The sequence below is a fragment of the Lytechinus variegatus genome, chromosome 3 (assembly GCF_018143015.1).
Source record: "Lytechinus variegatus isolate NC3 chromosome 3, Lvar_3.0, whole genome shotgun sequence".
NCBI lineage: Eukaryota > Metazoa > Echinodermata > Echinoidea > Temnopleuroida > Toxopneustidae > Lytechinus > Lytechinus variegatus.
The window spans coordinates 68,861,030-69,005,208 of NC_054742.1; the positions used below are offsets into that span (position 1 = coordinate 68,861,030).

General features: G+C 36.3%; 6 protein-coding genes and 1 non-coding gene across 8 annotated transcripts; 4 read left to right on the forward strand and 3 right to left on the reverse strand.

Moving 5' to 3' along the window:
* Window positions 1–12,556: 12,556 nt before the first annotated feature.
* LOC121411780 (IQ calmodulin-binding motif-containing protein 1-like) lies at window positions 12,557–27,975 on the forward strand. Its single transcript, XM_041604629.1, has 12 exons — window positions 12,557–12,751; window positions 15,259–15,421; window positions 15,740–15,966; window positions 16,773–16,872; window positions 17,674–17,844; window positions 18,627–18,735; window positions 19,441–19,550; window positions 20,315–20,457; window positions 21,306–21,454; window positions 23,477–23,608; window positions 25,484–25,640; window positions 27,747–27,975. Exons 1-12 carry the CDS (start codon window positions 12,646–12,648, stop codon window positions 27,947–27,949), a joined length of 1,770 nt encoding a protein of 589 aa, XP_041460563.1. The 5' UTR covers window positions 12,557–12,645; the 3' UTR covers window positions 27,950–27,975.
* A 657-nt stretch (window positions 27,976–28,632) lies between these two features.
* Window positions 28,633–34,712, reverse strand: LOC121411782 (single-strand selective monofunctional uracil DNA glycosylase-like). 2 transcript variants are annotated; one of them, XM_041604630.1, is made up of 3 exons: window positions 34,594–34,712; window positions 32,064–32,424; window positions 28,633–31,455 (listed from the first exon to the last, which is right to left on the reverse strand). In XM_041604630.1, the coding sequence occupies exons 2-3, from the start codon at window positions 32,415–32,417 to the stop codon at window positions 30,925–30,927; spliced, it is 885 nt and encodes a 294-aa protein (XP_041460564.1). In that variant the 5' UTR covers window positions 32,418–32,424; window positions 34,594–34,712; the 3' UTR covers window positions 28,633–30,924. The 2 variants fall into 2 exon arrangements, with proteins under 2 accessions (XP_041460564.1, XP_041460565.1); XM_041604631.1 differs by lacking the exon at window positions 34,594–34,712 and adding an exon at window positions 34,446–34,542.
* Window positions 34,391–34,462, reverse strand: TRNAT-CGU. Its single transcript has one exon. It is a non-coding gene; the product is annotated as a tRNA-Thr (tRNA).
* A 177-nt stretch (window positions 34,713–34,889) lies between the features above and the next one.
* LOC121411779 (protein timeless homolog) lies at window positions 34,890–71,878 on the forward strand. Its single transcript, XM_041604628.1, is given in 33 exon segments — window positions 34,890–34,965; window positions 38,474–38,651; window positions 40,670–40,823; window positions 41,534–41,711; window positions 42,943–43,044; window positions 43,392–43,547; window positions 46,311–46,444; window positions 47,025–47,289; window positions 47,672–47,784; window positions 48,260–48,364; window positions 48,825–49,010; window positions 49,604–49,694; window positions 50,083–50,116; window positions 50,668–50,848; window positions 51,419–51,499; window positions 52,681–52,778; window positions 53,578–53,634; window positions 54,211–54,289; window positions 57,226–57,433; window positions 58,528–58,673; window positions 60,063–60,148; window positions 60,743–60,804; window positions 61,726–61,790; window positions 62,682–62,755; window positions 64,119–64,306; window positions 66,074–66,110; window positions 66,502–66,648; window positions 67,359–67,427; window positions 67,725–67,843; window positions 69,113–69,489; window positions 69,891–70,144; window positions 70,147–70,773; window positions 71,615–71,878. Coding segments are annotated over 32 exon segments (4,746 nt in total). The 5' UTR covers window positions 34,890–34,965; window positions 38,474–38,539; the 3' UTR covers window positions 71,776–71,878.
* A 1,911-nt stretch (window positions 71,879–73,789) lies between these two features.
* On the reverse strand, window positions 73,790–90,574 carry LOC121411783 (T-complex protein 1 subunit epsilon-like). The gene is made up of 11 exons (XM_041604632.1): window positions 90,350–90,574; window positions 88,526–88,586; window positions 88,023–88,187; window positions 85,223–85,421; window positions 83,969–84,161; window positions 80,939–81,088; window positions 79,128–79,247; window positions 78,232–78,417; window positions 76,775–76,912; window positions 76,026–76,206; window positions 73,790–74,147 (listed from the first exon to the last, which is right to left on the reverse strand). Exons 1-11 carry the CDS (start codon window positions 90,452–90,454, stop codon window positions 74,026–74,028), a joined length of 1,620 nt encoding a protein of 539 aa, XP_041460566.1. The 5' UTR covers window positions 90,455–90,574; the 3' UTR covers window positions 73,790–74,025.
* Window positions 90,575–90,782: 208 nt separating this feature from the next.
* LOC121411784 (testis-expressed protein 49-like) lies at window positions 90,783–93,893 on the forward strand. The gene is made up of 3 exons (XM_041604633.1): window positions 90,783–91,249; window positions 92,568–92,706; window positions 93,627–93,893. The coding sequence occupies exons 1-3, from the start codon at window positions 90,985–90,987 to the stop codon at window positions 93,673–93,675; spliced, it is 453 nt and encodes a 150-aa protein (XP_041460567.1). The 5' UTR covers window positions 90,783–90,984; the 3' UTR covers window positions 93,676–93,893.
* Window positions 93,894–131,518: 37,625 nt separating this feature from the next.
* On the forward strand, window positions 131,519–140,381 carry LOC121411785. Its single transcript, XM_041604635.1, has 2 exons — window positions 131,519–131,800; window positions 137,717–140,381. Exons 1-2 carry the CDS (start codon window positions 131,798–131,800, stop codon window positions 138,500–138,502), a joined length of 789 nt encoding a protein of 262 aa, XP_041460569.1. The 5' UTR covers window positions 131,519–131,797; the 3' UTR covers window positions 138,503–140,381.
* The last annotated feature ends 3,798 nt before the right edge of the window (window positions 140,382–144,179 follow it).

Below are 144,179 nucleotides of genomic sequence, written 5' to 3' on the forward strand. Positions count from 1 at the left end.
AGAGATGACTTTTATAATATGAGGCTGCCCTATCAATGAAATATGGAACACCAAATCGAGCTGACATTGATCATTCAACACCACGAAGGTAAAGGTGTATATCAAGCTGGGGGAAGCTGGATGCCTCTAAGTTGGATGAAGCGACAAACCGTGATAGGACAGGTGCAGTGCTGCATTGGAAAATATATATTATGGAGATGCACAAGTAATCTGTTAATGAAGTCCAATGATCAATTTTTTTATTGAAAGGATATGCAGTGACTAATTCGTAGTGGAACTTTAGGAAATCACAGTCTGGCTTTTAAAACATGGAAAACGGTCTAATTGATATGATAAAATGAGATATTAGATGGATTATATGCGGGTTCAGTTCTGAGAATTTTTTTTAATCGGGACTATTTGACAAGCATAATGGAGAAACACACAGGACATCTCATTTCAGCAGACTGTTTTCACTTCATTTTGCTAAAGAAAAACACACTAAATATATATATACATGTATGTGTGATCAGATTCTATTGGTAGGGGAACATAACTTCTCCAAAGGATATTAAATGCAACTAATTGACTATTAGGAGTTGAGAATTACAGTACTGTCATAATTCAAATTTAATAATTCATCATCTAAAATTGTAAATATGAATAAATTGATTGATATCATAATTCAAGATACCATTTTATAAGAAAAATTTAAGCAATTAATAGTGACACTCTCTTGAATAGTGATCGGTTCCTGAAATTCGTTGGGTCTCCACCAATGTGCTTTTGAACGAGAAGGCACTCCCTGCACGAATTTACCTTTGCAGATGGGGCAGCATCTGTTTATGCCCATGGATATATACGAATAAAAATGTAAAAAAGTGATTACATAATTAAATCATTGAAGCTGATTATTTTCTTCCAGTGATAATCAATACCTTGACAGATCCCATAACAAACACGTACAAACAAGGGACAAAATACAAAGAATTACATGAGAAATTAAAAAAAAAACAATAAAATACATTATTATTCACTGTGATATTATATTCTAAGGGTCGTACAATTATTTGTAATGATGCAAATGCTATTTGTACCAAAAATATAAACATTTGAGCTGAAATTATCAAATTCTAGCATAATGATCCAAAATATGTATAAATTTCCATAATTAATTAGCCACAAGCAAAAATAACAAATTGTCCAGAAAGGTACACGAATGTATGCAGGATTTTGCAGTATTTATGTCTGTGAAAGCAAATATAATTAGAGAACATTGTCGAAATAGTATTCTGAATTGTCAATTTGGCAGCCATTTTGTTTATGCAAATTAGGTGGTCAAAACATGAGAAATCAGCTTGGGAACCGATCTTATCAGATTCAGCATATTTGAATTGTGTGAAATAGTCCGGTTACAAACTTTTACCCAAAAATTCTTCTTAAAGTTTATATATAGGCCTCTTTTTCCAGAATGGCTCTAGTCTATGCATAAATTTGCATAATTAATTAGCCGCAAACCGAAATAGCCAATTTTCCCAAATGGTACATGCTATGTATGCAAGATTTTGCAGTATCCATGTCTGTGAAAGCGAATATAATTAGAGAACATTGTCAAAATAATAGTTTGAATGGCCAGATTGGTAGCCATTTTGTTTATGCAAATTAGGTGGTCAAAACATGAGAAATCAGCTTGGGAACCGATCTTATCAGATTCAGCATATTTGAATTGTGTTAAACAGTCCGGTTCCCAACTTTTACCCCAAAATGCTTCTTAAAGTTTATATAGGCCACTTTTTCCAAAATGTTTCTAGTCTAAAAAGGTCTCTCTTTTCAGAAATACCTATTGTAAGAAAGAGCACATAGGGAAATATTGAGCAGCATCAAAACAATATTGGACTCCACCCCTTGCTCTCCCGTTCCTCCCATCTCTTTCCCCCTTTCTTCCCCTTTAGCGCTTTCTTTATACTCTACTTTCCTACCAGCCCCCTCTCTCCCTCTTTATTTATCTCTCCACACTTGTCTCTCTCCCTCTCTCTCACTTTCACCACTATGTTTGCCTCTCCGTTGGCCTCTCTTGTTTTCATTTCATACATGATGTTCTTTTTCTGACATCCCATCATCCCATCTCTTTGACATGAATAAAAATAATCTTATCTTTCACATCTTGGCAAACATATTTAAATGGTTATTACAAAATAACGTACCATTACACTTCTATCAATTTTTTTTTTCATTTTTTTAATCGTCTTTTAATAGACTGTAAGTCACCATTACATGTATCAATGTTTCTCCATCTCAACTTGCACATAAAGGCAAACATGTTATAATAATTAATCAAAGACATCATTACAATAAAAATGTGCATTCATCTTAACCCCTTCCAAACAGTCCAGCAAAAGTCAAGACCGTAATTAAAATAAATCATCAATATCAGAAATGTTTAAATTGAAAATTAATTGGTTGGACCGTGGACCTAGTATGTCTATGGTTGGACCCAGTACTAACATACATGTATAACCATTATTACATCAATTTCATGGTTGACCTAGTATAAGTCAAATCTAATGAGATTTGATTTTACTTTATTTTACTGGTCTGAAAAATCACTTTGACTGAATTGGGGATTATTCGATTTCCACAGATTTCATCTGAATGTACTACGGCAATTTCACGTGAATGTTTCATTCAAAATAGCATAATAGTCATGATTTTGGCAGTTGTTTAAATGGCTATTAATTATCATGCCCAGTGAAAATGTTCCTTTATCACCCCAACTGATACATGCCAAATGATGCTTATGGTTATCATAAGCTAGTATTAAATAACAAATCGTGAGAGCCTACAAAGTACATACATTTACTTTGTCCAGGAATTGAAAAGCACTCAAATTCATGATATAGCTAAAATAAATTCACATGAATGTACATGTAGTGCCACAGTGACAGTCACACCAACAAAACCAATAAACAGCATGTTGTAAGGAACATAGATCGATTTCTCTGGTGTGACTGTGACATAAAGATGGTGCATTATTAAATATTATCATCAAATTGTTAAGGAGAGATTGTTGCCTATATTGTCAGTCTAGAACATGGAGACTCACAACATAAATTCACAAGTAAAAGATCTTCCACAGTCCATACACATTTATATTTGACAAATTTGTGGATGTCTTAAAAGACCATTTTCTTCAATCCATTATTATTCCATGATTGTAATTACTTAATCAAAGGCAGAGGCTATATACAATTATCAAGTCAGGAAGATTGTAATGTGCACTCAGTAATCTAAGCCATTATCATTTTTATCTCAATTATTTTCCTATTCACTTCTTAAATAATTAAAACTGAGGAAGTTGAGACATATTGTGTTCCGGTGTTGAGACAAAAATATTACAATTACACCAAACAAAATAATTAAGAGCAGAAGTGCAGAACACTTCTACAATTGTAATTACTGATTTAAAGAAACAGAAATGATTTTGAAGTTGTCTGCTCAACTGTTCTTTAAAATTTTGATCTACTCCCTTTACCCCTCATCAGATAAGACTATTAAACCTGCATTTATGGTGATTAGAGAAATTATTTCACCTAAATACAAACTTGCTTTAAAAGGGGGGGAAATATCAGAGTAGGGAGATGAAAGATTGAAAAAAAAATTGACAGACAAGAAATTCTGAAAATTTAGTTGTAATGACTACACCTACATGGATCTCAAATTAGCTGCATTGTGATCCAGAGAGCGGTTTCATATAGTTGTTCGTAAGTTAAGAGCGACCTTAAGAACAACTGGAGAACCTTTCTTATGCGCTTACCCATTGCCAATGAATATACCATACTGCATAAGAAAGGATCACCAGTCGTTCTTAAAGTCGCTCTTAACTTAGAAACAACTTTGAGAAACACCCACCAGGGTAGTTTCATAGTGCAAAATTCTCCTCTACATATAAATAGCTAGTAAAATTCAATCTTTCTTAAAAGAATTGCTCTGGATGTATACTTTTTAATGAGGATATAAACAATTTGCTCACTAAATTCTGTGACAATTAAAAATACATATTCCCTACCCTCTTGTCACTATCTTTTCAGCAAGTAACTAAATTGAAATTTACATACATGTTGTTATAGTGATTTTCAAGGATTAGACAGCCATACTTTCTAATTCCTCATCTGATTTGCTTCATATTTCATCATTCTGTTTTTCTTAATTTCTTCCCTTCACAAAAATGATTTATTTACAAAGTTTAGATTCTCATTTAAGAATACCTGGTAGTTAACCAGTTGCAAGTGTGATAATCAACCAATGGGAACCACTAAGGGACATAACAGTTACTTACACCATATGTGCTGTATTGAGACAAAAAAAAACAGTATAAAATACTATAAGAAAACTAATAAGTATTAATTTTGCACAGAAATAATTGGAAGTTATTTGCTCAACTGTTCTCTTATTTAGATGTTCATATCTCATTTGACAATTAATAACATGAACCACAAGCAGGTGCTACAATCCTCCTAATCAGAACCAGTACGTAGAAGATGCGTTGTCCTTTAAAATCACAAATGTCAGCAAATGAAGCAATGGTAATACAGGCAATCATCAGGCGATGACGTCTTCTCACATCAACAGTTACATCATCTCTAATATTGTTCCTTGATCCTTGCTAATGGATGTCACTAAGTGTTGACGGCCTCCGTGGAATTCGCTGGTTTGGATTCATCCACGGCTGCTGCAAGGAGCATGTCTTTCTGCCGCACCTTCCGCTCCTCTATCATGTTGTAGAATCTTGAGGTGAGCACTACCGTACCATACACAGTCAGGGTCACCATCGATAGACTGAATCCTCGGTACAAGAAATCAGCCACCTTCTTTGATGTTGACATTTTGCTTTGTGTCCTGTAACTCTTTGAAGCTAGAGATCTAGATGGTGTGTAGGCAATATCAATAAACCAGCAATTCTGTCAAGAAAAAACAGGAGTGTTAAGTTATAGTTTGTACAGCATGTTAGAACACTAAGAACAAATAGCGCTTGTAGAGAAAGTTTTGAAGTGCTACTATTGGAATTACACTTCACAGCAAAACATTATTTCAGCAGTAACTTTCTCATTGTTTAACATTTTAAAGGGTGACAGTATCTCATTACATTTTGACATGGTGATAAACCTGAAATAAGGCAAACTATGTATTTTGTTAGTAAGAAAAGGGACTCTGTTTTGGTTTTACATACATAGGCAAGTTTGTGAAAAGTTTGCTCTGAAAATGTTTGACTTTGACATAAATGATATGCTTTGGCTTTGTGTTTCCTAAGTTCTAATGTCAATGACAAATGAAATTTCGAGGCTCTTTGTAACGAAAGTGAAGCTGGTGGCAGAAACATCAGAGAATATCGTCACTGTTTCCAAGACAAATTTACGAGGAGAATTTAAAAAAAAAATGTTAAAAAACTCCTCGAAACAGACCAGGGTGACCAGACGTCCCGTATTTCCCGGGATTGTCCCGTATTTTGCTCCTGTGTCCCGGCGTCCCGACAAACCCTTCCCGGGACGCCTATTTGTCCCGTATTTCAGAATATTGAACAAATTGTACACTGTTGGTCATAAAGGTGGAATATTTTTTTTCACCAAATTTTCACAGCGTAATTATTACAACATGATTTGAATATTGCATTTATGGTGCATGATAACCACTTTACTTTATTATTCTGCCTTTTACACACGTTTGACAGTGATATTTTACAGGTTTATGTCCTAAGCGATGGATGTCATGACCATAGAACAACAATGACGACAATATACAGTAAATTAAAGGATCATGAATATTTATTTTTAATCAATCTCAGAGTTTTCCAGATGACAGATGACAGATGACTTCTTTTTTGTGATTTCATGGACAAATTTGCATCAAACTTGAGTCATTGTTCTTACTCAGTCGCTAGTATCGGGTATGTCCACCCCTGGCACGAACCAGTGCATGCAGACGTCGTGGCATGCTGTCCACAAGCTTGTTCATGACTTCAACAGGCATAGCGTCCCATTCTTCCCTCAGAGCATCTGCCAACTCCTGCAGATTTTGAGGAATGACCTCTCTGTCATTGATGGCTCGGCCTAGTGCATCCCATGCATGCTCTATGGGGTTCATATCCGGCGAACAAGCTGGCCATGGCAACTGTGCGACGCCCTCTGCCTCCAGGAATTCCCTTACTGCAGCGGCCCTGTGCGGTCTAGCGTTGTCATCCTGCAGTCGGAAATTGTGCCTATACGCTCGTCTTGCATATGGAAGACAGTGGAACTCCAAGATATCCCTGTAGGCGGCGGCGTTGACGTTTCCGTCCGGAACCACCAGTGGCGTTTTTCCTCCATAATGGATGCCGGCCCATATCATCACTGAGCCGCCTCTGCCTTGAGTCGTCTCGTGGATACATTCATCGCGGAGGTTTTCCCCGGCTAATTGACGAACTCGTTGTCTCCCATCCTTTGGGTCAAGGATGAACCGGCTCTCGTCCGTGAAGGCCACATGTTGCCAATGTCCTGGATGAAGCCTTCTGTGCTCCCTAGCCCAAAGAAGACGAGCTACTCTGTGGCGAACAGACAGGCGTGGACATTTGGTCAACCGTCGTGCTCGGTAACCATGTTGGAGCAATCTGCGACTAACGGTTGACCGGGAAACGTTGATCCCATGATACCTCCTCCACAATCGACGAAGACGGCTCGTGGCCAATTTCCGGTTTCTGCGGCTGAAATTCAACAGTTGGCGATCATATCTTCTTGTGGTCATTCTGGGACGTCCTGGAGATTTCCGTGACCGCACATTCCCCTCCTCACGTTGACGTTTCAGGATCTTAGAGACTACAATCTGTGATATCCCTAGGACTTCTGCGATATCAGTCTGTTTGTAGCCCTCCTGTTGCAGTGCTACCACTCTCTCGCGTGTTGCTGTTGCCGTTGGGCCAGGCATAGTCCAGGGAACGTCTCTACCGATTTTTATTTCAAACGGTACAAGGAACTCGAAAAAATGCAACCTTCTTATACACAGTGCCAAATCAGGGAAAGGGATAGAATATCACATGCATAGGCTTTTATAGTCTACAACAAAAGAATTTATTACGTAATCCAAATTTCTCATGTTATAATTTTACCTGTGTAATGGGGAAACATTATGTAATCACTCAATTACCATTTTGTCTACGCGTAGCCTTTCAAATACCAACAAAACTGTCGACTTTTATTCAAAAATATTTTATTCCACCTTTATGACCAACAGTGTAGTTAATACATTTAAAATAATCAACAAATGACGAAGCAGGGACAACAATTAAATCGATAACTGTAAGCTTTTGCAAGTTCTGCGGTGATTTCTTGCTAACACAATACATTGAAAACGAACTGAGGCCTGTTTCTCAACACCGTCATAAGTCTAACTTCTTGACTAAATCGGAGATAGTGAGTTACTTGTCCGCTAACTGTTTCACGAAGCCCTCTTTACCAAGATCGGGTACAACAACCTCACTAAATATTTATGACACCTCTGAACCTGTCCTAACTTCTTTCTTAATGACGTATGGCATCACTTGGGGAGACTATGACATGCAAAAGTGCCGAGAAATTTGAAATTATAATCTTACGTAATCAACCATAGAGGTTATAAGTTAAATCTCAAAATAAGTGGGATAATGCATTCAATGATCATTGTAATACAAAGTAACTATGAAAACTGTTGGTACAACACCACAAAACCATTCATTTTGAAATAGTAAAATAATTTAATCGATAAAAATTCTACCACGTCAGGCCATCCATAATTGGACTTGAATTTGTTGTTTTCAGACCCTATTGACATTTGGATAAATCCTAGTCTCTAATTTATGCATAGAATTTGTTAAATGGTAAGATCGGTATCAAAGATTTATTTTAAAAAAATGTTAAACTATATTTCGATTATGGTTGGAATCGTAAAACATTGTAAAATTATCATTATTTTACAAATAAAACCGTTATGGTTTACTTTCGTAAACTATTAAAATTGGATATCCCGGGGGTACCCATCTCAACGTCCACATGTGATTTTTTTAGTCATGAAATAAATTATTCATAATTCAAATTTTCAGTAATTGAATGCGCCAGTCTTCATGGTCTAAGTGTGTATGATGCATAATTTACCTGTGCTATTATTTTAAAAGATGCAATTCCCAATTCATCACAATATTTGCAATTTCGTCATAATTTTTCTTTTTGAAAATTATGCTATTTTGTGACTAAGGCTACGTCTCGTCTGCTCTTTTTACCGATAGTATCGATACCAAGGTATTTTAGTTAGGAAGCCTTTAGTGAAACAGGTTTAGTAAGATTGGAACTAACTCCGTGGTTTGTGGATAAAGATATGAATAACTTGTCCAGGTGTTGAGAAACGGGCCCCTGGCCTCCTGCCTGTGTGTGGCAGGCTACTAGCTAGGCAAGTAGGATCGAAGCAAATTCTCACATCCTCACATGATAAACAGTTTTTCCAAAAAATAATCACAAAATCGGCGGGAAATTCTTATAATTATACTATGAATTCTCAGATTAATGATTTGGAGATGTAATCGGAGGAACAAGTTATTGACTTTTTATATAGATCTAGTTGTTTCAGCTTTTAGTTTTGAGTCTTGGTGTGCATGATGACGCGAAGTTTCATCTAATTTTTAAGTTTGACAATATGTTTTACTTTGAAATTTTATTCATTTCTAAAATATTTTATTTTTTTAATTTTAAAAATACGTTTTAAAAACACAAAATAAAATTATGATTTTTATTAGATGGTTGGAATTTTTTGTTTACTTGAAGTTTGAACTTTTCCCTATTTCTTTCTTTTATATATACCCTATCCTTTCTGCTTGCCCTTTTTTGTTCCATCTATCTTTATTTCCATGGGTGTCGATCGGTATTCTTGGTTGGGGCAGATGATTGACACAAATTTTCTTGTGGATGGGGATCTTTCAACATTACCCCCACTACTTAAGTGTGAGCTCACCATGTAGTATGTATATTACCCATTTGTAAATATGTTACTTTTGTTCAAATGTTTGAGCCTTTATTTGCCCCAATAGGGGCCAAAAGGTATTTATTCAATAAAGTTCAAAGTTCAAAATCAAAAGTTAGGACATGTGGGAGTGGTTGATATGCATGGTGTTCTTGGAAATTCCTTCATTGTTGTAGTGTACTATGCTTGTATAATTTTTTTGAAAATTCAATTTGTGTTACAAGTAAGCCTATTCTAAACTCATACCGAGAAAAAATGACAAATTTGACTGGACCATGTACATAGTGATCTGTTTATTGAGCATGATGTATACACAGGGGCGTCGATCCATTTTTCAGATGGGGGGGGGGTGGCAAAATTATGAATCAACGTTCCAAAGGCGCTCGATCACAAAAAACGGACAAACTTACCCGCACACACCCACACACATAGGCATATATATATATATATATATATATATAAATATATATATAACTCGTGAGAAAGAGACACATATCTCACCTTCACCAACAATGGCGAGCGCGAAGCGCGAGCTAAATTTTTTAGTATGTCATGAAAACAGGAAAAATGTACCTGTTTAGGTTTGTTTGTAGTAACTCATGAGGAGGGTCGATACATGTTTCTCACTAGTGAGCGAGCTGAAATCTGTTTATTTTCTGACCTGAAGCTTGATATTCTAAGCATTTTTGGTACCAATGATTAAAGCCTGTGTATAGCTTTGGTAAAGGGTCAATAATGAGATTGATAATCGAATATCATCTAACATGTCTAATATGACAGTCTTACTGAAGCGTAGAGACCGTTAGATATTTTTCCAACTGCACTTCTCTGAGAAAATTTCAAATATTCAAATCTTGGATATATAGCGCCCTCTCTCGGCGATGCTTGTTTTAAATTTAAAAAATGGGCATTCAAGCACTTATCTTATAAATTTAGTGATTAGCTATCCAAAAGTTGCAGACAAAGAATATATCTTGAAAGTTTCAGCCCATTCCATGATTTGGAATAGGATTTTATTGAAAGACAAAAACACATCGATATTTTAATTTGATCGGGTAACCCGATCAAGTTAAATTTCCATGTAAAATCGCAAAATTTATCCTGTAAAACACATTTCCATTTCATATCCTCCACATCATAACTGTTATAGGGCATATCCATTCATATTAGCTAGCAATGAATTGGAATAGTGATAAGTGCATTTTGGTGAATTTACCAAAACTATACACAAGCTTTAAGATGGGTTTAAGATGGATCTAGAAGAACAATAGATGCGAGCTGAAAATTTTGATCTGGAAAAAAAAGACACTTTAATGGAAGATATATATCCAACAAAAGATTATTGCAAATCAAAGTTCTTTTGAGGTTTAGATTGAAAACGGGACATTTTATTCACCTAGATATCATGAAAAGTATGGGTTTTTGGTACATGATGCGAACGCGAAGAGCGAGCTGAAAATTTTATATTCCAATCTGAAAAGCAGACATTTTGAGCACGATTTTAATCAAAATCGAGTTGGTATCTCGCTTGCTTGCTGATTTCAGTGTAGCATTACAATCTTATTTTATTTTAGTTGCACATGCGGAATTATTGGGGGGCAAAACGATATGTTTGCCCCAATATTTTCATTGGTAGGGCAATCGCCCCCTGCCCCCCCCCCCCCCCCCCCCACCAGGATCGAGCCTCTGTGTATACAACTTCTCTCTTAAATCTAACCTGACTGGCAATATCTTTATTCTTCTTAATGCATGATGATAAAATGCAGATTCGGACCAATTAAGACTAGCACAAATTACAACCTGTGTGGCCTCTCGAGCGCCTTCGGGCTTACCGTCATTCCTTAGAGATTTATCGTGCACCCTTTTACTCCCGTTTATTTTTCCACCCTTTTGAATTAATGATTTATTCAAATTAATTTATTCACCACTGATGGGATGGAACACCCTATCAACAAAAGTTGATTTTCGTTGGGGTCCTTTTATGTCATGTGTTAAAAAATATCAGATACATAAACATTTCATTCTTTTTCATCTTGAACCTCCACCCATCTGTTTAATAGTCCTGATAAAATGTTTTTATTCAGTAACAATATACACAAAGTGCGAGGGAAACAATCTGATTGATGGCATACCATAATCATCATGATCAAACTTTTCATTTTTCATCATCATTATAATAATTTTTCTACCCTAAATTATTGGGGGGTGATATATCTCCCCCCCTTCCCTCCGTGATCGACACTCATGTTTATTTCCAATACCATACTTTATCCGTATTATTTATTTTGTAATTATCTGCGTTATTGTTTGAATATTTTTTGTGTCTTTATTACCCTGTGAATATATCGCAATTCGGCCTTAGCCGCGATGATGTCTTGATTTTTATTAACAAACCATTTATCTATATATTTCCGTTCTTCCTTCCCTAGACATTTTCTTTTCTCTCTCTCTGTTCATTTTTCTTTCTTTCCTTCTTTCTCTTACTTTCGTTCTTTATCAAATATCCTTTTTTATTTCCTTCATTCTTTCTTTTATTATAATTACCTTGCCTTCCTTCTCTCTTCGTCTCCTGTTTATTTTCATACTTTCTATCCTTCCATTACTTTCTCTTTTTTCGGTCTCTCCTCCCTTCCACTCTTTCTTCCTTTCTTTATTTTTTCCCTTCTTATTAATCTTTTCCCTTATTCTTTCTTTCTTTCTTTCTTTTGTTTCTTTCTTTCTTTCCCTTCCTTCCAGTTTTCATCTTTCTTTCTTTCAAGTTCACCTTCCCTTCCAATTCTTTATATTTTCACAAGTCTAACACTTTGTGTGGGCTTCTTTGTTGATCTTCGTTTGTCAATTGTCCCGTATTTCATTTTGTGAAATCTGGTCACCCTGAAACAGACGGATGCCAGCTGTCTATGCCAGAGCGTACTTGCTTGCACCTGACGACACCGAGCTGAACGGGCCGAGCTTGCTATTGACGCAGAGCCAGCCCGGACCCAACAGCCTTTCCGTGTTCGGGCTGCCGCAGAAAGCCGCGGTGCGACGTGCACGACAGCCCGGCCCCGAGGCGGAGACGCCGGAGTTAGAGAGGCCGTGAATTATTGATGTTTTTGTATATAATTCTTCGGCCCATTCATCATTCAATTAAAATCTACCGGGAGTAAATACTTAATCCATTTATATAAATAAGAAATATCAATAAATCTGGCGGAACTTACTGAACTATAGTAAGACTTGGACAGACTTTCTCGCCAGACTGAGAGGAGACTGAGATCGGAGGTTGCATAATTTTTCCAATTGTTGGGATAAAAATTAGCAAAGCTAGCTACAAACAACACACGGTAGATATTGACAATTTGATAATCCAGTTACGGTTATTGGAATTTATATATGAAATTTTTAATCTTGAATCAAGATAAAATTTAAATCAAAAATATAAATATATTAAAAACTTTTGATTTTTTGATCACTGAAATATTTTTAAAAATTCTAATGAATAAAGAATCATTATAATTCTAACATCCACGTAAAATTTTCGACTCGGTTTAATAATGATCATGATAATAGTTCACTAATTTCTACCGACTGTCAATATTTTGGAATAGGCCGAGGAGTGAACTGAAAAAGTTAGCTTTTGTTTTTGTCAGAGTTTTGTCACGAATCATAATGGCATCGAATGATCCATTAGAGGACAAACGAGTTGAAGATTTAGCTGCACATCTTGCAGAGACAACAGATAAGAATGTTCCGAATCTGCTGCTCGCCTTGCAAGGTATTTTTTCCTCCTATTCGACTCCAGTGCCGACATATTGAAAAAAATGTAGGAAACTCGTTACATTATTAATATTATTACATAGACCACTCATCCAATTGAATAAGGTCTACTGACTGTTAATGTTAATGTTATGTTTTTAATATTGTTGTTTTTTGTATTTTGTTTTCATGAAGGCATTTTTTTTGGGGGGGAGTAAGCTAAGTAAGAGAGACGATATGTGATTGGATTTGATCATTCATGTTATTGATGATTGTTATTTGCTTTGTCTTTGACCTTTGTTTTATTTCAACAGGATCAAAAGTTTTCTTATTTGCATATTTCAGACACTGAGTCTGAGATAGATCCCTCAGTCTATTGATGGAATATTCATGAATATTCATGCTGTTTGACCTGCCATCCTCATGCATGCAATGTTTTCTTCTTCCAGGCTGGTACAGTCCGCCACTGGCGTTTTGACATCGGCCTGGGCCGGCATGCTGGGGCCTGTTGCATGAAACTTTGAAGGGGTCTTTCGTAGAACCATTCTACGTAAGAACGAGATATCGCTCAACTGTTTCACAAAGCTGATTTGGGCGATACAAAGAACGGTCCTTGCAAAGACACCTCCAAACATGTCCTACGTAGGCATGATCTTCTTCACCGCCCACTAGCCAGGAGGCTTCTAGAGAGTAAAAATCATTTACTAACGTAAGGTTACTCTCATACGAAGCCAGGGCTTCTATTCTATACATGTGTGTGTACCACCAAAAAACCATGATACGGACGCTTGCGTTGCGTAACGTGGGTGAAGAACAATACAATGTAGAACACAAGATGGCGGCATAAACATTGGGCAAGTCTCTTCTTTTTATTACCTTATTACCGGATGTACTGGAAAAATGCAGAAAGCTGCAGCCAAGTTTCCAGGTCTAGCTTTCAACCAAGCTCAATCTTCTTCCACAAGTATACTATGTGTTACAGTGTCAGTGTTCAGTCACTTTTCATGATATTTTTCTCATTTTTTAATGAATTCTTGTCTGAAAATAAAATGTATAGCATAGAAATGTCGGAAATGAAGTTGTATCCCATATACATGATTTAGGGCTAGATCTTTTAGAGAGAAAGTAGAAATCTTGGGGGCGAAAGTTTCAGGTTTTTTGGTGGTACACACACACGTATAGAAAAGAAGCCCTGGCTTCGTATGAGAGTAACCTTACGTTAGTAAATGATTTTTACTCTCTAGAAGCCTCCTGGCTACCGCCCACCACCATCAGCATTGAGAGAAAATGCGTTTACGGCAAGCCACACTGACATATCACCTTAAAACATTTTTGGGGGTTGCACTCTGATGCATTTTATCTAGTCTTGAGGACGCAATGATGATTACTTTTGATAGAATGAAATATACTTCTTCATCATTGACATCTTGACACTCTTCCCATGTAGGATTAAGAGAAGGTCCAAAACAAAGATGGATTTCCCTAGGAAATCCATCTTTTTAAACCAAAATCACATTAATTTTATTAATTATATTCATTCTTACACGTTTCCTACGCCTAATGCATAGGAAGGTTTTAAGAATTATTATATAAAAATATTTAAAAAATGAAGATTTCTTACCTAACTGATGCTGCGTAGACCCCTCGATCCATATGTAAACAACGGAAATACAATAGCGTCGACCCTTGAACCGCTTATGTATGACGTACTTCCGGCAAGCAATGCCGTCTTAACGAACAATTTAGAGATAAAAATTATTATTTAACAAAAAAATTTATTTCGTGATTATAAATGATTCATATATATTAGTATTAAAATAAAATTTCATTCACCCATAAAATAATGCTAATAATGTGAAAGGTGAGGATATATTCATGTTAAATGTGTTTGTCAAAATATTTTGTGTACCCGCATAGATACGATTAGAGCGGATTCTACTGCGTTGTTGGTACAGTGGCAGATACAAATTTATATTGCTACTGAATGGGTGAACGGAATTGTCAATTTTCCGTCTACACAAAGTCTATGGGGAAACAGAATTTCCGTTTTCTGACATGCCGAAACAGAATTTAAGATTTTCTGAAACGGAAAAGGCAATTTTTTGAAACGGAAAATCACTGTCCCTACACTCGGAGTATCTGAACGAGTTCACCACCTTGAGGTGGAGCGTAGTGTAGTGGTAGTGAAGTGGAATGGAACCTGCACGAACATCACTTGAGGTACCTCTGGCTGTGCTTGTGTTAACAAGATGCGCTGGGGTTCAACTTTACAACTTGAAATAAGAACATTATGAACAAGTAGAATCATTCTGTCAAATGGGCTTATTTTGACGTTTTTGGGCCATTACATTGAACCTTCTCTACAACTTAGTGTTGGTTTGGGGTGGCTGGTCACATAATGAACAAGAATAGTGACAAGTACTTTTAAGGGGATTTACCCAACCCTAAGAGATTTATTGAAAATAATGTAAAGTGAGGGTAGATAATCTAGATCTACTACTAGCTTCTTTATCTCATTTGTCACAGATATTCTTGATAGTGTTGTACCTGGCTCGCAGAGGGCAGAGAAGATCAAGAAAGAGATCTGGAATTTTGAACTTCTACAGAGCGTCCTTCTTGCTCTCAAGCAGGACTTCTCTCTCATCAATGGCAAGTGGAATACTGCTGCTGCACTTGCTAAAATCTTAGCGTAAGTGACTGACTCTAATAACACGTTTAATTATCTTTCGAACACAGCAAAATATGTGATCATAGCCACTTGCTTTATCCTTACACATGAGTCTTATTTCCTTACTGACAAAATCCTGAGATGCCAAGTCCAAGGTACATTAGGTTTAGTTTCAAAATGAATATCAATTTAAGATTCAATGAAATTGGTTCAGTTGCATTATTGTCCCTTTAAAACCCAGGTAAAACCTAAAAACATTGAGAATACCTTATTAATGATGGTCTGCTTTTGATATCTTCCAGTACTGGTAGTAATCCTCTTTAGTTTTGTCTCAATCAGGCATTGCTCCGTTGGTCTTGATCCTCCTGACTCCCATGAATTCCATGCTCTCTTCTTGCCCGAGGCAACCGAACGTCTCCTCATCCTCTCCCGTAACATACAGCACAGATACTGCAAGATTCCAGAAAAAACTCTGACCCTCAAGGATGATCTCATCAAGAATTTCAAAGAGGTTGTGGACTCACTGCAGTGGCTCTACAGTGGTCACTTATTTCTGACTACAAATGGCAAGTGAACATTATTTAAGGTTCAGGGACACATTGCTTAAAGTTTACTATCTCAGACACTTTGTCATCCAAATGTCACTTCAGTGGTAACGATGCTCAATCTCAATTCAAAAGCAAGGATTCCATGGAAGCTACGACGGATGGCGAAGTTGCCATGATAGCCATGGTTATTCAACATGGGCCCTGATGTGGATGATGTGATTCTGGTTTAGGAAATTATAAAGGTCCTAAAATTAGCAGCATCCAAAATTGTGTTTGTATTGAGATTTTCCTTCAGATTGAATTGTTATGAAAAATAATGCTATTGATTGGTTTTATTTTAAACTTTGCATTCATTATTACAGTTTCACTGGTAATTTTTAGAATTCTCTCCAGAAATTCCACACAAGGACAATATTTCATTTCATTTATTTTTCCATTTCCAACAATCATTTACATTTACAATAGTTTTGTTACATACATCTTGATATAATTATAATCAGTGATCTCATTCATAAATGTTGTGAATTTTTTGTGCCCAAAGTATCTTCTCTTAGGAATAGGTGTTAACTCAAAGGCATAAGGCATATTTTGATAGGGCTTTTCAAAACATGGCACCCAAATTATTGAACAACCTTCCTAAATCCTAAGATGTTAGATCAAGTACAGAATTTTAAAGATTAAAATCCAACAATGACTATTAGCCATTTACATGCTTAGAGACTATTCATATAGTATTTGTATTTCAAAGGATATGATATATGTGCTCAGTTGTCTAGAGACAAAAGCAAGTTTAATTTACTGATTAAATTGTTCACTTTTTGCAGTGTTGAGATCAAACTATCTCCTTCAGATGCTGATAACTGATGACAGAGAGACAAGTGTTGTTCTTCTTGGAATGGTTCAGAGTGCTGTCAGGGTCAATTCGTAAGTGATCACGGAAGTGATTCATAAAGCTGCTCGTAAGTTATGAATCAATTCATGAACGACTGGTAAAGCCTTTCTGGTGTGTGATCAAATTTTGAATAGTTTGACATTTCTAAAATTTTGTATTCAAATTTGTTAAAAAATAACTAGTATTTGAACACAGATATTGTTATTTGTCAAGAATGAGAAAAGTTCACTCCCATTTTAAATTCAAAAGAGGTAAAATTAGGGTTACCTCATTCAGCAGATGGAAAGGATATTAGTTTTATGTAAAATCGTGCATAATTTTCGAGCAGCTTTGTGAAATGGCCGCCAGATTCTTAATGATACTGGCTAGATTCTAAAACGTGATCAGTCGCAATCTTCATAAGGGAAATTTCATGTCAAATCTGAGAATTTATCCTGTCAAGCACATTTTCATTTCAAATTATCATCTACATCATAACTGTTTTAGGGTATACGCATTCACATAATCTAGCAGTAATTTGGAAAAGTGATAGTTGCATTGGGATGATTGGGGGAGGGGAGGGGGGGTTAACAAAGGTAAAGAGTGACTTTAAGATTAGCAACCATGGTTCTAGTAGAATCGCATATATTTAATAATCTTTTTAAGCATTGCAACTTTTCATTTCAAAAGATGTTTATATTCTTGATTTATTAAAATCATGGGTATGTAACGATACTGAACTAAATGACTTGGAATTTGGAAAGCTACCATTCTACAATGTAAAATGGTAGCCTGAATGAAACGTTTCTGCATTCTACTCAAGGGATATTTACAACTCTATTTACTTCAAACAGGTTGGTTCTGAATACACTGGATGAGAAAGTGGTACACAGTTTGCTGGATGAAATCATCTTCAAATTATCCGCCTTCAACGATGCTGAGATTGGAGCTGCAGCAACGAGGGCGCTTGTCAACATTGCAGACGTTCACACCCCTCTTATCAGATTGCTCTATACAAGATACAAGTAGGTAGCATTGTATATGACTGCAAAGAAGAAAGAGAGTGAAGCCTCATTCAGATGTGGTGCAACAGATCTTGCCACTTTATGCTAATAAAGATATATTGTACACTTTAAGTGTCAAAACTGGCCCAAAGTTGCATGAACAGATGTAGTTGGTATTTTTGTGTATACCTGCACAGATTTTTTTTTTATTATTCTGGGGGCTTTGTCATCTAACATTTTTTGGATGCCAACTATCCCATTGATTGTGTACACAAGAATTTTGCTGAAAGTTGCCATATCTGAACGAATGTTGAGCATTATGTAAAAAGTAATGTGCAAGTTTAAACCCCCTGCCCGTGGCCCGTACTCTGAATTGTAGTTTAAATTAGGCTTTGGTTTAACTCTTGTGCTAATATGGCAAAAATGTACAATATTAACATAGAATCTTTCCTATGTTCACTTTGCTCTTTCATTATGTTACCATGGTGAGGAAACAAATTCAGTTATTATTCTCAGACAGTTATGAATAATTTGAGTGACGTAAGAGCTGATAAATGGAACCTGTACAGTTAAAGATTTGTGTCACAACTGGCTGTCCATAGTTAAACCAAACTTCATATTTGAATTTAGATTAAACCTTGAGTTCAGAATAAAGGGTCCATGACTTTATTTCTTTTAGAGTTTTGCAAAGCATTTCTCTTTGAAAAAAAGTGGTATTTATAACAATGGTAGCATGATATTAAGTTAAATTTTTAATGCAACTAGACTCTAATGTATTTGCAATATATCCCTCATTTTCTCAGAGGATTGAGGCCCTTGTTAAGTCGTTGGACTGGAAGAGGATTTGGGCGAGATTTGAAGAGACTTCTTGCCTTACTTGATGCCGGATCAGCTCAACAAGCCGAGCTTAATGTGAGTGGAAAACATCAAAGTCAATAGTACAGTAGATTTTGATATGTGAATTGCAGGAAGGTCAACACTGTTTGAAGTATTAATTATGCATGATTTCAAAACAGAGTAGGAATTAATTATTTTATTTTGGGGGTATAGTTTTACGTTTGGGCTATTATTACTGAGATTATTTGGGGTATTCTATTCATTCGAGGGGCTACGTTTTTGTGTAAAGTTGAATCTTTTAATCTATCGTCATATCGTCATCGTGGGTGCGCTGTGGTCTAGTGGCTCAGACTCTCGCCTTTGAAAAGAGGGTCATGGGTTCAAATCCTAGCCATGGCATGTTTTCCTTCAGGAAGAAATTTATCCACACTGTGCTGCACTCTACCCAGGTGAGGTGAAAGGGTACCCGGCAGGAGTAATTCCTTGCATGCACTGAGCGCCGGTGATGGTAGCTCGAGCTAAAGCCAGGGTAATAATAGCAGCGCTTTGTATCTTCAGGCAAAAAACACTTTATAAATCCAGCTATTATTATTAGATACTTGTATGTTTTGTACTTACAAACCATGAGGCAAAGCCAAAGGAATGATCAGGAATTGGGAAATTCAGATCTCCTATTTTTGGTTGTTTGATGTGGAAAGTATCCAGTCCAGTATAAAAAAAATACATACATGGTCATTAAAACCATTATATTCACTGTCTTGATTATGTTTATGTTTTCAGAGACTGCACCGAGCAGCAACCACCATTCAAGCAATATGGAGAGGTTTCTTACAAAGAAAGAGATTAAAAAGAGCCAATAGAGGTCTAGCAACACTTCAGAGGTCATACAGGTTAGTAGAAGATGATGGAAAGATAGACATTGTTGCACTGACCATAGGTCTATAATTTTGTTCATGTGATGCAATTTACATGGCTTTATTGTTGATTTATCTGAAATCGTTAGATTTTATTTTTTCATGAATCAATTATGCTATTTTATGCATAAGTCATACTTTTACCTTTATTCACCAAATTTTGTTTAATTGTTTTTTTATGAATTCTAGGTATTTCTTTGTTTTTCTTTATTTTATCATCAAATTTGTTGCAGAACCCTTTTGAACTATAGTCAAGCTAATATGAATTGATTTCAGTTTATAAAAGTGAAAATAATCATATCTATATTTAATTGAGATGAGAAAAATTTATTCACATTGACTTGTACACAAAATCATGATATTGACAAATTTTTGGTCTGACATGCATTTATATAATGTTGCATAATTTGGGAATCGTGTACCAAGCCATGGCAAATTTGGTGTCCAAAGATTGATATAAAAGTCTTGAAAGTAAGGTTTCAAGGAGTAGTACGGTAAAACAAGATTTCATGGAGGAATAGTCACACAAAATGTTGAGATTGGTTGATTCAACCCCCCCCTCCCCCTGGCTGTTTAGGAATTAAAGTAGATATTGTTGATGTGTTAGTAAAAATAAATTATTTAAAACAAAAATCGCTCTGAATCAATTTGATGACAGAGATTTTATCAGTCAGTTTCATGTAAACACAAGGTTGGAGAGGTAAGAATCAAATATCTGTAATTCCTTGTTGCTATGTCAGGGCAAAGAAGGAGGAGAAGTCAAGGATCCAGGAGTATGAGAGAGAACAGAAGGAGCTGGAGCATCAGCTCCTGATGGCAAGGAGAAAAGCTATCCGAGAAACCAGACAGAAACAGCTGGACATGATCAGTGCGATGCCTCCAGGTGGGTTGCTTTTGCAAGGCATGAACATAGTTCACATCAGACTAACTTCAATGACAGTAGTTTCCAAATTCACCGACCATCAAACAAAGGGAAACAGAAAAGGATATATGTGTACACATTGTATTTAGTCACAAGATTTTTTTTAAAGTGCCAAAATTGTCTTATTTTCGTTATATTGAAGGAGGAGCAATCAAACATGATGCAGACAACGTATATTCAACTGTTATTGGGGCTAAAATAGAAAACTATGTTTGTATGCTTATACATTTTTTTTCCGATTTGGATGGTTGCGATGACCCTGTCCATGAATGATGTGTTTTGTGTCTCAATTGGCATTCAGAGGAAGTCTGTATACTTGGGAGTAAGATAAAAAGATATACTAGGTAAATACATTTTTAATTTATAGACAATCTTCTTTTGGGCATAGACATAAAATACTAGATGGGTCTTGGTCAAATTAGATTTTGGTGTGGTGTTTGAGTATTTATCAGGGACCCATTATGGAAAGAGTTGCAATCAAACACAACTCGTATTAAAAATGAAATGGAACTTGATTTTTAACTTTTGAGATACCCACAATTGGGACTTCCGTATGATTTTAATAGTTGCGTCAAAATGCAACACTTTCTAACACGGGCCCGTAACTTTGCTGAAAATTATGCAAATTTTTTGGGAAATCTTTTTTTAAGAATCAATATTCTATGTCTAGTTTATGTTTATTGCATTTTCCAAGTGGTGTAAACAAGAAAATAGAAATGTCTTCGATCCAATTTCCCTTCAAAATTCAGTTTCAGTAAACCATCTCTGACTATGATTTTTCTTCTCCTTATGATTCCTTCTTTTTCCAGGAGATGTCAACAAGTACCTTGAAATGTCACAGATCCAATGTGCCATCAGAATCCAGGCAAGATGGAGGGGAGTCCTGGAGAGACGTAAGTTAGGCCTCAGGAAAGCCACAGCTCAGCAGGTCAAGGCTGCCATCACCATCCAGAGACTTGTAAGCATGATTCATTTTAATAATAGTGGGGGCATTGTGGTCTAGTGGTTACAAATCTCATCTTTCAATGAGAGGGGTGTGGGTTCGAATCTCAGCCACGACGTGTTTTCCTTCAGCAAGAAATTTATCCACATTGTACCGCACTCAACCCTGGTGAGGAGAATGGGAACCTGGCAGTATTAATTCCAAGCGCCTTAATAGCAGCTGGAGCTACAGCCGGGGCAATATTTAGTGCGCCATTGAATAGGAAAATAAATCAGCCTCATAAATGCTATATAATATTATTAATAATATTGTGAAACCTATCTGTAATTGCCACCCAAGGGAAACACAAAATTTGATATCTATAGACAGGCTATAGAGAGATTCTTATACACCCTAATCTGCAGGTTATCTGCCCCAGTGGAAACGGTTTTATGGTCACCATAGGCAGGTGTCTACTGTAGAGAGGTGGTTACTAAAACAAGTTTGACTGTAGTAATGTCCTGCGTTTGTTGCATCAGTATAAAAAAGTCAGCTTTTATTACATATACTTGAGCCCCCTATTTATGATTGGTATATGTGATCAGGTACCACAAACACACAAACCATTGCACTGTGTAGTTTTTAATAGTTGGAGGGCATCAGGTGTGGATTTGATCAAACGGGTCAATATTTAGTCCAGAGGGGAGGGGGGTTCCTGCCATCGGACAGTGGACAGCATCTGCAACAAAGAAAACAAGGAAAAAGGGGTGTTTTTCACAGGTAGGCACGGAAGGTGAATAGAATGTCAAGAACATCCAAAATGGAAAAAAATCCTCTTAAAACATGATGGCCTAAAACACGAATAGAGTGTGTAATTTGCACCAACTGCGACTCTAATGCCAATCTACGCTTGATTCCCCCAATATTAATTGTTCCAAACGTAAGAAATTATCAAAGCACAGCGCATGTTTAGTGCTTGCAGCAGTTGCCCCCAGTCGCCGCTCCGAAGTCTAGTCATTGAATGAGAGTGCGGCCCCTGTGCACACGGAAAAACTTTCTATCCAATTAAAATGTTGACTTTGCTGTGCGCTCAATCACATGTTGACTCCTGCTTAGACTTTGATTTTCCTGTGTTTTTCGTGGCAGGTGCGGAATGCAAATCTAGTGTGAAAAACTTTTAAAAAATCATTATTAAATGAAATCCCTGTTTAGAGTGTGCAAATCTGGGATATCTTCACAAAATCCTAGCGGCCTGCCCTGAATCCATATTTAGAGTATTTTTTCAGGATGATATTCGCGGATGCTGTCCATTTCGAAGGCAGTGAATTTTTTTTTGTATTATGATATTTAGATGTACCGATCAACCCAACTTGCTATTTTTATAATTTTAATTATACCCATATTTCATGCTTTCCCTTTTATTTAGTGTTGCATTTATATTCCCCTCTTTTGAACTTTCATAAATTAAGAACTAGGTACAGTAAGCTCTCTGCTTGGTACTTCATATCATAACAACAAACAGATTGTACTTATTAGCTTACTAGCTTTGGGGGTAAATTGATTTCTAATCCCCTTTTTGTCACCTTCACAAAATAGTTTGAGGGAAAGTGATTTGGCCAACTTAAATCCCTTTAATAACTTTCAAAAGTAACATTCTAGGGTATTCTTCTCTTTGCAAAGTGGGTTAGCAAGTTCATCATTTTTAAAGCTGAGAATCTCATAGGGTTTGTATTTAACAAAAAATAATTTCTGGTGACTTTTTGTTGGCTTTGTGTTTTGAAACATGATCTAAATTGAAGCATCTTTATCTCTGCAAGTTTAAAACCAAGTGGATGCATTATAGCCATCATACCCTTTTGTACAGCATAAACGCTCAATGCCATAAATAAATGCTGATGTTTGTTGATTAGCACTGTTTGCAAGTGTACAATCTTTTAATCTTTTCTTTCCTTCGTATTCAAGTTAGACAAAAAAATTATATTCTCCATCAGCCCCCTCCCTTCATTTTCTGTGACTTTCACTGTATATTTTGATTTTTTTGGCATTTTATTCTCCCAGGTAAGGAGATTTCTCAAGAAGCAAGAGGAAAGGAAGAAGGAGCCATTGCTATGGCAACCACCCCCTGGTCTGGATGACGATAGGCGGGTGGAGCTGCAGAAGATCATTGATGAGAAACGGAACAAAGAAACGGTATGAAGAATTGCTGTGCAAGACATTGGAACAGGCCCCCCCCCCTTGAGATCTTGGCCTTGATCATGCGATTGCGCCAAAAATTGGCACACAGGTTGCCTGGGACATAATCATACAAACAAAAGTCTGTATTAATTTATTTCATGCAAATTGCTATTAATTGATTATACTAATTTATGCGTAATTAGTATGCAAAATCATACTTTTTCTTCTGATTCCCTAAATAAAGCTCCAAAATGTTCTAATTTTTGGTGTAGAAAAACTTTTTTTGGTTTTCTTAGCAAATGAACATGAAAAAAATTGTGATATCAGACCAATTTCTTATGTATTATCTTGTTTTTGCAATTTCTTATGTAATTATGTATTCATGTGGTCCACCTGCACTCCCCCACCAATCAATTTTATCGGGGCGAAAGACCTGCGGGTCAGTGATTCCATTCGCTTTTCGCCTCCCAGGCACAGGTGAGGCCAAAAAAAATGATAATAATTTCTATGTTTTTTGGGACCTTTTATTTTTCATGACATTTGATGGAGAATCTTTTGAAATAATAAACAGCATAAAATAAATCCATTTTGATCAGCAAAACTAAAAATAATCATTCAATAATGATTTGGGGTTGAAAACACAATTTGCATTGACTTTGTACACAATATCACATTTTTGAGCAATTTTTGATCTGACATGCACATACAAAATGTTGCGTAATTTCGGAACTGCGTACCCGGGTGTCGCAAATTTGGTCTCAAAAGATGCGCAAAGCTTGAAAGTTAAAAGTCAGCAAGCGGCCCGGTCAAAAAATTTTGCACGAATCGTTGAGGGAGGAGACTCAGAGGCCCCCCCCCCCCCCGGCCTTGATAGGGTTAATCATGAAGACTAGACCTATTCAATTTCAGTGCACCATCCAAAGTAGGGTAGACATCAGTTTGTACAATGTGGGGAGGGGTGGTTTTCTGTTAGAAGATGTAAGAATAAATAAAAATTAAATTTGCCATTAGTCAGCTGTGTTTCATTTTCTGTAATGTGCAGGGAGTATTTCATCCTCCCAAGTTGTCAGATATGAACATTATACTTTACATTGATTGGCTGAACAGCACAGTTCCCATGGCAACTCTTGGATAAAACATCTGACAAGTCCTTTCATGAAACCCCTCCCTGATCAGTTTATTTTAGGCAAAAATTGAAGCAGCTGGTCATGATTGAATACATACATGTACATATTACAAAACATAACATGGTAAACTATTTCAAAAGAAATCAGCGTTCTTTTTTAATTTATTCTTTGTTGCACAAGAGGAATATTGTCGTGTTTACCTTTACCTTCAATCTGAAGTACCTGTCTTATTCAAATGTAATTTCAGAATGTTAAACGCAAGTTTTAGAGGCATTTGTTTCCGCATTATCTGCTCTGTGCTATTTGATCAGTAATGGTCTGGTTAGAGAGTAATGATTGCTCTGCAAGCATCAATATAAACCTCAACTTCTGCTGGTTTAAAAGTCGCGAAACTTGGTATGCAATCTTTATTTACTTGATGAAAGTGAAAAAGATATATTTTGTTTCAGTTGGAAGTGCTTCCAAGAAATCAAAATGGATCTCTTTTTGGGGGGGAGGGTTTCATGAAACATCTTGTCAGTGATTCTTACTGAGAAATTTGCTCTGAGCCAATCAGATGGAAGGATTACAGTAGCTTGTACCAAATGGTCTGTGAAAAGGTCATGAAGTAATTATTTGAAAGTTTAAGGTAGGTGTACAATATATGCTCAGTTTGGCCATTGAGGAGGCAAGACTTCTGATTTGATTTTTTTCCATCAATTTTCCATGAAATCAAAGACCACAAGATTTCAATACTCATATGCTCTCTTTTTTACAATCATAGCCCAAGGAACGCAGCCGGGAGGCCCAAGAAGAGCTTCATAAACAAACCCAGGAGATGCTTCTCAGATACTTTGCATTCAGAGGAAAGCAGAGGAAGAACTACCAAAGAAGAGAAGCACTTCTTGCCTCCCTTGAAACGGATGCTGACTTGTTAACAAGTGAGTGACTCATTTTAGATAGTTCCTATATACATTAATTGAATATACATAAATTGATATACCAAACTTAAAGGGGAATGAAACATTTGGAACAAGTAGGCTTTAGTTGAAACAGAAAAATCAAAGAATAAGAACAAGGAAAATTTGAGAAAAATTGGACGTATAATTGGAAAGTTATGAGCATTTGAATATTGCAATCACTAATGCTATGGAGATCCTCCCATTGGCAATGCGACAAAGATGTGTGATGTCACATGTGAACATCTTTCCCTTTGATGGACTATAAAATAACCTCAAAATGTATCTTTTTTGCTTTTTCTTATGGTGATACAAAATCCATGATGTATTCTTTAAAAATCTTTATTACATGCTCTCCAATAGAAAGAACACATAACCTACAGATGAATGTGATAGAAGAGGCAATTTAAGTGAAATATATACTTCAGTAATGTGGAGAGTTGTTCCCAAGTGACATCACACATCTTTGTCACATTGTCAACTTGAGGATCTCCATAGCATTAGTGATCACAATATTCAAATGCTCATAACTTTCTCATTATTTGTCTGATTTTTCTCAAACTATCTTTGGTCTTTTTCTTTGAAGTGTCTGTTTTCGCACAAGCTATCTTGTTCCAAAGATTCTGATATCAGAACTCAATATGATATTCAAGTTTGTCATTGTTAATTAGAAGACCGATAATAAGATGATAGTTGCTCCACTCTAACTGTGAAACATTAATATGGTTCACTGCAATGTGTCACATTTCCAATTTTAACCCCTCTGACCAAAAAGTATACCTTAATCCTGATCTAATCCCTTTTTTATTTCGATGAATCTTCACAAATATATAATTTCTTGACAGACAACTACTGTCATTATTTAAAAACAGCAGAAAACCACACTAGTAGATTTCCCAATATGACCCCATCATTTAATTGCATATTAAAGTTGCATATTTGTTATGTTTATAGTTTGAAGGTTATGCTTTATGCATTGCATTTAGCTTTATTTCAGACAGGTGCAATAAAGCTCGATAAAAAGGTTCAGTATTGTTTATAAAAGGGATAAAATTTATCCTACCTTGGCCACATTTTTTTAATATAAGGTGTCTAAAACTGTTGTCCGATCTGATTATTTTAAATAAATTGGCACAAGAGTATTTTGTCAAAAGTTGCATCTATAGACAAAACTCCCGACACCTTTATGTACTCTCTGACATGCAACATCGCTTAATGATAATAATACTACATATGATTTATATAGTGTCTTTTCCATTTTGATTAAATGCTCAAGGCGCTTATAAGAGAGCAAAACATAAAAGTAAAGAGAAATAAGAGAAGTACAAGAAAGGGTAAATTACAAATGAGGAAAAATGTCTGTCTTCAAACCTAGTACCTGCTGGTGAACAATTGCAATTTTAGGTTGCCCTTAAAGGATGTTGCAGAGTTTGAGTTCTTCAGCTCCTATGGTAGTGAATTCCACAGGGCTGGTCCGGCATGAGCAAAGGCTCGTTTGCCCCAGGATTTGTTAGATAGTGGGATGTAAGAGACTAGATTGGGATGATCGCAGTGTGCGTGCAGGTTGAGAGTGGTGTGTAAGAGACTTGTAATTGGGTGCGGATCCATTGATGATATGATAAACCAAAAGTAGAATTTTGAAATCTATGCGATCCTATATGGGCAACCAATGGAGGTCTTTAAGAACAGGAGTGATGTGATCATGTTTATTTGTCAGAGAAACAATGCGAGCTGCTGAATTCTGAAGTTTTTGAAGTCGGGTAATTATACATCATAACATCGAAATGAAAACATAGTAATCCATGAGTTGGTCTGCATGTCTTCAGATAATTGTTGAGAATTGTAGAGTGTATTGCACTTCACTTAGCAGAGGTGATGCGATTCGTCTCACCATGTCTGGACACTGAATAATGTTCAGCTCTGTCTCACCACATGAAGGCTAGTTTCATCTGCGAGAAATTTCACCCAGGCAAATCTGTTGATCTGTTGATATTGACTTGGATCTATCCTCGTGTCTGAAATGCATATTATCTTTCACCACTCACTCGTTCATCCTTCTTCATCCATTATCTTTATTTTGCTTTTCAGATGCACCCAAGTTGGACGATGCGAGCAACCGGGACGTCTACACCTTCACCAGCCATTCAGCACCAATCGCCGCAAAGGCTCTATCAAATCACCGAGAGGAACTCCTACTCCTCAGGCAACCATGGTGGAGGAAACTCCATATAGAGGAGAAAACCGACGACGAAATTGCAGAAGAATACGACACAGAATTCAAGATCCTTTGAGAGTTTTGAGGGATTTTTATTTTCATTTTTTATTCTCATACAAAATTATCAGTACTCACCTACGTACCTTGAAACTTTTCACCTTGATATAGATGATGATGATATTCCGCTTTTGCAAAAATTATCAGTATTTGTACATGATTGAACGCCCTTGAGATTGTCCAAGTGATGTATAAATGGATTTCATTATGAGCTATATTGATGTGGTTACACCAGTGTAAGTTATGCAAAGTCAATGCCCCTAGAATGTCCCGGATGACAATATATGGCCCAACTTCACCAGGGAGTCTTAAAACGGTACCTGTGAAACTGATTTCACAGATTTGGTGTAGCAAATACAAGTATACTTTATATGCAACCATTAAGAAATGTTCAATGATGAATGCATGCTTTTATCAAAGGGCAATACATCCAAATGAGTTTGGGAAGATGATATATTTAAATTAATATGAATAAACTGGAGGCTCATTTGAATAAATGGTGGTGTCAAACCACATCAACCCAATGAAAGCATACATTCATAAGAGGACCTTCCTCAATTTACATGTTATGGGTCAATGTGTGCGATTAATACCTGAAATCTAAATTAGCCAGTTCAGGCTTATACATATCATCTCTTCCATTGATGAGTTTATCTAGAGTTGAACTCGTGATGAAATTTTAGCTGAGCCGCCTTGTTAATTCGGGCCTATACATATCATCTCTTCCATCGATGAATGTATCTAGAGTTGAACTCGTGATAAAATTTGAATAGACCCAGAGTGGTAAAAAAAAATGGAACTGTAATATTCCTGCAACAGTTTTCTTTCCTTACAGTGTGCAAATTATCTTAGCGGAGGCTTACATAATTATCAAGTGTATAACTAGACTAATGGGTCTTGTCTAAGAAAATGTTTGATAATACTTCCATTGATATTTTAAAAAATTATCCAAACCTGTGTAAATCATTGATTACATGGAGTAAAGTGTCGCTCCATTCACGTACAATGCTTTAATATAGTAAATTAGTAACACATTTCACACTGATTACAGTGGAAGATAAAACAAAGAATTTATATGTAAAAGAATTGTGTCTTTGGTCTCTGAAATATACTAGTTTTCCAAGTGATTTAGGTAACCTTCAGTAACTATATTAACTATATTAATAACTATATTAATGCTTCACCAGCGGGTCCTGCATAACCTAACAACTATTGTATTAAATACAGACAAATGGTTGAAGTTGTGGAGTCAAGTGTAAATAAGATAAATATTTATTTGTAATGAAGCCAGAGGGGATGTCATTAGGGGCACTCTTCATATTTCCACTCAGATTTTGATTCCAATGCATGTAATAGTATTTTCTCCTTTTGAGCAAAATCTTTTTCATGCCCTGGCCCCATTGATCCATTCCAAACATACCTACCACTTCAACAGTTGAGTGCCCCCCTTCCACCCCCCCCCCACCTCCTCAGCTTCGGAGTGCTATGAAAACATTCCATAATATTACATTTTTTCATTATTTGTGAAACTGGATTTGCCAAAAAGTAAAAAAAAAAGTAATAATTAAATGATGTCAACATAATGTTTAAGTCTACTTATTTTGTTATTTGTACTTGTGTACATTCTATTTACCATGATGATATCATGACCCAAAATGTTAAAATCTGACACAGTTAAGTCTTCTTCTACAATTCAAATAAATTGGGGGTATTTTTTTCAGATCGGAGCATGCTTTCTTTCTATGTGTTTCAACTTTCAAGTCAAATAAACAAATGTGGTCAACAAAGAGATCATTGGTGAAATGTTCTGCTAAGGCAAGCAACACAATATGACCAAAGTTGGTTATATTACCAGGTATTAAACACGAAATCATGCGGGCAACAGACCTTTGCTCGTGTAGGGCCTAATCTGCTTGGAATTCTCTTCCACACAGTTTGAAAACCCAAACTTCAGTGACCACCTGTTATAGTGTTCTCTTGGTCTGCTCTTTGATATACATATTGTTCAGACATGTATTATATGTAAATAGCTTTCGTTATTGTTCGGCTTTGAAGCGCCTGAGCATCTAATCAAGATGGAAAGTGCGCTATACAAATTTCATGCATTATTATCATTATTAATATTTCAGAGATGACTTAATATTTTCACACATTTTATGAACAATGTAATTCCTCTTTGCATGTTGCAGGCCAAGATGAAAAGTAATAGTTTAAAAAACTTGTAGAAAATGCTTTTCCTATAATACTGCCTTATGCTGCAGTCACCTTACCCCCACGGTGGCCATATGGCGAAAGCGGCAGTTTTATTCACTTTTATTCAAACCACCTGTATGTAGCTGGTACAAAAAAATGTTAAAACGGCTATTTCCATCTTGCCGTAGGGGAAATGTGACTGAGGTATTAGGATCTTTTTGCAATAGATTCTGAAGCAGGTCACAGGATGACATTTGCCTCCACAATCTAACACATTGAGCCCTATGCATGAGATAAGGCTTACAATTTAAAGTGAAAACGTGTACTGCTGTCGGGCTAAAGGCTTCTTACAAAGTGATGCAACAATATCAACATCTAAAGTAAAGCTACTTCAATACTTCTAATCCTTCTACTACTATTAATATGTTACACAACAGATGATTTAAATTCATAAAGAATGTACACGATACAGTTGATTCACACAAATTACAATTATTTTAACTCGTTATAACGATGACAAACAAATTTGGATGCCAGTCAGCCAATCACACATACAGTAATACAAAAAATATTGCATGAAAGATAAAATCAAAACTTGAGTTGGTCATTTAGCAGTGTCTTCATTTGGCACCATTGATTATACTGGTAGACCCTGAATAATAAATTTCATGTTTTACTTTGCAGCGTGTATTGAGGTTTTACTGGAATAGCTCAAAACACTTTCCCTCTTTGTTAAAAAACATATCTGGCAAAAAATCACTTCTGACAATATCCACTTTGATATTAAGTGTAAACTGGCCTCTATTTACTTAGATACTTCATGAGATCAAGATCTTTCAAGGTCTTTTCAGCAATTGCTTGCCATCCCTTATTGGCAGCCGGGTTGATAGGACTGGGATGCATCATGCTGACGACCCTCACCCCTTCCACCCCTCCCTTCTCCAGGGCCTTCTTGGTTCTATCCTCTGCAAACTTCCCAATCCCCACCACCACCTTCACCTCCAGCAGTTTGATCAGCCTACACAGGAAGTCGTCACAGACCTCAATCAGAGGATTACGCATCTCGATCTTCATGGACGGAGGGGTGATATTCTTGCTTGTCGACGTCATAAACACAAGAGGACAGTGGTTGTACACAAAACACTCCTTGAAGAAGTTCTCCGGAGTGCCACACAAATCCTGCCACAGTTTCCAGAAGCGCTGTCCACTGACCTCACTTCGGTTACAATCAAGTCCAACAATGATTCGCTTGGGGTGTTCCTTTGGTGGTTTGCCAACGTTTCCTGTAATCTTCATCCAGTCTTTAACATAGTTGGTTTCTCCAAATGGCACCTATTAATTAAAAAAACAAAGATTATTGATACAAAAAAATATAAAACGAATTAAACAATGACCCAAGTTACAATAAATCTTGATTTAAATTTCAACTGAAAAACCCAAGGCACACATAAAGAACTATAGAGAAATTGGCCCAGGACTGACCGACAGATGTGGAGGTCATTCGTTGCTGCCTTACATGCCAATGGAGGCATAATGGGCAGAAAGTAAGTAATTTCAATTAAATTGTTCCCATGCACCATTTTATCCATTTAACATTTTATTTAGAAATAAAATGCTGCATTGTGACACATTTGAATTGTATTGAAAATTCAGGTCTATGCTCACATACTTTGACATACGATAATTGGATAAAATGGCTTTGACCTTAAAACTAATAGAAGTGTCACGGATATGTATTGTGATCAACTGATTGTTTTCAATTTTTCTTCACTTTAACAATTCCTTTGAATTATAAATTACCCATCAAAATATAAATATAAAAAAACAGATATTCAATTTCGAGAGTTATACTAAATTTGATCTAACTAAAAAGAGGAAAACATGAAAAAGCATGTGGAAAAATTAGATGTTTAAACTTTAGATCTACAAATCTTACTAACCCCATTTTGCGCCATCCCAAATGGGCCAGGATTCATTCCCAGGAAGAGCACCGACTTGGTTGAGTTGCCATACTTTCTGATGAAGCAGTCGTGCGTCTCCTTTGCATACACCACAGGATTGTAGATATAACTCACTGGATCACCAAACTTCAGCTTGTCCAGTTCTTCAACCATCTCCTCCATCAAGGAGATGAACTTTTCTGCCATGCTTGCCTTGTCTCCACTGGCCTGAGTTGCCCCAGAGTTTGAGGAATTTGTAGAAGACTGAGTTGTAGGCAAGTTTGTTGCCGGTTGTGGCTGTGATGCAGGGGCATCTTGCAATGGCTCAGCTACCTTCAACTTTTTGCGAGGCATTCTGAATCTAATTAAAAAGAGGAAAATGTGATAGACAATTGCAAATTAAAAGATGTACAATATTTTATAGTATTACTAGTTCATTTATATACTTCTTTCAAAAAACATTCATAGATGCATGTGGTAGTTAAAAAAAATGATTGTCATCATAGCATGGATTGAACTTAATCAATTGAAATGGTTACACAAATTCCTGTCATTAATACACAAGAGTAAGATTCCAGACACAAGTTACACAAAATAGATCGAGACCTTAACATCTAGCTGGGCTTGTCAAGACGAGGCATATGATGCATGTATGAAGATGTTTCAAATAACTTAAGACTACAAAACTAAATCTACAAATGGAAAGAAAAAACAAATAGAAATTAATAAAAGACGGAAAGAACTTATCAACTAGCTGACATTATCTCAATCAATATATTTTAAATTTAAAGCACGCTTAGCCTTAGAAACATATTATTTTATGTATTAATTAAATGCTATTTATATAAATACAACTAGGCTTTAAATAAATTGGACCAGTATCAGCCACAATCTGGGATTGATCTAGGCGGCTAGGCCTAATGATGGACTATAGTCTGTACAGTTACCCTTTTTTATCGGTTAACGTTACAATTATACAGAGCTACCAAGTCTCACGCATTGTGCGTGAGACTCACGCATTCAGGGTCCGTCTCACGATCTCACGCATGGCACCCATTTTTCTCACGCATATCGGTACCCAACAGAAAAAAAGAGGAAAAGTAGCATTATTCGCCAGATTATACGACTGGCTGACCGCCTTCGCGTCTAGCCCGGCACACGAGACGAATCAAAAGTGCAGTCAGCGCACAGCTAGTACGTGATACGATGACTAGCGTGCGTGCATCGCATAGTTTTGAAGCCCATATCTCATGCGCGCGCGCGTTGCGCGCGCACCTTTTCGCAACGTACGAGTGTAAGTACTGGCCGCGCGCGCTCAGAGACGTCGAGTCATGAAAATCTCACGCATTACATTTTTTTGAACTTGGCATCTCTGATTATATTAGGTCATATGTTATTCTGTTTTATCTGAAAGAAGACCTCCGACTTTAATCTTTTGTTCAGTGTTCCATATATCAAATGTACATTTTCAAATAACATGTATTAAGTCTATATCTTCACATTTGGATAGAAATACATACACTTATCTGCACTTTGTTTTAAAGGGGAATCCAGCCTTGGCCATAAAATGTTGTGTTGGGAAGGAGAAAATAAATTAAACAGAATGGTGAAAGTTTGAAAGAAATCGGACAAGCAATAAGAAAGTTATAGCTGCTTTAAAATTGAGATCACTAATAGTATGTAGATTTCAAATTGGCAACAGGGTAAGTTAATTATGACAAGGGGCAAGGACAACTTTCCCATAGGCCATGTACTTTATTATCAGGGATTTGTGGTTTTTCTCCTAAGTACCAATTTCCCTGGGGCAGTAATCTAAATATAATCCAGGTAGTATATTGTTTTATGTCCTCATGAAAGAAAAATATAATTTGAAATAAAACTTATGGGAAAAATGACATTTTAGCCATAATATGTATTGGAGTACATGGAAGAGTAGTCCTTGCCTTACATCACTATGCCATCCCATATGCGGCCAATTTGAAGTCTCCATGGGTATAGTGATTACCAATATTTACAACTTTTAAAAATTCATAACTTTCTTGTTGTTTGTCCAATATTGTTCAAACTTTCACCTATCAACTTGTCTGGTTTTTCTTTTTCTTATAAAAACAAGTTTTTATTTGGGTTGGATTCCCCTTTAACTACGAACCCTACACAAATATGCGCATGTGGGACCACAGCACAGTGAGCTACCCACATGATGCAGCTACACCAAGTTACTCGGCCTGTGGAGTGTGGGGCAAAGTTGACAGTTTTAGCTAATTTTAATAATTGTGACTGAGAGTTCAATCACATTCAAAATATCAGAAAATGAAAAAAAAATCAAAAGGCCTGAGAGGGGATCGAACCCTCGATCTTCTGTTTACGAGACAGACGCCTTACCACTTGGCCACCAGGCCGCCACACCGCAGGGGGAGGATTTATAAGTATTGAAGTAATAACAGGGACCTAGATTCCAATAATTCCGAAAATGACGAGAAATATGATTATTTTAAGCTTCTTTTCAATTTCTAAATAACCGATATAATACCTTGACGCGGCAAAAAACTATTTCAGATTTTCAGGCACCAAATGTCAAATATCTGTCTCCTCATCGGTGAAATTCTCAAATAACTTGCAAACATACCGTAAAAACAGTGTTGTCCTCGTTCAAATATAGTTTTCTAATAGATCAGTTGAAAAGTAATTTCTTACTTAATAAGAATAAATTTAAGAATAAATTAGACCAATAAATTATTCAAAAGCAAAAATTTATTTGTTTTATTGTTTTAGATTTGCCTTTTAAGAAACGAAAACAAAAATATAAAACACATGGTAATAATTGACCACGGTCCTATATTTAAATTTGGCAATTGTCTTTTCCCGCAATGTGGCGGCAAATTCGGAAAGACAACAAGTCAAGGTGATATTTTGTTCTATTTGATTTATTTGTGTATTATAGATTCTAAACAAAAGCATTTTCAGTTTGCAATGTTGTGTATACCATTTCCTCGCATAAATGTATGACTGTTTAATTATTAAATGAAGCGATAGGGTGAGAGAGAATTACGAAGTGTGCAGCTTGCTGCAGCTCAAACATGAAACTGAAAAGACTCACACAGTGCCCCACGTACTAAGATAAATGTTGGATTGTCTACACAGACTACACCTCGCAATCATACAGGGTGACCAGACGTCCCGTATTTCCCGGGATTGTCCCGTATTTTGCTTCTTTGTCCCGGCGTCCCGACAAACCCTTCCCGGGATGCCTATTTGTCCCGTATTTCAGAATATTGAACAAGCTGTATTTAAAAGTGACGAATTTTCATCAAGATGATGAAGCAGAGGTAACTATAAAATCGATAAATAAACTTTTGCAAGTTCTGCGGTGATTTTTTTTGCTAACACAATACATCGCAAACGAACTGGCCACCTGTCATTGTGTGGCAGGCTACTATAGATAGGCATGTAGGATCGGAGCAGATTCTCTCCTCCAAACATGCCAAAATAATCACAAAATCGGCGGGAAATTTGTATAATTATATTATGGGTTCTCAGATTATGATTTGGAGACACTGGCGTAAATCCGTGTTGATGGGTGTGCGGGGGGGATGACTGAAATTTTTTGGCATTTCTTTTTTTGCAATCATGTTATGAGATATGCAAGGAATTGTCATTGATATATCCAGAGTGGCGTACCGTGGGTCACGGCATTGTGGTGACACCAGCATAATTTTTTAATCACTGAGTTAGCACGCGAAGCGCGCTCAGTTGCCAGTTATACTGACCTAATAGAGACATTTTAAGGACAATGTCATTAAACGGATATGTATCTCACTGATCAAATAATGCGAGTGCGAAGCGCGAGCTGAACTTTTTTCATATTCACACCTTAAAAGGGACATTATAATCAAATTCGTGTAATCATAATCGGTACCTGTCTTGCTAAACAATGCGAGCGCGAAGCGCGAGCTCAAATTTTCGTATATTTTGACCCCAAACAGCGAGATTTAAGGAATGTATTTTAGGAATCCATTAAGAGTATGCATATCTCACCATAGTCATCTAATGCGAGAGCCAAGTGCTTGCTGATTTTATTAGAATTACATCTGAACACATGAAACACTTTTTGTAGTCATTGCAATCATGATTATCATACGCATCTCAATATCGCGCGAGCTGAAAATTAAGATAATTCAGATCTTAACTTTCTTTGTAGGAATTAACTAGGACCATACGTATTTCATTAACCAAATGATGCGAGCGCAAAGCGCGAGCTGAAAATTTTTGATATTCAGATCAGAAGAAGGGACATTTTAAGGACCGATTTTAGGAATTCATGAAGAGCAGACATATCTCACCAATCCACTAATGCGAACGTAATCACGGACAGGACATGTTTCATATATAAAAGAAGACCTGAACATGGGACAGTCACCGTTTGAGTCATGTAAAAAGAGCACATGTCACTACATAAAACAATGATAACTCAAGTGCTAGGAAATATATTTGGTTTATATTGACTTGAAACGGGATGTTTTAGTACAACAGGATTATCTCATTAAACAGACAATGCGAGCACCAGGAACAATGAAGACGTAGGCCCGGGCAAATTATGTTTCATAAAGTGATGATAAAAATGTTTCTTATGTAATGTAACATAACATAATCATAATATAAAATAACATGATAATGAACAATATTTTCTTCTTTCCCACTACGTTTCCCTTCTCCCTCTTTTCTCCTTTTCCCCGTTTTTATTTGGTCAGCCGATGGGGAGGGGGTATGTGCCCCATGTCAACCCATATTTACGCCACTGTATGTCCATACGGCAAATACGCCTTCAATATTATCTTTTTTACCCCATGATGGTGTAATGGTTTTATTAGAGATTACATTCAATTTTTATGGCATTCCATCTTAATCCCTTCCCAAAGACCCTAACATTGATGAATTGGAAGAAACGAGGGTTTCTCTTCAATGTTATAATAATGACATAAATATTTCGTTTGGAAATAGTGAACTGGCTCTTTATATGCATTTTATGATTCAATAATATTGTTTTATTTGTTAAGAGGTATTTTAGGAAGAATTTTCACCAATAAACCAATTATCTCTTGTGATTTTTTTTTCATTTCTTTCGTAAAAAGTGGCCACCCCCCTCCTCGAAAAGTGGGGGATATATCCCCCACCCCCGGGATTTACGCCAGTGTTTGGAGATGTAATCGGAGGAACAAGTTATTGAGTTTTCATAACTAGATCTAATTGTTTCAGCTTTCGTTTGAGTCTTGTTGTGTATGATGCCGCGATGTTTCATCTATTTTTCAGTAAAAAAATCACTTTCAAATTTTATATATTTCTAAAACTTTTTTTAAATATATTTGAAAAACACGAAATATCATGATGATTTTTGTTAGATGATTACATTTTTATTGTTTGTTTGAAGTTTGAACTTTTTTCCTTTTTCTTTCTTTTCTATCCTTCTATCCTTCCCACTTGCCCGTTTTTGTTCCATCTATCTTTATTTCCTATTTGTCTTTCCTGATCCTTTGATCTGTTCATTTTTCTTCCTTTCCTCCTTTTTCTTACCCTTCTTCTTTATAAAATTTCCCTTTTTTTATTTCCTTCATTCTTTCTTTAAACTTTTTTCTCCCCTCTATTCCTCTCCTTTTTATTTCAATTCTTTCTTTTCTTCCATTATGTTTTCATTCCTTCCTCACTTCATTCTTCCTCCCTCCTTTCTTTCATTCTTTATTTTATTTTTCCTTCTAATTCTGGGCCTTAATTCTTTCTCTCCCTCCCTCCATAATTCCTTACTTCCCTCCTACCTTACTGTTTCCTTCTTTCTTTGTTTCTTTCTTTCAAAGAATGAAGGAAACATTTTTCTTTCCTTCATTCTTTCTTTCCTCCTCCTTTTTCTTACTTTATTTTCTCTCCTTTATTTTGTCTTTCACACAAGTCTTCTTCCATTCCTTTCTTTTTTCTCTCTGTCTGTATTCAATTCAAAGGATGACGGAAACTTTTTTTCTTTTTTATTCTTTCTTTCATCCTTTTATTCTAACATTCTTTTTTTCCCTTCATTTTCCCCTTAATTTTTTCTTTCTTCTCAATCCATCTCTTTTCTTTCGTCTCTTCTTTCTCTCCTTCATTCTTTTGTTCACCCTTCCTTCCAATTCTTTATAATTTTGCAAAGATGTTAATAGCCTTCTTTGTTGATCTTTTTTGTTGATTGTCCCGTATTTCATTTTGTGAAATCTGATCACCCTGCAATCATATCGCAGTTTTTGCACCATTTTGTCCTCATAATTTATCCTTAATATATCACGGACTGAAAGCCCTTACTTCAATGATAAGTTATAAATGACATATACGTATTCATAATTGTATTTGTAACCTGCCTTTTTTCTATATTTTTGCATTCAAAATTTCAGATTTTGCAAATCGGGAAGAGAGTTGAGGAACTTGAGGTCAGCAATCGCAATCGAATGAATTAAAAAATGGCTGTGGATGTCCTCAATCCTGTTAACATGAACTGTGAATTGCTTGCTACCTGCAATGCTCTTGGTTACTTGGAAGGACAAATTTATCAGAAGGAACCAGATTGTTTAGGTATACCCTAAAGGGAAAATTCACCCTACAAATTCAGAAAATTTAGGCCTAATGTCAATGATAAAGATAAGGAAATCCATAAAAGATTAAAGAGTAGAATTTTTGAATTATGACGATTGATGTCATATGCCAGCAACTTCCATATATATTGGGTAGTAAAAAAATATTCATTAAATGTCATTTTCTCACAAATTGAAACTGGGTTTTATTGTAGGCCTACATTTAGTAAACAATTTCACACCCGCTTCTGTAAGAAAATAATATTTTTTAACCATTAAGAAATTGAAGTTCATGATATATATTTCATAACATATGATATGGATATGGGGCAGCTGCTAATGTATGATGTAAAAAATGAAAAAAAAAATAAATTCTAACAACTCCTTAATCTTTGATGGATTTTCCTCAAACTATCGCCTTATTTTTATTAATCTGTTTACTTATTTATTAATTTTTTTTTATTGGGGGGGGGTATTTTAGCAATAATTCATTTTCAAGTTTAACTTGGTCTTTAAAAGAAAAATTTCCCGGCCAATTTGCTCAGAGTTTGGGACCCGTTTTTTTTTTTGTTTTTACTCTGTCATAACTTATTTACAGTGTTAATGACAGAGTTGAGAAACAGGTAATCAGTGCCATTACATGGAAAGTCTATGATATGCTAAGGGACCTCAAAAATATATATGTGTATATACATCTATCTTGGTAATTAATCATAAAGTTGAAATTACAATGCAAAACAGGGAATTTAAATATTCCAACATTGTTAGGCAGACAAACTAAAAAAAAACAGTTTATTATTAAAACAATGTGTTTAAAACCATTCACTTTGGAAATTCAGAGACAAATTTTTATTGAATGAAAAAAAAATGTGTCACTTCAGACCATCCATACTCAGACCCATTTTCTTCAGTTTCAGACCCTTATCAATATATTCTGCTCTCATTTCTTTATTTCTGCATCAATTTAGTTCATACACGGTATATGAATTGTGATCCTTAGGCAATATCACATTTATGTGCATTAGGGTGATGGTGTCAAAGGTCATCTAGGGGTAAAAGGATATGAGGTCATGTCTGTTCCAAGAATGGGAAAGCTTAATTTTGATTTAGTGGGCAACTCCCAAGAAAATTTTGTAGGGCATTGTGGGTAATGAAAAATTTCAGTGACTTGAATTTACTTGACCTACTATGACTCCATAGATCTTGATTGAAACTGCTACAATGCTGTTGTTTTCAAGTCGAGAAAAGGAGCCCAAACTCAAATTAACATTCAGTGTACTTAATGCTTTTCAGAAAGGGTACTCCAGGCTGAAAATAGAGGAGTTATTTGATTTCAAAGATTTATTTTGCTTTAGAATAATCATGTCTAAATTTTAAGCTGTACCGTTCTCTCCGAGGACTTAGCCAAACTCTGACAGACATGCAGTCGATCTCAGACCTCAATGGCAGGCAGATTTTTGGCTCAATTTCCTGTTCCCGAAGTTGCAAACTTTGGACTGGAAAAGCATTCTTGCTTGCCACAAAATTCTGGAGAATTTTATTCTCTTTGAGAAAAAAAATATCCGGAATTTTCTTTGTTGCCATCTGGGCAACCATGGTGGGACTTTTAGGTTGCCTGCCGGTAGTTTTGGTTGCCAATGGCAACCGGGCAACTGCTAATTTCGAGCCCTGGTATACATGTTGACATTAATATGGAATGAATGAACTCTCCACTTTAGATTTTATTGGAAGTAATATTTAATAATATTTATTTTCTTTCATACAAGTGTGGCATAACCATCTTCTCTTTTAACAAAATGTCTTACAGTACTGACATTCATACAAAATTAGAATTAAACATAATTTTACATTCTTGAATTGAAAAAGTAATAAACTTGGATTTAATTACAACAACAATATTTTTGAGATGGGGGACGTCTTCAGCTTGATTTATTGAATAGGTACTTAATTTTCACTTATTATGACAAGCATAGATCCGTTTCACTAAATTTATTGAAAATGTTCACTAATTCTCAACAGAGACTATCAAGGATCTGATTCGGTTCTTAAAACGAGAGGATGAAACATGCAGCATTCGACGTCAGCTTGGCCACGCCCAGATCTTACAGAATGATCTTATTCCATTGACCAAGCAGTTCAGCAAGGAGGAGGAGCTCTTTGAAACAACAATTAGGTGAGAAATTTATAAACCAAAATTCATGCATGATATTTCACTCACTTTGATAATCACATGTTTATATCACTAAACAAATCCAAGACTGACACGCTTCTAAACTGTTATAATTTGTGATTTTGATCCATGGTTGGTATTGAATAATTTGAAATTGATTATTATTTCATTTATTCAAAGAATAGATGTGTCCCAGTGGGAAATTTGGCAGAGGACATCCAGTTGACAGAGGCCCGTCAAACTATTAATATGAGGAAATATGTATCTTTTCAAGTTTCTAACAAAATAAGAATGGGATTGAGGGTGTGTAATGTTGAGCTTTTTCCCTTTTTGATGGGTCACTCAGGAAATTGGTTTTAAGGCATTTTTGCCATTTTTTGTGAAGTTTCATAATTTAGATCGCTAAAATAATGTGAAGTGCACAGTTTTTTCAGGGCAACTTTCAAGACCACTTGATCACATTTCATTGTGAAAGCCAGGCATATTCATATGTATTGTAAGCAATCAAAAAAATAATGTTTTTAAACTTGTAAGATATTTAGCGATTCATTTAATGAAACATGGAATTGCATTTTGTTTTTCTCATACTTTAACATTGAAAAAGTTTCTTGAAATGTTATAAAATGTTTGTATGTTATGTTATTGAATGATGTTCCTGAAATTGGTGTTATCAGTCACTGAAATCTCTGCTATCATTGATTGTCTTCCGCCAGACTTCTGGTTAATCTGACTCAGCCTGCGGAACTGTGCTTCCAGAATGTCCCTGATGACAAGACATTTCGGAACTACTTCCTGGAAGTGTTGTCCCACCTCCAAGCTTACAAACAAGCATTTGCTTGTGAAGAATTCATGGCTGTCATGGCAAGAAAACTCAAGAAGATGCTGGACATGGTATGAAAACTCACCGGAAATATTATTTTTTTCTGGGGATTAAAAAAAAATCTTTACACTTCTGTATATTTCTTGTGTTTCCAATATTACTGTTTCTTGTCGGTGGTTTTTGAAAGTGGTTAGAACTGCAGTACATGTAATAATTGATGTGCTCTGACTAAAAGTTATTATTACATGGGGGTGTTTCATTTAACTCCTCGTAAGTTATCCTTAACTTGACGCTCAACTGGTGACCTGTTCTTTGCTGCTGATTCAGATTTTCAACCAGTTTGACTCCCATCGGCTAAACTTGAAATCCAATCTTAGTAGAGCAAAATTCTTGTTGTCAACCAACATCTGAATCAAAGTTTAATGATTTGAGTTTGGGGCAACTCGCCAGTTTTGCATTACTTTCAAATTGGTTTATGAAACACCAACTGGTATTATAAAATAATATGCATTCCCCTTTTGAAGACCAGGGGCAATCTTATGAAGAGTTGCAATTGAGTTGAATCATACTCGGCCTGAGATTGATGTCAAATAGTGCACAAAAAGAAATTGAATTTTTTATCAATCTCAATTTGAGTTTGATCACAACTGTAAGGCAGACCCATGGACTTGTTAGAAATGCCATTCTTTGAACCAATGTTAATTTGGAAGAGTACATCATTGTTTGAAATTGAAAATGAATGGCTGGGCCCCGCCTTACACAAAGAGTTACGATTGATCCAATCACTGGAACTGTATGGAAATCCATCCATACCATAATTTTTTCTTCAAGAAATTTGCAAACAAAGAGAAGCACACTAAATTTTCAAAGAAATGATGAATGTTTCAATATACATATCTAGAAAATATTTTGAACAAATTTGCACTTTAGATGTTGATGTTGCTGTCCATCCATAGTTATGGTTGATCGAATCAATCGCAACTCAGGAGTACATGAATTAAAAATACCTAGTCCATGACATCCTAGAAACTTCCTATAAAGTATCAATATTATGCAGAGCTGCCAAGTAGTACGGATTTTCCGTATTTAGTACTAATAAATGAGAAGAATACTGATGGTTTCATGCAAAATACTGATTTCTCAATATTTTCATTTTGATGTGTTGTCCTGTGGTATTTCTTTCAAAATACTGATTTCCTCACCAAAATACTGATTTTCAGCTTTAAAAATACTGAAATGTTTTTGTTCAGGTTGGCAGCTCTGATTATTTATTCCTACTATTACATTTTCCAATATTTCCAGGAGTGGGAGAGTCGGCGTGAGGACCACACCCTTCTCATGGAACGCATCTTGCTCCTTGTGAGAAATGTCCTCCACATTCCGGCTGACCCAAATGCTGAAAAGGTACAAATTTATTATTAAAAAATATGTGTATATAATTTTTTTTTACATAGATATCAATCAGTTTGAAATCTGTAATAAAAATTTGCAACATAAAACAAACATCTCATTGTTTGAATACAAGTTAACTGTAGACAAACCATGCACACAAACTTGCAAAATGTTCAGCATATCCATGTAGGATTTGTTACACCCCATAAATTAGATATGACAGCTTTAAAGAATTATCAGTTAAAAAATGTACATATCTGATCTGGTAGTGACAGAGGCATAGATTTTGACTTGGACTAGTGAAGAAATCCATCTATTTATTTTTCTCATTTTGATTTTTCTTTTTTTTTGTGGGACAGAGAACTGATGATGATGCTAGCGTCCATGACCAAGTCCTTTGGGCTCTTAATGTGAGCGGTATGGATAAGCTGATCCTCTACATTGCAAGCGCAGAGGGAGAGCAGCAGTGGTGTATGCATGCAATAGAAATCATATCACATATGCTCAGAGAACAGGTATGTAGTATACTTAAAGCTTTGAGTTTTAAAAGTAGTACATCGCTGAACTTATGAATAAGATGCCTGTTTTCCCAAAATTTATGAACGTGCATCCAGCGTTCTCGCCAGAAAAAATTTCACCCATGTTGGGGACTTGTGCTGCCACTCCCGGGGGGGGGTGCGGAGCGCGGAAGCGACGGCCTTTTCTTCAAATAGAGACGCTAAGGAAGCCCCATTGTGGCGTATTTTTAAGCCCACACAAATGCACATAAATGCTAGGCCTGGGAGTAAACATCGATTGATCGAATGGTTCGATTGGCATGCCGCCAATCACCAATCGATTAGCAAAATTTACACAAATCGAATGTTCGGCAGATCCCGATTATGACATTGGGAGAACTCGAATACCCAAGTAATAATAACAAAATGACAAGAAGACAATGATGACACTTCATACAGACAGGTTTAAAAATTATGTTACCGAGATAATTTTTCAAAAATAATCAATGATTGTATTACATTCACAGTTACACACCAACATGAAAGCGCTCCGATTTTTTTTTAATCCCACCCAACCTTGCCCTCGATACACAAAACGAGTTCATTGTCTGCGTGCACAAAACAATAAGAAAACACAACCAAGCTCACTTGAGCTGATTGGACCTTCGGATAGCCAATGAAACTTTTGGGGAAACAAAGAAGAAGGCAGTGGTTCCCTTATCAGGAGAGGTCATGACTTCAGAAATAAATTGACCCCTCCCCCATCTGTGTGTGTGTGAGGGAGAGCTAGAGAAAGATAAGGGTGGGAGCCGGAGAATTCCTTTCATGTTTCAATACAATAATGCAACCTTTTTTCTATCCCCCTCACACAATGAAAACTACATTCCAACATGCGCCCGTCTTCACCGGTACTTTCTCGACTAGTCTCCAAAAATAGACCCAGTTATACATGTAGGTTCAAATGATAAAAAATCGTAATTTTAAAAGGTATTTCAAATTAAATATTTATTTGAAATACATGCGTAGAATCGTGGGCAGTGCCACAAGTGGGGGCGGGGACATGGTGTGGGCAAGGGATGAAATTGTTCAAGAAATGGTCCACCTGCATGGGGTCAGTCTCAAAGAATAGTTCATGAATGAGTTGTTTACATCTTTGGGCTTTGCTGGACTTTGGACTCTGATCTGGGCTGATTCATTCATATGCAGGGGTGTGGCACTTGGAGGGATGCATGCATAATACCAGAGTACCAGCATGGATTTAGGAAGGATTTTCATTGGAACAATAAACTGAAAGTTTTAATCTCATTTCATGTAGTTTCTTTTGATATATCATGGAGAAGGGGAAAAGGGTCCTACTTTCATTTATTCTAAACATGTGACTTAATTTGATGGAGATTTCACCATAAAGTAGGTCAACTATTCTGATTTAAAAGACCTGATTCCCGACGAACAATCGAATCATTCAATTATTTTTTCAGGAAATAATTGAATGGTAAAAATGACAATCGTCCCAGGCCTAACATCCATGCACTATAGCGGTCACGCACAGTTCTCAAACTCCTTTGCTATTCGTTCATTGTGTGTATAGAGGGCGGGATAAATGACAAACACAGTACAAGTACATGTTCCTTGTATATACAATGCATTTATTCCAAGTTCCACTCCCATCATATCAGTAAGCGCAGCTACCGGTAGGTCATGGAGCATAGCCGGTGTGATGTACGGGGCAGACGGGGGAATAGGCAACGGAACGACCTTACCGTGCCGTCATATGCCCGCAATAGCAGCCGCGAGCTAGCTGGGCGCCTTGCCACTTTCCTAGCCGTAGTAGGCCTGTAAGTGGTCTTAAGTTGGTGGGACTTCGGCGCAACCCGATAAATGAAGTTGATATCACTAAGATGAGTTCATGGAGTGTATTTTTTTCCTGAATATTTCCATTTCAATTTTTCCACGCATGTCGCTGAAATTTTACGCATGGTTCCACTTGGTCTCCATTTCCGCACGCATGGTGTTTGCACCATGCGTATTATACACTGGCGAGAACGCTGCGTGCATCCTATTACTGGGCACTGTTTATAGATTAAATTAAAAGATATGTAATTTTTGTCTCACCTGCATAGCAGAGTGAGACTATAGGTGCCGCTTTTCCGACGGCGGTGGCGGCGTCAACATCAAATCTTAACCTGAGGTTAAGTTTTTGAAATGACATCATAACTTAGAAATTATTGGTCTAGTTCATAAAAAGTGGACATAAGAGTAACCATGTATCACTGAACATCTTGTGCGAGTTAGAGTAGTTTTCAAAGTCAGTACTGCTGCTATATTGAACTGCGTGATGCAGGTGATACGGCCAGAGGCATTCCACTTGTTTTAATAGCTTTCCATATATTTTACTCTAACTTGGGAATCATTGAGGGAAAAAATGAAAATTGTGATGACTTCTGGAAACATTTTTGTTTCGCTTCAATTTTCCCTGATGATAATCACTTTTTGTTTCTGTTTATAATCTGTTGCTGTTGCCTTACATATAACTTATAATTTGTACTAAAATCTAATATAAGAAATGTCCTTTAGAACTTATATTGTACAAGTATAGGAAGGATAAACTGACACCATTTTCTAATTGCCAGAATAAAGTTCTTACAACTTTGTAACATAAAGTCATCTTAAAAGTACTATTCAGTATAATATTTTTATAAATGGTACATGGACATACCCCTTTGTAAAAATATTCAATAATAATTGTTTTCTCCGGTATCTTCAATTTTATGTGACCTCTAGACCCCGGAGTCCATCGCCAAAGCTGGAAGAGTGCAACACGCCAGCGAGAGACTGAAAGAGGAGAAGGAATTGGAAAAGATCCGGCAGAGAGAGATGCTGGAGAAGAAAGCAAGACTCTTGAAGGCTAGCGGCAGGTATGGTTGTTTATTGGAATGTTTTTTTACCGGGTGAGAGCCAGAAATTGTATTTTAGTACATGATTGTTGAACAGAGATGGCATTCTTAAGATATTTTGAATTTTCCATTGGATTTTATTAGATATCATGTGTTAATGATCATTATCTGTAGTCTTGCTCCAAGTAACTATATTGTAAGCTGTCCAAGCATATTCAAGAATTTTTTTATGAATTCAGTTTTACCTTTGCATTGAACTGTTCCAGCTATTTGTTTTGACCATTATTGCATGTAATGTAGATTTTGCTGAAAGATATTTGAGATTGAATGAAAAAATATTGAGTCACAGTTTGTGTATAGTGTCTAGATAAGCACTTCTTCAGATGTTCAAGAAGGCGGTTCTTCCGTAAAAGAACATGGCATTCACTTGAAGCCTCTACATTTATATGCATATCTAACATGTTTGCTCTTCAGATAGTTGATAGTACGCCGTTTAGTACATGGAAATTGGAATGTAAGTGTGACTTTTTACTCTTAACTCTTTGTGACAAACCCTTGTGTCGTTCAATCATCATCATTTTCTTCTCAATTCACCATTCAGGCATTCTCGCTTTGGTGGCTCCTTCTACATGACCAACTTCAAGTCGATCAGCGACCGTGACCTCATCTACCATCGGCCACTCCAGCAGGCCAAGACCATGACGTTTGAGAGTACTAAAAATGCCACCAAGAAGCCCAAGAACAAGCTACCTCTACAGGATGGGACCATCAACCGACGATCGACCCTGAGCATCCGACTGTTCCTCAAAGACTTCTGCACGCTCTTCCTTGATAACTGCTACAATCCGTTGATGAACGCTGTGAAGGTATGTCAAATCCTCAAAGATGAATGCAGTACTTGTGGTGTAGTGGTTCTGACTCTCACCTTGTAATCAGTGGTTAGTGTGTTCAAATACCCATGAAGTCACTAGTTTTATTCGACAAGGCCTGGTTTTGAATTTGTAATGATTTTCTTCCTGAATATTAAGAAAAGAATTGAAATCTCACACTAATTATTTCCATATTTCTGCCATTCTTTTTTTTGGATTATTCATTTTTCTTTAACTTCTTGAGCATTCTTAGACTGATTATTTACATACTAACAGAAGTCTATTGTTCAGTATGCTATGAAGGATTGGTAAGTTTTTAAAATAATTTCAGGATAGCAAAATAAATTGTAACGGATTTCCATTTTTGTATTCTTTTTAGGATCATATTCTTCACCGACGTGCTCAGGAGAATGATGAGTCATACTACTTCTGGGCAATGCAGTTCTTCATGCAGTTCAGCCGGCTGTATAAATTCAGAGTAGATGTCATCAGGTAAAGAAATACATCAACTTGAAGTAGAAAGAACTAAAATGATGTTCAATCAGACCTGCAAAGGCCAAATGCTTTTTTTTTTTACACTCAGAATGCAAATTTCTAGATCTAAAAATACTATAGTACTGTAATTGATAGCTGGATGTGGGAGTGAATTGTTAGATTAATTTTGTCTACATGGAACAAAAATCTACATTATACTGCGCTCATCCCTGGTTGGGTGAATGGATGCCTGACAGGAGTAAATCCTTGATTGTACTGAGCGCTGTTGGATAAGTGGCAGCTCGAGCTAAAGATGGGTAGCTTCATCTTCTTCTTGTTTGGGTGGCTCACACTCCAAAGTTATAATAGTTTTGCTTTGTATCCTTTCAAATAAAAGCGCTATATATGAATCCAGCTATTATTTAATAGCATAGGTGAAATATTGTGTTTCTGATCTGGATCTAAATGTCTATATTTTCTGTTTTGTTTTTAGTGAGACCTTCTCTGTCCAGTCGTTCCATTACGTGAACACGCAACTCATCAAATATCTTGATATGATGACAACAGATAAAAAGGAAGCAGCTGCCTGGTCTAAAAGGTACATCTAAAGAACCGTATGACTGTTTACACATCCTAAACATTGCTATGAGAAAGTGCTCAAAGCTGAATACTTACAGTTCCATGAACAATGATTTCATGAGAAAACTGATGAAATCATTGTTGATTGTACCATATATCACAAAATCTAGATATGGTTCATTTGCATATAAATAGACTGAAAATGATAATGCTGAAGATTGCCAACAGAGATAAGCACACATGGGACAGTGTATTTCATTGCTTGAAAAAAGACCCAGACATCTTTCTGGAATGCAGTGCTTATTTTATTAATTTCTCAGCAATTACATAGTTTCTACCAGAGTAATTTGGCACATATATTTTGTTAATTCATACGAACACTTCTGTGATCATTTTGTTATATTCTTTTCAAACTCATTTTAGATCATAACCACAACTGGCATTCGTGTTTAAGTTTTTCTCCTTCCTTCCTCCACTAGGCTGCATCTTGCCCTGAAAGCCTACCGTGAACTCCTAGCAACACTGAATGAGATGGTGGGTCCCCATAGCAGTCCAGAGTTGAAGGAGTCTGCTGATGCCATTCAGAGCAATGTCTTCTATGTCCTGGAGTACCGGGAAGTCTTCATCACCCTCCTCAAGAAATTCAATGAAGTCACATGCACGAGGTAGATTTATAACCAAACAATTGAAACCATGATGAGATGTTCAAAATTCATTTGTTTTCAGGCTACCTTGCCTGCAGGTGTTCAGGTCATTATACGTACCTTCTCAAGAGTTAGAGCCACATCATTCATCATTGACGAAATGAGGGGGAATGCGAGAAAACCTTAATGAAAAGACGTAATGGTCATTTATATAGGGGATCGTAAAGAAAATGTGGCATAGATTTTTTGCAAGGTACCTCGCAAGTCATTTGTTGTTTTCCAAAATGTTGTAGTTTCTTACTGTCATACCGGTAATTAGTTTGTCTGGTCTCTTTTCTTTGTTTCATCTTAATGATGAGATTCATTTTTTTTGTCTCTGTGATACAATAGCCTATATTATACAAATATTTAAGGTTTATGAGTTTGATCGTCCCGAGTATTACATGAGCGTGCAAGTTGAATGAGTCTATTCAATGACGCAAAGCAGAGTTGAATAGACTGCTTCAACTTGCACAGAATGTAATATTTTAAATGTCTAAACATTCTGATTTTCCCCTCTATTTACTGGTGTATTTAATCATCAAATGTTTTGACTCAATCATTCATTGTTACAGGACTTACCTGAAAGATTTGATAGAGTCCGTTCACATCTTCATGAAGATGTTGGAGAAATACTGCAAGGGCAAGAAGACTCTTATTGTGCAGGTGAGGATACCATCATGTCATGTCTGCTAATGTAACATTTATCTATATTTGCCGCTCCTCACCCAGAAATTTGAAGCAGGTAGTAATTCTGTTCAGCATTCAAATCAAAATCACAGAATTTATTTCTTATTTGATGATAATTACAATCCTTTGTTCAGACAGCAATGGCTAAATAATTTTTATCCAAGATTGATTCCTTGAATTTGAATTGTAATTTTGAAAATTCTTTCCATATTTTGTACCTGTTTTTAATACTTTACACTGTCCATTCCTACAAATGTTAAGTTTTACACAAAAAGCCCCATAAAATAGAAAAAAGATCCTCATTGCTTCCTTTAATTGCTATGATTTTTGCTGAATATCTTGTAATTCTCCTCTTCACCTACAGAAAAAGCTTAAGAAAAAATCCAAGCGCAGAAAACGTAAGTTTCTATAATTTTCTTTTCTATTTATTTTTTTTCTCCATTCCTTTGAGGAATCCACTCTCAACAAGCCCTGCTTTCTTTAAACTTTTCTGTTTTAGTTTGTTCTGGATTATGTTACTCGTCACTTTTTTTTCTTTATCAATGTTGTTTTATCTTTGTTTGTTTACAATCATGTCTAATTATGTAAATATTGTGATTTCTTGTAATTGATTATTTATGAAAACAATAAAATCATAATAAAAAAAAACTTTTCTGATAAAAATATTTGAAAAGAATACATTGATTTTAAGACATAGATGTTCGTAACAATATTACTGAAGATGTTATTTTCATTGTTTCGTTATTGATGAGTATGACCGTCACGCTGTTTTAATACCATAATTTTGTATTGTCGTATTGTATACACAGTATATTCATTTGTCTATTGTGGTTATAATATTGTAAAAGATTGTAATGATTTTGTTTATTGTTGAATTGAGCGAGTTGAAATGAAAATAAACAAAACTTGAAGCTGTGAACATGATGTCCATGATATGTTCCTGGTACAGGACGACAGGCCCAGAGACCGGAAGAAAACCAGGCCAACGAAGAAGAACAGAACCAGCTGGCCCAGGTCTGGGACGACACCCTCGCAACAGAACTATCATCCATGCTTCAAGGAAGAGAGGATGTCCCGGATGATGTTGTGCCATTTGATGCTGCCTCAGAGATGCCGGTTGAAGAACAGAGGTATGCCTACAGTACTTCGGTGGGGGTGTTTCATGAAAGTTTTCTGTGCTGACAATTGTGAAATTCTTGGTTTTGATTGGCTGAGAGGCACTAGCCTCCGACTGTTTCTATGGTAAATGCCAGAGATAGTCAACTTGTCAGTGGTGACAACTTACACGAAACGGTCCCAAGACTGAAGATTGTTTGCCATAACCTGACTGAACTTGGTGAAACCTGCAAACTTTTATTCTATATTCAAATTTGACCACTCTCCCAACCCTAACTTTTTAGTAATTTTTTATAATTTTTGAAAACAAATCATGTGTACCATGCGCCTGCATGGCTCTATGATACAGCAGAGTCCATGTAGTCCATCAAAATGTGAAGATGCCAATAAGATTTTCATATACTTTGTTTAAGCCGACGTCTACAGGCCAAATCGAGGATACAGGTCCTTTTCTTGGCTTGATGATTCATCAAGGTTTTTCATCGATTTGTGGTAAAAATAGACAACTTTTGCATTCAGTAATGTTGTTGCCATGCCTATAAAAGTATGATAATGAATATTTTTTGTGTATTTCTGTACTTTAGAGCTGACGCAATGGTCAGGATCCAGCAGAGTTTGAGGTCTGGTCGAGCAGGTGAAGGTCTGGCTCTGTTCAGAGCAGCAAGGTAAGATTTCACTTATAATTGATCATATCTGTGAATTGATCATAACTTTGACAGGCACAGTCAAGTTTGAGCGACCATGTTGGTAGAGTTGCTCTCACCCAAGAGCAAAAGTTGGTGTGTGTTCATGTTGGTCGGTGATGTTTCTATGACTGTCTTGACTTCTAGTAGCTCCTAGTAGACTGATAGTAGATTGCTAGAAATTACAATGCTTTAGATTAATATATTGAAATCAACTGTACTGAGAGAAAAACATGCATATCAGTTACTACAAATAATAGTTTGAATTACACATTTTACATCTGTAAGTAATGATGATGGTGACTGGCATTGTTCTTTAGGGGATACCACATATTTACCTCACTAGACCCATATTGCCTTCATCATGACCTGGGGAGCGTTTCATCAATATTTTAATCCGACAAGTTGTCGGATCTGACATCTTTCCTTGATTCTGATTGGCTGAGAGGCACTGTTCCTATGGTAACTGTCGGATAAACTGGTACTTGTCGGATAAAATGTCCGACAAGTCCTTTCATGAAACGCCCCCCTGATGCAGTATGAGATTAATTTGGGAAATATATGTGGTATACTCCCTCATAGCCAGTCAATGTTATATGAATATGTTTTAAAGGGGAAGTTCACCCTGAAGAAAACTTTGTTGTAAAAATAGCAGAAAAAATAGTCAAAAATATTGGTGAAAGTTTGAGGAAAATCCGTTAAAGAGTAAGAAAGTTATTAGAGTTCAAAATTTTGGATTTGTGACGTCATAAACGAGCAGCTGCCACATGTGTTATGTAATATAAAATGTATGAATTTCAAATTTTTTATGGTTCCTGATGACTTAATTTTGTTTTCTTTTCATGATCGGGTGTGAAATGATTTGTCTATTGATATACAAAAGTTCCAGTGAAAACCATTTTCTAATTTTCTGAGAAAATGACATTTCATTGATTTTTTACCATTCGCTATGTAGGAATACTGCTCGCATATGACGTCACAAATCAAATAATTGAAATTCTAATAACTTTTTAATTATTTGATGAATTTTTGTCGAACCTTCGGCAATATTTTTTATTATTTTTTCTGCTTTTTTTACAATAAACTTTTTGTCAGGGTGAACTTCCCCTTTAACATGTTTTTTTTTTAAATATTTATCTGCTTTTATTGGACTTTGTTCTTAGGGAGGTGTGGCCTGATGGTGATGTGTTTGGAGCAGCGGACATAGAACCTGAAGATGAGTTCATGGCACTCAGAGAGATACACTTCACCAACCTGAATGGTAGATCTTACTTTTAGTCATTTTACTTTGACCTTGATATTCTCTCTCTTTTTTGTAGGAACTATCCAATTAATTTCCATACTATTTCTAATACTAAATACCTGTAATTACAGCAAACAGCCATTTCATTTGAAGGTTTTTGAAATCAAGGTGATACAACATTACCATATCATCTTGGATGTAGATCAGGGTGGCGTTTCATTAAGCCGTTCGTAAGTTACGCACAACTTTACGAACGACTGGAACATGATCTTATACATAAGTCAGCTAAATAGGATATATCATATAGCACAAGAAAGGTTCACCAGTCGTCTGTAAAGTCATTCATAACTTACAAACAGCTTTGTGAAACAGGTCCCCTGGTTCATTTACCTAAGTCTAAGTAATCATTAAATCTAAGCTTTAAAAGGATTGCAATGGAGATTACCAACACAGATAAGCACACGTGGGACAGAGTGTTGTTATTGTTTGGAAAAAAGACTTGACACCAGGCTGTAAAGCCATGCTTGTTTTGTCCATTTGTCAGCAATTACACATTTTTGCCAAAATCATAAGGTGCATATTTTCATTAATACAAATTTGTCATTGGTCATTTTATTAGATTCTGTTCTAAGTCATTTTTAAATTCTACCACAACTTGCAATTATGTTTAATTGGATACCACCTTATATTTTATATCATTACATACGTACATATAGTTGGGTGATTATTTAGTTGGATTCTGTCCCATATTCATTTTTAGATTGTAACCACGATTGGCATTTACGTTTAAATACCACCTCTTTGAATTCTATTTCAGTGCAAACCCAAGCAGAACCGGAACCAGACGTGGAAGAACAAGAAATTGAAGAAGAAGGTACGAGAGTTTGGCTCTTTTACATTGTTCATATTTGTGTCAGGGAAGCATGTCATGTGAAGTTTTGGAGTGACTTTCACTGATAGATGTTGGAAGCTAATGGAAATCCTTGCATCTGATTGGCTCAGATAAAATTAGTCAAATGAAAATCACCTACAAAACGTTTTATCCAATGCTCCCTTGATCTTATGGTTATGTTATTTATGACTTCATTTATGTATTCAATTGTTTATGTAATTATTATTTTCTAATTAGTTAATTTTTCTCTGAGAAGACACACTGCATCAATCCCATTTCAAGTTAAGGTCAGACACCAATTTTTCAGAAATTATTATCAAAACTGTGGCCATCGTTAACTATCAGCTTTTTAAGAGAAAGTGATGTATCGCTTCACAGCCGTTATCACCATTATCTTAGATAATAGTGTAATCAGACTGTTTATAGAGGCTCTAGCTCAAAGAAAGTTTGAAATATATATTTTACTACTTTTAATTAAGGTAGTTTCTTGGATGAAATGTGCAGAACTTAACTTTAGTATCTTTCTATACTGATTTGTATTTATTGTGTTTAATCTAGATGAAGAAGATGAGATGGCGATGGAAGAACATTCATCTAGAGGGGAGGAGGAATTCAACTTCAAACTTTATGTCAACAAGTAAGATAATAGTACACCAAACGATTTTGCGATTCTCGGTCATACAAAACAAAGCATCAAGTTGATTAGAAAAAAAAACACTTTAGTATGATGACTTGCAACTATCGAGATATTTACTTTTGAACATTCATGATTGACTGCAATGTTGATGTATTGTAAATGGCTATTGAAATCTTGACTGTAATGAGAGTTTTATACTGATTATGAATATATCAACAATATCATGAAAAATTGTTCGCACTAGCTTTGTAATCACTTGACCTTGGTTTGGAAATTAGTGTATATGTCAGTGCCCCTTCAGAGGTTATTAGTCCTTATTACCTGATCAATCAATTTCCACTGATTTGCTTAAAGGAATTAATGACCTTTAGTTGCCTAATCAATAAAATTCATGTCGTAGCCACACCAAAGAATGCAACTCCATACCAACTAATGTAATATCTAGGGACAGTGATTTTCCGCGATCGCAGAAAACGGACGGAAATCACGGAATCGGCTGTTTGAAACGGAAAGTAGCTTTTCAAACGGAAAATCACGGAAAACATGTTTTTTCTCAAAAAGCACAAAATAGCAACAGAAATTAATAATAATAATAATAATAATAGGCATTTATATAGCGCCATCTATCTAGAAATATTCTATTCCGAGGCGCGTTTTTTTAATTATTATTATTACCCCGGCTTTAGCTCGAGCTGCCTCTCAGCGCTCATGCATTCAAGGAATTAATCCTGCCGGTTTTTTCTTTAATCCCAAATCCTCAACAAAATACGAATATCAACTGAAAAAACACGATCTCACTTTGCAACAACAATCATGACAATCAACACATCGTAACTACACTCGAGCCTCTCCATCACTCGATTGTATCCAAATTAGTTTACACTCACGTCCGCATATAAGGCAGAATACGGCCGTGTGTTGCTGCCCTCTGTGTTCGGTCGTAATGTAATGATCACGGTGATTCGTGAAATCCAAAATGGCGGATATTCAGAAGTCGTCGACTGCTCAGAACGATGTCCGAAAAGTCCCCAAATCAGCGATAAAATCCCATTTAACAATAAAATAATGCTAATAATATGAAAGGTGAGAATGTATTCATGTTGATTATGTTTCTCTAAATAGTTTTTGAGCTCGAATCTCTTCGATTAAAATGGATTTTAAAGCGATGTTAGTACATTGGTAGATGCAAATTTTGAGCAGCGCTAGCATTTTGACATTGCTACTCGTTGCGTATTTGTTTTCTATGTAAACGGAATTGTCAATTTTTCTTGTACACAAAGTCTATGGGGAAACGGAATTTCCGTTTTCAGACATGCTGAAACGGAATTTGAGATTTTCTGAAACGGAAAAGGCAATTTTTAGAAACGGAAAATCACTGTCCCTAAATATCATAATAGATTTGATTGGTTGCGAGTCCTTTTTGTTGCTATGACTGCAGCATTACCGGTATATCGGTATATGAGTTGTTTTTTATTCTCGTGTAAAGTTTTGCACACTTACAACTTCATGTTTTTACCTCTTTCATAATGTTTGCACCTGTTTTCTTCTGACAGCCTGCTCCACCTCTCCCCTTCTCGTTCCCCCATTTTCCCTCTCTCCCTCTCCTTCCTCCTCCCTTCTCTCTTTCCTTTCCTTTCTCGCGTTTCTGTTCTATCTCTGCCTTCCCCCTTTCCACTTTCACTTCTCTAAACATACTCTCACGATTTGTAGTTTTGCTTGATATATTTGATGTGTGTATTTGTTGTGAATATTCTTATTTTATATATGATAAAGCCAACTGTTTGATATTGATACTGCATGATAAAAAAATCCTGTATCCATCAATTTTAATGGGAAAGTTTGTTTTTAATTTTTTAATGTCTTAAGCATTGTGTCACAGTGCAATTGAATATCATATGTTTTTGTACTTGTTTTGTAAAAAATTCTGCAATTCAGCCTTTGGCTGCAAATTTTCAATAAACCGTTACCATTACCTTACCATTACCATAATCATTAGGGGAAGGCGGGGTAAGTTGAGCATAGGGGCAAGTTGAGCCACCAGCCCCAGGCCAATAATGAATGAGTCAGACATTGTGGTGGTGTCATGTATTGATGACCCATAGCATAACCCCTAACCCCACCATATTGTTTTCAACTTTGAAACAAAAAGTAGTTTTTTAGAGGGGAAAATATGAATTTCAGCCAAAAAAGTAAAAGAGTGTGAAATAGATAAGTGCTTTATAAACACACATGTCTTTAAATATAATAAAGACATGATAACAACATTATTAGTCCAGGTATGGATCTTCATTCTTGTCATAGTCTTTTATATGATGGATGCATAATAGATGTGTGGATACAAAATTATCGCACTAAGTTCGGACTGGGGTAAGTTGAGCCAAACAGCATGGGGCAAGTTGAGCCATGGTAATTCCTATGGTAATGTATCTTAAAAAACAAACAAACCATAAAAATCGATTGAAATGCTGGCTGAAAGGAGCAAATTTACATGACTGCTCTTTTCCTTTGAAAGGATGTTAGTATTTATAGAGAATTAGCAAGTGAAAAGACTTTAAACAAAAAATTGACATGCTGGTTCTCCCCTCATACATTTTGTACATAGTTTTTGTGGCTCAACTTACCCAGAAGGTGGCTCAAACTTACCCCATATATGGGGCAAGTTGAGCCATTTGACATCGTTTTTTCAAAGGTCACGATGACTTTCAGTGTGGGATAGAAAGTTATATATAGGTGGAAAATATTTCAGAAGAATTAAATTTCAAGGCAAGGTACTTATTTCGACAAGATTATTAATCATATCAATTCTAACAGGCAAAAAGCAAAAACTGTCACAACTTACCCCGCCTTCCCCTAACCATCAATTATAATCATCAAATTTATTCCATTGTCCAATTCCCTATAACATCAAACTTTTTCACCTGATACCCCATTGATAGGTTCACACACCCAGATGTACTGAGAAATTACATCAAGCTGTTGATGAGTTTCCGCGGCAACCAAGAGTTCACCAATCACTGCATCGTCAAGCTCCTCCACAGAGTATCCCTTGAGGTGGACAAGACGGAGCTTCTCTTTCAGATCTCTCTTTTCAGGATCTTCCATAAGATCCTGCAGGACCCTCTGGCAAAGACTGACCAGTTCAAGGTAAGTACGGTATCCATATTGATTTAACAGAACCTCCCACCTTAAGACTAGACCCCCTTGGAAGGACAGCCTGTGTAGGAACAGTGATTTTCTGCGATCGTGGAAAACGGACGGAATTCACGGAAAGGGCCTTTTGAAACGGAAAGAAGCATTTTTCAAACGCAAAATCACAGAAAACATATTTTTCCTCAAAATACACAGAACAGCAACAGAAATTACTCAAAATCTCAACAAAATATGAATATTAAATTGCCACAAAACCCCATAAAACACAATCTCACTTCGATAAAATCATGACAATTCACACATCATGTCTTGCACGTGACTTCATCACTCTCGATCAAACCTCTCGCCGCCGCGCCTGTATGTACCCAGCACAGCCCGGGCGGGGTTGTATTGGGCTTATTGAAAATATTCACATATGCACACGTTTCATTTCAACATGGTCGTGTGTTGCTGCCCTCTACGTTCGATGATGTTACAGCATGATATCTGGGTCTTGAAATCCAAAATGGCGGATAGGCGAAACTCATTGACTGCTGAAAACGATGTCCAAAAACCCCCCTAATTATCAATAAAATTTAATTTAACTGTAAACTAATGCTAATAATTCAAAAGGTGAGGATGTATTTATGTTAAATGTGTTTGTCAAAATATTTTGTGTACCCGCATAGATCCGATAAGAAAGGATTCTATTGCATTGCTGGTACAGTGGCAGACTCAAATTTTAATATTTTTTATGTACACAAAGTCTATGGGGAAATGGAATTTCCGTTTTCTGACCTGCTGAAATGGAATTTGAGATTTTCTGAAACGGAAAATCACTGTCCCTACCTGTGGCTGAAAAGGGCCATCCTGTCCACAAATGGAAAAGAAATAAATAAATTAAAGTAAAATATGGATAAATTGATTTCTTAAATAAACCTATTGCAAAATGGGTTTCCCTGCACCACTTTTGATGAAAAAAGGGACCCTTGCATTAGAGTTGTAACATTTTGAAGGATATATGTTCATATTACACCTTTAAAAAAATATATAAACCACACCATTTATAAAATGTAGCTTTATAAAAAACATTATATATTTTTTTTCAGGAAATGACAAAGTTTGCTCAGTTTGTTGTGGGTCGTTTCTTCAAGGCGTTGCCCACCAAACCCAAGCTGGTGGTCGAACTGCTCTTTTGGAAGGATGCAAGGAGTATCTATGAGATCCAGGAAGGCTACGGAGCAGAACAACCAAAGTAAGTTGGCTAACTGTTGTAGACCTGGCAGTGTTGGTAGCAGAGGCAATGATTGTAAGAGTTGTAGCTAGAAGAGGGTTATAGATGTAGTGATGTTGGAGTTAATATTGGTGGTAGTTATTTTGAAAGTTTGGAAGTAAAGCAGAAGGTGGGATGGTGTTCATGGTTCATGGTAAGTGTGGTGGTAGTGGTTTTGATGGTATTAAACTGCATAACGGAGAAGGTGGTGATGTGGTAGTGGTTGCGTTGATAGTTTTAGGGAGGAAAGGAGGTATTGATTTTAGTGGTGGTGGTAGTGGCTGCGTTGTTGATGGTAGTGGTGGTAGTTGTAACTATTTGGATGATAGATGGATTTGGTAATGGTGGGTTTGTTATGGCGGAGGAGGTATCAAGATCAGTGATGATGATGGTGGTGATGGTGATGATGATGGGGATGATGGTGATGATGATGGGGATGATGATGATGATGATGGTGATGATGATGGTGATGATGGTGATGATGATGGTGGTGATGGTGATGGTGATGATGATGATGATGATGGTGATGATGATGATGATGATGGTGATGATGATGGTGGTGATGGTGATGATGATGGTGATGATGATGATGATGATGATGATGATGATGGTGATGATGATGATGATGATGGTGATGATGATGGTGATGAGGATGATGATGATGGTGATGATGATGATAAGGAGGATGATCGTGGTGAGGTGATGAGTATGATGATGATGATGGTGATGGTGATGAGGATGATGATGGTGACGGTGATGGTGATGATGAGGAGGATGATGATGGTGATGATGAGGATGATGATGATGATGGGGATGACGATGATGGTGATGATGATGGTGGTGTTGGTGATGATGAGGATGATGATGATGGTGATGATGATGAGGATGATGATGATGGTGGTGATGAGGATGATGATGGTGAAGGTGATGGTGATGATGATGAGGAGGATGATGATGATGGTGATGATGATGATGGGGATGACGACGATGGTGATGATGATGGTGGTGGTGTTGGTGATGATGAGGATGATGATGATGGTGATGATGATAGCGGAGATGTTATTCAAGGATGTTATTTGTTTGAAGTAATGGTGGAAGTATTGGTTGTTGCAGTGGCAATGGTGGTTGTGATGTTCATGGAACCAAGAGAAGTTGGTGATAGTGTTGAAGTAATTGTTTATAACGTTCCATCAATATATTGATATATTTCACAGTATAATATATATTTATATACAAGTACTATAATATATTTCACTTTACATCACAGCATATTTTCTCTCTGATTTTTTGCCCAAAATTATAGCCTTATTGTGTCCATAACACAATTCACAAGTGTATTGCCCCATTTCTCTCTAATTTCTCTGAATGTAGGAAGGGCAAATCAAATTTTTGGAATGAAGAAGAGGAGGCCGAGCTGGCAGGTCTTTATGAGCAGTATCGAGATGTAGATGGAGGAGGTAAGAAATCGACCGAAATTGAAAATTGTTAGAGATATATACGGTAGATGAATATGCTTAGGTTGTGTACTCTGAAGTTTTATGTAAGTTATCATGTCACATTGCCTTATCCTATTTCCTCGACAACAGGTTAGTCTGATAGAAAAAATTTAAATGTCTCTTGCAGTCTCGCCTGCATTACACAGATATAGCAGCATCGTCAGTTTTGTGGAGATGAAGTATCAACCCACTTAGATTAATGTATCTAATTTAGAGGAAGCTGGCAAAGAGTGAGGAGAAAATGTGAAGTTTTAAGTTCACTCAATCATGAGATGTGCGTACTGTTCCTGCTTTGTCGACATTATCTGCAGTCTGAAAAATATGGTATTAAAGAACTCTTCACTTTACCAATGTTACCACATGTATAAGAAACATCCTTTCAGATAAGATGATTTTCATAATTTTATTTTTTTTAAAGACCATAACCTTATTTTAGCTTATTGCAGAGAACCTTGCTTGGAGGCTTACTGCCAGTTCCAAGGCTGGATGGTGGTGTGTGAAAGTCACTTTGTCATAAAAAAACGTTTGAGTGATTTCCTTCTTTTTATGATTTAGAACGAGATGTGGTTGATCTGATCATGGAAAATCTGATTAATGATACCAGAAGTAGAAGACAGGTAAGTGATGACTGGAAAGTTTGAAAAATTACTGAATTATTATACCAGGGACCCGTTTCATAAAGGACTTGCAACTGTTGTAACTTTGCCATTGTGGCAACCACCATGCAAACCTTGATTCTGATTGTCTGCTGAGCCCTGTTACCATGGTAGTTGCCATTATGGCAAAGTTACAACAGTTGCACGTCCTTTGTGAAATGGGCCCCTGGACCTGTTGCATTAAAGTTACTATTATGGCAACTTTGCCGTCCAATGGTAATTACCATGGTAACAGTACTCATCAGCCAATCAGAATCAAGGATTCTATGAAAGATACCATTGGGTGGCACAGTTACCATGATGGTAAATTTTGTGCAACAGGCCCAGATAACTGTTTCATGAACATTGACAGCACTAAGAAATGAATCTTACTCTGACAGTTACCATAGCATACCTGTCATTATACTGACCCTATTTGTTCTTTCTGATAATAATATATGCATTTTGTTAGGTGCCATATCCATCTCTTTAGAGTTGCTCAAGGCACACAAGTGAAGGGGGGAGCAAACAAAATTACAAGTAACAGATAATCATTGATAAAATGATTTATAGGGTTAAGTTTTCGGCTTAATCTTAAACTGCCAAAGCCATGTTGATTTTAGAGCATTGCAAATTATCGTATTAACTTCATTTAATGAATGTCCCACTTTTGCGGCGTTAGATGTACACTTTTTTAAGAATTGTTCATTTGGTAAAAAAAAAACAGTCCAATTTCAAAAGTTATAGCTACATTTTGTCATCCTCTCTTTTTAAATTGCCTTAGAGAAGTGGAATGAAGAAAGACAGTGTTCCTTATTGATTCCAATTATTTTTATTTGGAAAGAATCAGTCCAGTTTCAAAGGTCTGCTTGCAATATTTCTTTTTTTTTTCTTTCTCTTTAGATCATAGCACAGCTTATTAGACAAGAATTGATAGAGAGTGCCAAGGTTCTGAGGAAGCCCAAAGTGTAAGTGATGTTTTCATGATAAGACCAACGGTACAAACAAGACTTTTCTGAAATACTTGAAGGAATTTATATGGCTTCATCTATGTCGAAAAAGGCTATTCGTAGGGGCGCTATTTGTAAGACTGAAGTCACCCAAATTCAGTTTGATTCCTTTTGAGTTGCAAAAAAAAAATATTTTTGTTTAATGATTATCTATTTAATTGTCTAATTTCACTCCATCAATTGTTAATATTGTTTTGAGATAACTTTTTGAACATTGTGGGCTACTCCATGAAAGCTGGCCAGGGCTCTGTAACACAAAGGTTTGCGATGAATAGCAAATATGAAAGAACACTTCTGATTGGTTCCTAGTCAGCATTTTGCGCCAAACGCGCATGTAACATTGATCTTGATTGGTCAGTTCATTTAGCGATTGATTGAAATATAACTGTGCGAGAGTTGACATATTAATAGAAGAATGTTGTATACTAGTGAAGAAGGTCATTTAAGATACTGCATTTATATGCAAAGATTTTATTTTTATGTAATTGATGTACCATTCAAATGTGCACAAATTCTACAGCATGAAATATTCCACCATGGTGTTTGCCATAATGGCAAAGTTACAACAGTTGCAAGTCTAAAGTTTTTTTCAGATATCCTGGAATTCTGGATACTTTACAATTGCTCTCTAAATGGTGTTACCAATGGGGAGATTTGATATAATGTTCTGTAGTAAAGAAATGCTACATAGATTTTTAAGCTATGTCTACATGTATATACACATAACTTCTCACCAACACATATAGCAGCTATGTATCATTGTAAATATTCAATAGGTCTTACTATTTATTCTGTTTAAAAATGAAATTATTAAAAGATGAAATATAATTTTTTTTGTTTTTATTTTAGATTAAAGAGCGCATGGCGTGAGGAGCTCGAGTTGGAGTTGAGGACATTCTTTGATCAATACAAAGATTCTAATGGTAAGTGTCCAGGGGGACTGTTTCACCAATGTAGAGATACAAGGAACTAGCAATCAATTGCAAATCAACTGGGTCCCTGAATCAATCACAAGTCTTGTAATTAATTGCAAATTTTCACTTGATTGCTGTCCTGGGGGCCGTTTCATAAAGCTGTTTGTAAGTTAAGAGTGACTTTAAGAACAACTGGTGATCATTTAATGTGGTAAATGGTATATTCATTGGCGATGGTTACGCGTGTAAGAAAGGTTCACCAGTCGCTCTTAAAGTCGCTCTTAACTTTATACGAACAGCGTTATGAAACACCCACCTGGGTCCCATCATACAGAGAGTTGCGATTGATCGCAACTATGAAAAGCCAGCAACGTCAACATCTAAAATACATGTTTGTTCAATATAATTACTAGAAATGTATGTCCATACATTTTCTTGACAATTCAGTATGCTTCTTTTTGTTTTCAAAGGACATCAACAAATGTTGAAAGAAAAAATTATGACATTGTTGGATTTCCATATAATTGAGATTGATCGGATCACTCGTAACTCTTTGTAGGGGCCCTGATTTTTGCAATAAGGAGTAGAATTCTATTTGTTATAGCAACAGCAATATGCACTTGATTAGGTTGATTGATTAAGTTGTCATACATCCCAGCATTGTTTTGATTACACTCTGGCAATGTACACTTCTATATTTGTCATCGATGGGTTTTACATGTTGGATTGACTGAGCTCCACCTTTTAAATTGAGTTCTGGGCCCCGTCTTACATAGAGTCACGATTGATCCAATCAATCGTAACTCTATGGAAATCCATCTGTGTCATAATTTTTTTCTACAGGAAACTTGCACAATGTCCTTTGTATGCAAAGAGAAGTGCAGTGAATTTTCAAGAAAACAATCAATGCATGAATATAAATCATAGCTAGAAAATATTTTGAACAAGCGTGCATAATAGATGTTGGCGTTAATGGTCGTCCATATTTGCGATTGATCGGATCAAGACAGGGTCCTCCACCCCCCCCCCCCCAGAGTTTGGACTTTTTTTTATTATATACTGTAACTCCCACAATGAGAGTTATAGATTATTTCCAACCAACAGATTATATTCAGAGTTCAGTTTTTATGATTTCACTGTTATTTAAAAACAGAGTATCCAAATTCTGTGGTATCAGAGAAGTGTTTATCACATGTCTTATCGGGATGTTTTATTGGGAGACTTTGAAAGCTCCTAGCACGTCAACTCTGGGGGCCTGTTTCATAAAACTTTTGATGATAACAAATTTTCAATTGAAAGCTACTGAACTCTGATTAATCCACCTGATGCATTTCACTTTTTTAATCAAGTTTGATTGTCTTTCCTTCTGCAGACATAGTTGGTAACATTATACAGAGCATGAGCGAGCCTAGGTCTAAGCAAGCGGTCACCAAGAAGATCCTGGAATTGGGCCTGGTCCAGGATCGCTCACAGCTTTACAAGAAGCGTGCAAGAAAGGCCGACGGTGGAGGTACCAAGAGGAGGCGCAGAAGACGCAGACATGGAGATGACGATGACGAGGTGTGGAAGACAAATATATTTTATTCAAATAATTTTTTTTCTTTAATTCGACTGGTGACGTTAATATGTATACGCCAGATTGCACAGTTTGATAATGAATAATAAAAAAGGTCCTTAGATCATTTGAAATGTCATTAATTGCAACATTTTATATGATATTTTAAGTACCACATGCTTCCAATGTCATATAAAATGTTGCAATTGCAAGCTATGATAAAAGCAATTTATCATAGCTTTTTATTTTATCCCCAAAATAATTAGCATAATATGATTTAGGGGTCGAAAACGCAGCCCCACTAGCATTACCAATTTATGCTGGCGAAAAAAGGCCAGCATAAATAGATAATAACAAGACCAGGATACAGTGAAAAGATTAGAGGTTAGGCATGTTGTATAGTCTTGTGTTGTACATGGCTGTATGATGATGTCATGATGTTGGTTACATGTGTCACTGTATCCTGGCCTTGTGCGCTCGGCTGCCTCCAACCGAGGCCTAGGCGAACCTCCCTTACATACCTGTCCAGAGAAAAGCTGGTTTTTTCATGGTGAGTAAAAGTTGACCACGTTATGTCAGGCTTGCCATCAGTATGAATATTGATAAGTTATTTGAATGGGATATGACCCTTGCCCTGTCAGACCCTATTCTAAAGTCATGCATGCATATTCAGATTCTTGACAGTCAGAAAGATTGTATTATATCCTATTCATTAATCACAGGTGAATGGAATACCCTGTTACTAGGTCCACTAGAAAGAAGCATTCATTGATTGAAATAGCTCAATAAGCCATTCACATGAACCTGTTACATTTACATTACAATGGTTGATAAATGTTCATGTACACCATTATATTGACTTCATTATTCTTGGTGTTGGGTTTGTCACAGTAGTGCACACATGCACTATGAAATATCAATGGTATTGTAAGAAAAGGGTACTGCTATAAAGGCTTTTCAACATATCATTGACAGCTACAATTTTTGTCTCACTTGAACAGCAGCATCAATGATTTTTTAAGGGCCTTTTCACATGAAAATTTTGAATCATTATTGTAATGATTACATTTCGTCTTTGTACCATTCACTCAAACTGATTTGAATTCAAATTCTTGAGTGAAGGCAGTCGCGGGCACTTGGTTACTTGTCAATCAAACCCCTGCATTGCAATAAAGACCCTTTCAGACCTAAAATTTGTACCGTAATTTGAGTGAAACTTAACTGTAATTCACCTCCAGAGTAGAATTTGTATTCGTGATTCTGATTAGCGTCCGTGATTCTAGTTTGGCTTCACACATGCTAAAAATTTGTATTAGAATTATTTTTCACTGGAATCATCGTTAAAATAACGATTTTGGTACTGTGTGAAAGAGCGGCTAGGCCCATAAGATAGGAATAAACAGCTTTGGATTATTAAATGAAATAGATGCAGGCGCACCATGTCCATGGGTGTTCCATTAATTTGTGATGAATGATGAATTAATTATAACTGATTACAACCCATGAATCACACTTATTAAATCAACCATGAACATGCATTAATTGATGGCAAATCATATATTGTTCAAAATTTGTTACTTCTTCAAATTCTTGATCATATATCGAAAACTCTGTAATCGTTTTAGGACTTGCTTGATTCTCATTCTCTTCCCGTATCCATTCTTTAAAGTCTTTTAATTAAAAGAATCGAATAAACTGGTATCCCTGTATGATGTATTGGAATTCCGACTGGTTTTCATGATTAATTTACAAATTCCAACTTTGTTTTGCAGGATGTTCCTGAAGATGTGTATGCTGAAGGTTTGCAAGGTGAAACATGACCTCTTTTATAATTTGGGCAATTACCACACTCCATCTTCCTGGTTTGTGTGCATGCTTTGTATCTTACATTCTCACAATTTTCCACTTGCATTGATACTATTGTGGTGTTTAGCACCAGAAAATTGAGCCATTTTCACAGAACAGGGGGGCAAGTGTTGTACCATCTATCTCCACCGTGATACATTCCTGGTGTTTTTTTTGGTGTGTGATTCTAATAGAGTGAGAGAAAGAGAAAGGAGGAAGAAAAGTATAAAAATCTATGAACCCTATAATTCAATTGGGAAAAGAAGTCAGATTCATGCCATCTCTACCCCCCCCCCCATATCAAAATATCCTTTGGCTCCCCTAGAAGGTAACTCATTCTCTCCTCTCATTACAGAATTCCCGGATGAGGACTTACTACCTACTACTGATGATAGTAGCAGTGATGATGATAAAGAGGAGAGTGAGGAGGAGGAAGGAGAAGAGGATGATGAAGAACAAGAAGTGCCTCTTGAAGATATCATCACTAAGCTTCAGAGGAAAGGTAGGAATGCGAACATGTCATTGATATCACTCTTGTTTATATGCTGGGTATTTTCCTGTATTTAAAAATAGACTAGTTTGATTTTTGTACTTCTATCCAAAAATTTTTAATAACTCAATATCTGCTTGAAATGAATGGAATATTTTATGAAACTTCCTTAATAGCAAATTTCAACAATCAAGACTTATGATTGTTGTAGCGTAAGTTAGTTTTATTGTCTCGCCTGCATAGCAGAGCGAGACTACGCTATATGCCCCGTCATCAACATTGAAATCTTAACCAAGGTTAACATGACCAAGGTCAAAGGTCAGTGAACTGTGGCCGTGTTGGGAATATGCATTATATCTTCGAAAGTTGATGGATTTAGCTCATGAAATATCAACATAAGGGTAATCAAGTAATCAATCGGAATAGATGGCGTTATATAAATACCTATTATTACCATAATTTTAATATCATTTTACCAGTGGAAATGTTATGGAACTAGCTAGATATAAAGTACCACAATATTAGTATCATTTTACCATTGGAAATGTTATGGTGCCAGCTTCGTTAGCAACCCAAGGTATCTTGAGAGCTCTGTCACTTGAGGTAGCAGCTAGTGACTGGTGGGGATCCAGATAAGAAAACTGACATTTTATTTAGATGAATATCAATCTACTTACAGACAGCTTTTTCAATATGAAACATATTATTTTCCTTCCTCGTAGGGTTAACTGAACAGATCCAATGGATACAGGAAGGATTGAGAAGGACAGCAGAGGACAGAGAAGAAAGTGGTAAGATATTGTTTCTTCAAAATGTACATTACTGTTTGAGGGAATCCAACATTCACTCATCAGGCAAGTTACAGTATTCCAATGCATTATGTGACCGAAGAAATCGGAACAGTTATCAAAAGGGATGTGTAGCAAGATTAATGCTCTAGTGCTGGAGCTTATGGAACCAGTTTGTGGACCTCCCCCATCCTCCCATCCCCCCTCGCCGACAAGTTGGATCTCTTGCTATTTAGGACAGGGAAATGTGATAAATACCTTGTCATGAAAGTTATTGTTTTTGTGTTTGTATAATCTTAGGAGATAACCAGGCCATTCCAATCGTCCCATTGTCTGAAGAAAGCGGTAAAGCCATGAGGAACAAGACTTTCCAGAAGTTCTTGAAGAAAATAGGTCTCTCAGAGCCAAGATCACATGAGGTAAAAAAAAAAAAATTTGAAGTGCTTTATTAATCAATACCGGTAAACCTAAATTTTGCTTGATGAAGTTAATTTCTTCTGTTTATGGCCCCGGGAATACAAAACTTCTTCAAATTTGATTTTATCGAAATGATTTGTGTCATTGAGCTTGTCAGGCTGTGTGTTGCCGTTTTAATGTAGCATTTTAATTTCCTTGATCTAGTTGGCTGAGATGCATTGGCCACAACTGTCGGAGAAAGACAACTTGTCAGTGCTGACGGGTGGGCATTTTATGAAAGGACTTTCAACTGATGGCTGTGTTTCTCTACCAATCAAAATCAAGAAACTTTTCAAGTTTTGAACCGCGGTTCAATTGCGTGCATCGTTTTGGCAAAGAGATTGCACAATTTGATCTAAAGAGGGCGGCATTTACGCAAGCAAGCTTGAGCTCCAATATCATGTGCATCGCGAGAATTTGTTCTAAAAGCAATGCGATAATTTTTTAACAGTCGCAGATCGGTATTTAAATTATGATTTTGGTTGAAATATAAATTGCTTTTGCTGTTTGATTGGTGAGTGTTTAGATCTGTTTAGTTTTTGAGAAGACGTTGGGTCGATCGCCCGTGTTTGATTGATCCCATGCACTTCGAATAGCCGTAGTCCCCCGATCCTTACCCGGTGCTCGGCCGTCTATACCAGGCCAGCAGCGCCTCCGTTTTGCCTTTCCCGATGTCCGCCCCGCAAAGAAAAGTTGCGCTAAATGTCACAAAGCTCATGATTAGATCAAAACAATGTTGAATTATGCCGCCCTAGAGCTAAAATTATGATCAGAAAATACAATTTTGTTGCTGAAATTTTAATTAAAACCATTCTGAGATGGCAAGAAGGAAGTGACTTTGTGATTATGGAGTGTGCAGCGCGAATTTAAAAACCCGCGAATATGTTTGAAGCCGCCCGAGCGCGAAAAATTAATCCCGAGAAAATAACAGCGTTTACAGTACCCTTCTGGCCATTGAAAAGAATAAACATGGTTGAGAATGTTTAATCAAAAAGTGAAGCCTGCTTTGATTTTGAACAATATCTGAAATATTATCTCTAAGGCTAATGTAAATTTATCTACACAAATCCAATCACATTATGGAAAGCTTAACACCTTGTGAGATGCATCCCAGGACCAGTGTTATTTTGAATTTGGTGCTGAGCTGGTGTGAAAATCGGCCCAACACTAGCTTGCACAAAAAGGTCAACACCAAACTCAAAATCACCCATTTAATGTCTTTGGTGTTGCAGGAGGTATACTGGCGCATGCCTGGGGATCTGTCTGCTTCCACCCTGCGAGAGATGGCAGACTCCATTGAACCCAAAGAAGGCGTGGACGTGTTACCCGCAGAATCAGAGAAGAGCAGCAAGAAGTCCAATGCCCGCTACCAGATGCTGAAGCAGATGGCACTCTCAAAGCGCCAGGAGAAGGAAGGGAAGCAGTCGGTACGCCAGAAGCGCAGAGAGGCTCGGCAGTCGACACAAGAACCGGAGAATGAAAAGAGTCTTGCCGATCTGTATGATGCCGAGACTGATGTTAGTGGAGAGGAAGAGGAGACGGGAAAAGCTGTTGGAGGTCAGAGGTCAAGGATAAAGAGGTCACTACCCAGTGACTCCAGTGATGACAGGTCAGTTTATTTCTACTGTCTTCGACTCTTCCAGCATATTCATTATTTGGGGTTATTTTCATGTGTCAGTGGAATTTCTAGCATCGTCAAAAATTAAAGAAATCATTTCAGTACATAATGTACCATGTTAGAAATTTCTTGAATGAAGCCATAACATAATCGAAGCTGAATATTCATCATTTTATAGCTCTGACAAATGTAATCGTAATTGGTTTGGGTTAGTGTAATTATTAGACACTTTGAAAAACTTTCCACATTAGAGTTTCAAATGAGTCAATTGTTGGTGACTTGGAGGGGGAATCTCATCCCGACTTCGAGATGTTTAAAAGTAGGAACATCAGATAATAACCGTAAGTCAAAGCTTCATAGAATATCGTTATCATATTTACCTTTGAATACAGTGATGATGAGAAGCTTAGTTCCTTCATGAACCAACATCGAGGAGACCCCTTGCCCCAAGAAAAGCCAGCGAAACGTACCAGACTGCAGTCAAGTGATGACGATAGCGATGATGAGCAGCTCAGCTCTTTTATGAACAAGCATCGAAAAGAAGACTCCTCGCCACAAGAGCTTGCAGCGGAACCTAGCCGGCTGATGTCCAGCGATGATAGTGATGACGAAATGGACAAGAGGTCACCCGTGCCAAAGAAGAAGGCAATAAACTTAAGAAGCAAGCAAGGTTGGTTTCTAGTGATGATGATAGCGATGAGGATAGATTGGAGATTGATGAAGGGGTTACCTCAGCCAGAAAGGCATCTCCCGTTTCCAAGATGGCAAAGCACTCCAGGATTGTTGCAAGTGATGATAGTGAGGAAGAAGAGGACAAATCCGAGGAAGAGGATGAGATCGAAGAGGAAGTAGACGACGCCCAGAGTGAAATCTTCGACTTGATCGCCAAGCCACCAAAGAAATCCTTGAAGAAGCAGACTCCGTTTGATTTCAGCGACGAGGATGAATACGAGGAGGAAACCAGGAAGATGGAGTCGGAACCTGTTGCCACCCAAGCAGAAGAACTCACATCCCATGACCAGTCACTCCATCTCAGGCTCTCCTCCGACAGTCCCAGTGATGCCGACGTGACGATGAAGGATGATGCAACCACAGAGGATGAAGACCCAGAGGACATCGTGGGTGCCGACGCAGAGGATAATGCCAGAAATTTTGAGAAAGACACCACTAATAATGCAGCCAATGATAATGACGAGAATAACTTGGACAACAAGGAGAGTGATGTGGAAGAAATGATCGAGGACGAAGGAGAGTGGGAAGAGATACTGGATGATGGTAAGTACTTTGATGTTTGGCATTGTGTTCTTTCTAGCTGCAGTCGAGTCAGTTTAAATTTGGGAGTGGTCGGATTAACCCCCCCCCCCCCCCCCCCGCTTTGGACATTTCTGTACAGCAATGATCCTTAACCCAACTCATCATACCGGTACTTGTTCTACATTGGATTTTTAAATCTTGGTCTCAAATCCCAAACCTCCAGTCTAAGCAAACTCGCAATATAACATTCAGTCAGTCAGAAACTGGGTTTGAGGTGTACTTCAAAATAGTGTTGCAAAAATTCAAGATGGCCGCCATTTGAAGAAAAAAAAAAAATGAATTACCTACAATTGCAAAATATATAATTGGGCATAAATCAAGGGAGAATGTTGGAAGTTAAATTGAACTTGCTCTTGCAACAATTTTGTAGATACTCGGTACAAATGATCTTTGGGTATACCACATGTGTATTTTTGAAGATGATAAGGCCAAAGGTCATATTGCATGATTTATTGATCACAAAATCAGGCGAGACTCGTGCTCGCCTACTATATGAAATCCAAAGATTTGAAATGCAGATAAATGGCTGGGGCACGAATGAAAAGAGTTGACATTAGTTAGCCAGCTTTGGTGATGGGTGATCAACTAAAGGGAGATTTAATTGCTAGTAAAGTAATTGCTCGTCTAGTAAAAAGAAATCCCAAAATAATTGTATGATATAAAGTCACCTAGCATTCTTTTTGCTAGTTTGATTATACAGGTAATAATAATAGTTTCCTACCATAAATGCACAATTTCGCTCTGAGAATACTGCACAGCAATTTATATGGTTGGAATATTTTCTCTCTTTGTAACCTTGCAGACAGCGACTTTGACATGACCTCAAGCAACCAACCGACAGCCTCTTTGGCAAGCAGCACACCAGCAGTTGAAGCCTCGAGTGACAGTGATTCTGATGACGATGTCCCTCTTAGGAAGGTAGCCAAAAGGAATGCTATATCGTCTGATAGCGAAGATGAATAGATTGGATGATATAAAAATAAGCCAGTTCGTAGTTCCTTTCTGCGCATGATCAGAGGAAGGTCATTTGTACTAAAATGACATGGTCGTTTAAAATCTAATGAGATAATCACATGGTCTATTCGATTTATTCATCCTGCTATGTAAGGCATGCTTACGTAATATCTTGCTTTGAAATCTGCCTATCATAATGATTTGACCAAAATTTCCATGAAGTAACTACGAACTGGTCTATAATACCTGCTCTAGTGATGGTGTTCCCTTGAAAGAGGTTGTATAGGTAATGCTATTCTGAGAGAAAAGCCAAGCAGAACGCTATACCATCTGACGAAAGCCCAGCACACACTATGTGACACGACTGCAGTGTGTGTGCCAATCTTCATTAGGATTGCAAACCAACTCTGACATTATGCGAATTTCAGCCGGTTGTCCTAGACAATGACATCATTGCCATGGGATTGGAAACTCCTTGCAATCAGATAGTGTGTTCTGGGTTTAAAGTGACTGTCCAGGCTGGAGATATTTACATGTCAGAGTAAAACAGCAAAATGCTGAAAATTGGATAACAAATTTCATATATAACAGATATTCATGAACATTAACTAGGATTCTCTGATTGTACTGAAAAAAAGTATTATAATCCAAGATGGAATGTCGTATGAGTGAGTTTAGGTTGGATGCAAATGGAATAACCCAAAACAAACTCCCTTTATTATGTACAGAAATTTTATATGTATTCATCACAGGGGAAGGTGAAAGACAAATTAATATCTTGGCTTCTGATTTTTACTTTTTGAGCTAGGTCTAAATTAGCAATCCCTATTAGATAAGAATGTACATTTTTACTCTTAAAGCCTGTGTATAGCTTTGGTAATATGACAGTCTTACTGAAGCGTAGAGACCGTTAGATATTTTTCAAATCTTGGATATATATAGCGCCCTCTCTCGGCGATGCTTGTGTTAAATTAAAAATATCCAAAAGTTACAAAGAATATCAGCCCATTCCATGATTTGGAATAGGATTTTTCATTTCTTCCACATCATAACTGTTATAGGGCATATTTTAATCTTAAAATACTTCAGGGTCATCCTAACAAAATGGCAACATGGGTCAGTTTGAAGTACTGACTGGAGTAAATCAACATAAGTGTATTGTAGGTTTTGTTGTACCGGATGGATGCTGTATCTCTAGTACAAAGGTAATAACTGACTGGGAAGTATTGATCAAAGAAATAAAAATTCTATATAGAATCAGAATCTTTCGTCTATTGGTTTTATTCATTAATTCAGTCTTCTGACATCAATACAAGAAGAAATACACATTTACACACAATTGGCATTCTCCAACGTGTTCAATAATGGAGAAACAATGCCATAATACAATCCACATCAATTCTACAGGATCACACATTGCTTTATACATATATTGCGATGAGTATTCAGAATATAGCTGCTGCTGCCCCCCCCCCCATATGGTTAAGATAAATTGACCCACATGGTCTTTTGGATACCCAATCGAGGTCTCTTTCCAATAAAAATTCAAGCCTTGGTTTCCGTTTCCTTTCATTGTAGGGGCAGTATTTATGAATAGGTCCATTGAAGTCGATGCATCGGCAATTCGCCAAAATAACAGCTTATACAATATATGGAGCACAATCCATCACTTCCAGTTTTCACCAAAACGGTCTAAATTTCGCAAAGTGTGTTTTTTTTCAAGTCTAGTGCACCATGAGGGCGTTGTGAATTTCGCCCAGGGGGGGGGGGGGCCACGAGTGCATACCATGCGCGACCATGGGATCTCAAAAAGCACCCTAAAAACGTAATTTCCATATTCTGAAAATGCACCCCTTAACAAGTATTGGCGTGTAAAACCCTAACCTTTACAAGTATTGGTAACAAAACGATACTCTTGGCAAATATTCCCCACGACCCCACCTTGGGGCAAAAAAGACATCCTTCATAAAACATTTTTACGTGTTTTTTTTTGGTCGCGCATGGTATCCACTCGTCAATGTAAGTGGGCCCCCCCCCCCCCCCGGGAAATTTCGGCTGGTCTGCTGCAACCAATAGATCCACCGAATTGTCTGAAGAGTAATTTCCTTGCTCTACAAACACATTTTACTCATTACCTCCTGCTTACACGTTGAACAGCCATCCCTTTACTGAGCAACTATCATTTACACAGTGCTGTTCGCATTTGCCAGCTTTGCAAATAAATTAAATATTCTAGACTACTGTGAAGTACTTGTGTTCCTAATATCCCCCTGGTGCCCTGATGTCGTCTATCTTGAGGATCATCCTGACAAGTTGAGAAGCAAGGTTGATCTGTTGCTTCTTGCCGATCAACGTCTCAAACACGTGCTGGTCCTTCATGTCTGTATGATTAATAAGAGAGAAATGCTTGTGAACAACGTAAAGTACTTCACAGAATTTTCAAAAATACGCATAAATTTCTGCACAGAGTTTTGACATTTTGAGTAGAAAATTATTTACTCTTTCCGCCTTCATCAAATATGCTAATTTATGCATTTATTTATCACTTCTTCATCAAAATCTCAATTTATGTCAGTGTCATCTTGCCATTACACTAACCAAAAAACAGGCTTCTAATGCAGCGATACTACAGAGGTACAAAGAAACCATCATTTATACGCTCTCATCTCGCTACAGTTATTTTCTTTTTATCCACTACGATACAGGGTTTCTGTTTGAAAAACTGCCACCGGACATTCATATATGAACTCAACAACTAAAGCAAGAATGAGAGGGTCTAGACTTCTCAGCATATACACTTTTCCCCTATGAAATTTCATAATTAAATCCAAGGCCTATTAGAAATCTCTAAGGATATGTTCCCAGTACCGTGCAATATAGCAGGGCTCCACACTAACCCATTTTTTCTACTGGTCCAACCTATTCATGTCGGACCAGAAAGCAAGACAGAAATGAAGAAAGAAAGGAAGGAAGGAAGGAAGGAGGGAAAAGAAAGAATGGAAGGAAGGAAGGAAGGGGGGAAAAGAATAAAAGAAAGGAAGGAAAAGAAAGGAAGAAAAAAAAGTAAAGAAAGGATAGATGTGAAGGAAGAAAAAAAAAGTAAGAACTAAAGAAGGAAAGGAAGGAATAAAGAAGGAACAAATATAAGAAAGAAAGAAAAAAAGGAAGGAAATGAAGCAAGCAATACAGAAAGAAAGAACAAATCCAGAAAGTAGTAAAGGAAAGAGAGAAGAAGCAATAAAAAAGAAAGGGTAAAAGGAGAGATGGAAAGACGGACAAAAGGAAGGAGTGAAAGAAGGAAGAAATTAATAAAGGGGAAAAGGAAAGAACAAGACAGATAGAAGAAAGGAACGAATGTAAGAAAGAAAGGGCTGAGAAAAGAAATAAAAAAAGAAAGGGTAAATAAATGATGGATGGAAGAAACAAAGAAAGTAACAAAGAATGAAGAAAGGGGTAAAAAGAAGGAAGGAAAGAAAGGAAGAAGAGAAGAGATGAATATAGGATGGATGGACTCAAAAACTAAAGAAAGAAAATATCAGAAAGAAAGAGAGAGAAAAAGGAAATATAGAGAAAATATTTTATAAAAGGATAGAAAGAAAAAATGAATTAAAGAAAAAGAGAAATTGAGGGAAGAAGCAAAGAAAGATATGTATTCAGACGATATCACCCGGAACCCGATCTGTTTGAACCAAAACAGAAGTGAAAATTTCTCCTTTTACTGCTTACAAATGACAGAGTTGCTCCAATTTTTAGGAAATATGGACATTATAAGAGCCTTTCATGAGTATGAACCTTGGATTTTGACAGTTATGTGAGAGATTTCTGCCAGAGTTTAGCCAGGCTTCGTTCGTGCGGCCAATGGAGAATTTACCATGTGGTTTGTGTGGCAGACTACATGTACACTGTATGCATGCTGTATAGTACTCTAGTAACACTTACGTGTGATTCATTCTGTGTGTATTCTGTGTGTGAATGCCAGAATTTCACGGGGGGAAATGGTTTGCTGTGAATTTGACCATTTCTTGAAAAGTTATTGACCCAACAATGGTTTTTATTACTGGTAATGTCGGACCCTTAAATCTTGCTATTTTTGGAAAAATTACTGGCCCGACAATGATATTTTTTACTGGTCATGTCGGACCAGTAAATCTTCCAATTTCTGAAAATCTACTGGCCCGACAGCGATTTTTACTGGTCTGGGACCGTCGGACCGCCGCTAGTGTCGAGCCCTGAATATAGCCAAGATATTTTCTCCTTACCATTGGTTCCTTTGCCCATACAGTCGATGCCCAATCTCGGGTTGTTCTCCTTCAGCTGTCTTGATTTGACATCAGCCACTGTGCGGATTGGGTGAAGACCACTGTTCTCTGCCAGGGCCATCGGGATAGACTCCAAGGCTTCAGCAAAGGCATGCATGGCATACTGTTCTATGGTTGATACCTGAATTGAGAAACCAGGGGGAAAAAGTCAGATTAAAATACACAGCAACTTCTGTACTACTACTTCACTAAACCAATGAGAATATCTATGAACTCGAAAGCAAAAACACATTATTTCAGAAAGGTGCAACATGTTGCATCTTTTATTGGTCATATAGAAATTTTTAGGATCACAACCAAAATAGCCAGGGTAGTTCCTCTCTAAATAACTCAATTCCATGAGGGAAATATTCATTGGCAGGAATATGGCTTATTACAAGAAGTTGAATGGACTTAAAAACAAAATATTTCTCGGTATTACGTAAACTGCTAAATTCCAACATCAATGATCTAATATCTTAGCCGAGATATTACAGACCAGGATATGTGGGGGGGGGGTAATCAATTTGACTTCCCCTTCTCATCTTGGCTGCTGCTTACGCGATCACCACAAACATTTGCACTCGCATAGGGGCTGATGTGAAAATCTACAGCTACTAGAATGCTAATTTGGGGTGAGGGTATCAATTTTTACATCTCATGGTGGTGATTAATCTGCATGAATTTATCTTCTAGTAGTATGTGCTTACCCATTCTGCTTGTTGGCTGACTGCTAGTGAGCAAGCAATCTCAGATGCTCCACCACCATACACAATGTTACCACTCTTGACAAGATTCCTAATCACACACAGGGCATCGTGAAGACTGCGCTTTGTTTCTTCGACAATCTACAAAAGGAGAAATTGGGAACAATTTCAATGGTGATAAATGATGGTTTTCTTGTAATGTGCACCTCAGAACTCCTCTGCTTGAAAGCGAGAGGAAGAGTATAATGGACAATATGAGGACATCATAAAGGGAGGGTGCCTTAACTTTGAAAAGCCCATCTCACACTATGCGATCCTCTGTGACACAATTTTTCAAGAAAATTTTGCATTAAATATGAAAGTTCCAAGAAGTATAATAATTTTATTTAAAGTTTGGCATATTGCTGGGAAAATTAAAATCATATTTTTACTTTGCGGAAAGCCCTATGATTGGAGTAAAGTCAAGTCGATGATTACTGAATTGATGATTGAATTTGTTTTTATTAATTAAGGGGGGCTCCTACCACTATTCTGATTTATAATGCATTATTAGTTGGAATATCCAAATCAAATGTAATCACAATTCAAAATTTGGATTGCAATGAATAGCATAGTGTGAGACAGATTTAAGAAACAAAATTGTGTAAAATGCTCAAGGTTTCTGAATAAAATGCAAGAAACCAATTTATGTTCCATACCAATATTTTCTTTCTAGTAGTAAAAAAGCCAAGCCATAGGAGAATGTGCATTATCACACACTACAATCCCTATACCCATTAATTGAGAGGTTTTAAATGCAAACAGCAAGTCAGTTGAGTGAGTTTTGTCAGAACCCACAAAGCACGTTTTGGAATCATGATATTTCATAGCCCAGTGCTGGTCATCATACTTGCTTGATACCCAACCTATCCCAATGAAAAGACTAAATTATGTTTGCTTCCTCTTGCAGTTCCAAAAAGCTAAACTGAAATGAACATAAAACACACTCCTAATATCCGCTACTTTGTTTTCTTTCATATATTTGGTAGAGACCAGCCACACCAATATCAGTCGCTTTTGATCTCCAAGTACCCTGTATGCAACACAAAATCAACTTTACAATCAAGCACTATGCTCAGACCTGCCAACCTCTGGGAATTGAATTCTGTGATAAAAAAAAAAACTGTACCGCATAATAAGATACGTGCCACATACACTCATCACAGCACTCAAGCTGCATGCCTGCTAAAATGTGCACTACTCTTGCAGATGATAAAAATCAATAAATAACAATAAAAAAAGGTACCTGAAAGAACATTGATCCAATAACCATAAAACGTACTGTCGTATTTTGGTTGTAAAAACGTACTGGTTGGCAGCTCTGTTAACAGGCCCCTAACAGAAAATGCATATGTATAATCCAATCACCTTCATAATTCATGAAGCATACGCATCAAATTACATAATGAAGAATATCTCACCATCTTATTGCCTCCTCTGATGAAGATGGTGACTGCTCTTGAATTATGGCAATCTTCGATCACCAACATCTTATCCCTGGTGGTACCAAAGTCAATCTCCCTGACGATGCCGGCCTTGCCAAGCTTATCGGCAGTCAGCTCGCTGAACCTGGGTACGATGCGCCCTCCAGTAGCAATGGCAATCAGCTGTAAGATAAAAGTGGTGAATTACACAATTAAATACATGACAAAATTTTATGAAGCAAACATGAGAAAAAGCAGAACATTCCTTACAATACCGAATAAACCGCTCAAAAAGGTTCTGCAACTCAAGTTTGAGCAGTGATAAATTTGGTATCATTGGAAAGAAATGAAATGTTTCAAAATTTGTTCTTCCAATAAATGTTTCTGAGTTGCAGACCCTTTCTTTTGCGGGGTCTATTTCAAAACTGTATGAAATTCATAAGAAATTGTTCAGATCAGATATTTATGTTGTAAACCAAATCAATTGCAAGATGTGTGATTTGTTGTTAGACCAAAAAGTATGATACCATGAAACCTTTCCGAAAGCACACATTTTTCTGTCATCCAACTAGAAGACAGGTGTTAGATTCTCTTCAATAAGAAAACATTTGTCAGATTTTTTTTGCAAGTCATTTGGGTGAGTTTTGTCAGAACCCACCATGCACACTTTGGAATCAAGGAGATTTCATAGCCCAGTGCTATAATCATTCTTGCAGAGTCACACAGAAGCTTCACTACCACAGAATACATGTGTAATCTATTTTCACTGCTTCTGAATTACTACAGAATTCCCAAATTATTTTACACTGTAGAGTAAACATGGCATCCAGTCATGAAACAATTCGATCATCAGAACACAATATCTATAAATTGGGGGTGAAAATCCAACATACCTCAATCTCGGGACCTCCTACCCAGCGGACGGCTGGTAGCTCTCTTTGTAAGAGAAGGTGGTTAGCCTCGTCGTCAAAACCCCACTGACAGATGGCAAGGTTGGCTCCTGTATCTTTAACCTACAAATGAAAAACTGTATGATGGCTAATAAACTTAATGCTACCTTAAAAAACAATGGATACTGAACATCGTGACTTTCAAGTTAATGGGTCACATTATATAGAGGCCTTGAAAATATTGTCTTAAAATTACAGGAGGGAAAATATTGGGAGTAGATTATTCATAGATGAGGCAAGAAGCAAATGGATGTGGACGAACATCACTGATCACCAAACTCATTATTAGAGAGATGCATTTCTTAAGAAAAAATGAACATCGCAACAAAAAAGGTTCTAATTAATTGAAAAGCACAGAATTACTTCATCACAATAATGATGCAAGTCAGGAGAGTGAGTTTTGTCAGAACCCACACAGCACGTTTTGGAATCAGAGGCTGTTCATAGCCCAGTGCTAGTCATCATTCTTGCATCCACTGGTTGTAAAATGAGATGTTAGAGTACTGAATCACAAGGGTTTTTTAATTTACAGAGCAAATGTCATCTTAATTATGTACCTAAACGAGTTGCGACTTAAAGGGGAAGTTCATCCTGAAGAAAAGTTTATTGTAAAAATAGCAGAAAAAATGATAAAAAATATTGGTGAAGGTTTGAGGAAAATCTGTCAAAGATTAAGAAAGTTATTAGAATTCAAAGTTTTGGATTTGTGACGTCATATGCGAGCAGCATTCCTACATAGCGAATGGTAAAAAAATCAATGAAATGTCATTTTTTCAAAAAATTGAAAATGGTTTGTACTGTGCCTTTTGTATATCAATAGACAAATCATTTGACACCCGATCATGAGTAGAAAACAAAATTTAGTCATCAGGAACCATACAAAGTTTGAAATTCATTGGCTTTTTACCATTTGCTATGTAGGAATGCTGCTCGCACATGACGTCACAAATCCAAAACTTTGAATTCTAATAACTTTCTTAATCTTTAACGGATTTTCCTCAAACCTTCACCAATATTTTTATTATTTTTACAACAAACTGTTCTTCAGGGTGAACTTTCCCTTTAAAATGCTTCAAGATGTACACACACCCTTCTTTTGAACACTGGGCCCCATAATATACAACTTTGTTATTCATCATGGTGCTGGTTTTCATAATTGATCATGCAATCAATCATAGAAATATGTTACAGGGGCCCATCAGTCAATTCAATAAGCCAGTTCGTAGTTCCTTTCTGCACATGATCAAAAGATTCTACACATGATCAGAAGAAGGTCATTTGTACTAAGGTATGGTGCTTTTAAAATCTAATGAGATAAGCACCAACTTTGAAGTCTTGATTATTCATATATTCTTTTGAATTGTTTTCATTTACATCCACAAAAAACAACAATGCTTCCACGAACGACTGGTATTTCACAGTTCGTCAAGTACATTGTGCAACATGCTAAGATGCATTCAAAGTAGGCATTCAAAGTAGGAATGCAACAAATACCTTCATTAAGTGTTCATTGTTGTGCTATTCTAGTCACCTGGTCTATTCAATTTCTTCATCCTGCTATGTAAGGCAAGCTTACGTAATATCTTGCTTTGAAATCTGCCTATCATGATGAAAGAGATGAAAGGTCATTTGACCAAAATTGCCCATGAAGTAACTACGAACTGGTCTATGAAGCAGGTACGAGTGCATGTATCAATCATATCACAAATCGACTGCATTCTTTTATAATGCAAGCATAAACGGCATTATCGTACCTGTTGCACCATCTCTGTGAACTTTTCCTTCTCGTAATCCCTGAGCTTCCTGTAATCCTCCACCGATTTGACATCCAGTTTGTGTGTGGTCTTGGGCTTGGGGGGTTCAAAGGGACAGGTCAGGATGGCTATCTTGGCATCTTTTACTACCTATCAAACAAAAGTACAATGGAATTTGCGTGTTATTTTGAAAGTTGAATGGCACTGATAAAAAACATGTAGCCATATATACAGTACGTAAAAGAAAAAGAGGAAACTGGGATTCCCATGTCCTTTTTTTTTCCTGTTTTTTTGTGGGACGCACTGTATATATTCCAGGCGAAGTGCATAATGTGTATCACAATTGACATCATCATGACAGATACAAATGGTCTATACATGAAATTAGTATCAAATTGTGAGTTTACTCTTGCATGGCTTGCTGGCCCCACAGGCCACAGTACAGTCAGGTGGGGAATTCCGATTACCATGCCAAGATAAACGTGTAACATGCAAGGTTCAAATGAGAATATAATCATGATATAATCACAGGACCAAAGACATTAAATAAATATATAAAATATACACAAAGTAATCTTAAAGAGAAATTCCAGCAGTTGCAGTAAACACTGATTTCATGAGAAAGTCTGTAAAATCAGGCTTAATTGTCAGTATATCATCAAGGATGAAGATCTGGTACAGTATATATTACATAAAATGAACTTTTCACATTATGAAATCTACGCTGAAAAACGTTCACACTGAAGATCACCAACACAGATAGGCACACGTGGGACAGTGTATTATTATTGCTGGAATAATGACCCGACGGAAGTGACCGAATCCGCGCTTATTTTGCTTATTTCTCAGCAATTTCACAGTTTCTCCCAGAATCCTTTGGCACATTATATTTTATTCATACAAACAGACACTTGGGTGGTCATTATATTAGATTCTGTAAAAAGTCATTTTGAGATCGTTAACAAAATTTATCTTTAAATGGTCAGATGACTGATGTTTAATGCATGTATATATCCATCATTCTTTCAATACCATTGACACTTCAGTGTGCACTTTTGTGACAAAACCACATTTCATTATGCAAGAATAATGCAGTCAATGAATACAATGATGTACATCTCTATCATCAACCATTGTGGTGCAAATAGCACAGGTTCACATAAAAGGACTAGTCCTCTGAGTTATTTCAATCAGTGAATGCTTCTTTCCAGTGGACCTAGTAACAGGGTATTCCATTCACCTGTGATCAATGAATAGGATATAATACAGCCTTTCTGACTGTCAAGATCTGAATATGCATGTAAGCCTGAAGAATAGGGTCTGACAGGGCAAGGGTCATATCTCATTCATATTATTAATCAATATTCATAGCCTCATGACAAGCTTTACAAGACATGGTCAACTTTTACTAACCATGAAAAAAACACCTATACTCTTGACAGGTACATAAGGGAGGTTCGCCTAGGCCTTGGTTGGAGGCAGCCGAGCGCACAAGGCCAGGATACAGTGACACATGTAACCAACATCATGACATCATCATACAGCCATGTACAACACAAGACTATACAACATGCCTAACCTCTAACCTTTTCACTGTATCCTGGTCTTGTTATTATCTATTTATGCTGGCCTTTTTTCGCCAGCATAAATCGGTAATGCTAGTGGGGCTGCGTTTTCGACCCGTTTATCATGTTATGCTTATATTTTGGGGCTCAAATAAAAAGCTATGATAAAATTCTTTTATCATAGCTTTCATAATTTGCAACATTTCATATCATATCTTAAGTGGGAACTCTTAATATTATATGAAATGTTGCAAATGGTTCAAGTTTTAAGCTGTTTTTAGCCAGCATAAATTGGTAATACTAGTGGGGCTCTATTTCAATTTATGCTAATTAAAACATTACAGAGAATCTAACCAAAAGAGACAATCTTCAGGATTTCTGAAACAGTTGCCATCATTATATATTTGCTTCAGACTGGAAAATGGAATGCATAAGAAATTAAGTATCACCACAGACTATGAAAGTCTGCCTTTCCTATATTTCTTTAGCTAGATCTATTAGCCCACACAAAACCAAATGGCTGTGCCTTGGCAACAGAATTATCATGTTGAAGAAAATTGAGATACCATATTTTCATTTCAAAAGCTTTCTTTTGTTGATAATATGAAGATAAAGTATCATGTGAAAGTGTGATATATAGATTTAATTCAGATAAAAAACAAAAAAAGGCCTTAAAGAGGTTGATATTCATATTATTTGGTGACACTGAACTTCTAATGCATTGTGTTAACAGTCTCTGCCGAAAAATCCCTGGCAGGCAGGGGTTAAACAAAATCATTATGACTCAGCTCTTGACATATTCCAATTTAATGCACATATTGTTTATTACACGTATGAAAAACGTACACATGACAGCTGATGAGATAGACGTCCTCATCACTTGTCCAAATTTCAAATAAATTGATGTCATTCTCAAAATAGACAATCATGAAAGTTGGGTTTTCTTTTTTTTTTTTATCTGGATACCTAGAATGATTCAGGTTTCGTTCATCTTGAAAGGCTATATACAGTAGACTACCCCCAGTATGGCACATTTTTTTCTCAAGATATTGCCTATTTTCAACTTCATACCTCTACTGCTCCATGGGGAACAGTCTCAGCAACTAAAAGATGTTATTCTGGCTGGGAAGGGGGGGGAGGAACCAGATGCAAGATACATATGCAGTCTATCAACGAAGGGAAACCCAACTTTCATGATAATCTGTCTTGAAAATAAGATAATGCACTTTGACATTTGGAAAAGTGATAGCAACATCTTTCACACAAGCGATGTTGCGTACTTTTTGCATACAAGTAGCCCGGATAGTAACCAAACATAACATATAAAGCGTATCTCCTAGCTTGGGAAATAATCATAAACTACACAGTATGAGAGCCCAAATTGTACGTCTAAGAGAACATACAGATAGTATATAAATTGTAAGTTTGTCCCGTACTTTCGTTTGATGAAATGCTTCCTACTCACCTTCGGCATCTGAGGGTGACTGAAGTCCTTGTCGACAACCACACCCTTGACCAGCATGGTGTCTTCTAGCTTGCCTCCGACCTTGCTGTCGACCTTGATGAGCTCAAAGTCAACATCTCTCCTCTCAAGGTCGGCTACGGCCATGATGGCATTGACAGCAATCTCAGCCATCTTCCTCTGGAAACGGTTGATGCTGTCGATGAGAGAACGAAAATTAAAACCAACTTCAAAGTTTTCTCACTTAGACTATGGAACAAAAATTCCTGTTAAGAATATATCAGGACTTGGTCTTACAATAAATTTTAAAACCAACAACCTTGGGTGTTCAAAAATTATTTTTCGACAGACAATCGTAAATGCAGCAAATTAAATTACTTTCAGTTGCAAAAATCAGACCTTCAATCAACTGCATAACTTTTGACTGATTTAAGAACCTGCCAATGTATGAACTGATTGCTGGCTTTTCTATCTTCAACAACAGTTTAAGCATTATGCTAATTTTGCAGAACTTTTCATATTAATCATAATATAGGTATATTTACAGTGTAGCCACTTCAGTTTCAAAAACTGTTCTACCAGCGGGCCCTGCTATTAGTATTACCCCGGCTTAAGCTGATCTGCCTAGGTGCTCAAGCATTCAAGGAATTTCTTCCTCCCGGGTACCCATTCACCTCACTTGGGTTGAGTGCAGCACAATGTGGTGAGTTTTTTGCTGAAGGAAATTACACCATGGCTGGGATTTTGGACCTACTAATCGATTGTTTTCTAAAAATGTTGGAATAACCATCTTGCCAGTGATTTGAACTGATATTCAGTTATATGAAATATGACAATCCTGAATGCAAGTCAGTTGAGTGAGTTTTGTCAGAACCCACAAAGCACATTTTAGAATCATGATATTTCATAGCCCAGTGCTAGTCATCATACTTGCTTCAGATTCAACAATTATGCAATTCCCCCTTAATAAACCCATGTAAATTCAACATGAAAGCTAAAGTCCAGAAGATCTCTTAACACCAACTTCAGCAGTGGGAAAAAATATTAAAGCAGATGAATTCACTAATTTTGTTTTACCTGTCTCATCACATTCATAGTCCTGTAAAAATGTTCAAAACTTGTTATGCCAACTTCTGAATATGAATTCCATTTTAATCACAAGTAAATATTCTCCCCTTTGGAGGCTTTTAGTATAAGAATGGGATATCTAATCTAAATTAATGTAGAGTAAATGGAGAGCTATCCACGAGAATTTACATTTTTGATCCCAGAGTGGTCATGGCTGTCTGGACGAGTGGTTCGAGGTTGTTTGGACTGACATCGTAGGCATCTGCAATCTCGTCTAATCTCCTAGTAGCTATCCTAGCGGCCATGTCGTAGCCATCGGCGATGCGGATTGGATGGATGCCTCTGTCAAGGAGCTGTTCTGCCTTCTCCAGCAATGCTCCAGCAAGAACTGAGAAAATAGAAAGTTTGACAGACATGTAGTTCTTATCAATAAACATCCTGAGATTATTCATGGTCAAATGAAAGAGTACCTATATTGTGAACCAAGGTACAGGCTTGAAATGTCTGCAATTTTATTCTTGCAGATGCCTTAATTTAATTCCCTCTGGTAAGAACTTAATCTACATTTGTCACACTCAACCAAGGTAAAGGAGTATTGGATTATCTGATGAAATGCACTCTGTGCAGGTGTGGATATTGCCTTGGGGATCAATCTAAGTTACTGATCTTTAAAAGCTCTTTGTTATTGTTAAGATTAAAAAGTGATAATGCTATACAACAATTACCTGGAAAGTAGTGTTTACACAAATCACTTGCAAATTTTATTGACACCCTTTCGATTTAGACTATGACACCTAACATTGAAGGCAAGTCAGTTGAGTGAGTTTTGTCAGAACCCACAAAGCACATTTTGGAATCAGAGGCTGATCATAGCCCAGTGCTAGTCATCATTCTTGCCCTTAAAAATAACACCAACTACAGGTAAGAAAATTCACATGTAAACTGATCCACCTGAGAACATGCAACTACTTTCACAACGTAAAATTCTTCGTAGTTTGCCCTAACTGGCACTTTAAAGGACAAGTCCACCCCAACAAAAATGTTTATTTTCTGGAAAGAGAAAAAAAATCAACCAACATAACACTTAAACTTTCATCAAAATTGGATGTAAAATTACAAAGATATGACATTTCATAGTTTGCTTAATTTCTCACAAGTGGAATGCCTCTGGCCGTCTCACCTGCATCACGCGATTCAACAAAGCAGCATTGCTGACTTTGAAAACTACTATAACTCGCACAAGATGTTCAGTGATACTTGGTTACTCTTATTTCCACGTTATTTTATGAACTAGACCAATACACTTACAGAGATAGGATGGTAATTCAACAAATACCCCCAATGTGGCCAAAATTCATTGACCTCGCATGACCTTTGACCTTGATCATGTGACCTGAAACTTGCACAGGATATTCAGTGATACTTGATTACTCTTTATGTCCAAGTTTCAAAAGTCAGATCAATAAACTTCTAAAGTTATGATGTTAATTCAACAGATACCCCCATCATGGCCAAAGTTCATTGACCTTTGACCTTGGTCATGTGACCTAAAATGCGCACAGGATGTTCAGTGATACTTGATTACTCTTATGTCCAAGTTTTATGAACTAGACCAACATACTTTCAAAGTTATGATGGTAATTCAAGAAATACCCCCAATTCGGCCACAGTTCATTGACCCTAAATGACCTTTGACCTTGATCATATGACCTGAAACTTGCACAGGATGTTCAGTGATACTTGATTACTATTTTGTACGACACCTACCTAGCTTGTTGTACGCGATCAAATGGGAGGCTGAATGTCACACATTCGTACCATTGCACACAAGACGTACCATCCAAAAGGTACCGTCCAAAATGTACCATTGCACGGCTTTAGGAGGTGACGTCACAATGCGATTTCATTAAATAAGGTGACAATGCGCATACAGCCCGCTGGCTAAATGCGCAATGCTGTCCAAGATCATGTGCGCTTGTGGGATTTTGCTTTTCGCTTTCAATATTTTTGCTCCCTTTTCATAGATTACTGGAGGGAAAAACTCGTTTTTCATATTTTCGCTAGATTCCGAGGCGTTGTACAACACAAATAGCGAATATTCTTATTCGTGCAATGGTGCGAGATAACCTTTGACCTTGGTCATGTGACATGAAACTCTAGGATGTTCAGTAATACTTGATTAACCTTACGGCCAAGTTTCATGAACTAGGTCCATATACTTTCTAAGTTATGATGTAATTTCAAAAACTTAACCTCAGGTTAAGATTTGATTTGACGCCCGCCGCCGTCGGAAAAGCGGCGCCTATAGTCTCACTCTGCTATGCAGGTGAGACAAAAACGGTTATATATTCACATGGCTGGTCGGTATGCAAATGAACGGACTGATGACATCACCATTCCCTAATTATTCAATGTATCATATGAAATGTGCAATATTTTCATTTTCTCCTCATTGTCATGTGAAAAAGAAATATTCCTCCCTGAACATGTGGAATTACCATCATTTTCACATGTGGTTCAATCAAGTGGGTCCTTATTGTAACTCTGTAAAAATTCTATTTTAAGATTCAAATGAAGAAAAACAAAAAGAAATAGTGAGGGACATCACAAACTCTCTCATTCAAATATCCAGACTTGTAAAAACTTAAGTGAAACTATAAAAAAAATAAACTTTGAGTTGATATTCGATTTTGATGAAATTTTTAGAGAACATTGCTTCTTTAATTTTGCTCTGATATTCAAATCAACATTTTTCTACATAGACTAGTCCTTTATTCAACAAAGTGTCCTTGAGAAGAATTTCTCATAGGTTTAATCTACATGTGATAATCCACCAATATCGGAGAAGCTTGAGCACATAATAATTCCTTTTCAGCTTTAGTGGTCAGGAATTTTAGCTCACTACAGTGTGTTTCAACAACCCTGGGTTTCGCACCTGCAAACTAACCACCTTGAGCTTCATAAAAATATACGGAATGACGGGACTTACCGACGACGCCTGTGGTACCGTCACCAATCTCATCATCTTGTGACTTTGAGAGTTGAACCATGAGCTTGGCTATCTGGTGGTCTACATCCATCTTGTCCAAGATGGTGGCACCATCATTAGTGACCGTTACGTCACCATCGGGGCTGACAAGCATTTTATCCAAGCCTGCGTACAAGTAAACAAAAGAGAAAACATGTCAACATGTTTAACACAATTTAACACAAGTCCGAATGAGTATTTCATCATTGAAATCTGTTTGATCAATTGAGAAAAGGTGCACTATTACATATCCAGCACAAGTGATCTTTCTTCATGTATTTTTTCACCTTGGCTGTAAATACTTCACTTGAGGGAAGATTTCATAAGTGTCTCGGTGAAACTGATTTTTTCCTCCTAAAAGTTGGTAGTTGTTTTTTTAACTTTATAGATGCGAGACGTTGTTACTGAAGTAATCACATTTTTATAGCTGGCAAGAACATCAACAAATTCATACAAAGACTTACCATTCGGGCCTAATGAGGTTCGTAATGTGTTTGCAACGGTCTTTGCAGCAAGAATATGAGACTGTGAAAGAAAAAAAAAAAATCTTATTGATCTCCATGTCAAAACCTACATGTACAAAAATATCAGCCTTTCAATGCACGAAAGACCAGGAATTTACAGCTAAAATAATGCCTTGCTGCATATTATAATTCTCAGAGAAGCTAGCTTGATTGCCTCGTTTGATCCCATAACGCATTGCAGTCCTGAAAAGCGATAAACCTTATTATTTTTATTCAATTTCATATTGAAAAAATTATGCTTATGTTGGTGTTGTTTCTTTTATTTTGCAAGGCAAGCCTCCAATATGGGAGATTGTCTCCCATTGGATAGAGTCTCCCATATTGGCCACAGACCTCTACTGCTCAGCTGTGCGCAACTACCTGCTGAAAAGTGAGCGTCCCAAGATTAATTGTAGTCTGTTTCAAAGCTAACCAACCGAAAAGTGGTGCATTGCACTCTTTTTCTCTCTCAGTTAAGTTCCTCCACTGTTTCATGTTCAGATATCAGCACTGTATTGTGAATCCACTGAATTGTTTGAACTCATTCATAAGGTTTATCGTAGGCTTGTAACCAAATCGGCTCCCGATTTTACCACAATCAGCGATCACCTTCCGATCTTCGATCATGCCCCTTGAAAGAAAAATCGGCGTAGATCTAGTTACAGTGTGTGATCGTTCAGAACATATTACAAGATTTTTTCTTAAATAACCTGTGATCTATGAGAATTATTTTCCTTTCCTTTGCGACTTTGCTCGGAAGATGCGTCTTTTGTTTATCTTTCTAATAAAAATCACTCGGTTTATTTTAAAGCAGCAACCCCTCAAAAGGAGGTTTCTAGAGAGTAAAAATCATTTACTATTGGAGTCTCCCATATTGGCCGTGCGCCTCTACTGATGTACATGATTTTGGGCTAGATCTTTTAGAAGGAAAGTAGAAATCTCGGGGGCGAAAGTTTCAAGTTTTGGCTGCCTAAACGCACGTGAATGGATAAGGATTCCTGGCTTCGTTGAGAGTAACCTTACATTAATAAATGATTTTTACTCTCTAGAAGCCTCCTGGCTACTCAAAACCCCTTTAAAACAAACATGTTCCAAACAATCTCGCATGTTGGCGACTTCCATTCCAATGCATTCATGCACACGACCGTGAATTTTTTTTTATGTTTTCCTTTGTTTTAAACATGGCCAATTTGATTTAGATTTTAGAACTAGGCCCTAAAGCATAACTGCCGATCCAATGTTTGATCTGATTTTTGATCCAATTTACAACATTAGTTTATCGCTCATCACAACCGCAATGTGTTATGGGATCGAAAAGGGGGCAAACAAGCTCGCTCCGCACACTGCGTTGTGGGCCCACAAGGCACGTTAGTTTTAGCAAAAGGGGATACCGGGGACAGTGCACGTGGGTTCGCGGAGCTAGCTTGATTGCCCCCTTTTCAATCCTGACACATTGCAGTCCTGATAATAAACCTAATTATTAATTTAATTTCAAATTTGTATGTTGTAGCGTGTCGTGACATGATGCGACTGCCGGCTGCCGTGCCCGTGGCGTTGGTTAAATTTTATAAAACATGGCAAAAAGTATAGCTCTAGGCCTAATTAAAAATGATTGCTCTGGGGATAATTTAATAAAGCCTCATGTACTAAAAACAAATCATAATTAGTCTAAAGTTTAATTTATCAAAAAGAAAATATAATAACTCTGAGTCAAATTTAAGTGACAAATAGGTCTACTAATATTAGACACGGATGTCAGTAAGTGGGACCGACTATTAGACCAACCTTCTGTGCTTCGATCCCAGTTAACCTCGACTTTGAATCTTGATCTTTGATGATGATGAAAGGCCGACCATATTCATCGAATGCGAGAGATCCTAAAGAAGACATTTTTATGTGAAAAACGGGAGTCTCGCTTGTGGATTACTAGATGAAAATGGATTTCTCTCATTCGTCCTACGCCCAATTCATGTGCAGATTCTAGAAGACTCCACCATGAACATATTAATGATTAACCTCGTTCACTAAATTCTTTTTAGAAAAAATTATCAATATTTAACTCCTATACATACATAGACTCTGATTTTAAAAGATTTTGAATATTTTAAACAGATTTTTTAATCAAAATAGTTTTATCACAATAGCAAAAATGTTGAAAATATGAAAGTATATTTTCCCATTTTCCAGCCTCGTCCATCAGGGGACGATAACAACAATGCACGTAACCAAGGGAATCCCGGAAATACACGCAATGCACCTGTTCGCTTATTGAAGCGAAATCAAGTTTCCTCGATGAAACCCGTCTCTAATTAAAAGTTTTCGCGTTTTTGAGGTTGTTTTTCAAGACTTCCTCTTCAGCAATATTGTTGTCCTTCACGTGATCTTCAGGATATACCGTCGCTGTTGAACTAGCAGAAATAATGTCATTCTTTAATCTCACCGAACTGGGATACCAATATCCTATACGCGCACAGGTGAAGGAGCCAAACCCGGTATATTCTTACCATCTCGCCCACTCTGTACCGGAGGGATCGTATGTATCATTCAGACCAGAAACTGCAAAACTTCCACCGATTGGTATGACCAAATACAACAAAGTCATTGAACCTGTAGATCATCCAGAACATCATGGATCATATGTCAAATACACCGAGAGATTGCACAAACATACACGATGTGCAAAAGGTAATACACTCCAGCTGGCCGGGAGCTTGCAGTGGAGCTATATTCCTCCTTTTCTGCATAGAATTTTTTGCATATTCAGTAACAATAACACTAACAGTAATAATGCTTATAAAGCGCCAAATCAACTCAGTAGAGTGCCCAAGGCGCTTAAGAAGTAAACAGAATAGCATATTTCTTCATCAATAATTTAAATAGTCTAGCTAGACTATATACATGTGTGCAGTTCTTATAGTTCGACTATTATAAATACATGTATATACTTTTGTTATCAATTATTATCCATTATCATCGTCCTTATTATTGTTATTATTATTTTATAACCGGTATTATTATTATTTTATTATTGTTGTATCATTATTATTATCATAATCATTGTTATCATTAACTTCATTATCATCCTTGTACATGTACATGTATGATCATTATTTTCATACACAGGCCTACATGTACCATTTATGTTATCATAATCTTCACGTATTAATTACTCTCTGTTTTCTTTTTCATATAATTATAAGCTTGTTACAAACTTTGTTTTAAAACCAAGGTCATAACAAGCTTCTAAACTTCATTCCAAACTACTTTGCATAATAGTACTATAATTCTTATCATTTTTTTTTTTGCAATATAAACGTATTTGCTTGAAACTGTCTGAGACAAATCGCATCTTTGTAAGGAGCTGGAACTTCAATAGTAATTGGTCCACTTTCTTTGCCTTCTATTTTATGTTATCTTTGATCCACCACTGATAATACAGATGAATTTACCCAAGTTGAATCTCTTGGAATCGTAGAAATCTGTTCGACTGAAGGAAAATTTGAATCAGAAAAATGTACAAAAACGTAAAAATTACCATCTGATTGTGTTTTTTTTTTAATGGTCAGGCCTTAACTTTCGACTCAGCGCCCTCCCCACCACACTTTCAAAACTGTTCTGCAGCCCCTGATATAAAAACATACAATTGCATATTTCAGTCTGAAAAATGCTTTGACTTAAAGGATTATTTAACTTATGGAGGGTCAGCTTGCATGTGCGAAAAGAAGTAAATTCACTCTCTCAAATGTCCTTCCCACAACTACAGGGAATGTACTGTCGGGGGATAAACAAAACAACAAAAAAAACGTTCTCACTTTCAAAAGGGGAGGGGGCACACTTGGGTAAAATCAATATTTTTACATTACGAATTGTGATTATGGCTCTCAAAAGGGGAGGGAGGGGGCACGGGCTAGCTGTGCCCCCCACCCCCCATCCACTGACTCATAACATTTGTCACAATACCTACAAAGTCATATTGAAGTTACTTAAATTTTCTTTACTACAGGTCCCATTGATATATACCGCAACCCTGTGACAACAGCTCAACTTCCTGGTTCCTGGTATCAGAAAGAAGTCCCACTGAAGCAGAGAGAATCCTGGACGTACGTCCCAAGACATGTATGCGTCAGTAGCGAAATGACAAAGTATGTACTGCCCTCTATCTCCTCCCTACCATATGTCAAATTATAAAAGATAACTTTTGTTGTCCTTTTGGGTTGTTTGATGATGGAGCAAACAAAAAAGTTTTGCTCTTTTTTTTTGAGGGGGGGATTGATTCGTAATGTGAATCCACAACTTGCATACATGTTGTCTGGTTAGTTTATTTGTGTTTATTTTGTAACTTGGGGAAAGTAGGATTTTGGATTTTCTTCCACTAAATGACTTATAGGCCTAAAGTAATTAAGCTCATTTTCATATTAAGCAATCTCTGCATAAATCATACAAGAGTTTACAGGAAATTTGCCATTGTTTAGTTATCCAAAATTCATGCATATAATAGGACAAAATCATAAAAAGAGGATAAGTGTAATATTTGCAGATAATGAGTTAGTGTTACATCCCCAGAAACAGATAATCCCACTAATGAAAGTAATAATGTTATTTATTTTTATTTCATGTATTTTGTGAATGTACCAAAATCTTGCCCATTTGGAATGCTATTATTGAGATAATTAATACAAAAGAAAAACAAAAATTCAACCTTCAATTTTTCAGAAAATGTTTGGTATGCAGGATGATAAATTCTTAACTTATAGCTTTCTTTTGTTAAAATACTACTTTTCTGTCTGCAAATTTCAAAGTAATTCACCTGTATTTGAGGGTTTCTTGGTTTACTAAAATCTAATAAGAATTTAGAATATTTCAAAAAATGGAGACTTGATTTCAATGATTGATATACCTTTGTTTTCTCTTTGTAGATTTTCAATGCTGCTTTGTGTAATCGTGTAAATACATTGTAATTATTGTTTTGATTTTTGTAATTATGTTTTATTTGATCAATACAAATTGAAAGGAAAAAAAATAATGTTATCTACATCATTGTTTTTCTGGTATTGCTTTGCAGGTTTGTTAAGGAGATGAGTCAAACCAATAGGGAATTTTCACTCTTCTAATGACGAAATTGGAGCCAACAAACTTCAAGAAAACTTTCAGTAAAGCCTTACTATGGACAATGTTTCCGACATACTTAGTATTCATTGATAAACCACGTACCAGCCTTTGAACAAGACTCTGAAGTCAAGACTTTTGAAGTGGGTTGATTGACAATTTGGACATGTGACATTACAGATCAATCTCTAATGCTGAATGGATTTCCATGGTGGATTTTAATCACTTTTTTTCTTTTTGTATTAAAGATTAAGAAATAAACAAGAACAAAGGGGTCATGTTAAGTTGAAGATACATAAATGTATATTTTTCTCCTTATTTTCATTTTTACTGATAAAAGTATGCATTTTTATAGCACCATCTATCTAGAATCAATCTATTCCAAGGTGTATTGTTAATATTACCCCAGCTTTAGCTCGAGCTGCCTTTCAGTGCTCTTGCATTCAAGGTAATAATCCTGCTGGGTACCCATTCACCTCACCTTCTTAAATTCATTTATATATTTTTCCGTAATCTCTCGATTCTCTAAGGTCATTGAATTACAATCTTGCCTTAAGTGGAGCACCTACTTAATCTACACTTTGAAAAGAGTGCCTTTCCAATATGAAAAAAAAGTGAAACCATTATATTGAGTTTGAGTCTTTGGGAATACAGGTTTGTTTTATATATTTTTCCCCAATTGTTTAAAATTGTTTTAGTGTGATTTCAATCATGCACTTTCACTGCAACTGGCCTCAAGACCTTGAAGCCCATGCAGTTCCAGTTATTTGTCACACTCCTTGAAGAATAAGTATATGATTTATGTTATACATTAAAATTGGCTGAAAGATGTTTGCCAAATTTAATTTTATACATGCATCGGTGTTTCTGTTTGGAGACAAGCCTGTACAAATTATAATGCATAATTGGAGCACTTATATGAATATGATTTACTTTGTGACAATTAGATGAGTATTATTATCATAACCATTAGTGCCATCCACCAAGTATTGATTATTTTCAAACTATACAACGAACATATGGAACCAAAGTTGTTTTCCTGTCATTTTGTATTCCCCCAAAAAAAGTATTTCAAAGATAATTGTATTTTGTCAATCTTGTTTTGTCTTTGTTCAAACAAAAGTTAGTCATTGGAACTATCACTTTGCATACGTTTGTACTTAATAATTTATGACAACAATTTTCACAATATTCTGTGAATGTTTTTTTTAATGCTGAGTATGGAGAGAAATCTTCTTATCAGTAGTCATAATTGCATTGAAATTTCGAATTTCAAATTCGATGGCCGCAGCAAATTGTTCATGTGAATATAATGCCTTTGTCGCTAGAGGGCTCTGTTCGTAAAATGCATTGAGTGGATTTCGGATCTTCTTGAAATGTGCTCCGCCACGGGAAGACTCTGATGAGCAAAAACTTGGATATCATAATTTTCCCGTTCAAGTTATCTGTTCTGTCGTTTTGAAGGCGGTTTGAATTTTAAACGAATTATTATTATGATATATGTAATGTTTGTTTTTTTACCTGTACATAGCATTCTGCAAAATTAGATTATTGCATAAAATTGATAGTTGATAAATTCTTATGTTTGTCTCGTTAGACCGAAACGGCATCGTCCTATTTGTAACGCCGGATGTCTCACATTGATTAATATGTTCGGTACGATAATAATTATAACTGCAAGACTTCATTTTATATATTTTGCAAAGCCAAATGTAATTCAATCAATCAAAATAGTGTTGTACAAGTATGTGTTTGTCGAGGTATGTAATGTTTTGTAATTATTTACATAAATGATATCGATCCAAATTAACTTCCTGTGCCACTTGTCATTCCATCATCGTAGATTAAAAAATGTTAGACAAAAATACTTCAATTTTACCGATCATGTGCGAGGGTGTTTGTGTGCGTGTGGGGTATATGTGAGGCGCTGCGTGTGTGTGTTTGTGTCACTGGGGTACCGTTGGGGGGGGGGAAGGAAAGGAAGGAAGAAAGAGCTAGAACGAAGAGAAAAGGGGTAAGATTTTTTTTGATAATTATGTCAGAACCTATCATAAAATCATATCTTTTTATTTTGAAAAGGTCAACATATTTGCTTGCTATCTGGGGACTCTTATCACTCACGCCATCTTGTGTCACCTTAAATTTCTTGGATCATTGGTTTGTGCGTTAATGAGAAATGTACATTATGCGGACTAGGTTTACTTAAACTTTCTTTGGAACAAGAAAGCTCCACGTTAGGGTAGACCGTTATATTCTCGAATTCATCATCTTTTTTGTATGTGTGGGTGAGGGTGTGCGTGGGGGCGACTCAATCTCGTGAAGGAGCTGACATTATACCCCAACCAGATGGACTATTTGATTTCCATTCATCCGTCGTTGTCGTACATCTCTTCAATTTAGAATACTAAGTAAACTGGGGATGTTCGTCATAGATAATACATGCCCCTCCCCCTCAAAAAAAGGGGGACCAGGAGCCGGTTGGTTCTGTCGCTGTATGGCCGATTATGGCCGCTGTATGGCTGCTATGCTTCAAGCATATATTTGCTTATATAGTTTGCCTCTGCATTTTACTCATATGTATTTTTAATGTATTCATGTCTTTCTCCAGTCACTTGGTTATGTACTTTATGCTATATTATGATTATGTCTCAAGCATTGTTAATTTATAGTATTTCAATAAATGCAGAAAATCCTGCAAAAAAATATATATATAAATGTGGGACATTCTGCATGAATGCGGTATAATGCAGTAGCATGCAAGCTCCTTGTCAGTACGTAGGTCGAATATGATGAGGGAAACATGTTAATATATATAGTAAGGAAAAGGATGGCGTACCATGGAGATAAGCTTTTTAACTTAAACCCCGAGTCCCGGCCCCGGGTATTGTGATTGCATAGCTAGAAGAGATTGAGATGTACGAGTCATAACGGTTTATTTTCAATTCGTCTAATGCCAATTCGTCCAACAGTCAACTCGTATGCTATCATTTGGTCTACTATCAGTTCGTCCACTAACCACATGGTCTACTTTCATTCAGGATAATGCCATTTCGTCTAATAACCAGTTGTACAATAGCCAATTAGTCCATATACCATTTGGTCTATACTTAATAAACTAAAGAGTTAATTTTTACAAAGAGTGAAAAGGAAAATGGGTATTAGACCAACTGGTTATTGGACGAAGTGATGACTGGACCGAATGGTTATTGGACCAGATGGTAGTTAGACAAAATTTTGATGGACGAAATGGCACTAGACTAAATGAAGGTAGATCATGTTGTGAGTGGACGAATTTTACCGTCATAACTACCCCGCAAAATAAATTAATAAAGGTGTTCAAAATTGTTCTAGATGATTGACTCAATAATTGACTATATGAATAACAATTATGACTTAACACAATAAATAAGTAATCTTTTATTCAGAAACACTGTAAAAAAATATTTGGTAAATTTTTACCTCCACGACGGTGGAAATTATATGTCCAACCAGTTTGGGGCAGTATTTTACCCAGTGCGGGAAGCATATTTTCCAGTAAGGTTACAAAAAGTAAACAGCTCTATTACTTTAGAATGGGCAAAATTTTCATCACACTGGATAAATGAAAATGCCCCAAAGAAATGCCCAATGTTGGTTGGACCGGGTTGGACACATCTTTTAGAGTGTATCCATTGATGAATAAAAACGATATCCTTAATTAAGCAGTATAAGGGTTTCAAACTTAAAAAGCCAATTCACAAGCCTTATACAGATAAATTTCACAATCAATTTCTGTTAAAGGATGTAGCGATGTGTCCCTGAATGAAATCGGAAGGGTTCTGCAAAGAATAATAGCCTGAGCAAACTTTTCCGTCCACAGAAAATTAACGTTCTTTATTATTTTGAAATATATATATATATAGGCCTATATGAATATCCGATATGTCTCCCTCTTGTGTGCTCCTGACGGAGTTCCCTCATCATCTGTCTTCCACGCGCCCGGTATATCTTCGGTGAGACAAATTATGATGATCGTGATGCTATGATAGCAATCATACTTGATGAATCGTGACTTCGTTGGTGGCATTAATGATGATTATCCTTTGGATGAACAATCCATTATCTTTACCCTACACCATGTTATTCCTCTACAGACTCGTACAAAACAATCCATCAAAATCAACACGCAAGGCAATCAAAATATAGAAATACTTATTTTATTTTTGGTTTCATAAGGTTGGCACGGAGGACATGATGCGTCGTGCGGCAATTACACAAATTGTCAACAATTATGTGCAAGATTGCCCGACGAACATCATACGAAGATGAATGTTTAGAGCAGACAGGCTTTGGAATTAATTGACGAATTTTGTGGAGTTGGAGGAGAGAAAGTGGTAAATAAGCAATTAATTCGCGACGAAGGAATGTCATGTGTAATCAGCGGGTATAAGCCGGCGTGAAACAAACTTGACTTTCCGACCCTCTCAACGCGACTTGGCGGCATGTGAGACACATTATGGTATTACAATCAGCAGATCAGCAAGAAGGTGACGAAAAATCGACTAATGTTGGACCAAAACCAAATGTCTGTTAAGAATATTCAATTTCTTTTTCTTAATGATGATCCGTTATTTATCATTTTAGTTCAGTGTGGTTAAAATCTTTTGAACAACCCAACCCATTTAGAAGAATTTGACTTTTCATCTTTAAGAAGTCCTTCGCTGTTTACGCGTCAAGGTCTTTAAAGCTTCCTTTGAAGGCTTGATGAACCCTTGGGATTGGTGATATTGGTGTACCTTCGGGCTACAATTAAGATGAAGTGGCTGCCAGCCATGCCGATGATTAGCCAAGCGTTCGTGAATGTCAAGTTTGCAACACTGATTTCGCCTTACCACATCCTCAATATAGTGCCTTGTTCAGCCCGTGTAAGTTGTGATTGGAATCAACTGCTCAAAGGAATCGTTGCTATCTGCATTTGAAAGGAGGCCACAACGTCCAGGAAATGATCAACCCCAAGCAAGAATCAGTGTTCGCACCGACTTACCCCCAGTGTTGAAAGCTGAGAGAGGAATTCTGGCTGCAAAAGCGTACAAATTCAGGAAAGAAAACAACCTTTCAACCAAAATAGTTGTTGCCGGCACAAAAGTTATCCTGTACACCAAATCAAAAGAATCAACAGAATGGAAGCGTTACCAAGAATAAAGGAGTAAGAACCCAAGATTATTCTTGTTGCCCTAATACTAGAGCAAAGTTGTCTCAAAATAAAAATAATAATATAATGATAAGCACAAACAATTTTTCCGGAATGTTCTTCAAATTCTAATAACTCATATCCTATGTAAAATCAAACGCCTTAGTTGGATCAAAGCTCACCAACACGGTCATAGGCCTACAGACTTTAAACACACGTGTATGCTGTTTAAATTGCTTACAAGAAACTATCCTTGTGTTAGTGTCCCTACCAAAAATCTGTTATATCGAATTCTTATAGGCCTGATAATCAGACAAGTATTATAATCCATATTTTGACATAAACATTGTTTCCAAATCGTTTAGTAAACGAAACACATTTTAATATTCATACAGCTATAATGTTAAGGTTGAAATTTATAAGCGAAACAACAACATCCAAATCTTCATAAGTCCTTCACCTAAAGCAAATAAAAAAATCTCTACAATGATAAGTAAATAAAAAATATATATTGTGAGATGCATTTGCCAAAATGTGAGGACTTGTACTATGTGAATCTTTTATTTGAAATCTGTCAATTTCTACAGAGATTGCTAAATATAATATCTTCACACCTTAATATGCACTTATTATGATATCAGCCAAATTCAGCCAAATGTGCAGATATTATGTGGTTTTGTTGTTTAGGGAAAGGAAAAATATTGATGTCACAATACATATAGATTGTATAATGAAAGAATAAAACATTTTGTAAACAAATCAATTTGAATGAATTGGAGATACAGTGTGTATTTCATCTAACTACATATGAATTTGCACGCGGTTGTATATAGCTTGCTCAAATACATCCGAGTAGGGATCTATCTTTAACTTGAATAGTGACGATTTATGCAGATGTTAAACTCAAGACTATTATAAGTATACAAATGTTTCACGAAATGTGAAATATATATAATCATAAAATACATTTAATTCAATGTGGAACTTCTGTTTCAAATGTGACAACTATTGCAGATATTGTCATCAAAGCATATACTAATCATATCTCACTATATGTCATCAGATCCATTCAGTCAAAAGTTGAAAATATTTGGTTGTGTTTTGTTCGAGGAAATTATAAATAAATTATTTTGTAAACAACAACCAAATCTGAATAATTTGACAATATATCGTGAGACTCATAGATGTGAATGTTTACACGCGGTTGTATTTTATTTAAATACATTCGATTCATTAGCAATCTTTTACTTGGAATGTAACGACTCTGTAGACACTTTTTTTTCAATCATAACTAAAAATAATGTGTCTTTTTTGTATCAAATATATCTAGCTCTAGTTAAATCTTTTACTTATATGAGATCGGACTGCAAAAGTTGTTAAACATTGGACTATCATTAGTATACAAACCATATATACATTGAGATGCATTTGCCAAACGTGAGATATGAGGTAATATTTTATCCAAACATATATAATTCTATGTGGATTTAATATTTGAAATTTGTCATTTTCTGCAGATATTTTTATTAACATAAGATTATCATCAATATACAAAGTATATTTCAATATACATTATTAGAGAGTCAATCAACAAACTGAAAATATGTGGTTGTGTTTTTGTTCGAGGGATAACAACTGCTTGTAAGTCTTTATAGAGCTTCAGTTAAATGCGTTAATTTCTAGATTATCTTGAAGGAAAATATTGAATATATTATATTGTCTTTGTAAACACCACAATTAAATTTCAATATATCATGAGTTTCATTTAGCTAGTTGTGAAAGTGTACACTAAATCTAGCTCTATGTGAATCTTTCTTTTTTTTATACTGGAGATGCGAAATGTCTGCAGATATTGTTAAAGAAGTGACTACCATTAGTATACTTCACATATTTCATCACATATTGTGAGACTCTAATATGTGGATGTATTTGTGGATCTAATTTTTTTTTTTTTTATTGCTGTGTAGCTAGAATGTGAAGGTGCACACGCGAATGTAGTTTATTCACCGTGAGCTGATATCAATTGGAAGGCTCGATTTGTCATTTTATTATATCTTGTTTTTGGCGCCTCAAGTGAAAAATTAGACTAAATCGATAAACATAGGGAAGGGAAAACAAATGTTTTATGTAATCAACTTCCTGATTGCTGCAATTCACTATATGAGTGAGTTTAGGGACACCTCATTGCTTTGTTTCCGGGAAATATCAACTGTGCCTATGGCGGTTTACTGGACCGTACCTTTATACCTTTCTTGCTATCTCGGTGGCCATGTGACGTGACGGGGTGTTCCATTGTTATTAATCGGTGAATAAACTCATCACGTTGTCCATGCATTACCCGTTGCCAGGTCAGGGCAGGTTTTATAATCATTTGATCGTCCAGACATTTATTGACAAGTGAAATTTTCCCTTCCTTGCATCCACCAGCTTTTGCTGAATCAACCTGTATGCAGCCATTATGTGTATAGGCCCTATGCAACCATGCATTATGTGATTATACCACGCATATCCATTGTGGCACCACCCTTTGGTTGTACATGACATTATGTGCTAATTTATCATCATTTTCACGAACTATCCTTCTTTCAGAGGTCATGAATCAATTTTGAAATTTTGAGAAACTTGTGTTTAATTTCTAGCTTTTAGAATTTACTTTTTTATTTTGAATACCAACACAAGTGATCGATCATGAAAAATAAAAGACTCTGAAATTTAACGAGATATTTAACAATTTGCATCTCATTAGAAATTAACAAATTAAAATTTTTCTTTGATTCTGGATTGACTCAGACCTCTGAGACACTTCGTGATGCCGAGGCCCAATTATATCAATATATATAAATGTATATTTTTTCGATAGGATCGAAACCTTTATTTTGTATCCTTATATTATTACAGTGCCACTGACATTTCGTGTTTAAAAGGTTCCTTCATATACAAATCATGGCTTAGACACTCAGAAATAAGAGTGTTCATTACATTTCGATTATGAATATTCATCAGATTCCGGTTGTAGGATTTGAATTCTCCAATCATCAACTCCATCATCATTGTCATCATTTTCATCATCATCATCATAATCACCATCATCATCATAATCACCAACAGCAAATTCTATTTCACATTCATCCATTTCTAGTTTTTTTAAACTTCATCCTCTCTTCATCTCATCACCATCTTGCTGTCACGACACAGAAAATTTACACACAAATAACATGTCATACCAATAATCTTAAGTTTTTGGTAATATTAAATATTCCTCCTGAGTAATGACATGGACATTTTTTCTATTTTCAATACAAACAATATATCATCTGATAATAACTATTACTCAACTGAAGATTTTACTTCTAGATTTAGAGACATGGAACATAAATTCAGTTTGCTTCATATTAATGCTCGAAGTTTGAACAAAAATTTGAGTCATTGGAATCATTACTTTTCACTTTAAACAATTTCAAATTTTCCATTATTGGTGTCACGGAAACATGGCTTCACAATACTTCACCTAACATATTCAGTTTGCAAAACTATAATCTCATTAGGCGTGACCGGAAGAACAAAGAGGAGGAGGTGTAGCATTTTACATCAGTGAACATTTACAATTCAAAGTAAGGAAAGAATTATCATTAAAACAGAGTGAAACTTTATTCATAGAAATCACGAAGCCAAAAAGCAAAAATATAATTATTGGATTGATTTATAGACCCCCTCATGATAAAGTAAATTTATTTTGTGAAGACCTTGAAACATGCCTTCATACTATTAGAAAAGAAGAGAAACAAATATATTTAATGGGAGATTTTAACATCAACCTGTTATCCCAAAATAATGAACACGATTTATTCCTACACACAATGCATTCATTTGGCTATTATCCCCATATAGATGAACCGACCAGAATTGATAACCATTCATCAACACTTATCGACAACATTTTTTCAAATATATTAAACAGAGATATTACCAGCGGATTGTTAATATCTGATATATCGGATCATTTGCCGGTTTTTTCATTTTGCGATAATGATATTCCAAAAGAAAAAATACTCAAATCGACAATGTATAGAAATGAATCCCAAAATAACATTGAATCGTTTAAAAGGGATCTTGCAATTGAAAAATGGTTGGATGTATTTCATGAGTCTAATCCAAACATTGCTTACACAAATTTTAACAATAAATTGCAGACATTTTACGAGAAAAATTTTCCCTTGACATCACAGGTCAAAAGAAACAAGGCAAAAATGCCATGGATTTCTAAAGGAATTTTAAGATCCATACGTACCCGAAATAAACTTTACAAGGCATTTTTAAAGAACCCTTCTATTCAAAGCAAAAATAAAATACAAAACTTATAGAAATAGACTAACCAATACAATTCGAGCTTCTCGCAAATTATATTATTCCGAGAAGCTTTACAAAGTCAAATCAAACATGAAAGCAACATGGGAGATTATAAATGATTTGATTGGCAAGAAACCCAAAACATTACCCAAAGATAATTTCACAGCTCATAATCTTGCAATAAATTCAGAAGATGTAGCTGATACCTTTAATTCTTTTTTTGTTAACTTAGGACGCTCCTTGCAAACAAACTTGACAGAACTGATGAAAATTTTGGAAAATTTCTTCCCACACCCATTAACTCTTCTTTATTCTTTAACCCAACAAATGTTCAGGAATTAATTGAAATAACAAAAAATCTAAAATCAAGCAAATCACAGGGGATTGATAGAATTAGTACTTCCCTTCTTAAGCAGATCATACACTATATTGCCTCTCCTTTGTGTCATATTTTCAATCTCTCAATTAGCACTGGAGTATGTCCTGATTCCCAAAAATTGCAAAGATAAATCCTGTTTTTAAAAAAACAATCCGCATGAAATAACAAATTACAGGCCTATTTCTATTCTTCCCAGCATTTCCAAAATATTAGAGAAGATTATTTACAATAGACTTTATAAGTTTCTAGATACTTTTCATTTTCTAAATTCTAACCAATATGGATTCAGGAAAGGACATTCGACTGATCAGGCGTTAATACAAATATATGATAAAATTACAAATGCAATGGCAAATAAAGAACATATAATAGGCGTATTCATGGACTTAAGCAAAGCCTTTGACACTCTTGACCACCAGATATTACTTACAAAACTTGAAAATTATGGAATTCGCGGAATTACACTATCTTGGTTTAAGAGTTATTTGTCCAATAGAAAACAATATGTAATTCACAATAATATTTCTTCTGATTTTCAGTTAATACAATGCGGAGTTCCACAAGGATCAATCCTAGGCCCCTTGCTCTTTTTAATATATATTAATGATTTGACTTCTGTAACACCTTTATTATCATATGTATTATTTGCAGATGACACCAACATTTTTTGTTCACATAATAGCTTAGAAACTTTAGTAGATATAATTAACCGTGAGTTACCAAAACTATCTTTGTGGTTTAAGTGTAATAAGCTTTCACTCAATATAGACAAAACAAACTTTATATATTTCAAGCATACAAACTTGCATGGTAACGAATTTCCTTATAATATAAACATAGACAATATTCCTCTCAAAAGGAAAAGAGAAACAAAGTTTTTAGGTGTCACAATAGATGAAAATTTAAATTGGAATGAACATGTACGTTGTATAACTACTAGTATTTCTAGAAACGTTGGTATACTTTACAAAATGAAGAATATAATTCCACATACAACTCTTGTCATACTATACAATTCATTAATATTGCCTTATATATCGTATTGCAACATAGTTTGGGCAACATGTGCAAAAACTAAAATTAATACAATATACTTATTACAGAAAAAAGCAATTCGAATCTGTACTGATTCTCAATATTTATCACACACAAATCCATTATTCCATAAACTAAAGACTCTAACAGTATTTGACATAAATACTCTTCAAAGCTTACTACTTATGTTTAAGTACGTAAATAACATGCTCCCACCGTCATTCCACAATTTTTATACTCTGAATACATCTATTCATTCATACCCTACCCGTAACTCTTCAAATTTCCATTTAATTAACCCCAAATTGCTTATTGCGCAGAGATCCATAAGACACCATGGTCCAGATTTGTGGAACTCTCTACCAGAGCCTGTCAAACAATGTTCGTCTCTTCACTCATTTAAGGCAAACGTTAAATCTATGTTATTATCAGAATACTTGAAGTAAAATTTCTGTGTCGTATCCTTTTTATCGTGAATTTATTCCTCCTTCGTTTTATTCATTACCAATATCTTCATCTTGACCATCATCATCTCCATGGCCTTCATCATCATCATCATCACACATCATCATATCACCATCACCCTCAGCTATTTGAAAGAATATGCCCATTCTGCTTTATCAATGTTATAAATGTATTAATTCAATTAGTATAAGTTTGGGATTGTCATTTTTTTTTTTCAAGCAATCTGCTTATGATGACAATCCTTCTCCTGCAAATTGTTAACATCATATAGTCAATCATTTTTGTCTGGAATTATCTTTTTAGTAATCTTTATTTACAATTTATGCCAAAAATGCTAACATATTATGTTTATTATGTTATGAAAAATGTATTATACAAATGTTATGGATGCAGAAGAAAACAATAAATCAAATCAAATCAAATCAACTTAAAGGGGTATTCCTGGCTGAAAATAATGATATCCAAATGAACAGAATAAAATTCACCGAGCAAAATGCGAAAACTTCATCAAAATCTGATAAAAAATATCGAAGTTAGTGAATTTTAAAGTTTCTCCTCACAACTCTCTAGTTTTACCATCGAGAAGAAACTTATCAGGAAGTGTCTGGTCGAGGAGGGGGGGGGGGGCGCACGGGATTTACCCCCTTCCCTCAACAAAACTGTTTAAATTGTATATCCCTTTTGGTATCCTTATAATGTTTACTGCTTTTCATAATTTTTTTTCACTTTGGGTGGGTATTTCTGCATGAAAGTGAGAACATTCCTAGTTTTGTCCCATTCATTTATTTATTCATCTATTTATTTATTCATTCATTCAGTTAGTTATTTAGTTAGTTAGTAAGTTAGTTAGTTAGTTAGTTGGTTGGTTGGTTGGTTGGTTGATTGATTGGTTGGTTGGTTGATTGGTTGGTTGTATTTTGCGTTTCATTTTTTCTTCAGGCAATTGTATCAATGGATGAAGATGACTGATCTAATTCCCCCATCCATCCCAGTTGCTGAAGACATCTTTGCCCTTTTGCTATGGTAAATTGGTGTTACTTCGTTGGAGATTTTTCATGGTTTACTGCATGTGAGTTGCACCATGTTTAGGCTGTAATCAATAAAGGGTCTCATAATTACATCGGATCCTCATGTTAGTGGGCGTGGTCTATTTAACTCCACAGTCTCCTCCAACAACCCCCTTCGGGAGCATACGGGGGAACGATCACGTCCCCTTTATCACACAGTCAGGGAAAGGGCAGTTGGGCCTTCTTAAGCTGGTCTGTTTAAATCGTTAGACGCAAGCCGAGATGAAGCATCAAGTATATTAAAACGGAAGGCCATAACCATGGCTAAAGTACACAAGTTTGATTTCATTTAGTCAACGTGCTAAAACATTTTATTGTTCAAATGCCACGGAGATGTGTTCATTGCCGGCCGCGATCGAGAAGGATGCAGTCGATAAAATAGATACTAGTAGCAAAGGACTGACTGGTAATTTCATATTTAAACATTCTAGAGTTTTTGTTCCATTGACCAGAATTCTACAGCGGCTACAATGATTAAAGTGATATTACTCGAAAGTGTAGAAGAAAGATTGTGGCGATGAAATGATATATAAACTTGGTCTTAGATGGGTCAAACGAGATTTCTTTCACTCAACTGTCCCCCTTAAAATATAAATCATCGGCTAGATATATTTCTGGGTAGTCTCTATCTCTCCTCTTTTCATTCTGTCTTCCTTTCCTGTCTTTCAAACTCTTTATTTTCCTATCCCCTTTCTTAATCGCAGTCTGTTTTCTATTATTTTCCATCGCCAAGATCGGCATAAGGTGACGACTTTGATAGTGACGATTAATACGGCTCATTGGACTACTCAATTCTTGGTAAAAACCCTTCTCGTCATAATTTCAACTTCGGCATTCAGCTTCGCCGATCATTCCTTAAGTATTCAACAAAATGAAGTGGGGGAATAACGTGCAATTTGGGTAGAAATTGCCCAGTGCCTATGCGGATTAACACCACCACCGTGATCAGAAGAAGGAGCTCACACGCTTTCATATTTCCTCTTTCCCTATTCTCTCGTTTAATTCCGTGACATTGACGGATCACGTCACAGAATTCTCAGCCTGTCGCGTTTCATGAAAGCGCAGACGACTCTGGTGCTTTTCTTGATTTCTTCACCCTTTTCCCGCCACATAACACGATCAAAGAAATCTCAAGGCATTTCGTCATTGACCGTCTCCCCTTCTCACTCTCGTCATTCTCGTCATAATTTCGACACTTTTTTTATTTTTCATAATATCTTCCTTCAACTTTGCCCGTGCTATTGTTGCCCTTTTCACTCTCCCGAGCCCTTTGGGCCACCATTACTCCGATGAATACTTGGGAATAATTAGCCTCTCAAAAGAAAGTTAACTGTAGCGATCAAGTCGATAATTTCCCTTCTCCTTTTCAAATTGTTTGGGGTTGACATCTGTCTAGGAAATCGCTGTTACATGACTGCTAATACGTGACCCTTCGGGCTGCAATCTTTCTTTTTTTTCTTCGTACTGCCAACATCACCTATTTTGTCTGAGTGCATGCCTTTATTTCCTCTTTCATTCTGTCTCCCCCCCCCCTCTCTCTCTCTCCTTATATTCATCCCCTTTCAAACTCTCTCTCTCACACACACATACACACAAACACTCCCCTCCCCCTCTCTCCTTCTCTCTCCCTCCTTATTCTCTTCTATCCTACCACCTTCTTCCAGTGCGAACACCAGTGGGTCAAATGTATAATTTTCGTCATCCTTCCAAACCCTTAAAAAATCGCGGACAAACAACGTCTATTTTAGACACACTCTGTCTTACAGACTGATTATCGTAAAATGCTTCTGGACCCCGCTGCATAAAAGCTACTATTACGATAACTCAATATTCCAATAAAAAATACCATGGCAACGCTGAACACCGACCAATCAAAATCAAGGATTCCAGCCAAGTTACCAATTGATGGCAAAGTTACCATTATGGTAATTTTCATGCAACAGGGCCAGGCATAGTAACTAATTGTTAACGAAAATGATCATTTCTATTTCAGTCTATTGTTCAAGTTTGTCCCTGTTGTTAAACACCTTTTCCCGAAATTAATCTTTGACCCATTAACCCTGCATGCATAGCAAACAGTACAATTGTTGTTCTTTGTAATTTAATTACAAAATCGAACTCTTCTTGCTCATCTACGTCAGAGCCTATCATCAAAATAAAGAGAGAAACGTGAAGTTTATTATGATGTTAATAAAATACCATAAGTCATTTGCCAATTTTGACAAATAGACCGGGAATCCTGGTTGTCTTTATTATGAGACGCACTGCACTGACTGCAATGCTTCTTGGCCCATAAGTTGCTTTTTTTAATTACCAAAACAGTAATTTCCCATCGCTTTGCTCGCTTATGGGATTACACAATGAACCACAATAAAAGTAACTATATGAATTGAGCACAGGGTGTTTGGATGATATTCCAGATGAATTAATTCCATGATGTTTAAACAGGTCGTACCCCCCCCCTTTCTCTCTTATAAAACTTAATCAAAATGTATGTGCAGCTATTCGTCACCCTGACCCTCTCCCCCATCCGTACACATATCCACGCACGCACTTACGTCTCATTAAAATAATAAGAACTTCGTAACGAAACAAATGTATTTAGATCCCATAAGTAAGGAACAATTATAAATCAATTCCTTCTATTTGAATGTATGTAACTGAAGAAGATAAACGTATACCCAACGCTCTATTTGGGGATGGGGGGTAAACGATTTGGCGTCTCGTCAGATTGTTACAAAAAAAGTAGTCCCGATGCATTTGCCCTCCCACACACTGTCTCACAAAAGAACAAGGAAAGAAAAAACACTGAGATTAAGGCGGTATCACAAATCGAAGATCAATAATGGCCAGTGAAAGGGGTCTATTACGGGAACGTGGAAGACCTGTGAAAGCTTAAAGAAACACCTTCTGTCCTTATACCCACAAAAGAGTCGGCACAAAGGCTGCCGACGACGGGAGCCCATCCTAAACAAGAGGGATCACAAACGGCCCCTGTGCTCCATTAAAACATAACAATGGAAAAGGTGACAGAATAGCGAGGTAATTACTTTCGAATTGGGAAAACTAAGAAAGTCTATTTTACGGTGGTGTACCGCTGACAACAGGGGCGGGTATATGTATAGAATTTCGTCTTTTCATTTCTGAATTACAGGTATTGGTAAGGGGGAAGTTGGCGACGCACTGGTAGCAGTTTCGGGCGTGCTTTTGAGATGACGAAGAAAGGGCGTTCGTCGACAAAATGTAAGATATGTTAGAAAACAAACAGAAGATCGAATGCCTTTCAAAACCAATTGATATTTCTCGGAACAGGTTATCATTTAAAAGGACAAACGAAAATCTTTAATTAGAAATACAAATAATGTTATATTTCACAATAAAACAAATACACACAATTCAAGTTGTTAACCTTTCGCAGATAAGATCTCGTGATTTAGCAATAAATCGTTTACTTTCTCCAGATTATTATATAATTCTATTATAGATGTTTTTTCTTAACACTTAACAATGTTTTTAATATGGTTTATCCTGTATTCTCTACACCCTTCATCACCTCGGTGCGGCCGGGTACAGTCTATTCCTCAATAACGGCACATCTGTGCACTTCGTCGTGTGCGCGTATATCTTCAGTTTCCCAGCCCTTGCTGAGGGCCATTTACCATACAATTGATCCAATATTATTTCTTGCCAAAATAATTGTCTCAATTACAGAGTCTATCACTATCATGGGCTCGCTTCCTTTGTAAGAAACACGGGCTTCTCCACGCCCCGAAAACCACAGGCTTCGTTGTGGCGCGAAAAAAACAGTAACCGATTTGTAGCAATATCACTCGATGAATTGTGATAACTGATACGGGCCTCGCAAAAAAAAAAGAATGACCACTTGTGAGATATAATTCGTTGACCCTTGGTCAGAGAAGACTGACCGATGGTCAATGATTATCTAGGGGTGGATACGACACGACCCCAGGTATTAAGATGGAATCTGAAACCTCCGATATCAGTTTCTGGTAAAAACAGAAAGAGTGCCGAAAAGTGGGAAGGACATAGTCGTCACCGCAACCGAAAGCAGTTTTCGTCTTCAAACTATACCCACAGATTGACCAAAACTTGTTGTCAGTACAACTGGATCTGAAACAACATTAATCTTGATTTCAATCCTAAGAAATACCGTGTAATATTGAATGTTTTCAATATGTTCAAGAAGGCAAATTCACTGATTTTATGTGCCTTTTCATTAAAGAATACATACAGTATGTTATGCTTGGATAGATAATTTCCATATAATGGCCTTTTCAACAAAGGTAAATATTCTTTATTCTTTAATAAGCTGACTGATGTACTACTAGTCACATGTCGGGAGTACGCAAAATCATACGAATTCGACCCAAAACTAACAAGAAACGAATTATTTCTATCAAGATACATTCGGTTCGTAATGGTTTGTAAAACTCGTCAACCGCTGAACAAATTATTTTTGCTCAGAAAGTGATCCCGTTTCATCTCGGTCCCCTGCCTTTTCATCGACATGTACAAATGGCAAGATAAATAAGGGTACAGCGCGAGAAACCTATTGAAATGAAACCATTTTGGGCTTGGTCCCATATACCCATATTAGTGTTGGCACACTTTTCTTAGCCGAGTGGGCCCTCCTCTTCGATCGCAACTTAACACCAAGATCAACAACCAAATGCCATCCTCGGAAAATAACACCTTGGAAACCTATATGCCTATTTTTACAGCGGCACCAGGAAAGAAAAAAAGGAGTGGGGTATACCGACAAACCCCCATTCTACCTTTGTGATATAGTAGATTTGTGTTAGGGATACCCCTTGTATAGCCACACAGCTTGGATCGTCACACCCTATTCATTAAGGTGGCACAAAGAACCGATCACTTTCTTCCGCCTCCGGTATTAAGAGAAATCTTTTCGCTAGTTTTGGGGCGGTTATTGATCTCAGGTTTTCTTTGAACTATTTGGGAACTTAACAGAGAATATCTTCTCATTTTCCGCTCTCGAAATTGAAATGAAACTAGCAAAAAAAACGGACCGAAAAACTGATACAATTGCCAAACGAGAAACGCAACCCCAGTGGTATTATTATCTGTGATAGGAAAATGAATAGGGCGGGCGCTTTGCGTTTCTTTTTCCCCTCCCTTTCAAGTGTATTTTCATCCAACCTTCTGCTCGCGATGCATCTCCAACGAGTTCTCTTCGATATGCCGCACCAACTTCTCCTTCTTTCTTGTTTCCTTTATACCTTTTTTAACCATTCTATTTAAATGTACTGCAGTTTTGTATTTAATGTAATTCATTCTGAGCAGCGGTTTTATATCTTCCTTCGTTTCAAGGGCTCCTCCAACATGTCTTATTTGATGGGGTACTATACATGCAGATAAAGATCAGCCGAAATTGCAATTCCACTTAATTTCGTCTACCCCCTCTTCTCTCTCCATGACATATAATTACATATGTATACATACATACATACATACATACATATATGCACACATACATGCACACATACACACACACACACACACACTTTTTTCCCGCTTTTTTTAAAGCCTTTATTCAGATATCACATTTTCATGCATACAAAGGTAATAATCAAATACATGTATACAAATTAAAGTGAAGTACATGTATACAGCAATATAACAAATTAAATAATATACATTTTGATATAGATGTTTCGAACAAATATTATCATAACCCATAATACCAATAAAAAAACCCACAAAATTTCACATGTATTTACTATATAATATTACCGTATTGCATGATGAAAAATCAAAAGTAAAGACTTTTTAAGTGAAGAGGTTATCCCATAATAATAATAAAAAGTACTTATACATGTATATCCATGCCTCCAACTTTTGTAAGACAATACAAAAAAAGTCTCTCTGTTTATTCTTAGAAAGTATGCAATAATCTGAATAAAGATTTTATATATAAAACACACACGAAAACAAAACAGAACACAACAAAAACAAAACAAGCAAAACCCTTTCCATTCCCCCAAGCAAAATATTCTCTTTTTTGGGATCTACTCCAACATATCTTTTGCTAACACACACACACCCTCACACCCACACCCACACACACACACACACACACACATATATATATATATATATATAATATATATATATATATATATATTAAATAAATACACACACACATATATATACATACACACGCAAACATCGGGTATACACACGCACACCTAATCCCTATCATCATGTCTATATCTCTCCTCCGTGCTTTCCAAACATTCCTTTGAAAACTATGACGTTTATTCTAATTGATTATCATTTCTCCCTTATACTATTCATTTTCGATTCCGTCGCTCCCTTTCATTTGCTATCCAAAGAAGATGGTAAAAGAGCACTGCTTGACACTATCCCGCACGTATACAAATGATAAACTCAATATTCATTCTGACAGCATCCCCTTACCCCTCAACTTTTTTTTTCTTGTTTTCTGTACAGTTTCTTTTCCTCGTTTACTCAAATGTACTTATTTTGGCATTGCCTCATATCGACTTTGTTGTTTTATGTTTCATAGATCCATATTTTATACTAGGCCTCTGCTTAAGTTGGCACATGATCGAGTGCGGTAAGTTTGCTATATTAACAAACAAATACCATACTAACAGGTCACATCAGCCTATGTCAAAATCTAGGATCCATGTTAGTTACTATTATGGCAATGTAACCATAATCGCAAAAATATTTTCGAAAAAGGACTCCTCGTCTCCCCCTTCCAACCGTCTCCCCCATTTCACATGAATTCTATCATTCTCTTTCGTTTTCCCTGGACTCATTTTCGAACACCGTACCTTCTCTCATCTCCGCTCTGCTTTCTTCGCACCTTTTGAAAGTGAGCCCGAGCCAAGGGCAAGACGGGGTGTAGGCAAACCGTTTAATCCTGCAAACTTGACTTTTTGGCGTGGGGTAGATTTCGGGTCTCCATTGTTTGCCCGGCTTCTATATGCACTTGGATTGGAATCGGTTACACCGTGCCGCTAAGGACCCGCTCCCGGTCACACTCCATTGTACTTTCAACTGCTAAAAATGGGGGGAAAGGGGGATATTATGCGCTCGTATTATAATCATAAAAGGCCTGCTGAGAATAAGAGAGACGGAGAAGTTTCAAAATGTAAGCTTTTTTGGTTGGAATGGAAGTTAGAAAAATATTTGTTTTCCATTATTCACCAGTAACAAAAATGCAGTTATATAATAAACGCACAATATATCCCCATTTTCACAAATATCTGTTGATAGATAATGAGATCTCATTCTTTTAGGTGACTATAAGGGAAAATCATTTTACTCTCTTAAACATCAAAATCACAGTTTTAGGACAGACGCATAATAATCCATTGATGGAACGCATTCTGAAATGGAGTTTTCATCATGGCCAAAGCACAAAGCTGATAAGGTCTATTAAAGGATTCAACCAAACTATACTCTGGGCACTACTTGTGAGAAGATTTTAAGAGAAAGTCACTTTAAGACTAAAGTACCCCAAACGGATCACGGAACCAATAATCATTGTTAATTAAACATCCATACCAATACCAGCGTGACACGCTCCACCTCTCCCATGATGACCACACCCACCGCCCCACCCAAAAGTATCCGCACACGCACTCCTATCAGAAAACAACCCTTAATTCTTAAACTTCTTTTCGAGTTTCGACCATCGACTCAATGCAACAATCGAGTAGTCCCTTGACGAGGTGTATCATAGCCTTTCCCCATAACTAGGCGGCACCTTCAGCTCTCGAATGTAACACTTCACCTCAGTATACCCTCACACCTTCGTCTGGTCATTGCACTTGAAGTTAAGGACAAGGCCTCCAGAGATTCCCAGCTCAACGTTGGTTTTTCGCTTGTCGATTTAAGATACCCTTACACTCGGACACGCCGTATCCCCGTGTAGTCACACTACGAAAGATCCGATTTTCTTCAACTGTATATTCATGCATTTTCATTCATGTTTGTGTCATTTTTGTTTCCAACCTGACAGTGTGAAACTTCTGAGATTTATTCAAATGCATATTTTGGGGTTCATGTTGGTATCATCTTCTTACATTTTAATAACTTAAAAGATATTTGTTATGCATGTGAATAAATCAAATTTTGCAGAGTGTGAACAAGGGTAAAATATGATAGGCTATAAAGCAGAAGTAGGAAAAGCTCGTAACAAAGCGTTGCGAGTAGACCACATATTTTAGTAAATTAAAAGATATTTGTTATGCATGTGAATAAATGAAATTTTGTAGATTGTGAACAAGAGTAAAATATGATAGGCTATAGAAAAGCAGAAAAGGCTAAAGCGTTGCGAGTAATAATTCATAATTAAAGGGGAATGAAACCTTTGGAATGAGTAGGCTTGTGTTGAAACAGAAAAATCAAAGAATAACATTAAAGAAAGTTTGAGAAATATTGGACAAACAATGAGAAAGTTATAAGCATTTAAATATTGCAATCACTAATGCTATGGAGATCCTCTCATTGACAATGCGACAAGGATGTGTGATGTCACGTGTGAACAACTTTTCCTTTGATGGACTATAAAATACCCCCAAAATGTCTCTTTTTGCTTTTTCTTATGGTGATACAAACTTTTATCCGTGATATATTCTTTAAAAATCTGTATTACATGCCCTCCTATAGAAAGAATACATGATCTACTGATAGATGTGATAAAGGAGGCAATTTAAGTGAAATAATACTAGTGTAATGGGAGAGTTGTTCATCAGTGACATCACACATCTTTGCCGCATTGCCAATGTGAGGATCTCCATAGCATTAGTGATCGCAATATTCAAATGCTCATAACCTTCTCATTATTTGTCCGATTTTTCTCAAACTTTCGTTGATCTGTTTCTTTGATTTATTTGCTTTCACACAAGCTATCTTATTCTAAAGGTTTCATTCTCCTTTAATTATGAACATAGAAAATGCTAAGTTTACAGTGCCAAAATTAACTTGATCCAGACACTCTTTATTGGTACAGTCTTTCAAGGGATGCGCTAACGTTGCGTTTCAGTCTTCAGATTATAGCTACGATAAACATGATATATGAAATATACAAAAAAATAAGCTAGCGCTTGGGCCTAATGAGATATATCTTTCTTTTTAAAGAATACATCTAAAATGTTAAACTTCAATTTTTAGGATTATCCCTACCCACGCCCCCTACTGGCAAACGCTGGATCTACCCTTGTTTATCTACGCATTGTTACTAATAAATCAATGAAAAGCAAAATCGTGAAATTTAAGTTCAGGCTAAAAAAAAGTCGAAAACAATTCATTGCTTAACTATAAAAAAAAACCATCAGGTCACACATTCATGTAATCACCTAGGAAAAAGATAAACAACAAAAATTACTTTATAGACCCCTCCCCCCTTACATACAAACACCCACAACCTGTCAGTCTTAAAACACTTTAATTCTAATATTGATTGTATCACTCAGTCTGACCATAGATTCTGGAACAAATCAATTACTAATAACTGGCATACACAAGCTAAAACAACACATTGTTTTGAATTAATTCATTCCTCCTAATACAATATGAACTGAATATACCTATAGTTTACATTGAAATGAACTATAATAACACGCTGATATTGTGACCATCTAGATATCAGGCGTTCTTATATATTATGATTTTCAAGATTCAGTGAGAAATGAACTAAGCCTGACCCCAATGATTAGGAGATGCAGCGTTATTATGGATACTCCAATACGGTATCTGGTATATGATGGTCAATGTCATTTTTACTCGACCGATGCAAAAAAAAAAGATAAATAAATGAATAATGGTGCGAACGAGGTGCGTGAGTTGGTGGCGTAATAAGATTATGTTACTGCTACGTAGAACGGATCATGTACTGGTGTCACACCTGTTAATATTTCCCTCAAGACACGCGTGTGAACAAAGTAGTAAACAAATCCATGTAAAATAACGATTATGTTTACTACCACTAGACAGGAATTGCGAGTAAGACTTTTAATGTCTGGCCATCGAAGGATTTGTTGACCGCTTCAATTTGGACATAAACCAATATAATTTATGGAAACATCTTGTGACGAGATGTCATTCCTCGCCTGGAAGAGTACAGCCTAAATTCTTCAACCAGTCAACAGTCCCCAAATCTTATTTCTTCCCCATTTGGGCAAAGAAGTTTATTGTTTGCCCTTCCTAGAGATATATTAGGCGAATCATATACACATACATGTATATATAGTCTTTTGTCAATCGGCTTATCATATTACAAATCCTAGGAATGTTAGGTCAAAGGTATAAGATTTGCCTCCTTGTTGCGATTTGCCTCCTTGTTGCGGGCATGCAAGGATCCGATGACCGGGGTAATAATAAGTCTGTAAAGCGCTTAGAGACGTCGTTCCGATGTATTAAGCGCTATATAAATGCGGAATATTATTATTATTATTATTATTATTATTAGGCGTATGAAACTTGTCGCAGTTTATCTTTATCTTAAAGGAGAATGAAACCATTGGAACAAGATAGCTTGTGTGAAAACAGAAAAATCAAAGAAACAGATCAACAAAAGTTTGAGAAAAATCGGACAAATAATGAGAAAGTTATGAGCATTTGAATATTGCGATCACTATTGCTATGGAGATAGCAAATTGGCAATGTGACAAAGATGTGTGATGTCACTGATGAACAACTCTCCCCATTACTTTAGTATATATTTCACTTGAATTGCCTCTTTTATCACATCTATCCATAGATCATGTGTTCTTTCTACATGAGGGCATGTAATACATATTTTTTAAGAATACATAATGGATAAAGAGTTTGTATCATCGTAAGAAAAAGCAAAAAGAGACATTTGGGGGTATTTTATAGTCCACCAAAGGGAAAGTTGTTCATCAGTGACATCACACATCCTTGTCGCATTGCCAATGGGAGGATCTCCGTAGCATTAGTGATTGCAATATTCAAATGCTCATAACTTTCTCATTATTTGTCCGATTTTTCTCAAACTTTCTTTATTCTTATTCTTTGATTTTTCTGTTTCTACACAAGCCTATTTGTTCCAAAGGTTTCATTCCCTTTAAGTTAAAGTTACACGCTAAGTAATATTCACAATTTATTAGCCGCGTGCATAATTGGCAACAGTGCAAAGCCTATCTCGTCTACTTCAGTGTCCATGTCCGAATCTAGTGTTATCTTATCTACTTGACCACCATACCATTATAAAGGACCAACGAGTCCATGCATATTAATTACCCTCTTGTGAGATTTATCTTGAATGATGCCGAATAACATATTTAAATCAAACCTTGCATTTTTTCATCAGTGTTATTTAGTTCAAGTCAACAACAGCGTTGTGGCCCAGTGGATTAGTCTTCGGACTTTGAAACAGAGGGTCGTGGGTTCGAATCCCAGCCATGGCGTAATTTCCTTCAGCAAGAAATTTGTCCACATTGTGCTGCACTCGACCCAGGTGAGGTGAATGGGTACCCGGTAGGAAGAAATTCCTCGAATGCTCGAGCGCCCCATCAAGGTAGCCGTGCTAAAGCCGGGGTAATAATAACAGGGCCCGCTGGGAGAACAGTTTTCGGAACTGAAGTGGCTACCCTGGGTAAATATGCCGCTATTATTATTATTATAATTATTTAGTTCAAGTCACTCCATTGCTGGAAGGAACCACTTCTCTGTCGCTCCTTCGCTATGCTATACGGTCACATCGGCGTCAACGACCCAGACAGACTAAATCTATTACGTTACTTCCAATGTGGAGTTTGTTTCGTTTGTGTGGCTCTAGTGTGAACTTCATTCCCACTTTCTTGAAGTCATGAAGACAGAAGGTAAGATCCTCAAACATGTCAAACCAAAAGAGCAATCAAGGACGGACGGACTTTAACACGCAATCAACGACTGCTGATAAATCATAATTCACTTAATTTGACCCCCACTTTCTTAAATCATTTTACCTTTCATCTTGACACGGTGTTTTTTTTCTGCGTTGAATACCTGACATATCGAGTCATATCGCAAGGAGTAATTGCAAAGCCAACAGAATGATTCCCGCCCATTATAAGACGTTAGGGAGTCATTTTAAGTGATTTCCCTGAGCCGGTAGTTTGTATAGATTAAGGGTCACCAATCATAGTGCAATGATATCGATGTCCACAAATATGATATGGTAATATGATAATTGAAATATCGATTTGCCGTACAGGCCGGACTCCTTTAGACACGCAAATTCTCGAACATTTTTTCTCTTACTGACCACTAAAATGTACTAGTAAACTAATGCCTAAGTAACTTAAAATGATAATACATTATACACAACAATGCGATTATTTGTCGAGTTGAAAAAAATATTTTTATCGGTCGCTCACTTGACTCTTCTGGTGAGAAAAGAGAAGTTTCACAAGGCATGAAAATTGCCAGAAAACAATCACATTCATCAGGTATGGTGACTGAAAATACGGTTAAGATCTTATTTTATTTTGATTTCATTTTGATCATGGATACCTACAACTTTCATAATATTTCTCTCTCGCTATGCTAACTCGTATCATTCAAGATAAAGATTATTTTAGCAAAGTAAACATATCACATGTAGCGTCTTAGCTAGATAATAGTTAATCATCAACTGGATGGACATGTTTTTTGTATACCTCACTGGCGACTCATCGCGTTTGCTATAATAATATTATAAATCAAAAGTGATTTCTTCCTCATCCGCATGCACAACTGAATACAAGCTATACGGGATGTTTGAGAGATGTTTGAATTCACCAAATATACAAAATATTTTTCTAAAAAATTAAGTCTGCATATAATATCGTCCCAATCCAGCATGGTTTTGGAAAGCAAATGATTGGCCAAGTGAAGTGCAAAAATTAAATCACACTTGGCAGTCAGCGAATTCCTTCTCTTCTCCCTGATCAATGTCTAATATTGTGATCCAAGTTTTCTGAACCAAAGGGGGGTGGAACAAAAAGAGTAAGAAAGAGAAACGTAGGAGAAAGGGGAGGGAAAAATGTTGGTCATCAGGGGCGGATCCAGGATTTTGAAATGGGGGGGGGGGGCGCCATCGGCGAGGGAGCGAAGCGAACGAGCGGGGGGGGTGTGGGAGGGGGGATCCCCCCTCCCACGGCAAGGACTTTTTTAAAAAATCATGTCCAAAAGTCGTATTTTGAGAGCACCTTTAGAAGAAAAATGCACACTTAAATCACTGTAACTTCATGAATAAAAGACACATACTGACTCATTTAGGAGCTGGTTTCCAGTCACACACCGTATAAGCGGTCATTCAAAACATACATTTGGCAAAGGCTCTTCACTTGCTTGTATCGTGTGATTGAAACGTCAAATTTAAATGATATGAAACTGAGACTTGTAATCGATAAGTTCCGAATAATCCATTCTGTTTATTGTCATTTGTGTATTTACATTGTGTGTTTCAAACGAGAATTGTTTAGTCGTATGGCAACATGCATAAAATTTGGTTCTTTTTTCCCCAAAATGCACAGTAAATTGTTACAAACTACAGAAAAAAACGACATCATCTTCTGGTAATCAACCTTTTCCCTCGTATTATTTTCAAATCATCTTCAATAATAATCCAGTCATTCTCTGCACAACCTCAAAGTAAATAATGCTTCTTAAGGGGATTCTCATCATTTTTATTGTTTACGTTCAAAGTCTCTCATCGCGTTGCCATCTTAACTTATGACCAGCCAGGATGAAATTGTATTTATATTTATTTTAACATAAGATAATCAATTTTTACGAAGCACTTGTTAAAACTATACCACAAATAATTAAATAAGGTCAATGATAAAAATGCTAGAAAATACATGTAAGGAGCTTTGATATCCAGTCCATAATTGTATAAGTTATAACTACCAGTGGCAGAAAATGTAAAATAAACCGAGGCTCGTCTTCGCTATACAGAGTTCAGAAGGCATTTTGTAAGCTTTTCATTTATGAAATTACAACTTGTTTAGACCATGAATTCATATAGGCTTCCAATTTGATGTTTTTTCGACATGTTGAATCAATATACTAGCTTTCCAACCAACAATGTAAATGTTGTAAACTGTATTGATTGCCTTCTGTTGGGCAAAGCTATTCCTGCCAAGTTTGAGCTCAATCATGACTTTTATTTTTTTAAGATGAAAATATGGAAAGTTTATTTATGCAAAACAAACGAAGAACAGACGAAATAGTGGAATTTAATTACTCACACTATAATACATAAGGGATATACTTTGTATTTTTATTCTCCCCCCCCCCCCCCACGTCACATAAAATCTTCGCTCCTTACGCTGACATATAGCTGCCTATACACAGCAAACGCGGAGTGGGGTCGACTGGTGATTGAGAATATACAATTTTGCTCCTTGATAATTCGTTGGAATGATTGCTTCGGCGAAACTTAGTTGGGGCGCCCTGGATAATATGCCTCTGAATCTACCAGAAAGTGTAAAAGTTAGTTTACATTAAATACAAATATGTCTGACCTATACATTTTAGTGAAAACGTACATGACCAAGGCAGAATGATAATGCTGCGCACGTGGCGCCCGATATAGGGCTTCATCTTTGAGTGAAGAATAATCTCGGGGATAGACATTATCATTCGCATCGTTGACACTTTCTCTCGCGATCTGTTACTTACAATTTACATGTATTTGCCATAAAGACGGACAAACGCATGTTACAAAAAACACAAAATTTCAGGAAAAAATGATATCCAATCCAACATCTTCACACTGGTCACTGCACTGCAACTCCCGATTACAAGTGCAAGTGGTGCAACTTTCCAACCAATCGACTTGCGCGCCCTGGAATTCCGGAATTTACATATTGCAATACAGTATATGACAGGGTGCATTTGTTCGAACACAAAGGCCATGAGCGTAAGTTAAAATATAGTTTTGACTAGATCTAGCCCTTGAAATTGACTACATTGTACCAATCCAGTAAATATAACCATCAAAAAAAAAAAAAAAATCCGGCGAAAATAGGGGGGGGGGGGCGCGCCCGGGGCCCCCCTCTGGATCCGCCACTGGTCTTGTAACTACATAATATATCTCTAATTTAATTGAGTAAACTACGACGTCCCCTTTCTATAGCTCTCAAAAAGGGGAATGGGCCCGGATGCCTGTTAGTCGTTCTGCCCCCCCCCGCTCCCTATCAAAATACCCCCAAAGAAAAACGTTCACAATTACACTTGCTGATGGTTACAACCAAAACCCTTGTATTCTCTTTCAACAGCTCAATATGAATATGCATGCGTATTCAAATACCCCAGTAAAATAATCTGTCGCAGGGTAAGGACCCGGCACCCTTTTTTTTTTTTTCGAAGAGGGGAAAAACTCGACCAAGACCCTTCAGGCGTTGTGCTTTCGCCTCTGGGTGACCCATATACAAAGCGATGCCTGAGACAACGGACAGGCATATTTGCTTTTGTCGTTCCATCACAAATAGGAACTCCTAAACGGGCCAAAAGGGCGCCGTTGACTTACATATACTAAAGGAAGAGAAATCATTCATATCTTTTTACAATGGCATTAAATCAGCCATTCAAATGAGGTTATGCTTTTGAGCAAGGGCTCCAGCAGCACCATCTGTGTGGCGGACAGGAAAAATGACCCAAGACCGAGAACTCAACTTGGACGTAAAGTGTGGCTCCACTGAGAGGGCAAACCACACGACCAACATTGTGTGACGAGCTTTTGTCCAACGGTAAACCCGAGACATCACAATTTGATCTACCGACCCGATTAAAACAGAGGTTTAGGGTCGACCGCCTTTACAATTGCCAGACAAAGGATATTTCAGTGAACCATTAAAAGGGATAAACACGTTAGGAAAACATCATTCAAAGAACTTGACGGTTACGACTCTTCATCAGACAGTTCCCCAGAAGTACATATATAAAGAAATCATTCCAAGGGGCTTTTCTTTGACGGGTATTGTCATCAGAATTTACGACCAGACTGAGGAATAATTCATTTGAATCATGATTTATAATTCGAGTGAATCTTTTATGAAATTAATCATTCCATGATTATTCATGTGTTCGTTACTTTGAATGATAAACCGAGTCGTATATTTCAACTTTTGAGACTATATATCGTGCAATCAGAAGAAAATGGAAATCGATAAAATGCACCTCGTTAATCACTACTTTCATCCGTTTTGACGTAACAAACTTTTTAAATCCATCTTTGATTGATCGGATTATATTCCTGTTATTCAGAATGAATATTGATGATATTTTATCATTTTAATGGATCTTCGATTTATAAATGGTGACTTTTATTTCAAACGAACGGACAAATCTTCTATGTTGCAGAATGTTGCATGGGTTTATCTATACCGTTTTGACACTTTATGATGTCATGTTAATATCAATCATTTTACATCCTACACATGCATATTCAATCAATGTCGTATTTTTAAAAGTTTGCTGTTAAATCATAAATTCTTAAAAAAAATATTTTCTGGTGATCTGCAGAACTCTGACGAGTGACACAATTTTTTTTCTTGCAGTTTCAGTTTAATTCATTTGTATTTTTACGGAATGATACTTAATTGATACATTTTAACATTGATGCGAACCATTTGACAGATGACAGATCATGACATAAAATCAAATTGAAACATAAATGACGGTAAACGCAAACGACTTTCAGCATTCTTCGGCCGAGCTTCCCTACTCATGGACTTTCTTTGAATAAAGACGTTTAGGATTTCAGAGATATCTTGCAGCTCGATTACAAATTATGGACAAATTTTGCAAATTGCCGCGTGTGGAATGGCCACCGTGGGGCTCTTGACGCTACCCCCGTCTACTCTGACGAAATATGACTCAATCTGTAGTGCGCAACACTGATTCAATAGTTTGCATTACGAAAAACGACAGTCGATATGTTTTGGCGATTCGCGCCTTTTTTCTGGGCATTAAATCAAATTCTCTGACGCGAATGTGTCGCCGAATGACAAGTCCAATGGAGTAGCTTTAATCATGGCGAAAGAGAGTAATTTAATTCGTTTTCTTGATATGATCGTCAAGGGGCTACTTAATTACCCCCGATCCATGAATAGGGGTACAAATATTGGTGGTTATTATGACATATCTGTCGACTGACGATGATAGCTGAGAATAAAATATCGATAGCATCTTCTGTTCTGTACTCTGTTAGAAAAAATAGAAGAAGTTCCTGCAGCAGAGTCTCGAGAACACCTGTAATCTTACCGAATTGCGTAATCTTACAGGAAATTGGTATTTGATGTATGGAATCTTACAAATTTCCTTGAATAAAACACCCTTTTCCCCTTTTTTAAACAGACCTGTTCTGTTAAATTGAAGAAAAATTCTTGTTTTATGAATTTACAGAATGATTATTACGCAATTCGGTAAGATTACAGGTGTTCTCGAGACTCTGCTGCAGGAACTTCTTTTATTTTTTCTAACAGTGTAGCCAGTTTGTAACAGATTACTTAAAATAGTACTTTTCTTTTGCCTTTTTTCTCCACCCAATGCTATTTTTATGTTTTTTTTGGATTTACAATAATTGTTTTAAATCTAGTCGTCTCGCAACTAGATTCAGAGATAAATCAAACGACATTTAAAGAAATTATTTTGCTAGCGATTTATTTTTCTCTGTTTTTTTTTTTTTTTTAGAGTAGAGAGTGGTTCTCTGGTGAAGATACAATTCGTTAACTTGCAAGGAATCGATGCTAAATGGGAATATAACTTCTACTGAATATTTTTAAGGGACATGTTTTTTTTTTTTTGGTTATCTCGATACACACAAGCTATCTTGTGAAAAAAACGATGATATATATAATAGGTTCATTCAGACATCTATTGTACACGTATAATATATATAAAGCAATTTGAGATTAAAAGAAAAATACCACACAAAACCACACCACTGTCAATGACCTCATGGTAATAATTGCTGTTGCTAAAACGTCGTCGCGACTCCAAAACAAAAGCATATTTACAGCAGTCATTTAGAGCGTAAATAATTCGTACATCTCAACTCAACAAAGAAGGAGAATTCATTCATTAAGAAAATTGTCGCAATAAAAGAAAAATAATATTTGATATAGATGTCAATGGTTTTCAAGTTTCAACGTAATCCGCAAACCGCATTTCTTTGTTCTCATCCCCTCTTCTGCTGTTGACGAAAAATGGAGTCTATCCTGAGATTGAAAATCGTTTTCCAGTCAAATCTCGATCGTTCTTATGCACCCAAGGTTGGTAGACAATATTCGAATTGTCTATGCAATGCAATGAGATAAAAAACTGAAATATTGATAGCAAGGATCAATTATTCACAAAAATACCCGCCAGCGACTTAACTTCATCGTTCTTTTGGAACCAGAGTGGCGCCACAGAAAAGTGCGGATATTCTCAGACCAACTGGATTCCTACATCTGCAATGGTATGCAAAATAGACAATCTTAAAATGAAGAAGGGCGAAAAGAGACAGAAAAGGGGGGGAGAAGGGTAAAGAGAGAGAGAGGGGGTATTAGGGTCCATGCATGGTATATATGATATATGACGACACCAGTTATTTTACACCGTTGTTAAATTGGTGGTGTTAGTTTTACACCTACATAGGTGTTATTACAACATCTTTTGTTGTTACATTTACACTCTTTGGTGCTATGTTTAATCTCTAGGGTGTTATTTTAACACCTCAGGGTGTGGTCCTCTATTAACACAGATTGGTGTCAGTTTTAACACCGCAGTTTTTACAGTGCATCATTAATTGTTTTTTTCACCATGGAATATGTAGTTTTGATTGGCTACTGAGTCATTTTGCCATAAAGTTACCATGATGACAAAGTTATCCCAGTAAGTATAAGCAATTCATATTGGGCCTATCAAAAATCAAACAAGCTGCCTATTGTGGATATTTTTAATCGATTAAAAAATCTCAATTGTCTTCAATGGTTTTAAACATCCTGTGAAGATATGATTATTTCAAGGAAACTTCATGAATATTTTTTCCATCCAAGTTTGTCTTAATGGTTATTATTATGACGGTGCAAAGTAGTTTTTTGCATTCTTTTCATGCAGTACAAATTGCCTTTCTCTCCCAATGTTCTTCTCCTTCCTTCTCTCTTCTTTTCTTTATTTATGTCTATCTTTCTGTCACAGAAAATAATGTACAAAGTATACATTTGTTTCCTTCACTTCATCCATTAACTTCGTGTTAAAATAAGCTTGCAAGAGACGAGAACTAAACTCCATTAATGCCACGAAAATCACGCAAAAACGCTCCGCCTCAAGTAGCGAGTTCCTTCTCTCCGCGGGTGAAACATATTCATGGAATATCGGTGATAATCGTTCTCCTTTCGAGCTGAAAATGCGATGATTTCAAGTTAAAGTGCAACCTCAGATAATATTTGGATAGATTGCATGAAAATTAGCGTCCACCGCGTGGCGGGGTGCCTTCGATGTTACATTGTCGCCGGGCGCTACGGACAAACTCCCCCCATTCTACCCCGATGGCTCCGTCAATCAATTTTAAGGCCAATTAGACAAATTGAGCGATGAAATATTCATAACAGGTATTTGCACGCATCCATGCATCTTTAATCAGTCTTGTTTGTGATTTGGTGTGATTTGGTTTAATTACTGCACGCTTGATGTCGACTTGCGTTGATGAGAGTGACGTTTCGAGATATGAACAACACCTTATAACTCGATGCAGAAACGTACGTTTATTGCTGGAAAGCTTTGGGTTAATATTGACCCCCTTTGAACTTTACCTTAACTTGTCTCGAGAAAAAACAAAACAAAGAAAAGCCAATCTGAAAACTTTTTATTCAGCTTTAATGAAACAAATACGTTCGTGCAATTCATTTTGATTTAGAAGTATCTTGATTAATGTAATTAAACAAAACATGTTGGACTAAAATGTGACTTTAAGAGTGTTTGGCGACAAATTTTCAAACAGATTTTGCGTCTGAAATATCACAAACAGAAATACGGAATTAACTTTCAAAACAAATGAATTAAAGCAATATTATATACATTTATTTTGGTCAGTTAGCGGAATTATGTGGACACGGTGGACAAAAGCGTGATTTTTTCTCCAGACCTTTGTTTATGTATAAGAATTAAGAATGGGGTATGCTCCAAAAAATCTGGCTGCAGGAACAGTGAAAAAATGGGTGAAAATGTCAGAATTTAGGAGTTCGGATTTGTCTGGTATATAGACTAGCGCTAGTGCAAAACTCAATAGCAGTGCATTATTTTGCATTGGATTAGTTCTTGAATTCAGACCCTTTTTGAACAGATCTTCTGTTTGTCCTCGCATCTCAATCTGAATGAAGATGCTAACCAAGCCGAAGGGTGACGGTGGAGGGGGTTGAATGTTGGTGTGTGTGTGTACATATTTTGGTCTTGGGGTAAAGGTGTGCAAGACACATTTTTTGCATGTGTTGGAAATTGTGTTGCCATGGTAACAGTGTATTATTGCAAAAATAAGGGAAAAATCTTGCAGTTAGAACCACTTCCTCTGTTTTTAACCGATTCTCATGAAATTTGGCACATACATTGGTCTTGAGGTGAAGATGTCTAAGACACACTTTTGTGTGTCTTTCAGAAATCTTGTTGCCATGGTAACAACATATTATATGGTGAAAATTGGGAAAAAATCTTACAATTCAAACTGCTTCATCAGTTTTCAATCAATTCTAATGAAATTTGGCACACACATTGGTATTGAAGTAAAGATGTACTAGGCACTTTTTGTGTGTGTTTCAGAAACTGTGTTGTCATGGTAACAAATTAGCATATGGCAAAATTTAGGTAAAAAACTTGCAATTTGAACTACTTCATCAGTTTTGAACCAATTCTCGTGAAATTTGGCTCACACATTTGCCTTGGGGTAAAGATGTGCAAGAACCTTTTTTTTGCATTTGTCAGAGAGTGCATTACCAGGGTAGCCACATATGATAGCCAGAAATGTAGGAAAACTTATTGTGGATCAAACTCCTTCCCCTGTTTTTAGTCAGTGCTCATAAAAATTGGAAGAAATATTCATCTTAGGGTAAAGATTCATATTAAATTCTAAATGTCTTCTCTGCATTAAAATGTGGGGGTATTAATCACCTTCATTAATGTTTCTGGGTTGGGGAAGGGGCAGGATTAGTCCTTTAAATCTGACATCAAAGAAGGTTAAAGGCAGTGGCCATTAGAAACATAAAAATGATAAACACTCTTAAAAAAACGCATCCCCTTAAGGGCATATAGGCTGGAGGTACACTGGGTGAATATGAAACCTTCCGCTGAAGCAGAGGAGTTCCAACACTGGCAAGCAAAACAAAATGTGTACCCCTTCTACTTTCAACAGCTGATTTTCCAAACCTTAGTTCCACCTCCCCAAGATGTGCACCCCTCCCCATACCACTTTTAGTTCTACTTCCCCATGCTCAAACCAGTCTACACCTTTGTCCCTCAGGGGTCAATGCATTTTTAAAGCTAGACATTACTCTTTTTTTTTGGGGGTGGGGTCTTTAGAAAATGACCTCATTAAAATTACAGTTAAAGGATTATGACTAGGAACTTAACACTCCCCCCCCAAAAAAAATAGGGGGCTGATAATACTTTTTAGCAGAAAATCCCCCCCTTCAAAGGTAAGAAGAGTCCTTTGCAGTTCAGACCATTCATTTGAAGCTTAATGCATTCTGATTTGATAAAAAAATTGTTTACAGTACCCAATTAACCATTGTTTATTTATATTCTCCTACTCAGTCTTTTATTCATATTCATATTCCGTTCCTACTCTTTCTTTTTAACTTTCACATCACTCTTGATTTTGAGCTTCACCATGCCATCTCCTGTTTCCTGTCTCTCTCTAAGTATATTTTTTCTGACATATTTTAAAGTGTACCTTTAATCATGCAACTAATTATTATAGAAATATAAATATATACAAAAATATCTGCACTTGTTTTAGAAATTCACTTGCAAATCCATGATTTTAGCCTTATATTTTCTTTCATTTTTTCAGTATATTTCTGTGACAGCCCCTGCTTCATGCTTCAAATAAAACATTGATTAATTGGACACCGGAAACTTTTTTTTTTCAAAGCAGAATGTTTGAGGCTTTAAATTAATATGCTGAAGTGTAAAGGATTTCTCTTCTTTTTTTTTTGGGGGGGGGGGTTAAGTTCCTAGTCGTTATAATTTCATTTTAATCTTTATGTGGCAATTTTCTAAAGCCCCCCCCCCAAATAAAAAATGTAAGGGGTGTTATTTTAAGAGTGTTTAAGTTCCTCATGGTCATGGCCTTTAACCTTCTATATTTTTATGTTGTCAGTTTTTAAGGACCTTCTCCGCCCCCCCCCAAAAAAAAGCCTATAAATATTATTGAAGGTGATTAATACCCTGCGCTATTATATGACAATATAAAGGGGAATCAAACCCAAATAAACACATGTTTTTAGAGGAAAATGAAAAATCAGACAAGTTTATAGGTCAAAGTTTGAACAATATCGGACAAACCATAACAAAGTTGTGAACATATTAAAGTTATAAACATTGGTAATCACTATACCCATGAAGACTTCAAATTGACCGCATATGTGATGTCACAGTGATTTAAGAAGGCAAGGACCACTCTTCCATGTACTGGAATAATTAATTAGCTAAAATTTCTTTTTTCAAAAGTTTTACTTCAAATTATATCTTTCTTTCATGAGGACACAAAACATACTACCAGGTTTATATTACGGCCCCAATGGAATAGGGATTTAGGAGAAAACCAAAAATCCTGATAACTACTAGTCTTATGGGAAAGTTGTCCTTGTGGCCCCACCCCTTGTCATAATTTACTTACCCAGTTGCCAATTTGAATTCTACAACTAGTAGCCTTAGGGATCTTAATTTTAAAGCAGCCAAACTTTATTTTGCTTGTCCGATTTCTTTAAAACTTTCACCATTCTTATTTTTCTCCTTTTCCATGCACAAAACATGACCAAGTCTTGATTCCCTTTTAATACTGAATATGAATCTTTACCCAAAATGAATATTTGTGTCAACTTTTATGAGCACAGGCTCAAAACTGAGAAGTAGACTGATCCACAATGAGTTTTCCCCATATTTCTGGCTAAATGTGGTTACCAAGGCAATGCACTCTCTGACAAAAGGTTTTTGCACATCTTTACCTCAAGGCCAATGTGTGAGTCATAATTATTTCATGAGAATTGGTTCAAAACAACAACAAAAAACTAATGAAGTAGTTCAAATTGCAAGGTTTTTACCTAAATTTTGCCATATAATATGTTGTTCCCATGGCAACACAATTTTGGAAACACACACAAAAAGTGCCTTGTACATCTTTACTTCAATACCAATGTGTGTGCCAAATTTCATGAAAATTGATTGAAAACTGATGAAACAGTTTGAATTGTAAGGTTTTTTCCCAATTTTCACCAGATAATATGTTGTTACCATGGCAACAAGATTTCTGAAAGACACACAAAAGTATGTCTTAGACATCTTCACCTCAAGACCAATGTGTGTGCCAAATTTCATGAGAATCGGTTAAAAACAGAGGAAGTGGTTCTAACTGCAAGATTTTCCCTTATTTTTGCAATAATACACTGTTACCATGGCAACACAATTTCCAACACATGCAAAAAATGTGTCTTGCACACCTTTACCCCATGACCAAAATATGTACACACACACCAACATTCAACCCCCTCCACCGTCACCCTTCGGCTTGGTTAGCATCTTCATTCAGATTGAGATGCGAGGACAAACAGAAGATCTGTTCAAAAAGGGTCTGAATTCAAGAACTAATCCAATGCAAAATAATGCACTGCTATTGAGTTTTGCACTAGCGCTAGTCTATATATCAGACAAATCTGAACTCATAAATTCTGACATTTTCACCCATTTTTTCACTGTTCCTGCAGCCAGATTTTTGGAGCATACCCCATTCTTAATTCTTATACATAAACAAAGGTCTGGAGAAAAAATCATGCTTTTGTCCACCGTGTCCACAAGTAGGGCATTTTTGACGCTAACAGACCAGACTAATTTATGTTGCCATGACTAATCGCAAAGGCTATCGGGTCAATGTTTGCTTGTGAGTTGTGTGAAGCTCATGTTGAAATGGTTTAAGTCGAATTCTTAACCCTAATTCTCCCGGGGGGGCATAATGCCCCCCCCCCTCAACAATTTTCGCGATATATCTGCTGCGCGAAATTTTTTCACCTCGCAGCTCACTGAATTTTTACATTCAAGTCTCGCGCAAATTTTGAGACCAAAGTTGTGACGCCCGGGTACGCGGTTACGACATTACGCAACATTATGCAAGTGCATGTCAGACCCAAAATTGCTCATAAACGTGATTTCATGTACAAATCCAATGCAAATTGCGTATTTAGCCAAAATTCATAAATGTATCATTATTTCTACTTTTACTGATTAAACTTAATTAATTTTGCCTTGTTTATGATCAGAATTATGTCTGGAACAATTTCCATTGAAAAAACAATAAAAAACAAAAAGTAAAAAAACAAGGAAATACATAAGAAATTCATAAAACAATAAAATACATAAGAAATTTATTTTTATTAAAAAAAGTTTTTTTTATTTACAATTGTTAAGAATGCTACAAAGAAAAATTTTACCAAAAATTAGCATTCTAGGAGCTTTATTTAGTGAATTAGAGCAAAAAGTATGATTTATGCATAAATTAGCATAATTAATTCATATAAAAAAAATCTCATTATTTTGGAAAATTTTATCATACAGCCTTGTAGATTACATCGCACACTACCAGCGTGCAAATTTTTGCGTCGCTCGCGCGATCGGCGGCCGAGATCTTAAGGGGGGGGGCCATAATGCCGCCCCCCCCCCGGGAATGACAAGAATCAAAATACCCGGAGATTTAGGGTTAAGTTTCTATAATGGAAAAACCATAAATTCAAATGGGAATATACCGAATTCTTATTTCTAACGCTTGGTAAAGCAGACAAGACTTCAATTTTCTGTTGTTTTCTTTTGGTTTGTGTGTGTGTGTTTTTTTGGGCCGGCGACAGAAACGCAACCCCTGTCATCATGATTATTGGAAATCCCATGATTGCACTGGTCAGCTCGACCAAGCGCTAAAGTGGTCAGCGAAAGCTTTATTTTTCAATGGTCAGTTAGTGGTCAACAATGAGGCTCAAGCGTGCTTCATCGATCACAGTAGGGAGCATTAATGTCCAGCCAATTACGACCCTTGGTTCCGGCCACTGTCCACTGCACAAATTTGGTATCGCTTTAACGAGATAATTGAGATCAATTATGGTAGCGAGTGTAATTAGCTTAAAAAGAGCGTTCGATAAAAGCGGGGGTTTCGTATATAATCGTGATGATAATACACACTATAGCATGCAAGCATGGGAGGAGTTATTATGCGATATAACTAGGTGACTATAATTAGCTTTATATCACATATTGTTTGGGCTTTTTTGGTTAAAGACTGCGGTTCATATAGCTACACACCTTTCTCGTGGATTGAAGACTCCACAGTTATTTCATGTCCATGTAGAACAGCATCGTCATCACGTGGTCATCCGTCACGTACACAGTCAAGAACATGCAAGGCGCCACAAAAAATGGTAAGCCTATTATACTATTATAGAAGTAATTTCTCCGCTCGTTGCTTGATACCATGTATGTTTAAACAGACCGCCATTTATTTTTAACCCTAATTTTGAGGTTTATTTTTTAAATGAAATATCTTTTTCAGGAGATGATAGGAATATTCGAAACATTTCAAGCGATACACATTCGCTAAAATACACTGCAAAAACTCCGGTGTTGATTTAACACCAGCCCGGAATCTATTATGTCCAAACCAAAGAAGTATTGAAACAACACGAGTTTGGAATCAAACCGATGCTGTTTTAATAATAATTGGTGTTGTATAAACACCAATCTGGTGTTAGACCAAAACGAAACTGGTGTTGTTTAACACTTCTCTGGTGTGGAATTATATATAGATTCCGGACTGGTGTTAAATTAACACCACAGTTTTTGCAGTGTACTTCGTCTTCAGCCAGCATTATTTTTTGGTCTAACTGCCAATTAGCGCACCTTCCATTTTGTCTAATTTCCAGTTATAGGCTATTCCCCTTTATCCAGTCCAATATCCACTTGATCTAAAACCACTTCGTCTAATTCGTTCAATATATTGTTTATGAACCCAATTTTCATTGAGAAATAGCATAGGCATTAGACTAAATGAAAATTGGACTATATGTAACCTAATGCAATATACACCTTTTTGAAGTGTAGGCCTATGTCTCTGTGCGATTGCCGCAGTTTCTAAGACAAATCGCAAAATATCAAATGCCCTCGATAGACGAAGAAAAGTCGGCATGGTATATGAGCGCGGTAATTATGGCGTAGATGCCTCTTGATTTTTGTAGGAAGAAATTGCATTACCACGTTCCTTTTATTGGGTCACGGTCAAGGCCATTAGATTGGTGGGTTTAAGATAGAAAGGTCAAGATTGGGTTATTTGAAAACCAGAGTCGAATATTAGACCAACACCTTCATCAAAGGAACTTTAAAAGGCGAATTGGCAATTGGTCTACACCACTTCGTGTTTTTCCAGTTGGTCTCTTCCCACACAATCCTATACTGCAAAAACTGCCGTGTTAATTTTACACCAGTCCGGAATCTATATATGACCACACCAGAGAAGTGTTGAAACAACACCGGTATGAAATTAAATCGATGCTGTTTTAACACTAACTGGTGTTGTATAATTAACGCCTATCTGGAATTATTTCAAAACCAAACCGGTGTTAATTTAACACTTCTCTGGTGTGGTCAAATATAGATTCCGGACTGGTGTTATATTATCACTGCAGTTTTTGCAGTGTACTTCATCTTCAGCCAGTTTGTCTACCAAGCATTTTTTTTTGGTCTAATTGCGAGTTAGCACATCTCCCATTTTGTCTAATTTCCACTTACAGGCTATTCCCATTTTGTCCAATATCCACTTGATCTAAAACCCCTTTCGTCTATTTTGTTAAATAAATTGTTTATGACCCCAATTTTCATTTGACAAGTGACATAGGCATTAGATTAAATGAAAATTGGACTATGTTATGAAACCAAACGTGTACTGTCGACCAAACGATACTTAGACCAAATTTATTAAAGACCTAATGGGTTTTCGAACGGTTGATAAGAAAGAAACACGATGCACTTCATTAGTTTTTAGGAATCATTATACCACCTTCCCCTAAATCTTATCATTCGTTATTTTGACATAAACATACAGTCCCATGAATACATTCAAATTTAAAGAGAAGCATGAAATAAAATGATCGATTTGATACGTCAGAAAAAAATCTCTCTGAACCAGCAGGATTTGAACCCCTCATCTACTCCCACAATAGATGAGAGGTTCAAATTCTGGTGGTTCCAAGATTTTTTTTCTGACGTATCAGATCGATCAATGCGATCATATTTATTTGGGTGAAGAGGCCGAGGTGATGGGTTAAAAAATATATATGCTGATGGCTTCAATTCGTTTAGGTTTTATTAATGATTTATTTATTTTTGTATTTGGAAAATTTCTCTTGTTTTTTATTTGACACTGAAATAAAATCAATATGTTGGAATTTTCTGTAGAAGTTTCTTCTTGATGCATATAATTATCATCAATGTTATTTATAATTATGTATTGGAAGACGTCTGACATTGTGTTTTATTGTAACATTCATGAAAATATTATGTTTCAAAGTTCTATTTGTTATATATATATTTTATTTTGTATATGAATTGAAGTTGTCAATAAAAACTACTCAATAAAAAAAATATTTACATAAATTATATTTACAAGATAATGAAACTTCCACAGCCAGCCTTGTACATGCATATTCCAGCATAATAATTATCACAGCACTATAAAATATGTAATCTTTATTGGTACATTGTACAAAATAACTTTTTTTGGTCATATTACTAATGTACATGTTATCTTCTTTTAAAAGCAATGAATCGAATTCTATGTTTAGAAGAATATTAATACTCCGATGTCAATTATTGAAACAGTGAAAATAATTCCCTTCACAGTAATAGTTGGTCAAATTTGTAAGGCAATTACGATGTAAAAACATTACACATGAACAAACGACATTCGATATTGATCACGCAGAGACTACGGTATATTTGAAACTTTGTATCAACATGGCTTCCAAGTGATTTTGCACGTGGGTAATCAAATTGCACAAAAACTGTCTGGTAATTACTAATGATCAAGGCTAGGTCTGTCCATTATTCTTTTTGTATTAGAGACGTATAATATTGAGATAACCTTCAAGGTATCGGCGGGGGTAGCAGACAGCAAATAGGTGGGGTGGGTCCCTCGTCACAATGGGAAACTGCGAACCGAGAAGGCGCAACGCCTCGAAATTGAGCCAAGATAAATAACTCTTAACAACAAATCGAAAAGTACTCAACTTACAGCAGATGATGATTGCATTTTAATGAGGCATGCTTGGCGGGTCGATGTAAGTGGTCAGTTCTAAAAGTGTATACTCTCCTTTTGGTTGACACCTTTTCTTTAGCTTTTGTCGAGCGGAGAGTATCGCATTTCACTTGATTTGTCGTCTTTTGTGTGAAATGTCATGGGTTGAAAGTGCAGAAAAGAAACCCCACAAAACCAAATTAGTTATTGTGCCACGAGGGATCGTTTTTAGGCGAAAATTGTAGCAAGTCATAAAGAAAACTGAGTAAGTTTGACAAGAGAGCGTTGTGTATAACTACGATAATTATAGGCATAATCAGGCTTGTTTGCAAAAAAAAATAGAAAGGGCATAAAGAACTCTGCACTTATTGGTGACATTTAGGATAACTTCTCTCTCGATCTCTTTTTTTTACATTTAGACATTAAATGAAAATTCATTTTCAACTTTCACCAAATATGAGAAGAACAATATTAATGCAATCGAAATGTTCATCATTTTTTTTTGTAATAAAAATTTTAGTGTCTGACGGACACAGTCATTATCACCAATTCATGAACAAATGTAGCTATTTTTGGCCAACCCAGTCAATTGGATTCCGCATTTAATTTGCCCATTGTAATTTTGAGTCAATATTCTACCAAGATTATACTATGATTTATCATTTATTCGACTCTTTTTCATCTCCATTTCATCATAATTCGAGTTATGTTTTGTATTCTGATTGCAATCCTCTGTATTGTGTTGAAAACAAAAATTAAGCATATGTTATTCTATTTGGGTGATCTGAGTATATTAATAAGAGGATCGGAACAATGTTTTTATCATGAAACAACAATGATGAATAATACGACGATTTTAAGAAAAATGCCTTTGTAGAAATATGAATATACAAGTCAAGTATCACACAGTATCTCTACATCTTTGAAAATGGAATTGCTAAACCAGATGCAAGCATTGTGAATGGGACCCAATCGTCAGCACCGAAACGAATGATCCTCAATGTTTTGCCCCTCGCCCATGAGGTATAGATAGATGATAAATGAACTCTGAATTGCATTTGATAAAGGCGTGGAACTGTTGATCTTACTCCCCACCTATATACGATGAAATTGGAAAGCGATAATCTCCCTCCCAAATCCTGATTTATGAGTTTTCAAAAGCGATCAGTTTCTCTTTGCTCGGGCCCTCCGAAGACGACAAAAGACCCGCCCAATGATTTTCGGCACTATCGGCCGGAACAAAACGAATCCGTAACCAACACGCAAGGAAAACAGAGGGCCAAAAAGGACTTTCCAATTTGCGATTATTGAACACAATTTGGGGGAAGAGAGCTTTATTGGCAATCCAAAGAATATTCTCTGCTATTAAAATTTACCACCTACTTCGATCGTGCAAGTCATTGCCCTTTATCAATACGGGATAAGATTGATTTAAGGCCTTATTATATTTATGTCTAATAAATTTCTGCAATTTTTTGTGATCATGACTGTAATCATGGTAATTATAGGGAAAATCAAATTCTTTTTCCGCCCCAAAAGTTCACCGTAGACAATTCTTTAAACCACCATCAATATACCCTTTTTCTAGTTACGTTACTGCAAATAATGATAAAGATATGGTAATATCATCAGAATCAGTCATTGCCTTTCTTTTCTGTTTCCTTTTGACCACTCATCTATTTGTATCTCAGATATCTTACCAGTGAAAAAAAAACCTATCAATCTGACAATGAAACATTTATCAATACATAAGCCTTGGCCATTCCTAGCATCCTGAAAGTTCAGAAAATATATTGTCTGTATCAACAATGTTCGTATTATCGAAAAAGCGTTATTCCTGATTTTCATATTTTCTTTTGAATATGTTAAAACGATCAGAAAAGTCATTTACGGTGTAGAAACCCATTTAACATTTCAGGGGAAGGAAATTCCTAATGAGGATGTTATTGTTCAGATCATGCACACACACACAAAGACCCCCCCCCAAAAAAAATGCAATCATGAATTAAGAAAAAAAAAACCTATTGATGAACGACAATAAAAATCATAAATTCTATTTTTCATGATTAATGATTGATTCTATATAATTGGAGTTGAATCTACATAATATACCGTTCTTGATTTGGAAAATATAGTTGTACCATGGACCTCATTAGGCTAGTACGTGAATACCAAGACAATCATGACCATGAGAACCCACTCAAAATATAGGCCTACATCAACCATAACAAATAAAACAATAACAATAAACTCTTATTCAAAACAGACTTTATCCCAAAATTTTGGGGAATCGAAAAAGTTCATAATTATGGTGACTGATTTTCACACTTGTATTTATAGTGAAATTTCAAGCCCTGGAAAAAAGTCATATCTAATGATGATATTAAACTAGGGTCTATTGATTTTCGAACACATTTTTATCTGATCATTTTCGTGAGAGATTTCGTTGCAGAAAGTAGCCTGAAAACTGAACCAGAATTATGAGCACGATGAGTAAGATAAGAACACGAAAAACAGATATGATAGAAAAAGATGACAAACGAACACGTCACCAAGGTTCACCATGAGTCCTACCAATCAAAATCCAGCTTAGAAAAATATGTTAAGAAAGCCATTGTCCGAGATGCGAGGCTTAGCCAATCAGAGAGCCCGACACGTCGATAGCAGGTAGACCCCAAATGAAGTGCGTCCTTAGTGAAAGACTCAGGGTGAGAAATTTCACCTCTTGCACAGCGCACGTTGTTTTGTTTCTCTTTTCACTTCTTCTTACCCAGAGTCAACAAAAAGCAACGTGCTTTCGCCAAGAACCCTTGAGTTTGTTCCTCAAAAACGTGTTTTCAGAAGTAATTTTCCGAGGCTCCTTCGAAGATTATCTGACCCAATTTTCAGTGGCACGGTTAATAAGGCGCTAAGCCGGTGTTCTAATCCCTCTTTATGTACCTTATCACACTCGGTATGAAAATATCACCCTACGGCAAAGTTATAAGTATATTTTTATTTTGTTCCTGAGGATATCAAAGAGGCACTTTGTATTTTTTTTCGTCACCAGTATCGAGGAGACGTAAGAGAACATAGTGATCTTGGTGCTTTTTGGAGAAGAAATTTGGCGGTCATGCAACCAGCCGGAGTAGCTTCGGCTTTTTCGATTGCGTCGTTGACAGCGGGTCTGTCCCACCACCATCCCCAACCCTACCCGCATCCATCCGCCGTCACCACCTCGGCTATGATGTGCGCGGCGGGATATCCACCAGCAGCACTGCCATTGCCCTACGCCTCAGCCACGACCTGCCAGCCCGTCAGCTACGCGGGATCACTTGCCTTGCCGCCGCCCGGATCGACATGCACCGGACGAGGAGGAGGAGGAGGGGGCATTGAAATACCCGTGCTTCCTGTATCAGCGGGATCGCAGTGTGCAATGAATAACCCACCGGGGAGCGCCGGCGGGGGGACTGTCTCTTTCGCAGCTCATCACCCGTCGAATTCGTATTCCCGCCAGTGTGCAGGTGAAGACAGCAGAAATATTGGTCTTTTATCGAACACAAGACAAGGACTGGTAGGTGTTACAGATCTTAATATACCTCGGTGGAACTCTTATGGACCCTGCCTGGAGCCGGGAATTACTAGTGCAATCTCTCCAAGAGTTCCAAACGGTCACGAATCGACATCATCTACCTTGCTTCGAGGAGGTCATCGGGATTATGTAGAAACTCTCCAGTCTCCTACAGCTAACTATTGTGGCCAAACGCACAGCCCATCAGGTAAGATAAAGAATATATTCATATTTAAAAAAATCCACTTCGAAACAATCCTTGCCATGAACGTGGGACAGTATTAGGTTCATAAAGGAAAATAGAATGAGCCAGAACAAATATTGTTATTTTTCAAAACAAAAAGTGCACGTAGTTTTACTTGTTAGGGTTACTTTATTGACTGTTACTACTTCTCTGGCAAAGCCATGATAAATTTGTTTTTTTGTAATTCCTTCGTATATTTGTATACACTCTAAAAATAAAATAGTAAAAAAACACCCAATTTCGGGTAGAAAGGGAATGATGCACGTTTGCTGTGTAATTTTGTCCCCATATTGGGCAAAATGTATGTTTTAATGGAAATTTCAACACAGCATTGCGTAAAATTTACAATGTATTTGGTGCCATTTTACTCAGCAAACAGACATGTTCCAATTTTACCCAATATTGAGCAAAGTTTTTTTGAGTGTGCATTTCGAAATTCAAAATTCGGATAATAAATGTGCCATAATGTAATTACAAAAGAATACAAATCTTATTTTGGTTTAAAAAATTACAAAACGTAAACATTTTGTCTCTATGTATAATCAAATGTCCCATTTCCAAATTGTATAAACGGTCCATTTTCAGTTGGTTGTTGACAATTTGTGCAAGGTGTACACAAAAGTATTCAAAACAAGACAATTAGCCATAAATACAAGTACTGAATATTTGGCCAGGAAACGCACTCTATGCATGCAGATGTGGAATTCATCGAGAATGTGTCAAAATGATCAACGTCAAGTTTACCGACACAAAAGATTAATAAGTGTCCATAAAATATATCTGAATGAGAGCTATATGCCAACAAACTGAGGCCGAACTTTCGTTTCGAGCCTTTTTTTAATATTCCCATTGTTTGTGTGACCAAGAATACTGCTGAAATATTTTTGTATAGTATTTCTTCAATCGTTGAAAATTCTGGCTTGTCTGCATGTGTTGACGAACGTGGACCCGATTTTGATTGAATACTTAGTTTGGCTGAATTAAAAGAAATAAAATGCTGAAAGGAATAGTTTTGTAACCATTCATTAAAATCCACTGTTATTTGATCGTTCTCATTCGCACAAAAGGTGATATCCTAGTGCTATATTCAACAACAAACTGTGTTTTTACTCCAAGGATTTTGGTAAATTCCGTGCATTATAAAAGTATATAAGCTAAAATATGAATACTTCTATTCATTTGTATATCTTGCGGATGCTATGTAGCATACAACTGTAATCTTTGATAGGAATGCATATTGTTATAAATTAATCACTGGTTTTAGCATTAAAAATCATTTGGAAATTTGTAACTTCCAGGCGAATATGCGAACAAAAAATTGAGACGGGCTTATTCACATTTTTGCATAGAAAAAGAACCCAGTATCTTCAAAATAGTTGATATTTAGGTAGGCATATCGTATACCTGGATTGCATGGCACTATGTATCAAAATGTAATTGGAAAGCAAAAAAAACACAGTCAGCATGAAAGGTGAGCTTAACTATTTTGTGACAATATAGACTCTACATTGTTAGACGCCCCGTGGTTACTCACTTCAGCCAATAACGGTTTTTGTGTATTCAGTTTTCATAGAATAAATTCAGGTTATACTCTCAAAGCTGGCAGATTATTCGTCATCTATGTGATAATTAAAATAAAACCATCGGAACGTTTGATCTCAGACACATAAACCAGAACATATCGTATTGATAGAATAGTCAAATTAATTTGATTTAGTCATTAGTTTGCGTTAAATTATAGCACGTTACATGAACAAAAGTACATCAATTTATGATAGACGGTCAAGAATCCCTATGTGTGTTTTACAGCCTGCTCCAATCTTTCTCTGACAAAAAAGGAACCAACAAGAAAAAAAAACTGATAATCTTATTTCACTTCAGATTTTACAAAAAATAATTTGCAAAACAATTCATGCAGTTTAAGTTTGTTATCGAACTTGAACCCTCCTCCCCGCCCCCCCAAAAATACATAATAAAAAAAAGTAATAATAAATGTTGAAAATCTGCAAATTTTATCGGTCTTGCATCCCAATGTCATCATTTTCATTTACCTTTCCTGGTTCCCCCTCAGCTTTGTTGAAAATGATCGACATACCAATATTCATGAACTTGTAAGCCTCGTGCATCTAGACCCAGAAGTTGGTATAATACCATAAAATCATTGTATTATAAGGGCAACAGTAAGATTTCCATAATCCCCTTTTTAAGATAAAAATGTTGGATTTGATAAAGATGATTTATTTAAGAAGCTAAAAGATATCCATGACAATGATCATTATGCTTATTTTTTCAACATATACATATGTCACTCATAAAGATGGTATTTTGATATGCATATGATTATAATATACCCCCACACAATCACACTTCTTCTTTGTGTGTTTTGCCTCTATCCGATTTTTCTTTCCCTCCAACGGACCCCCCCCCCCCTCTCTGTATCTGTAAACCCACACCCTTTCTCTCTATATCCTCCTCCTATCACTCCTCTCTATTTTATCCCCTTTCTTCCTTTTTCCTTCATCATTTCGACCCTTTTTTTCTCTCTCCTCTCTTTGAACACCCCCACACACTCTAAAAAAGGTTTACACAATATTAGGTTAAATGGGAACATGCATGCTTGTTGGGTAAAAAGATATTTTGTAAATTTTATGCAATGTTGCGTTGAAATAGCCCAATATCATGAATATGGTGTAAAAAATACACAGCTAACATGCATGTTCTATTTTTACCCAATATTGGGTAAAATTTTACTACGTGTTTTTAGAGTGCACTGTGTTGGTACATTATCTTTATACTTAACGATCCCCTCGTCACGCGAAATTACACATCCGTGTTCATTTTCCTCATATTCAATTTTATTCCAAATGTGCACGCTTGTGTCCATTCGTTAAATACAAACGAATGCCCAAGGATTCCACAACACTAAAGAGTCGTTTCCTTAATTTTCATCACATCAAGGTACAATCACATTAACTTACGTTTTGTTAAATGATTTTAGACGAACTATAATGATTTTCTACTTTTCTGTATTTTTTTAAAAGCAAGTTAAAGAGTATTTGAAAGAAATATAAAATAAGTGAGACATATTAAAATATAATACCAATATGATGATGAGCAAGATTATTATGAAACAGACAAAAGGGAAATATTTACGATTATTCTATATAATACAATATCTTATTTTGTTAAACCTTTGACTCGCATTATAGTTATTAAAAAGGTCATACTTTTCGGTACGTTAATTACTAATTAAAAATCAATTACTATTTTTAAAAATTAATGATAATTTGCAGGGAATAGTATCTAAACGTCGGAATTTCAATTTATCTGTTAAATGGCATATTATTTAATAAAACAATTTTAAAAAAAAATCGTGTGATCATACATTCAAAAATTAGTAATCGTTTAAAGGTCCAATCGTAGTTCAGAATGGCTCCTCACTTCAACGTCTAACTAGAAAAAATATACACACTATCAAGTTGGTCAAGCCAAGGAATTTTGGCCGGAGGTCATCTTCGGTCAGCGTCGCTAAGGATGTACGACCCCACCCACTCAGTGCGAGCGCACACGCACCGATCGTAATGCACACACCATTCATTGCTCGTTCACGCACACAACACACATGCATGGTGTCGCCACTGGAAGAGCACCTTTTGTTGCTGTTTTTTTTTTTTTGGGGGGGGGGGTTGAACTACACTCTAAAGACAATTAACTCTAATCTGTAGAAATTTCATGACAGAGAGGCACTTATTAGTATTTATTTTAATGATGAACAGTTTCTTGTTAAAATGACAAGAATCTATTTAACAACAGAACTACTATGAATCTAAACTTCGTTTTTATATATCATTTTATTAAGACATAGTGCGCGTCAGACAAGGTATATATATATAATATATATATATAGCTTTTAGATTGTATGAAGGCGCCATAGACAGTAATTATTTTCTTCAGTAAAATGGCTGATGCGATATATATATTTTGCTCCAACAGTGTAATTTGTTTACATGTAAAATATTGAAAGTCCTCAATAAAATTAACTATACTAAACCAGACTACTGGGACCAAGAAATCACTTTATAATTATATTTCATGCTGAAAAAAATGTATTAAACAGTGCCCGAAGGATTTCAAATATAATATTAATATAAACAATAATGGTGAATGATTTTTGTCATGCTTGCTGGATCTTCTGATTGAGAAATAGATTAAGATGATCGAAACCATGAAATGAATGTTGAGTGTAATGGCATTTCCGAAATGTAACTTGACATAGCCGTACATGCAGGGTTTATGTCGTAACCCAGTTCGTGGTATAGGAAAACTCGTTTGAAAATGACAAAAATGATGAATAGATAAAGACATCATACATTTCACATCAAAAGTTCAGTCAGAGCGACGAGTGAGTGCTTTGATGAATGGGAATAAGCGATGAAGAAGGACTTTGGACATTGCTATCTAACAACTCACCTCATCATCAGGGGACGGTGGCTTTTGATCCCGCAACTCCCCCGGTGACGACCCGAGGTGTTACCCTTGTGGGACCATGTAGGCATGTGATTTCAACTATACATAAGATAATTTCACTTCGTTCTCGTCGTTTTGTACGAGTCACCATAATGGACTCTTATGATACATGCGTCTGATGGTAGAAACTGCAATGAAAATGGTTAAATATGATACTTGTTAGTAAGTAGTGTTTGCTTGTATCTCTATAAACTGCAAGTGATTATAAAAAAGATCATTTTTTTTCGGTAAAACATTCAGACATACATTTGCAGATTAAGGTATAGCAATCTACAACTCAGAAAAAATATTAATTTGATTTATTTATTTACCAACAATATTCACATGTTTACAGGTTATAAAACAAATTGCATAACAGTTACACATGTATAAAAATACAATGGTAAATGGGACCAGAAAATAGCACAAGTGCTAATCGAGCCTGGCCCCACAAATATTACAAAATGCACATTTGAGAAAGAAAAACAAAACAAAAATTTAAATTACAATATATTCCTTGTAAAGAGTTATCATCAACATTTTTTAAGTATCTTAATTGTATTAATTGTCTACTGTTGACTTACATGTTGTTAAATCCATTAAGGCTTCATCTTTTGCCAAATTGTCCATAATAATTATAGACAAAAGAAAGTTTACCGTTTCTTAGCTGTTGTATTGTTTCAGGTAATTTTATGTTTTTCTTTTTTTTCCAAAAGTAAGAAAATGAAGATATTATGTTCATAATACTCTTAACTAAATAATTTCTTTGGCGTAATAGTTAAAGGTCTTTCCTCGTTGTTTGTTATTCATTTCATAGTAATTGTTCATTGAATACCCTATTGAAATATGATCATGATTCTCAACATGTATTTTATAAATTTTCATTTTCAATACAATTTTGCAAAAATCAAAATCCAAATAAAGCTTAAATAAAAAAAAGTGAGCGAGGGGGTATGAGTGAGACCGCAATTTGAAAAATACTTTTACAATATTTCCAACAAATTATATCTTTTTATTTGAATATGATTTTTTTTTTATTTTATTCAATATACCATGAAAAGATCGAATACTATAATAACGTACAACCTCTCAAACCATTTGCTCGGGAGAGACTGCATTTATTGTGAGGAAAGATCACTTAGGATAAGGATCATCGTCTGAGCGCGGGGTTTACCCCACATGCATGAGTCAAGTTTGGGAGAAAAATAGACC

Excerpts from the sequence above, each read along its gene's own strand:
- LOC121411784 (XM_041604633.1), top strand. The coding sequence starts at position 90,985 with ATGTCATTCTTTAATCTCACCGAACTGGGATACCAATATCCTATACGC. Across the intron at positions 91,250-92,567 it reads ACATACACGATGTGCAAAAG|GTCCCATTGATATATACCGC; the intron begins GTAATACACTCC and ends TCTTTACTACAG. Across the intron at positions 92,707-93,626 it reads GTCAGTAGCGAAATGACAAA|GTTTGTTAAGGAGATGAGTC; the intron begins GTATGTACTGCC and ends ATTGCTTTGCAG.
- LOC121411782 (XM_041604630.1), bottom strand. The coding sequence starts at position 32,417 with ATGCCTCGCAAAAAGTTGAAGGTAGCTGAGCCATTGCAAGATGCCCCT. Across the intron at positions 31,456-32,063 it reads TTGGGATGGCGCAAAATGGG|GTGCCATTTGGAGAAACCAA; the intron begins GTTAGTAAGATT and ends TTTAATTAATAG.
- LOC121411780 (XM_041604629.1), top strand. The coding sequence starts at position 12,646 with ATGGCATCGAATGATCCATTAGAGGACAAACGAGTTGAAGATTTAGCT. Across the intron at positions 20,458-21,305 it reads GATCAGTGCGATGCCTCCAG|GAGATGTCAACAAGTACCTT; the intron begins GTGGGTTGCTTT and ends TTCTTTTTCCAG. Across the intron at positions 25,641-27,746 it reads GGATGCTGACTTGTTAACAA|ATGCACCCAAGTTGGACGAT; the intron begins GTGAGTGACTCA and ends TTTGCTTTTCAG.
- LOC121411783 (XM_041604632.1), bottom strand. The coding sequence starts at position 90,454 with ATGTCTTCTTTAGGATCTCTCGCATTCGATGAATATGGTCGGCCTTTC. Across the intron at positions 85,422-88,022 it reads CGGTACCACAGGCGTCGTCG|TTCTTGCTGGAGCATTGCTG; the intron begins GTAAGTCCCGTC and ends CTATTTTCTCAG. Across the intron at positions 78,418-79,127 it reads TAGGAGGTCCCGAGATTGAG|CTGATTGCCATTGCTACTGG; the intron begins GTATGTTGGATT and ends TTTATCTTACAG.